The sequence below is a fragment of the Cyprinodon tularosa genome, unplaced genomic scaffold, assembly GCF_016077235.1.
Source record: "Cyprinodon tularosa strain WSP-4 unplaced genomic scaffold, ASM1607723v1 ctg7, whole genome shotgun sequence".
NCBI lineage: Eukaryota > Metazoa > Chordata > Actinopteri > Cyprinodontiformes > Cyprinodontidae > Cyprinodon > Cyprinodon tularosa.
In genome coordinates, this window is record NW_024039451.1 from 5,151,853 (window position 1) to 5,296,031 (window position 144,179).

Below are 144,179 nucleotides of genomic sequence, written 5' to 3' on the forward strand. Positions count from 1 at the left end.
ATTTGGTTCAATCTGCTATGTAAAACACACAAAACTGTTTATGTTTTTTTATTTTCCTTCTTATTATTAGAACCAAATTTTTTATTATCATTTTCATATAGTAGAAGTAATAGCAGTAGTAGGTGCCATAGTAGTATTAGTAGCAACAGTAATAGTAATAGTTGTAGTAGTAGTAGTAGCAGATCACTTTTCTGGGCATCCTATAACTCTTTTGTACTGAGTCTAAATTTAGTTTGTAATCACTAGAAGTGAATGTCACGTGCATCTGAATTAGATTCACACTATGATTCTATTTTAGTGCATTGCTTATCTCCATCTGGATATGAATAATCATGTTAAGAGCCTTGATTACATTGTTGCTTTGTCAATAAACTACATTACAAATTCCTATTATCATCTGTCACAATTGTAATGAAATGTTTCATGGGAAGTTAATTTTATTGTTATTTTTCAATCACCATATAATGTTGGTTATAGATTAAATCAAAAACAAATAAATAAAATCAAAGTAGTTCTGATGTTGAAAGAGCTCTGCTTTGCTCCCTCTGTTCTCTGACTCTTCATTAGAGTCCATTTCAACGTGTGTCAGATGGGGAGGGGTGGCGGGCTTTAACCCAAATGACCGATTACATAACATCCTAAATAAATGTATTATGGGCTTCAGATAACAGAGATGATTCCCCAAGCTGTGACTAGGAGAATGGCACCCCACATTCACCTAGTCCCGCCGTGGCACACACTTCTCTTTGAGGAGTGATGCTGGTATCGCCAAAAAACCTACAATCCTCTGACTGGATTCTGGATCAATGAAAGAGAGAGAGTGAAGGAGCAGAGAGGGGTGTCTGTGTGTGGATTTTCAGCCACAGCTGTTGAGCTACCCCACGTACGTGCTCAGATCCAGAGAGACGCGCAGAAGCAGCAGACCGTCCTTCTCCTCTCCGCTCTCCAGAGGCGCGTCTAAAACCCACCAGCTCCTGGATTTTACTCCAACTTTTCTTTCTCTTTTTTATTTTTAGTTTTTTTTCTTCTCACGATTATCTCTTCCTTGTCGCATTCCTCCAAGCGTTGGGAATGACCGCTTTCCCCATCTGCGTCGTTTCCATGTCAGCATGGGAACTGCCGCGTCCAAAAGGAAGAATCTAAGAAACGATGCGATATCTTCTGTGGCAGCAAAAGTTAGGTGAGTGACCCTAAATGGTGTCCACCTGTTATTGATTTTGATTTCACCTCTCTTTAAGCATTTTTCCTCCCGCATGCTTGATCAATCAAGCAGGTATGACAGTTGGATGATTTGATGAATGACCACTGCGCTATCCGGGGGTTCAGCCAGCCTGCCTTCCAATGCGCAGAGAGGATCCGTGCGCTTTGCCCCGTCTGTTGCCCCGGGGCTTAAGACTCAAGTGCCTTTTATTTCCCAGCAATATATCCTGCATGCATCTATAATATAAAAACGTAGATGCCCGCTAAACCTTTGCACTACCTAGTCGGAATAAGAGAGAGGGGGGGATGCCTGCCTTGTTGTTCTGAATGAGGCATCATTGTATAACCAAAGTCATGCAGTGGCAAAGCGGGGACTTGCAGTAACCTCTTTGCATTATCACCAAGAAAATACCTTTACCTTTATCCTCCAGTCCAATTAACTGTCAATTAATATCACCCCAATCGACGCTGATCAGCTGAGCACAGAAAGGGACTGCAGAGGTTGTAAATTTGCAGAAGCAGCGACGATGATGGATGAGTCAAATCCATCTAAAGGCTTTAATGTTCAATTTAATGCAAATTTGTTTGTGCAGGCAGAGAGTACGCCTCGCAAAATAAACGCATGGAAAGAAGCAACATCTCTCCATTTTTTATCCATCCCGCGCTGTTCTCCATTCAGTGAGTTGGAGCTGCAAAGCACGTGCGGATCTGTGTTCATGTATGACAGACGGGATAGCCTCGATCCTGCAAGGAGCATGCTGCCACCACAGGAGTTCATTACAGAATCGATTTGATTTTTTGATTCAATCGATGAATGACCTTCAGTTGTACAGAGTCCAACATCCACAGATGTGGGCTGATGTGATATTACGTCATTCCCTCTGAGTCTTTGTGTGTCACGTAGCAAAAGCCAGTTATGGTTATTATGTCTGCGCCCTCAGTGCAGCGGGTTGTTTCTGTGCGCCACTTTGATGCATGCAGCTTACAAGTTGCTTTTTTTGAGCAGGTGTTCAGCCAAACGCAGATATGTGTTTTAATCAGACTTTGTGAGATAGGGATGCACAAAATAACGCATAGGCCAACTATGGATGGAAGAACATATGTTTAGAAATGGTAATGGTGGTAGTGTGATCTAGGCTCTTTTTTCTGCTACCCCTAAATCGAATGCAACAAAATGCATTGAGAAAAAACAACAACAAAACAGTCTGCATATTTTAAATGCTTCTAATTTTTAAGACCATGTTGATCTACCAAGCCGAACCATAAAGACTAAAGTACACAAAAAACAGATCAAGACGGAAGTTCTAGAGGAGTTTGCATCAGGCTTTGGGTAGAAAAAATTGCAATCCAGATCTTGCAAGTGATACACTCCCCCACATCCCCTATACAGATATGCTACATTTTTGGCTGATCTAGCCCATAAAATCACAATAAAAATATGCAAGAAATTATGAAAAAGCTTAAGGGTCATGAATATTTCATGAAACGCATTCAAAGATGGTTATCTGATTATGATTATCTCTGAGGGAACATGAACCTAATCTGCAGAGATACCCATACATAATTCTGTCCGCCTGGATTTATGTCTGAAGCAAACTCACTTATGCCAGAATCAGGTTCATTTGGAGTGAAACGACGAAGGAATTGCAGATATTCTCCAACATATCACCTCAAAAATGGAGGAGTCTCTTCTGATTCATGACCAGAGGAACAATTCCTCCATCCTCATAAATTAGTGGGGCTTTAAATTTCCCGTCTCTAAGTAATTATTTGCTCTTGAATCAAGTATTGCATATAAATAAATTGGATTAATTACCACAGTACTTCAAGCTTCAGGAGCTATTTGTTGATCATACTTTATGCCACCCCTTTATGACCCAGGATGTTGTGAATTACATGATTAATGTGCTCCCTGAAGATAAAGACAGTTATGACTCCAGAGCTTCTCGTCACATTGCACTGACTACACCTTAGAGCAGCAAAGATAAGTAGATAAAGATTCACTACTTCAATATGGTTTTTGAAAGTCTTATCAGCAACAGCTGATACTAACAGTACAAAAGATTTAATTGTAATTATTAAAAGGCATTTGTTAATACTGTGTTTCAAAAGAGCAGGAGGTAATTGTTGTTTATGGAAGCTTAAACTGGTCTTTCCAGGTGTTTATATATTTGGTTGTGGACTGTTCTGGCTGGTTCATTTATTGCTTTGTAACTAATCACAAAACCCTGCTAAGCAAATGAGCAGCATGGAAATGTGGTGAACCAAAGAAGTTCCAGCCTTAGACGACTGTTTATGTTTTAATGTTGTCTATAAATAATGTAGGTGCTTCCTTCAAATAGCGGCATAGCTCAGCCTTAAAGATGGGGTCAAGAGCTTATTTTCATACATTTGTATCGCAATATTTTTCCTATTTCCTGATATAAAAAAAAGACAAATCAGACACCTGCATTCTTGAACAAAAGCAACATTTCAGCCCTTACTAGTATTAAACTAACCGACAAGTTGCTTGCCTTTTTTTTTACTGAAAAAAAAGCAGCCTTGTCCTCAAAATAAAATTGGAATATTATTTAAAACTTTGTAGGCCACACTTCTTTACCCATATGACTTCATGGAGGGGTCAGTGAGGTGACATCTGTTCGGGATCCCTCCTTGGCACTTTTTCAGCTGTTCTTAGCTTGTACCACTTGGAGAAGATATAATAATAAAGCCAATCCAGTCGGAAAGTGAAATAAACTGGATGGATGGATGGATGGATGGATGGATGGATGGATGGATGGATGGATGGATGGATGGATGGATGGATGGATGGATGGATGGAAACAGAATAATTTAAAAGTGAAGCCACTAGGATTAGGAATTTGAAACAATTTAAGTTGCAATAAATCATTACAACTTGCTGAAAGATGACTATGATTTTTCTACAGATACTGTCTCTGTAACTCAGATTTGAACCCAGGTTTTTAGCATTACAATCAAAGATTACAACACTTCACTTTAGAGACTGCTGCACAATTTGTAAAATATACTGTAAAAACACACTAGACTGTATGATCACAACAAATTGCTGGCTTACCACTCATTAACTCTGGGATTTTGTCGCACCTAATTAGGTAGGTAAGCCTAAAGTATTTTAAGCTTTAGATTCAGCCTGACATTTCATGTCTTAATTGCAGTTTGTAAATCAATTAGTTAAAGATTTTGACACGTATGTCGACTTTACTTCTCAGTCCTGGAAGTTGTGGTTTGGTCGGCAGCATTTTATCACCACAACCACAAAACGGTTCTTAATACGGAAGGTTTAATGCTACAGCCAAGTGGTGGAAATACTGATACTGACATCCCCACTGTTATGTCAGCATGGTGTGGCAGATTAAAAAGAACTCCTCAGGATTATTATAGCAAGTGATTACCAAGTGCTTGTATTTATTTGGAGGCTCATTTGAGGTAATCAACTAATGTGAATTACAACATTTTCTGCAACACATTGAAATCTTTCAAGAGGTCTTGGCCTAGTGAGTGTACTTTTATGGACATTTATGTATTATGGAATAGATCAGCCAAGACAACGGAGAGGTTACGTCTTATTTACACAACGAAATTCAGCCCTGTAAAGCGAGAGAGAAAGCAGCGTTTGATCTACCTCAGAGGAGAACTGTGTCGTGGTTCGGATGAATGGTGGAGGACAACTGGGTTCATGGAGCTGCAAGGGCGTGAAAATGGCATGAGAGATGAAAGGGCTGGCTTTAACAGATGCAAATGGAGTATTGTATCCTATGCTGGCCAGCCCCCCAGCTGAATTTGTTAATAGTTTACAGTCACAGTGTTGTTGTACTCTCCACTGCTCAGCTTTGCTAATAAAAAGTATTTTCTTTTAAATTCAAGATAAATTTATGTAAGGGATTTTTATACATGTGTAAGCTTTGGATATATGTTTGTGGAAAGCAATTTAAAGACATTTATCCTACTATCTGCTTTTACCACTGCTTGCGTCGTAATTATTGCTTTAAAACTACTGAATGAGGTCGAATTTGGTTGATTGCAGTCAGAGGAAATGAGAGCTCCAGCTGTGCTTTGGTTTTTGTTTTTCTAACTCTCTGATATTGAGCCTATTCATTTACAAATTACTTTCATTCAAAGACTAAATAGTAAATCTAAGCTGCTGATTATAAAGACCTCTTAATACAGCATAAAACACATCTCTATACTATTTATGGGAAGCAATAGTAATACATATAATTATATTTATTTTTTGCATTAGACATTTGACAAGGTACATAAGGTCAGGTCTTATGTCATAAGCACTTAATTTCAGTTAGTTTGGCTGATAAGTGATCTTATTAACAAACACTAAAAAGAACACGATTACATTTTTAATGCCATTTTTTAAAGCCAAAGTTCTATTGATACCATAAAACTCTTTTTAAATGGAGACCAGAAGTGAATAAAAGAAACACCTTACGCAACACATAAGAAATCGGAACAAAATGGCACAGTTACCTATTTAGTGCACTTTTAATGATACCCTAATCATAACTGGATATGATAGTTTTTAATTTAAGATCTTTTGTTAATCATTCCTTGATCATGGTGCAGGTATGAAAACCACTGTTATTCCCAAATCGTTCCGAGTAGGGGTGTGGGAAATAATCGATTTGGCGATATATATCGTGATATTCGGCTGCCCAATATAATATCGATCTTTCACTTCTTAGTATTGATTAAAAAAAAAAATGGTTACATAAAACATTGATGGGAAAATGGGCTACCTCTGCACCATCACTCTGGCAGAAAGCGCTGTGGAGCCCTTTAACTGTGCGTGCAGCACCAAATCTGTATTTGAGGCAGTCACAGTGGAAGAAAACCCCAAACAACATGGATAATAATACCTAATCAATATTTTCTGATGAAAATATACAGCACTTGCTCTTTTATCTCATCATTTGATTTTGATAGCTGGGGAAAATATGGCAATATATAGTGATACTGCAATATCGCGATAATATCTTATCGTGACCCAAGTATCGCGACATGTATCGAATCGCAACACTCATGCAATACTCACCTCTAGTTCCGAGTCAGTAGAACATTCAATAGAAACTAGTAATTAAATCGTTTTTTTATAAAGTTTGTTTATTTTATTTTGCTTATATCAGTATAAAAATGATATTGTATGAACAAAATTTAAAAAATATCGGGATTGAAGTTATGGCTATATTGTCCGACTTAAGCAACTAGTTGCTTTGAATATTTGGTTTTCTTGCAATCCTTCATCCTAAGCAGGTTTTTGGTGACAGTGGAGAAAAACCAGCCCCTCACGCTGTCAACCAGCAGTTTTTTTAATGAGGGAGACCAACAAAAAACAATTAGCATTTTTTTTCGTTAATGATTTCAGGCAGGAAAGATACACTTTAACACTGAAAACTAAGCCTGATGTACGGTACTTTCTACGATTATTAAAAATGGTGGAAGAATACAGAGAACAAAAGGTGACAAACTTTCATGCAGGGATGACTTTTAATCTAGAAAAACACAGTTCAGTATTGTACAGTTATGCACAGAAATTTATTTGCCTGGTTTATTCTCTATGATAAAGAAAATTCAAAAGACAAAATAATTCACAGCATTAACTCAGTCACAAAATACTGAGCCCTGTTGTATTTTCTATGATGAGTGGAGAAAACTACAACACAGGTAGTTAATCTGATGTTTAGTTTGCTGTTTTTTTTTTTTTTTATTGTAATTCTTTATAAAGGCCATAATTACCTAATTAAGCTCATATTATGTGATATATGAGTAATATATGTTATATGCAGCGACTCCTTCATATTAATGTATACATCAAACAGATTTGCAAGATTTGATCTTCTTGTTGCAATTTATATAAATATAAAAATACTTTCTATTTAATACCATCATGTTGGATCATCCGTCATAGGGCTGTTACTTTAACCCAGAGGCATGCTGACATTTCCACCAGCTCCCTGATCAAATATCCCACAATGCACTGCACTTTCAGGAGACCCATTAAGTTCCATCGACCCCTTCAGTTATGCGACAAGCCTCAACACTCTTGCTGCGCACATTAGTGCACAGATGCTCCTTGGCATGTGTGTGTTTATATGAGATACGATTCAATTAGAGCCTCGGAGAGGAAGGTTCGATTAAGAAGCATTAGGAAGGAGGAAATTCTTTTTTTAGCAGCCTGTTGTTTATGGTGGAGAAACACCCAAGGGAGGTATCACTTCTGATGATATTCAGACCAAGAGAAGTCTTTCCTTTTTCTTGCATGGAGTTGCTTGAAGCTCGTTGAACTGGTTAAGGATGCAATTAGACGGCTTGCACATGACGCTTGAAAGACTACTGAAAAAGCAAGAATGAAGGCCAGAGGAGAAAGTTTAAGAACTATGCTAAAAACGATCGGAGTCAAAAGACAAACATGAATAAAGTGACATGGGAGTACAAATACACTTGCTTTTATTATTAATAATAAAAAAGAAAATGCTAATATTTTGATATAACTCTGTTATCTTTTACTTTGGTGTTGCATAGTTTATTTGTAAATCAAACCTTTTAACCTCAGAGGATTTTAAAAGTAATATCCTCCTGATGATATACAACAAAATTTCAATTAACAGTTTTAGATATTTGTTTTGTAGGAAACCGCTTCTAAAGGTATCCTAAGGTTGCAGGCATTGGTTACTGGTTAGCACCTGTGCAATCCAACTGCAGCAGATCAGTTTAATTGAAACCCAGACTTTAACTAGGCCATTACAACATAACTAATACTAACACTGAGTGGCTGTTTGAGATCAATTGACCCTTTTTCACCAAAAGGCTGGGCACTTAAAGCCCCAGGATTTGTATTGATATCACTTCATGTAATGCCTTAAGCTTTTGAAGCAATGAAAAATGGGCTGTTGTCTTGTAAGATGACATGCTTACGTTTCGCTCCAGAGGGCTAAGGTTTAGAGAACACAAAGGTGACTGAATCACTGCAGGTCTTTGTTGTGCAAAACAGAAATTCAAGTGGTTGAATATTTTTGTGAGATATTTATGCTAAAATGCTGGATTTATTTTATCACTAAATACGACAGCTGCTAAACAGGTTAGTGTATGAAGATTACTGATGGCTACAATGTGCGGCATGTCTCTCTGTAGTGAAATAACCTTTTGAGTCGACAGTCCTGTGTTGTCAACTTAGCGACTTTGTCTTTATATTTGGTGAGTTTACAGGCTTATCTAGTAACCTATATTCAGAAAATGCAACCAGAGACAAATCTAGTAACTTTTCTGTGTTAAATGACTTGACATGAAAGCAGTAAACGTTCTACCATTCATGTCTTATGACAGCAGCAAGAGCTGCTGTGACTCTTTCCCTATTTCCCTTATGCTGTCTCACAGGCACAGGCAGCTTCCTCATCATCAAAGCTCTACATCAGAGGTCACAGTTTAGCAGACTAGGGTCCGGTTCTGGATCCACCTGCTGGCTAATCCGGACCCAACTTGATTTAAAATATTTATAAATTAATTAGACGATGTTGTCCGATAACATTGTCTATATTCACTTGCGCCACTACTCCTGTTATAATGGTAAAGCCCTCCGGAGCGTCCGGCACCAGGCTACACATGATACAAATTAGCCAATGAGCTGCATTCAGTCTGGGTTGCTGCTGCTGCTACTTTTAGACACAGCAGGCAAACCTGTGGCAAGCCGGGCGATGGGAAAGAAGGAGAAGACGATGAGAAAAAGAGAGCAGAGAAAGTGTGGACTGCTGGAAGAACCGCAGTGAACTGGTGAAAGAAAAGTGAAATGGCGTGCTCAAAGATGACCCTGCACATTTTGAGTGTGTTTGGTTCAACCTATTGCTGTGAAGCAGGATTCTCCACCATGAAAATATTCAAAAATCAATGTCGATCCAGGATCACGAATGAGATTCTTGATATGCGCTTTAGAATGGCTTCGTCGCCAATCAAACCCAGTTTTATAAAACTTGCAGATCAGCCTAAAGCCCATTTCTCTCATTAAGTCTTGAAAAAAAGAAAGAAAAAAAACAACAAAAAAACAGAACGGTCTGTTCAGGTGTTTTTTAAAATATGTGAATCAGGAAATTGTCCATAGGCTGCCTGACGATTGTTATCTACTTAAAAAGGTTATTTAGATTTTAAAATGGAAAAATTTTATATATTTTTTCTTTATATATTTTTATTTATTTAAAAAGTCATTGTATAACATGGATGCATAAACACCTAATTTTATTTCAATCTTAAATGCTATTTCAAGTAACGGATCATAATTAAAAATCTCTCCGGACCTTTACTGGTTGTTGATTTTCTTTATTCGGACCCTGCTGATTTTTAAATGGTTAACCCTGATCTACATCCTGAAACTTCTGCATGCAATCAAAGAAAGCAGCGAAGAGACCTGCCGCTTTTCCCCACTGCTAACATGTAACGCTTACACAAAGCTGCCATTTATTCTGCCCTGGATTACAAAACAGGATGTAAAATATATAGTGAAACTAGTTTTTGATCACATTTTTATTTTTATTTTTTTCTAAAGCTGTTGAAAAAACTGCACACAGCTCAAATCCCATTTTAACTTTGTAATTTGTGTTTCTCATTAGTTTTTCTTTATTAAATTGTATTTTTTACAATTTCGATGTAGCCTATGCAGTGTGGATTAAGGCAATGTAAATAAATGTGTATATTGTTTCACGAAGTAAGGAATAACGTTAACATATGTTGTATTTCAACAACATTTTAACAGCATTTTAACGACAGTTATGAGTTAATTAATATACCACAAACATCACTCCTCAAGCCTTATAAAAATCATGAAAAAAGCAATCAGCCTGTATATACAGTATTACACAACAAGGAAACAGATTATGTTTTATGCAACAGCCAAATATGGAAAAATTTAAGACATGAAAAAAGAAATCTAAAATAGCTCTTCAATATATATATATATATATGTATATATATACTGTATATATATATATTCTCTGTATAGGTCAGCAGTTTTTTTTTTTTTTTTTTTTACTGTGTTTGGAATATTTCCAAACATCTTTGACATTCTCCAATTTTGCTGTCATAACCTTTTTTATTTAACATGTGGAGTGAAGCTTGTAAGCTTTGAAGAAGCCTTTTGGGATTTTCCCACTCTTTTCTGAACATCAGGTGATCTTATTTTGGAATTTGATGTGATTTGCACTGCATGCACATACTGACAAAACTTTTTTCCACTTGTTAATTTTCGTTCCACTTTTAATTGACCTCCTGTACTCCTCTTTCTTCCTAGTTAGTAGGTGAACACACATCCACATGCTAAAGACCCACAAAATACCAGAAAGCTGCTTCTGTCCAGGTGGTTACACTCACTAATGATTAACTGAATAAGTGCATTAGGTGAGCAGGACTTTAAATTTGTGCTTGAAAGTGTACATACCCTTGACGAAATTGACGAAAGAAATAATACATAAAATGAGAAAAAGGTTGAATGACAATGATTTTGAATACTTATATGTACATATTTACAGGATTTCTATATCAACAAATAAAACAAGTAAAGAAGCCTGTAAAAAAGCCTGTTTGGGTTCTTTGTTACCCTGCAATACCCAATACTGGTCTATGCCTCTGGAATGGGGGTCGCTAGAGGGAATAGTTGTCCTCTGTATGGGGGTCGGGGTTGCGATGAGAGCCGGGGGGAAATCAACTATCGCTGCATTATAGATTTCTGAAAGCTGAAACTGGAGTCCCCCCCCCTCTGTTTAAGGTTGGTTTTTCTATCTTAAAGGAATAGTACACCCAAAACATGATTAGCCTTCATTTTCTACTCACCCCCATGCTGAACAACACTCTGGAGTACTTTTTTGATATCTCAAATGCATCTGGAGATCTGGGAGGCTTCTTGCTGTCTGCTGACATTCAAATAATGGAAGTCTGTGGCGCCCGAGGCAGAAAGGTCCATAAAAGTCCACAAAAAACGTGTCAATATTCTTCCATACTGCTCGTCCAATGTATTCCAAGTGTCCTGAGTGGGTAGCATCCAGAATTTACTCGAAACAAAGTCCTTTAGAATGTTTTTAGAGCATAAACAGTAGTGTATAGGACTTCCTAAACGCGCGCGCATGCGAGTTCACGAGCCTACGGAAACCGCGGCAGACCAAACCAGATGAAAGTGCGCATTCAGCTCGGCAAAGAACTCATGCTCTTCCTCAACACTGAAGTCCTCAGACATTTTTCTTTCGTTGTTTCTTTCTTTGCACAGGTAAACAGCACATTTCTTCTACGCTTGCATTATCGGCAGAGCAGACGCTGAATGTGCACTTTCATCTGGTTTGGTCTGCCGTGGTTTCCGTAGACTCGTAAACGCGCTTTTAGGAAATCCTATACACTACTGTTTATGCTCTAAAAACATTCTAAATGACTTTGTTTCGAGTAAATTATGGACGCTACCCACTCAGGACACTTGGAATACATTGGACGAGCAGTATGGAGGAATATTGTCACGTTTTTTGTGGACTTTTATGGACCTTTCTGCCTCAGGCGCTATGGACCTCCATTATTTGAATGTCAGCAGACAGCAAGAAGCCTCCCAGATCTCCAGATGCATTTGAGATATCAAAAAAGTACTCCAGAGTGTTGTTCAGCATGGGGGTGAGTAGAAAATGAAGGCTAATCATGTTTTGGGTGTACTATTCCTTTAACACAAACGGCTTCCTTCACACCCCTTTCAAACCTCTTGTCTTCTTTGTCCAAAAAGTTAACATTCTGATCCTAAAAAGAATGTCCTTTGTCTATAGGGTGTAGAGTCTTAAATGAAAACACTGCAATTTTGAAAAATAACATGTTTTTGAAAAAGGTTTTTAAGCTTTGAGGAGGTGGTTGATTGGTCATATCGAAATCCTTATATTTCGCAAAACTGCAATGAAACCACTTTTTTTTACATCATACATGTCACATGATAAGCAGTCAGACGACTGGAAGTAGTTAGAGGATAATGGCACCACTAGAGCCATGGATGGAATATGGATGTTTTGTGTTTACATCCTTAGTGGCCCTGTTGTTCTCAGAGTTATGCAATTTTATTTGGATTTATTATCTTATAAATTTACCGCAATAGTAAAACTTTACATTTTTGAATTTAGCTTGATATGGACATAGTTTTGTAGCCTGACGTAGTCCGACTCAATTCTAGTCAGAATATGAGTCTGATACTGCTCCATAGAGCTGTGATTATGGGGCGTGTTTCGAACGAACCAGGAAAAAAAATGCCTTTGCACTTAATTGGATAGACCTACAACCAATAAGAGCAACGGAGTGCGTGACGTATGTTAAGCGAGGCATAGTTGTTGTCAACAAAAATCAAAGCGTGCAGTTGCACGCCTATAATAAGAAGATGAGACTTGATCGCGTTTCTCTGTTCCTCTTTTAAAATTAATTTGCTGTCGATAACTTCTAGAACAGACCTAATAGCAGAATCTACTCAACTTAACTCTCCAGCGGCAGCCATTATTGTTGTCACCCAAGCGCACATTGGTCACGTGGTTGATTACGTGACTGTTGGTCATCTGTCCATCATCGTATAAAGCCCGCCCTGACAATTTGATTGGATCGCCTGACAGTGGGCGATAATACTAGCGCTACTATGGAGCAGAGCCAGACCGAACTTCCCCGACCTCAAACTTTGTGGGCGGGACTAAGTTCGGAATGGCACCCAGGCTAATAGTTTTGTGCACATTTGATCGGAATGCAGCTAGTGATTTTGTTTAAGCTCCTCCAATGAACACCTTGACACACATGCACAATTTGTGTTACATTATCCCTACAGGGTTTTTCCACCGACTTTCATTCATATGGCTTTTTATTTCTATGGTTTAAGCCTGACCCCTACCCTAACAATTACCAATACATACCAAACCCTAAACCTAACCTAAAGTAAATTCCCTCCTTCGTCCTAAAACTAACCCCAACCCCAAGAAGAGAACCTCTCATTAAATGGACCAGTCGTTGATTCCTACGAGTACCTACGACTCCCCACAATTAAAAAAGCATATTTATGGGATATTGTCCTCATAGTGTAACAAAAACATGATGTATTCAGACAGCAAGACAGAAGAAGGATCCTCTCGTTTATTATTCTGACATATAGCAAGTAGAAATAGTTGTAATGTCATTGAACAGCTAAGGGGCGCTTTGATTTAATGACAGAGGGAAAATAAATATTTAATATATCTTTTTAAAACGATAAAACATTTTCAGTCTGCTTCATTACTTGCAAAGAGATGTAAAAAGAACAGCACAACCAATGGACATGTTACAAGAGACACAATAAAGTAACACCTAGATACTATCACTGAAGTGTAAGTAGTATTATTTAATCTGGCATGAATTCTTTGTTACCTGAAGATAAGAAGGTGGGCTTTCTGTATGGAAGTGAATCTCTAAGTACCTGGAGCCAAGCACCTGTAGTTGTTTGAGAGAGTGCTCTTGTGAATGTAAAGGTTATCAAAAGGAAAAATGTTCAATAGTGGTTGTGAAGAGCCGAAGAGGCGCCCCCAATTTTTATCAACCTATTCTGTCTGTTCTCTCTATTAGGTTTATAGGATGCTATTCTTTTAAAAGCATCCGGAACCATGAAATGAAAGTGTCACATTGTATGGATACAAAAATGTGAAAGTTTAAATTATTAGCTTCAGAACTCAACTGACAGTTCTGAGTTTTTTTTTCCACATTGAGGTAAGAATCTGTTTTTTGCATCTTCAATCTGATGACTGGGCTCTCTATCAGGTTCAGAATCCCCACGTTTACTCAATCTGTCGTTATTATATCCACAATTTGTCTACATGCACTGCTTTTCCTGCTCAGAAATTCCCCTCCCTCGCATGTTTCTCTTCCTAAAACCTCGATCACATGCCTGAGAGCATATGAGGTGAATTTTATATATGCCAAGCTTTCCTCTCTTTCATTTCTCTCCTCTGTGTGTGTATGTTTTGCCTTGCTGCTTCTTCACAGACCTGCATCCCTGGCATGTTGCACTAAACCATACATGAAACACAATGGAATACCCAGACAACACAACACAGACTGAGGTTTCCTTTAATAGTTAGACAGAGACATTTCCAATTCCTCTCATGTATAATGGAAGATGTGAGTCTCTCGCACTGTTGTTTGAGAATTCAAATCCGAATCCAGCATGCTAAAATATGTTCCAAGGGAGACCTAATGATTGGAGATAACACCTCATTGATTCCAACCCTCTATAGTAATCAAAGATGTATCAAACTCTATTTTAGATAAAATCCGAAATTATATGTATGCAGATGCTCAACCTGTAAAAAATCCCTTTTCAGTCACACAGAACACAATTATAGAATACAGGGGGTTGTATATTTCAGAGAAGATGCAGCAGAGCAGTCTTGCAGCTGCATGGTGGTCTATTTTTAGAATGGCAGTGAAGGAATCTGGAGGGTGTCGCAGTACGTGCAAACCCTCTCAGTCGCATTATAGCCCCCTAAACTCTATTGGAGTCTTATTCACTTTTGTCATCCCTTGCAGCAAGGCAAAAAACAGAAATGAAATTGATGGAAAAGATCAGAAGGAATGATTTGTTCCTTTAGAAGTTTCAGTGGGATAATGTTTTATTAGTGATTGACATCCCCAAAGATCTGGTGCTTTGCAAAAGTATGGACACCTCTTAATCTCTTCCTAATTTTGTTACATTACAAACAAAACCTTTAACGCACTACATTGGGATGCTGTATTATAGACCAAAACATATGTCTGAAAAAGTTTGAAGCCATTGTAGCCCCAGTTGTATGTTTGCACCATGAATCTGCCCAGCATATGCTGTAGCTCTATCTATCTTCACATCAGCTCTAACCAACTTACTTTTTCTTGCTAAAGCTTCCCACATCATAATGTTACCACCACCCTGGTTTACCTCTGGGAACATTTGTAAGGGCTGCTGTACAGTATAAGTTATCTGCCTCACAGTATTTTATATGGCGGCCAGCTTTGTAGCACTATTTGCTCTGTCTTCTACATCACTTGTGGCAAATTGAAATCCTGGCTTCTTACGGTTCTTTCAACAAGGGAATTCATGTCATCCGTCTTGCCACTCTGCATGTCTAATATTTGTTATATAAACAGATTCTACCACTTGAACTTTTCCTCTCTCAGGTTGCCCCAGTGTAAACCTGAGCCTCTCGGCTGTTTCTCTGATTAAATCTCAGCTTCCACAGCTTGTTGGTTTAGGTTGATTGCTCTTGGTAGGTTTGCAGTAAACAGTAGTTTATTTATTATTTCATTTTCTGGATAACGAATTTAATTGTGGGATCGATGGTGGCACAGTTTGTAGTTCTGTTGCTTTGTAGAAAGATGTTTCATACTTCAAATCCTGGCATTAGGCCTTTTTGGCATGTAGTGTGCATTTTTGAACAGTTTGGATTTTACCCTGGTCCAGGGTGTACTATGCCAAAGGCTGCTGGAGATGTGCACTTTCCACCTGCAGATTTAATGACGAAGGGGTAGAAGTTGGATTGATTTAATAGGACTTTGTCTCTATCTTCTGTATTCCCATGGTTTTAAGGATGCTGTTTGTTTACTTTCATTAACAAACCTCCAAGGCCTTCATAGATTAACTGGATTCATACTGTTATTAGACACCATACAGGGGAACTAGCTAGATGTCACTCCAGGAAGTTCTGTTTTGGGGTGTTTAAGAAAAGCTGGTTCAATATTTACTTCAAAGATTATACATTTAACCTGGAAAGCCAGCTTGATGATGTGTACAACTTGGATTTCATTCCACATTTTTTATTTGGGACCGCTCCTGCTGAACTTGTTCAGGGAAAGGAGGAATGTTTAGCAGAACCTTGGAAGTTGATATGGCGAAACAACACCTATTTCCCTCCAATCAAAGTCCGATTTTAGCCAATCATAGTAATAATTTAAATAATAAAATAAATATGGATTTGTGAATTTAGACAAAACAGATAAAACAAGACAGTGATAGGATCTGCTACGTGTACATCCTTCTGCGGTCCTCGTTTACTCTGCTTTATGCTTGACAGCTCTTGTTTCCAGCATAGCTATATGCCCCGCCTTAAACCATAATACTGCAATATGATTGGCTTACCTAATTTTGGTCAGATGAAAACTTTTTAATCTTTAGTGGTACACGATGGATTCCTGTGTGACCTCACAAATACAGAGAGAAGTCAGATCTCAGGCAAGGTTATATTATTTACAAACTATTTGAAAACTAAGTATTTTAATTTCCATTCCTTTCATTTTACAATAACATGTTGCTCCTTATTGGTCTATGACAGGGGTGCCCAAGTCCAGTCCTCAAGAGCTACCATTCCGGACACTTTTAGATGCATCTCTTCTCTAGCACACCTGAATCTAAAGCCTCAATCCCCTCATTTAGCCCAGGAGAGGCACGGTAATGAGCCACTCATTTGATTCAGGTGAGTTAAAAATGGTGGCATCAAAAAGATGCAGGATAGTAGCTCTTGAGAACCGGACTTGCGCACCCCTGGTCTATGATCTACTAGTGTCTCACTAAACAGGGTTGGGCAGATTATGTCTATATTAATTTTGTTTGTCAATGACCAGTTGTGAAAGTCAACACAACATGCAAAGAAGGTTAATGTTTGCATGTCAGACCATCAAAAACATTTTGTCTAATGCAGGAGCATAAATATTTTTTATTTATCTAATATGAATGAAAATTAATATAATTGGACATGAAAAGACCAGATTTGTACATTTAGCAATCCTACAGAGGTGGAAATAAGATGCCTGGTAGACATCATCTGCCTTTTAATTCTGCCCTTTCAGGCCATCAAAATTGGACATGCAAAGGCAACCTATAAAGGTGTCATACAGACATGTCTTTGCCTAATTCAATTGGGTAAATTACAAAATGTAAATGTGTTAGTTGGTGTTAGTTGTCTCTTCCTCCTTGGGACAAGTGTGACATTGGAGCAAAGTTTAACAGAGTTTACATGACAAGTCCTGAACAACTACTCCATCAAATCTGAATTCGTCTGTTTTTACTGTAGTCTTTCTCCTTCTGTAAGTCAGTGTTTATATGTGACCTATATACTCTACTGTACTGGACAAGCTTTAATAATTTAAGCAGCTGGCAGGCAGGGGGTGACACGTATAGATTATCCCTCAGTGGATACCTTCAGTATAAGACTGAATCTCGGTGTTGTTCCATTCTTTATTTTCCTTGTGGGGAATAATTATATGATTGCGAATCAAACCATAAAGCATAATAGTAGTTTCGGTTGAACACAGTAAATTCGACTGAACAGCTATGAGTTAACTGCTTGGTGATGTAATGTTCCTAACATTACTTCTTATAAGGTCAATTATTCATAGTCATCCTATTAAATTGGTTGTTTTATAGGTAAAGAGTGGTAAAAAACAGTTTTTCAAGCAGAAAATAGCTTTGAAATTGTAAAACTGTTCGATGGTTTCAAAAGTACTTTCTAGTAACTTGCCCTCTTACTAAATGAAAATCAGGATAATAAAGCAGATTTGTTCCAAAGCTCGAAATTACCTATTTACAAAATGTTCAGTGTAGAGAATCTCATAGACAGGGCTTGTTTTAATTCTCTATGATGAATGTCATATCGCCTATAATTTTATATACCGATGTAATTGTGGTTTTATTGATTTCCCACCCTGTTTTTCTTCCATTCCTCTTCATGATCAGCCTGAATGGTTTTAACCTTTTTATTCTTTGAAGTAAAATGTTGTTATATTTCAAAGTTAAAAAATACAAATGCAACACTCCAAAATAAGCTGTTAGATTTAAACAGAGTTGTCATGTACATATTGTAAGTTGAAACTGCAATTGCTGACTGTTTGTTTGCACTTCATTAAACCAGTGGAACTCAATATATGGCATAAGCTCCTCTTGTTCATATGTTGCTTTTAGTGTTTTAATTTAAAAAAAGACACAAATAGACCTCATGGAATAAGTTTCCATGGCCATGGGGATTTTAGTGTTTGTCTGTTTTTTCAGGAGTAGGATTCTACCACTTGGTTCCAGTGAAAGGATCTCTTATTGCCTCATGATGCTGAGACATTTTGGAACATTTCATGCTTCCAATTGTGTGGGAACAGTTTGTCCCCTCATCCCGCATGACCTTGTACTTGTTGACATGAAGAGATCCAGAAGGCATAAATGAGTTTTATGTAAAAAAAAAAAACTTGACTGGTCTGAAATTTTAGCCAAGTCACAACTTAAGCACAACAGAAGAACTTTGGGGTAAATTGCAGCAGACAAGGCCTTCCGATATTCAAATACCAGAGTCTAAAGTCACAAATGTATTCCTAGGGAAACAAATTCCTATAGGCATACCTCTAGCCTTGTAAAAAAAAAAAATAAAATAAAAAAACTCCCCAGAAGGATTGAAACATTTTTAACTGTAATCTATGTGGCAAGATCATATTAGGCTCCATGGATTAAGACTGGGATGCAACAACATTTTATACTTGCGTGACTGTGCAGGAGCAGACTGTATAATGTATGTTTTCATGTTTGTATCACTAATAGTAGGCCACACTCGCGGCAACAGTGGCTTAGCGTGCAGGAATTCATCCTGCAAATGAAAGGTCAGTTGTTTTAACCCCAGCTCTGTCAGTCTCAGTACTTGTGTCCTTGGTCAAGACAAGGGTAAAGTTCCCTTCAGCAAGACATGTCTCTTTTTGCGAGGATTAAGCTGCCTGTATACAGCAGCCTTGCCTCTGCCAGTGTGTCCCAGGGCAGCTGTGGCTAGAATGTAGCTTGTAACATTACAGTTTGAATGTAGTGTAAAGCACTTTGGAGCCCCCTGACTTGAAAAGGCACTATATAAACCCTTAGTTTTTAGCCTGTAGTCACCCAAAAAGTGACTAAAGCCACCTTAAATTTAGTGGGAAAATTGCAATGCGGCGTACGAGTACCTAACTCTTGGCGATTCTCCCTCAATTACATCTGATTGAACTGCAAAAATCAAGCTCAGCTGAACATGATTGGAATAGCAGTCATTGTATCGATAACTAAATGTGTGATTGCACAAACCACATCATGGGAGTATTGGTTTTATTACATGAGATTGGATGAACATCACAGGAAGTGTTTGATAAATAATTAGAATTTGCCATCTGACTTTTTTTTTTACAACCCTAATGTCAGAATTGACTTAAATATTAAAATTTTGGGTCATAAAACAGAATGGTTTTGAACTCATGAAACACATAAGTTGTTGCACAACCTTTTAAGGCAATCAATGCAATCAAATGATCCCTGTAACTGTCAATAAGACCTCTGCTCCTCTAAGCAGTTGCTTTGGCCCCCATGAGCAAATTGCTTCAGTTGACTCAGGTTTGAATGGTGCCTCCAAACTGCATGTTTCAGCTCGTTATAAAGACCCTCAATAGGATTAAGGTCAAGGCTCACAGAAAGCCACTTCAGAATAGTCCAAGGGTTTCCTCCTAGCCAAACTCTAGTGTTTTTTTTTTAGCTGTGTTCTTTGGGTCATTATCCTGTTGCAAGACCCATGACCTGCGCCTGAGACCAAGCTTTCTGACACTGAGCATGACTTTTCTCTCTTGGATTCCATGATAGTCTTAAGATTTCATTGTACCTTGCAGAGGTACAAGACTTCTTTTACCAAATTAAGCAAATCAGCTCTGGAACATAACAGAGCCTCCTCAGTGTTTCGCAGTAGGGACACTGTTCTTTTCTTGCTAAGATCTTTATTCCATCTGTAAAGATAGAGACAATGTGCCTTTTGTCTCATTTGTCCATAGGAAGCCCTCCTGTAAGCTTTGGGGCTTGTCAACATGTATTTTAGAAAATTCCTGTCTGGCTTTTATATGATTTATATCCCACAATGGGAAATAATTTAAATCAATTAAATCAATTTTGGCTGAACCGACTGATGCAGTGATATGACACTGATGTTCCTTTAGACTGAAGTACATCTTTAATCTCTTTAGAGTATTTTTCTGAGCTCTTTTGTTATCATTTATTTTTATCCCTCTCTTTTATTTTTCATAAATGTTCCTCCTGCAGCCAAATTCAGGTACATTGGCTACAGTCTCATGTTTCTGAATAATATGTGCAACTGTAGTCACATCAACATCAAGCTGCTTGGAAATGGTCTCAGAGCCTTTCTCTTTAACATGCTGGTCTATAACCTTTTTTAATATGACAAAACTCTTTCCTTTGCTTCCTCTGACCCATGTTGCGTGTGGTAAATAACATGTCACCAAACAGAACAGTGACTACCTGTAGCCCTATATAAAGGCCCACTGACTGATTAGGAGATTGTTGACACCTTGGATGCTAATCAGTAGATGTACCTTGATTTAACATGTCCCTTTGGTCACATTATAGTCTTTTCTATGTTCACAGTCATTTTTACTGATCCTGTAACATGAGCTTAGTTCTTAAATTAATTTTGTTGAAGCAATGTCTGACTTAATTTGTTGATTTTCATAGAATTACATTTAATTATTACAGATTCAAGTTATTTCTGTTAAATGAGTGCTATCACATTTAAATGTCCAGATTTATATTATATTCTTGTACGGTAAATGCATTAATGTCATTTTGAATTTATATTAATCCATTTTGAGACTTTGAAAGAAGACAGTATAAGCCTATAAGACTGATAAAAACAAATGGCAGTCTCTTTCATGAAAAAAAACAAACAATAGTGTTTACATATGCTGAATTTTTCTATTGTCCATTTTGTATGAATCTATCGATGACAGGCATTTTGCCTCATACTTTTTATTTGGCACATCATCTAATAAGTCCCTTTAACAGACTCCCACACAGGCAAAACCATAGGTCTAGAAAAAATAAATGAAAGATAAATAAAAGCCTCCGTAATAACTCTTATAAAGGTGTTCCCAGGTGACTTATGTGAGAACAAATTATTGGTATTTTGTGTAATTTTGTTATTTACTCCTTTATGTTGTGTATATGTTTGAAAAAAAGACTTGTTTTTCACAATGTAAACACTCTTTAAATGTATATGATTTCATGGCTGTTCACACATAAAAAAAATACTATCTTTTGAATATTAGCGAAATATTTTTTTTTTGTATTTTATTGTTTTTCCTTATTTTTACTCTCCTGGGAGATTCTAACTGGCTCAGCCTATTGCTGGCTTGCTTACCCTCTGCACACATGTACAGCATTGTGCCTATATTGTACGTATAGATGTAGGGTTCCAAAAAAGTTAAAGAAAAATCCACTGGACTTTGTTTCCACGTTTGAAGAAGTTTCGCTTTCAAACTTGGAAACAAAGTCCACTGGATTGTTTTTTAACTTTTTTGGAATGAATATGACCTGGATGACTGAGAATCTTCACCAGCATATAGATGAGGGTCTTTATCTGCTAACAAACTGAGCAAAAAGAAAGTGTGAAATGCAAATGTTAAAAATAATAAACCAATAGGACAAAGCAATTTTCATGCAAAGTGAGTGAACTACTTGCATTCGGATTTAAAAGATGTCATTTAATATGATTATACCCCTTCCCGAAAACAGATAAATCTTTATGCTGCTAGATGAAGTCTAGGAAGGTAAAGTAGACTTAGACATTAGTGAAGTGCTTAGTTGTGCTGTTTTCAGTTTTATTCACTGCGATATGAAATGGATATATAAAAGTTATTAAGTGAAAATATTAGATGATCTCAGCTTAACACCACAATATTAATTAGATACCCTTTTTGAGATCAATTATTTTAAAATTCAGGTAACATGCAGGCAAACAGTAAAGGTTTGTTCTCAATGTGTCAGAGACACGGAAACTAGGCTACATTTCCAGCCATGAGATTGGCCTTTAGGGTACCTAAAAGGAAATCAGCAAAGATGATCCGAATCCTAGACGGTATAGAGGAAAACGGCTTTTGTTGAGGGTGATTTCCTAAACAAAAATGTTCACTTTTATTCTTATCTGAAATAAAACAGCCTGCTTCACACGCAACACACAATACAATTGTTGCAATCCTAAGGCTATTGATTGCTCTAGGGCCTCCATGAGCCGCCATGTGAAACTATAATATAAGGCAACACCATCACATGCACAAGAGTTTCAAAAGAAAGCAGTGGAAACCTGAGTGATTGAATACGGAGAGCTGCTGCAGAGACATTTAAACATATGACTCAGAGACTGTGAAAGCCTTACAGTAAGCGCTGCAGGAAAGATTTAAACCATAGCAGGTTGTAATGATGCTTTAAAAAAAAAAGGTTCTCTGAAGGAGATGCATTGTGGTTGAACTTGGACAAGTATTATGCCCTCTGCTATTTTACAATTTAAAATATATTTAGTTTTTGGAGACAGGCAATACAGAGTTTTTAGACCTGGTTTTCAAAGTGAGACAAGGGGTGTAAAACAAATCAGACCTCCTGATCTACACTTAACTTAATGAACCAGGCTGACCCCATTCATACTTACAGTAATTGTTTAACCTTTGTTGTAGAAGCTGCAACATTAATGATTTAAATCGATGGCAATGTAAATTCAAAATGATTACTGAACAAAAAACCAGGTAACAAGTCTAACAGGTTTGTCATGCATATTTCTTCAGTTAGGCTCAAAGATGAAAAGGGTCAGAAAGAGCAGACTTCCATTAATAGAAATATTCTCTCTGTATGTCTATACATAAGAGTATATACTTAAGTCCAATATTTTAAGACTAATGTTGATTTTTATTTAAAATTTGTATTTAGTCAAGAATTTTGATTTTAACAGAACAAGAAATTGAAATGTTTAAAAGGATAATACAGCCATGTGAAAGGAGTATCTGTTTTTTTTTAAATCTGATTCTACACTTTGTATGCAAAATAATGCAAGTCAAATTTTATTTAGGGTAAAAGATCAAAGTGCAACAGAGTGTTCATGGAGTTTATCCCATTTATTTTCAACATATCTCTGAGGAAGTGTTTTTCACTTTGCTGTCAAGTTTGGGTATTTTTCCTAACACGCGGACGGAGCTGAAATTGAGAGATTTAAACACATTTGCCCGTTTTGCAGTAGCTCCATCAATGCAAATGTAGTTCATGTGGCTAAATTACATGTGGTAAAAACTCTCCTTCATGCTGCGTCCTCTTGCTGTCTCATTGTCTTCGTCTCAGACTAAGACTGGCTGAAGCAGAAAGATAAAACTGCCATATCTTAATCTGTGGGTGGCACACGCCTACAAAGACGGCAATTAGGATTATAATATACAGTTCCTTTGCCCTTTTCTCCATTCTCCTCTTCCCTTTTGTCTTGTCTTCCAATCATCCTTCCTTTCCAAACCATGAATTAATTCCTCTGTGTGTGTATGTCATTGTTTGTGTATCCCCACAGAGCAGCACGAGCATTTGGAGAGTACCTGTCCCACACACACCCTGAAAACCGAAACGGATCAGGTCAGCGTCTCTGTCGTCCTTCCATTTGTCCATCCCTCTATCCTTTGCTGTGTTTTCCTTTGAGGTTTTAATCCTTCCTCCACCTGCTTCACCTCATCCTCTTTTGAAATGCCAGGCTGTGCTCACTGGTAGGTCAGTACAACTGCTGACAGCCGCAGGGAGATGATGATGTTGCTGTAGCTGCTCTGCTATTCTAATCTTTTTATTTCTTTACTTCTTCCTCTTCAGCTTCAGTGGCTTTACAATTAATTTATTCTCACATGTTTTTTATTTTCATCTCCCTCTTTCATATTATAGCTCACCTTCAGTGTGAAACCTTGTTGGTGGGTCCTGATCCAGAGTTGCCGAGTGACCCGAGTGGACTCAGCAATAAGACTCACGTTCCTCCCTGCTCCTCTGCCAAAGGACATTCGAATAAACTAGATCATATCCTTGCGAAGGAAAAGCTGGCATTAATCCAGCCTCCTTTTCCATCAAACACTATTCCTCCCAAGCCAACTTGTCTCTCGCTTGAACATAGCTTCACAGCAGAGGAGGACCAGAAGACGTCTACTGAGTGCACCCGTGTGTACACCATCACCTCCCAGCACGGTATGCTGATGAGCAGCGGCCGGGGCAGCAAAGAGAGCCTAGAACTGGACATCCTGAAGGAAAAGTCGAGGAGTGGTGGGGTAGGGTCTAAAAGTGGCCCGATCCAGCCCTCCACCTCTCCATCCTCCGCCTCCTCATCTCCAACCCAGTATATCCGCTCGAGCAGCAGCCGTGGCATCAGCAGCTGTAGCCACACTCACCACGGCAATCACCACCACCACCACACGGCCGTCTCTGGAACAAATACCTCGTCCAGCAGCGGTGGAATCAGTGGGGCAAGCGGATGCAGCAGTAGCAACCAACAGCAGCAGATGGTTGGAGCATCTCACTCTCATCACGCAGCCCACCACCACTCCCATTATCACCATCACCTATCCCAACCACCACTGCAGACCTCAGTCAGTGCCCACAATATCCGAAGCCTTGCTGATGGGAGAGGGGAAGCCGAGTGCAGTGGGCTGGCTTGCGACTCATGCAGCGGTGCTCCTTCACGTAGCCAGGGGTCACTGGACCTGGAGAGTACGTCCCGAGAGGCAGGCAAGCAGCACCGACGCCTAGAGCGGATGTGGAGTGTGGACCGGATGACTGGGCTGGAGAGAGGTGAGAGGGTGGAGGACACAGAGGAAGCGAGAGGCGCTGAAATCTAAAAGGGAAATGGGTTGATGTGCGGCCCTGTTTCTGGGGTCACTGGTGTTGGACTGGAGAATAAATCGCATTTGATCTCATGCTCACTATCAAGAAAAACTCATAAGGGAGATCCTTAGATTATTGGTGTTTCTATCTTGATGATATTTTTCGTAAAACATTTTTAGGATTGTCTCATGTATATATATTAGACACTGCCAGCATATGAGTATGGAAAATGCAATTTTTTGTCACCCTGACTCTATGACTGTAGTTATTATTTTGAGATAAAAAAAAGAGGTAGCATTGGTCAACCACTTTGAAATTTTAAGTGCTTTTTGGAAAAAAAAAAAAAAGAAAAGAAAACATCGGAAAAGACACAGGCAATTTGAAGACACAACCAATAAACTGCCCAGTTTGGGTTGAGTAACACGCTCATACAGAAATCTGAGGTCCAAAAGCTCTCTTCATTTCAAATCAAAGGTTAAGAACGATAAGTTATTTTCAGACCGAATACACTAATAATGTCATTAAGGATTAAGAAATAAAAGGCAACAGATGGATATTTTTTGACGCAGCTTACCAGGACAATGAGTGTTGCATTTAAGACTGATTACATCAGAGTGAGACAATGCTATAAAACATTTGTCGAATGTTTTTTGAGAATACAAAAGCAAAATTTTAGTCATATCATTGCTGAGCTCCGATCTCTTCAGATCAAGCAAATGTAATATAGTGCATTTTATTGCGTCATAAGCAGGATTTATCATTGCACCCCAAGTTGTTATACTCTCTGATCTGGATTGGTCTTACCAAAGGAGACAGTTTACCACACAAGACTAACTTACACTTCAAATGCATTTTTTCTCCAGTCTGTTGGGGATTGAAGGGTTGGTGTTAGTTGTCAAGTGGTGGTCTGTATTTCCCGACTCTTCGTCTAACCGTCTCTCCTTTGCTGTCTCTTCCCCTCTTTCCCTCTCTCCATTTGTGGAGTGGTGCACTGTGAGGTGCTGGTGCTGGTGCTGGTTTTGTGCTTTTTATCTACATTTATTCCAATATTTTGCCAATATGATGCACAAACTATTTTCTTCTGTACACTTAACCTGGATAGTCACTTTTTTTTTCTTCTCAAATTGCAGAGGACACTAACTGGTTTCCAAAGGAAAACATGTTCAGCTTCCAAACAGCGACGACAACAATACAGGCGTAAGTTTCTCACACTTTAGACAAAGACAAAAGTAAAATGACAAACATTTGTTAGGATTTTTAGAATGCAAATAAATTAGACTGGTTTATCTATTTGTCAGTAATTCACAAACCACTTCTCACAGACCTATTGAATGCTTCATGTTATGCCAATGTGTCACCATGGCCAACAGGTTTTTTTCACACTAAACTATCCACCTAGTTTTTTCTAGGCACTTGGTGTGGAAAAAAATCAGGGGTGCTGATGGTAAAATTATGTAATCTGGCCACACGATGCATTGCCGACCCTGTGACTGTGTTAAGCATAAACCAACCTTGACATTAGCATGTTTACTCTACAGCAGTGGTTCCCAAAGTGTGGGGCGCGCCCCCTAGGGGGGGCGCAATGCCATTGCAGGGGGGGCGCGGGAAGCAGTATGAGTGAAGGAAAAAAAAAAAAAAAAAAAAAAAAAACAGCGCTTGCTTGACTGAGCATAATGGACAATTGTGACACTGCAACCCAGATTTGAGAAGATCTACAGCAAAAAGCAGGCTCACTACAGCCACTGAAAAGATGGGAGGATTAAAGTACAAAGAAAAAACTCTCAGGGAGCTGTTAAATGTTTTCACTCCATTTTGCACAGAGGCTTTTTTAATGTATAGATTATAGCAAAGTTAAATATTGTTACAAATAAAAAAAAAGAAATATGTTTAAAATAACACAGACAACAAAGAATCCTCTTCTAATCTACAGTATAGAACTATGAAAAAAATACAGTTACACAAAAGTGTTCCACTGTAAAGATGGTGTAGTTTGAAGTGTGAAATAAACTTCAGTGGAGTTTGAAAACAAAATATGTGTATAGATGTATTATATCTGGTTGAACGATGTGTGTGCCCATTTGATTCTTTTTTTTTTTGTTTTTTTTGGGGTCGGGGGTTATTGTGGGGGGGGGGGGGGGGGGGGGGGGGGGGGGGCGTGGACATTTTATTGTAATCCAAAGGTGGGCCCAGAAGAAAATCTTTGGGAACCACAGCTCTACAGTATGTGTTGCCACTGTGAAGGAAAAACACTTTGTTTAGCAAAAATCTGGGGGCAGTTTCATGAAGCAAGTTTACTGACAACTTTTGAGTTTTCCAAACTTGAAATCAGGGAAACTGAGTTTTCTGTTTAAAAAGCGATTTTCCTTAACCTCTGTTTCAATCACTGTAGTAACATTCTCCTAAGAGCTAACCTGGGTCGGAGCAGGTTTTGTTCAGGAAACTCAGTGTCCTATGTCTCTTCTCTCCTTACAGCCAATGTTCACTACAGTGGCAGGAAGTTGCAGCTTCTATGTTATTTATTTCTTCAGAAAATTAAAAATACGTTTTATTTGAAAATCATTTTTATGTCCAGAACATATTTTAGCTGTGATGAGCATTTCACTAAAACAAAATTTAGGATGGTTTCCTGTTAATTTTATTTCCTTGTTTAATTTATTTATTTATATCTCCTATACTAGGTAGTAGAGATATTTAAGAGCTCGCAGTAGAGCAGTGATAATGTGGAGCTATTAGCAAATGATTTATTGGCTAAACACTTACACATCTCTCTTTTGCTTCTCTCCAATTTTGCTTTCGGATGTATTTTGGCGATCGTCAAACAGGATATCGTAAGTATTCCCCTCTTGAGTTTTTTTTAATTTGTGAACTGATATTTTGACTTTAACTCCAGCTCCTTAACACTGATATGTGCATTAACTTTCATCCACATGTTTAATATAGAAAATACATATTAGTGTCCAAGAAACAAAGAATACTTTGGCAGTCTGTTTCTTCTGAAACTTTCTAAAGCTCTAGCTTTTGATTTTCAGTGAAAGATACTCAGTTATGAGCACTACTACAACTATTAACAACTGTTAAAAGAAAAGTGGAAAGTAGTTAAATGATTTTAATACAAACGAAGGGATAGAGTCCAGCTTATTCACTGCAACCAAGTAGCTGTGCTGGATTAAAGAAAATGACTATTGGGTGACCTAAGCTCTGCAGATTGGGCATAAACCCACTAGATGGATAGTTCTACTTCAACCATTTATTATTTTTGTCAGACATAATAGAGTGCAGTAATCACACTCAGAAACCCTCCTCATTATCACTGAATATTAGCTGAATAAATCTGAGTCTTAAAAATGGGTTTGGAAGATTTGGTATGCAGAGGTAGTTCAAGTTAGTAGTTGAGATACTTGTTCCTCTAAATCTTTTAGCTGTAGTTTAGATTTAGTTTCAATAAATTAAGAGCCTAACAGTTTGATAAAACTAAAAAATAACCACATAAATGAGATCCAGGCAAAAAAAAAAAAAAAGCCAAGTCAATTCAATATCATCTTCATGCAAGTGGAAGCAATGAGCATCATTACTGCAGATAAACAGCTAGATATACAGAAAATAAGGAAAGCAGTTTATCCATATAGCACAGGGTTAGCTCAGTAAAAAGACAATTCAAATTTCTTTACATGAATCAAACAAGGAAACTAAAAGCAGAAAAAAGGTAAAGATAAAAACATGATGAAACCAGGAAGTGAAGCAAATAAATCAGACTAAAACTAGGAGGACATTTAGCTGTAAAAAGTTTTTAGTAGTGTTTTTTTCAGTATGAACAAAACACAATTTATCAAAAAAACATGAATAAATAAATATAATTGTCATTGCTGCATGCATTCATGCTTTAGTGTATTACCAAATACAGTGTTCAATTTATTTAATTTTGTTATATGGAAGATAAAACCCAGATCAAATTTTAATGCCGTCCCCCTCCCCACCCCCATTCTCCAGGCTCTCTGCTACAGCACAGCCTCACTAACTAACCCGACTAACATCAGCTTCTGTTAAACATAATAAATGTGTAACTGCTACTTTGGTCCGCAGCGTAAAACCTATTAGTTTTACACCACAGGTTGGCAGTAGCAAGATGAATACAGTTTATTTGATTAAGCATGCTGTCAGGCTGGGGTTATAGAAATGTGCCTTAAAGGAAAGTCTCTGTGTTTAGCCTGTGCTGCCATTCAGCTCCGTTCTTTGTGAAGCTGAGCGAGTTAGAAAATTTTACGCTACAGAAGTGATTATTTGTTCGTTGTTCAAATCTTCATCCAGCTTTGTAAGATATGTAATCTATTGTAGCCTTAACAGCTTTGGTTTTCTTTTTATTTCCATTTTCAAACCAGAACATTTGGTTGAAATATGGATTATTTGAAAAACACCAAGCATTTATTTTTCACAAAACCGTTGTTTCTTTTTCTTTTGGTAGATTAAAAAAAAGGTTTATTTGAAAAAAAAAATATATATGCAATGTAAATGCAGGATAAAGGCTTTTGATACAGACATTTCTACCTGCAATAGCGAAACAGTTTTTCTGATTGATTTTTAACTATGTTTTGTAGCCACACAAAAAAAAAAAAAAAAGGAGTTGGCTGCTTCAGTGGGCACTACTGCAATTACTGTGCTTGATTTCAACTATTTTAAAACTACTAAAAAAATAAAATACAACTAAGGATTCATGTTGTGGGGACTAATGGTGCAGATGTTTAGAAATAGGCTCTAAGGTGGACAATATGCGGGTATTTGGGAGCTGCTGTGTTACAATAAATATGCTTTAAATTGTGTCTGCACATTTTGATGTAAGACATGGGTATTTATGTTTTTATTCAATAGGGTTTCTTCTAACAATGATTATAAACAATGTTAATATCTTTGGTTGTCAGAGCAGAAATACAAATGTAAATCCCTCTTTTCCTAAATTTGTTTGTACACATTTTTGGTTTTTCACATAAAATCCATATAAAGTACATTTACATTGGAGGTTGTTATGTAACAAAGTGGTATACTTTAATGGGTATTAGCAGCTTTGCAACTACTACTGTAACACAGATCAGACAGAGTTTGAAAGCGATGATATTCACACCAACTTTGTACCCAACGTTGAGCCTTAGCACAGACAAAACGCAGTCTGAGTTTCACAACGTTGGACTCGCAAGAAAAAGAAAAAACTTTTCTTTGGTTTGAATAGCTTGCAGAAGTCTAAATTTTTGAGCAGGACTTGCTCTTTAAAAAAGTAGATGCATGTCAGAAATATTAAACATGCAGCAGAAAGTGAGCTTTTTTTGAAGAGATTTAGAAAGAAAGAGTACTCTCTTCATGAAAAGGTGTGTGATTCTGGTAGAGTAAATAAAAAAAAAAAATTTTAAATTACCCCAAAGCTAGCTTTTATTTTTTTAAGCATGCCAACCTAAGATGTCGCTATAAGCCATGAGACCTGCTGTTCTAATTCGTATAAGCTTATAACCCCCACTGCTTAAATACCTGTTAAAAAGATAGACTGATATCTCTTTAGAGCTAATTTAAGTGATCCAATCTGTGTTTTGTTGTCAAAGCTATCTGCTGCGATTCTTACAACAGAGTCTCATTCATAGCCAAATAAACCCTGCAGCTAAAAGCCATGGCATCAGCCTCCCTGCACGGCCCTACCCCTCCCTATGCCAGCAGTCTCCCTCTCTTATCCCTTTAATACTGATCCACGTCCTGCCAGGGCTTTCCGGGGATTTGTGCAAAGAAAAAGAAGAGAGAGGGAGAAGGATACGGCAGAAATCATCTTGAGGTACGAAGTGTCTCTTGACAGGCTATGCTACAGTATTTTTAAGTGAAAGGGTTATGTCTTCTGGTCAAAATCTACAACATGAAGGTGTGAGGATGTCAGCAGGCTCCTGCAACCTGCATCGATCCACAATCTTTAGACTTTTACCTTGCAAATATTTTCTGTAATGTTCTATCCAAAATTCATGACACAAGGAATTAAAAATTGAAAGCTTTTGGAAAAAAAGCTGAGTGAGATTCTGTAGCACTTGGAAGGGTAGTTACTTCCCTAGCAAGTTCAGAAACCATCCCACTCAGACCCAGATGCTCTATCTCAAAGGGCCAGATGGTAAATTTGACACCAGGCAGTACATCTCGGTTCCTTTGACATCTCAGTATCATCCATCTGCAGTGTCAGAGTCATTAACCCTGCAAGTTACTTCCAGCCTGAAAATTGTCTAAGCAAATCGCAAATGTTAGGGGGCAATCTTTAAAGGGACCCGTCAGCAGGTATTCTATATATTTTCTTTTCTGTAAAATGATTAACTTAATTGTGTAATTTTTTCTCAATCTTAGAACTTGGCTCTTTTTTCACCATCTGATTGATGCATAGTCTTAATGCTGCATAATACTAAAAGTTATGCGATTCAAATTTTACTTGAACACCAAGCCATGCACAAGTACAGTACACAGTATTGTCTACAAAGCCACTGTTGTTTCAGCCACGAGACAAGTTTCATAAAAGCTGAATTTAAACATTCCAGGATAAAACACAATGCCTGGCTTGATCTAGATGGAGGAATGAATCATGGCTTCAGTGGTTCCACAAACGTCAAGCCAGGCACCACAGGATCAGCAATGTAAAGCCAGGAGGAAGTAATCAGGTTAAATGAAGTCGCTCACAGATTCATTGATTCAGTTAACAATAGAGGATCAACTAAATGCCTAAATAACCTAAGATGCAAATTTCCCAACCACTTTGTTCAACTAAAAATATTATAGTTTAAGGAGTCACTTGTCATTTTTTGCAAATAAACAACTATTAAAAAAAAAAAATATATATATATATATATATATATATATATATATATATATATATATATATATATATATATATATATATATATATATATATATATATATATATCAACAATGGAAGCCACACTGGAAAAAGTATAACCTTGCTCAAATTTTAAAAATGGTGTCCAGATATCACATGTAAAATATTTGACTTCACAGAATCTGAATTTAATCATTTGTTATGATCTGAGTATTTTATGTTAATGTAAAGACAGATTACTTTAAATGTATTTATTAATTGTTAACATAGCCTTGGTGTAAATCCAGGTGGTGTAAATTGATGTTAACTAACCTCGGCAAGCGGTAGCAGTTATCATTTGTTGCAAACAAAAAAAAAAATTAGCTGCAGGTCATAAATAAATAAATAAAAAACTTTGTTTTGGGTCATTTGTACATGTTTTTACAGTAGTTCAGGTTAAAGCCGATGTCTCAAAATCCAAAAAGAATGAGTTATACAATCACATAAATAATTTTGTCCAGTTTACAGTGACAGTCATTAGTTTGAATGAACAGCTACATGTTACACTTTTTTCAGTGTAGGAGATACTGAAATCCTACAGTATTGTAAGTAACATGAATTACTCTACAAATGACAAAACAAACTTTAGAACAGGTGAACTTTTTTTATTATTCATTTTTCATACATGATTCGTTAATACTAATGGTGAGATATAATTCTGGGAATAACAAAATGTTGTAGTAAAAAGTGAAAAATCAAATCTGCTATTTTTCATTTCAACTTTGTTTTATGAAACAGTCAGGAGTTGATCCTGAATATCCCATATTAAAGGCAAACACTTGAAGCAGGGTCCAATTGTGGGAATAAAAAATAAGTAAGAAATGTAGTATAAAGCTCTAAACTTTAATATCTGCTCATCTGCTTTCCACTGTTGTTTTTTTGGGCTTTGTATCCATTTAGAAAAATTGGTTGAAAAGACGACATGATTTATTTCCAAACGGCGTCTACATTTGGTTGAAAAGTGAATGATGAAAATTATGACCAATTTTCAACAACTATTTCTGGACCAAATCAAGACTATGACGGACCGACCAGATTTAGCCTATAAACCAACGTCTAAATGGCGTCTGATGTTTGGAGGTCCTGGACTTTAATATTAGAGTACCCACACAATAATAAATCACTGAAAAACCCTCAAATGGAAAACAGTTGTAAAACTAATAAAGAGCCAAATCAAACCCCAGAAGGCATTGACATGATGCAGCAGAGATGATCCATAATCTAACTTTTTATTAAATGTTGTTTAAATGTTAATGTATGTTGCATCTCTATTTTCTGCTAGCAGAGATGTCCGCACTTTGGGCCGGATTTATCAAGATCCAATTTTAATATATTTACATGTTCTCCTCCCACAAGACGCACTTTTGCGTGTAAACGCCCCATATTGCATATTCATTGCAGAAAAAGTACTAAATGGATAAGAGGCGCTATTTAGCACGTTTTAAAGACCAAATCCTTTTAGCACGCTGTTGATAGATCAGTTTGTACATTTTTTAGCGTGCGCAGTGAAATAGCTCACGTTTTTATACACGCAAACCTTTGATAGATCCGGCCCTTTGTCTATAAACTGTGGCCTATAAATACTTGTTTAAGCCTAAACCAAGGACGGGAAAACAAAGTCTACACTTTTACGTTTTATTTGATGTACAGCTGTAGGTGTGTTGGTTCTACTGGGTGCTGAGCAGCATGGACCACACTTAAGCCAAAGGAATTATGGAAAAAAGCAAACCCCGTATAAGCCAATCAGTGAGGTTCTGAAGCCAGAAGATTTCATAGGTTGCCCTGTGGCCTTTTTAAATGTAATTTTATTAACCTTAGCAGCCATTGCTTGTTTTTTGTTGGGTTTTTTTTACTCCTTATGTGGAAACTCTGCCAGCCTGGTCTGGCCCTAATTAGTCTGCCTAATGTCATGCACATGTGCGCAGGAATTAATTCAAAGGTGCCACCTTGGTCCCTGATATGCTGTTAACTAAAATATAAACCTCCACTACCTCCCCATTGAAAACAGTTGCCGGCTTGCATCCACAGTGGGAGGTCAAGTGCACCCAAGAAAGCCTCAGAACGGCCTTGCAAACATCATCCACATTCTGACTGAATTATAGGATAATTTACCTCCATGGACAAAGCCCCTGGAATAATCAAACGGCTTCTTTTTTTCTCTCTCAGTGTCAAAAACCAGATCAAAATGTGATAAGAGATGCAAGTAAATAAATTACAGAACAGCTGGTTCCAGTAGGAGATCCTCTGTCTTTATCTGAAATATTGCCACACTTCTCTGCCAGTGTTAAAGGAATAATGCATTAAATGTACTTAACTGTATTTAACTGTTGAACATAAATGAAAGAGGTGGATGCATTTCAGCTGGGAACAAAGCTACGCTACAGTTTTATTCTATAACAAAATGATGGCATTTATCATAAACATGTATGATTCCAGCAGTTTGTCTCGCAATAAAATGTAATATTGAAGGAATCCATAAGAATGGAGGATATTTCAAATCAATATCCATGCAAATCCTCCTAAAAAATATATAACCTATAAACATTTCAATCTATATTCTTTTTAGTGTGACCTTATCTTTTACAATGCTCCCAAAACATACACAGTTGCAGCTACATATTTATAAAAAAAAAACATTTTGCTTATCACTCTCTGAAGCTTAGACTAATTCTTCTCCTGTTTTAAGTCAGTTATGATTACCTAATTTTATTCAATTTTTGGAATGACAGAAAATATGATGGAGCTTTTTTCTATTTCATGTACTACAAGAACAATAGGTTTTCTTTTGGGAAGCCCGTCATTATGGCTTTTAAAGCTTTTTATTAGCTTTATTCTGAACCTTTTTTAGTTAAACAAAAGAATAACATCTTGTTGTTTTTAACAGCATGGTATAAGTTTGGGTCTCTAAGGTGAACATTTTCCCAGAAACAATAAAATAGTGAAGATGTCAATTTAATATGGGCTTAAATGCCACTCAGCCATGAAGAAGCAATAACTACAGAAGCAGAATTTAAAGATAGATTTAAAATTAAACGCCCATAAAAATAAAAAAAAAACAGATTCACTTGATACCAAAATTATAATGTTTGCCAATCACTATTAAGGAAAACCATCCCACATATAAAGTATGGTGGGGGATCACATGTGGATGGCTTGCTGCTGCCAGGACTATCGCACTTTACAAAAATTGATTTCTTGAAAGAAACACTGTTATGTTAAATTCTTGAAAGGAAAACTGAAATGACTGAAAACAAATGTTAACGTGTTTTGCTAGACAGCAAGGGTGTGCCACAAAATATTCCTAAGTTAATAAAACACACCTTAAATGCTCTTAAATTAAGCAGACATGTTTATTCACACATTTCTTAATTTAACTAAATCTAACTTCATTCTCAGACTAGAAAAAGTAGAGTTCTTTGTGAAGCGGTGAAAAGTGACAAGAGGCTAAAAGCGAACTGCCTGTTCGGGACTGATAGTCACACTTATTATTCTACACAGCAGCTAGACATGCTGTGGGTAACCCAGCCCTGCAGGCATGATCTCATCTCGTCCTTTTAAGCTTAGAATGAAAATATTATACCTTCTATTGCTATTTTAACTGTAGTAAATAAATCCTGTGTTTTTGTGTGACAAAGTAACAAAAAAGATCTCAGAAGAGTCCCATTAGTTTTAATTCAATTACATAATTTATTTTAATTATATGTGACTTTTTTTAATCATTCCTAACGCTGTTAAGTCATTAAAATAATTAGTAATATTTCAACAACTGCACTAGCAGGTAATTTAAAAGTATGTCTTTTTTAGTCCGTTTGCACCAGCTTAAATTTTCAATCCCTTGGAGGTAAACTGACAACAGAGAAAGTAAATAAAAATGTCTTCTCTCCTTTAACGCTCCCTTCCACCATCAGATAAACACACTTCCCACTCTCACACAGCCCCATGCAGAGGCCATTAATAATGAGTGCTGGCTAGTTGCTTGGTGCTTGGATACCTGTGTAGAGGCGACATGGGAGGGGCTCTGAAAGACGAAAGGATGTTTATCTGGAGCTTTTGCATAAAACATTATGTCAAATTCTGGCAGCAAGTGATATGGCGAAAAACTAATAAAATCCTTTGTTGATTTTAAAGATGCTAATAGACACATTAAGTTGCAAACAATAATGCAAAACCCTGCAAACAGAAAATGTATCAGGAAAAGAATCATGCAGTTTTCTGGCTAATACAATGCAAACTGTGAATGCTAACATATGCTGCACATAAGCGTATGAAATGAGTAGATTTGTATAATAGTTACGAAAGTAATGTTAGAATTGATAACATTTGCCTGTCAGATGATACTGCTCTTAAGATACAGTTTCCGCCTTCAGTTCTAAAAAGTCATGCTAGCAGGTTATTGAGATATAAGCAGCTGAACAGCTTGGGGAAAATTCTGCGTAAAATGTGATCTAATGGCGGGGGTCCGTCTTTTGTCAGGATGTTTCTCTTCTTGCAAATACTTTTTTGATCCTAGGGTTTTACACTTAAACTCATAGGTTCCCCTTCTCTACAAGATTAATGCACTCATATTTTTTGTGTGCAAATATGAAGCACACTCTTTGTTCAGTTGCATTACTATTTCCCGTTAAGATTAAATATGTATTTGAATTAATCCACATTTTTTTGGACTCTTTTTTAAAAATAATTTATCAAAATTTCTGTAAGCTCATCAAGAGTAGCCATCTTATCGGATATGTGTTACTTTGGGACATAGTTTAAAATACAATGTCCTGAAGCTCCAGAGCCTTACTGTAGTTCTAAAAACAATGTAATACTTGAAATATGCTCCCAATGTGGAATGTGTAGGAAATTGGGGCTCCTTATACGCAAATTCTTATGTTAGTAGTAGATTCATTCTATCAAACCTCATAAAATTTTAGTTCTTGAAAACATGAATCCTTTATCTTAAGGTGTTTCTCAATACAAAGCGAATGAGGGAGAAGATCCTCACTTAAACTAGATCTGTTTTTGATGAGCACAACAACACAAAAAATATAGATATCTCTTTACATTCAGATATAAATGTTATAATTTTAAACCTTTAATAGGAGGAAATCATATAATCATCAGTGTTTTTAAATCTTAATTACAAGTTTTGACTATTAATTTTAGATCTACCTGTTTTTTTTTTTAATAACCTAGTTCTAAACATGTTATTTTCCTTTTATAATAACTATTTTATGTTCTAATTGTGTATTTCCATAAACTATGATTTGATGATCTCGCTAACATACTACCTGGTTAAATGAAGGTCAAATGAAATACAGTAAACAGTGTTTGATATTTTAATAGCAGCAATAGCTGAGAATTATAAGTGGAAGTTTATGATGAGTTTATGAGTTACTTTACCGAATGAACCTCATCTTATCAAAACATCATCATAAAGCAGTAATAATCCATTCATAGCCTTCTTACAGTCTCAATAAGAACATTATTATAGGTTATTGCACTGGATATACGGTACATGTTCAATGAAAATTAAAGATAGGAGGAAAATTTAATATTTTAAATATTAAATGTTTGGTTCTATTGAGAGATTTAACAGATCAATTTCAATATTTAGATAATAAAAGCTTCTGATTGTGACAGAAATTATTCAGATCTATGCAAAGAAGCAGAATTACAAAACAACAAAACTTTCAGTGCATGAAATAAAATACATATCAGAGCCAGATTATTTTCAGCCTACTGGTTTTCTTATGTGTCAGAGAGGAAAACTATCTGGAGTTGGAGTATGTTTTGTGTAAGAGGAAGATCCTCCACCAACACAGCGACATCTGAATAAAAAGGGTTTTCCTTTCAGCTGCTGCATGAATAACCTCCTGACTTTCAGATGTTTACACAAGAATAGATGTTGCTGTCAAAATTATTTATACAGCACATTTTAACCGACACAGTAATAACAGAGGATGTTACACCCACTCTGCCTGTCAACCCTATTTTCTGCTCATGCTGACAACAAAATATACACACTTTATTTACCTAATAGTCGCTTTTCAACCTTTAAGAAGGTCTCAACAGTTAACTCCTGTCTTCTTCTTTTTTTGCCCGGCTCTCCCACCCGCCTACCCCTTCCTGTTTCTCCTCCTCACGTTGTGGTCCTCCATCCTCTGTCTTCCGATGTCCCTCCTCCACTATGATCCGACTACCCACAGGAACTTCCGGAAGCATCTTCGGATGGTGGGCAGCAGGAGGATTAAAGCGCAGAGTGAGTCAGATCTGTGTGTATGTAAGCAGTTGATATGTTTGTTCAATTTGACTGTGATATTATTCACCCCACCATCATCCTTTTTTTTCTGTTCTTAACCTTTATGTTGCATGTATGTGAAAACAAAAGTTACTCGTTCTCCCTACTTTTTCAAATTTATATGTTGAAAATATCAATAAGGCAAGTGTTCGCATGGTTGGACCTGTGTGCATGTAATATGCGCTCTTTGAATGTATTTTCCTTGGTTGTTGTAAATTGCAAAATAAAGCAAACTTACATATTTTTAGAAATAGAGAAGGTTGAAAGTTATATTTTCTTTGAAATCTTCAGCTTATCAGACAGCAGGAAATGTAAATATAAAATCTTTTTTTTATTGTTTTTTTGGGGGGAGGGGGGGTTGTCTTGTGCCAGTTGTATTTAAAATAACCAAAATATGCTGAAAACATGATTAAATAATACAGTCCTTACAATTTTTTATTTCCACACAACCATAAAGCTGATGCACTGTGAACATTTGATTCTAAATAAAATGATTTGGACGAAATCTGAATTATGCAAAATCTGAAACCTATTAGACAGAACATCGTGTATATATTTATATTTTATATTTATATATGTATATTAGATGCTTTCTAATGAATTATTGCGATGAACTTAATTTTCTTAAAATTATAACGCTTCTTTGTAATTCAAATAAAGTTTGGTTGATCACTTAAGCAATAAATTCCACTAAATCCACTCGAGATAATCAGGACCTACCATAGTTCACCTAACCAAGATGTCCCACCACAATTAATCAAGCTGATTATGAAGTTAACTTGGTAAATTCAATTCAATTCAATTCATTTCAATTCTTCTATATGTTACCAAAAGGGATTTTTGTACTTTAGCTTATTTTTTTTTTTCTGGCCTCTGTTGTAACAGTCATCTGTGAAGTTTAGCCCTAAAGGCTGTTCACCATATTTCCATTCCTTTTATTCAGCGCTGCTTAATGACATAACTTGGTCATTAAATGTTGTAGCAATGGTGCTCTGAATGCAGCACGATCACCCCTAGGATCTTGAATCCTTTTCTTTTATTGTCTGATCTAAGCAACATCTGCATGGAGCAGAGGTAGCAGTACGTAGCTGGCAGAGTATTATTATATACATTTACTCACAGTGGGACATTTGAAATGACTAGATGTACAAACTACTAAAGTACCATATGGGTTTATAGTTCATAGTGCAATATTTTTCCATTCAAACGGTTCTTTTGTATTTTACAAATCAAAATTAATAAATGTGTCAATGTTTTTCTCCGTTCATAACCAGTGTATAGAGGTGAGCGATAAGGAAAATCAGATGATTATAAAAAGCTTTCATCATTTCATGACATTTGAATCTTTTCATTATGTGCAGTTTTTTTTTTTTTCTTAACCTAAGAGACTCCTGTTTATTGTGCCTTATATTACATTTAATTTCCTTATATTGTGCCTTATATATATTGGCTCAAAAGCAACAGTAGGCAGTAGGCCGTCGCTAATCGTCCGGTCATTGACCAAGCCTTTTTTTTTTTTTTTTGTTCTTTCATCATTTAAGTGATAGTTTCCTAACATTTTATGGTTTTAATTTCGATGTGTAAATATTTAAATATAAATTTATCATAGCAGATTCTTTTATCAATATTTAGAGGAAAATATGCTGTAATTCTGAACTGGCTGAACAACTTATTTAAACAGTTTTAGGGAGAATTATGCCCTATAATCATGTTAAACCTCTTTCACCCTTAGAAAAGCAGCTGAATTACCTCAGTTATCAAGCTAAATACTATTACTATATAAATTTATTTACAGAATTATAGACACATGTATAGACTCATGTGCATACATATAACTTAGCAGCATGCTAAGTTTGTTATTTAGAGATATTATTTCTACCAAAACAAGGTATGGGCCTGTTCAAATTGTGAGACTGATGTCAAATTGAACACAGCCAATTAAATAATCATTGCTGTATTTGTTATTTACATTCTAAAATTAAAGATTTCTCCTTTCCAGACTAAAGCTAAAAGAATTATTGGATGTTTACTTCCTATAAATCCATGCAGAGCTTTAGTTGAAATGCCATTTACTTGAAACACATTATCTGATGGTGTATCACTTTAGGGAAAACATTTTTAATGAGAAATAAAGACCCGTTTCAAAACTGCAGATGGAAGTTATATATTTACTCAATTCAAAACATCTAAATGCTTGAATATAAAAATTTGCATTTTTAAGAAAAACCTTTATTTAAAAAGCATTTCATCTTGATCCAGTAACTAATTTCTAAGTAGTCTAAATCCTAGAAGCTTTGTGATTAAACACAAATTGTTGTTGATTGTTTTACATTTTTGCATAACTATTAAACCCTACTTTCCTTCATTTCTGCACTAAATGCGCAAAGCAAGCAACAGAAGGAAGCACACCCTTTAACCCCAGCAGATGCAAAGAGTACAGCCTTAGCCACAAAAACACATGGCATGAAAATGATTAAAGAAAAAGATTATTTTCACATGTCCTGATCTGTTTAGCTGCTCCTCAAGAATTACATCAAACTGCATCAGTCAGGAAATGACCTTATGCTGTCACGATATAAGTAAATGATATGCATGATTTGATTCATCAGTGCAGATTGTAAGAAATAGAAATGAGGCACCACTTACTTGGAAGCTTTAAATATATAAGACCTGAATTGCACACCAATAGGATCCCCCCCCCCACCCCTTTAAATACACATTATGAATAATAATGAGCAGCAGGATGACTGTGTGCTGTTTGTGTGCTCATTTGTTTGTTGGTTTTGTATGTAAGCAGTTTTTGCATTTGTGGAGAAGAGTTTTGCACTTTGTGCTTTTTATATCTGTGCTCTGGTTTTTGCTGCAGTCTTTGCACTTTTGCTTGTTTTTCCTGGTGTTTGCATTGATGGAAAAGCCATGCAGGCCTTCCTGCGCGTGTACTACACAGTGTGAGTGTGAGCATGCGTGTGTGACTCTCTCTCCTCACCTGTACCAGCATTCGCTGAGCGTAGATCCAAGAGTTTCAGCCGTTCCTGGAGTGACCCCACCCCAGTCAAGACTGATTCTCCTCATGAGGCAAAAGACAGTGAGTTCACAAGGACTAACACACACATACATGCTCATGTGTGCACATGGATCCAAAAAGCAACATGAGGAATCACAAACTGTTGTAAAAATTTTAAATAAGAGAGTAATTGATTAAATCCTAGCTATAAATATAGATTTCAAGGCAAAGGTTTTTAAACCTTGTAAATCCAACTCAGACCGGATGGTTTGTTTATACTGCCCCCAGGGTTAAAACCATTTAAACTTTTTTTTTCCTTTTTTATTTATATCTCACTGGATCCACCTATATTTTGTTTTTATTAATTATATAATATATAATTATTTTATTATAATAATGTAAATAAAAAAAAAACAATAACACTTGTAGCTTTAAGGCTATTTATGCAGTGTCTTACTGAACGGTTCATTCTTCTGGCATCGGTTCACATGTTGTCTGTTAAAAGCCCCTAAAAATTCTTCACCTGGATTTTTTGGGAATAATAATTAGTTAAGTGAAAGGAAAAAAAAAAAACACACACACCATCACAAAAGCACTTTACAGAGACAATATAAAAAACAAACAAAAGGAACCATAATGTGCATACATATTTATATATAAACTTGCTTTTGCATAAGGAAAGAAATTGTTTAAAATAAACATAAATAACCATTTTTGATACAGTAAATAAAAACATTTTCGAATGCTAATTAAAATGGAAAAGCAAGATTTAATATAATGTTAAATGCACCAACCCACTGGGGATGGGGTACAGGTATACTAGTCAGAATGATGGGGAAAGGGGCAGAGCTAACGATGGGCCAATACTAGAATTAAACTTCTTGGATGTTATTGGAGACTTAAGTTGCTGGTGGATTTAGTAAACATCTAAATATTTTTCAAACATTAGAATGGCCAAATTAAAATCCATATCTTAAACAGCTGAGAAGGGTTGAAAATAATTATTTCTTGATATTTTTTTTATCAGGTCCGACGAAGCTTTAGCTTTTTCTCAAGAAAGAATTCTTTAAAAATGTAATATGTAGATCTTTAAAACTGGTTAAAAAAAGACATTCAGCTTTTTCCATAATTGTGTGGAGCTGCAATAACTAAATAATTGAACAGGAAAATAGGGAAGGGTTGAGTCGTATAAGGGTAAATAAATGGATCACAATTTTCCAATTCACATGGACACACATGAACATATTTTTGAACATATTCCCCCAAATGTCCTTTTCTTTTGACTCCCCAGTTGGTCGTCACACCTGAAGAATTTCTCACAAAAACAGTCCTTCCTTATGATCTTAAAATATATATATATATTTTCTTTTATACTTTTTTATCATCTTGTTTTGATCTGTCGTTTTAATTGTGTTTTTTAAAGCACTTAATGATATTGTCCATAAATGGGGCTTTTACTTCTATTTTGTGAGGGTCAGTCAAATAAAATAAATAATAGGTACAGGCTCAAAATGTAAGGATTAACAATGTTTTTTATTGTTAATTTAAAATATATTTAATTTCTGATTGACTGATTGATATTTAAAATCAAAAGATAAAGATAAACAAAGCTTTGATCAACTTGTAAAATGTTAGACTACGCTGGAAAAGAAAAATCGAAATTTAGTTTTTTTTTCTTAAAATGTGCATTTTTTTCTTGAATTGAGGAGGTAAGTGAAATACTTTGCCAATGGAAGAAAACAATTTGCATTTAAAATAAGTAAAAACAATTGCATTGTCTTATTTCAAGTAAATATTATCTAATTATCACATTTCAAGGGTAATAATAGTAATTCCATTAGCAAATCATCCTATTTACCTAATTAAATTAACCGTAGATAGATTTAGAACATTTTTGACTTATTTCTATCGTAGATTGTTTGCAGCGTACCTTTTGATTTTAACATGCATTTTGTCTGTCTGATACAAAAGTGTTATAACAGTTTTAATTCAGCATCTTCTAAATAATTATTAAATCAAAAAGCTAGAGGGAGCTCAGTATTGTGCCTTTCTTCTCAACAAGAGACAGTGCTGAGCAATCTGCTCTGCAGGTCTTCCTTATAATGATCTAGCATTTGGCATCACAACTTACATCTTGATGGAGATCAACTAACACTACAGAAAAGAAACAAGTCGCACATTAATGACACAGTCACACGTACAAACTGACTGTCTCTGCTGTTGGTTCTGACCCTGTCCATCTGTCTCCCTCTGGTCGTGGGTCTTTCTTCAATTTTGTGATGCTCTCTCGTTCTGTGAGTATGTCCTCCACATTGGAGTGTGTGTTCAAGTCCGATTGTTTTAACCGTTAGAAATGTTACTGTTAGAGTTGTGTGTCTTTTGTGCCTCTGTAGGGTTCTGCATACAGTATGTGCCAGCTCAAAATGTTTGCATGCTGTTTGTGTGCACTGATGTTCCAGTTTGTGCTGGTTTATTTTATTTTATTTTTTTCCACCAACCTCCATCACTGTTTCTGTGTAAAATGTAATAAAATAAACCAAATGAAGACGTTCAAATTTGATGGTTGATGCTTTTTTTGAACTTCTGATGTATTTTATGCTATTAAACAGGATTCTACATTGTTGTTGTTTTTTTCCCCTTACATCTTCCTGTTCTTCAACTGTTGCCATTCTCATTATTTAATGCTTCATCGATTGCATTTTATGATATATGTAATGAATATTACTTAAAATGACAAAACAAAACAGAAGAAATTAGATGGCTTGTAATTCTTTGCATCTAAAAAGGTTTTACAGTATAGGAATAAACAGAGATAAATATAATTTAAATTACTTTATAGAAGTTATTTATGACTTGTATAAAATCTTTTGGGTACTACTGACCTCAGTTTGTCAGATAAATAAACAGCATATCAGGAAACACAGACTTGATAGAGTCAGAATACAAGGACATATATGTCAGGCATAACCAACAGTGCTTACAGGAAGCCACAGGAAAAAAATAATCTGATAATTATTATGATTTACTTGCAGTAAAGTGCTGCAAATGAAATGCATCTGATGCAGAGACGATTAAAACATTTAAACATTAAAATACAACTAACAAAACTATCAATTTGATTTAAGAAATAAGCTTACCGTATTTTCACGACCATAAGGCGCACCGGACTAAAAGGCGCAGTCTCAGTTATGTGTCCCATTTCTGTATTTAACACACACATAAGGCGCACCGGACTATAGGGCGCGTTTTTTATATACAGGTACAAGTCCTCTACTACCTTTAAATACCTCTACTGCGTATTTAAAAATACAGCGGGGGCAAAACTGAGTATGACTGTGCTTTATTCATGTATTTATTACAAAGTATTAATCAAACCTGGCAGCTGGCCGTGAGACAGAGACATCGCAGATGACAGAGCTGTGATCACTCCTAAATTAACTTAAAATCCTGAAACCTGCTGACGGAATATGTTCGCTTTTATTGCCGGTATCCTGGTGCCTGCAGCTAAAATTATTTAGATGAAAAACACCTGCCAGCAGCCACGGTGAACCCCAGCCTACAGGCTGCTGATGAAGAGATTTCTGCTGTCAGCGCACCGCTGGTATGTGGGGGTCTGAGCGCCTCCGACAGAAATAGATAATCTGGATGAACTGACTGCAATTATTAAGTTTTCAGGTGGACTTTCTCACTTAAAAACATATTAAAACTACTTTATTCCCACTGATCACAGCAAATATAGCTGCAAGATTTAGATTATTTAGATGAAAAAACACCTGCCAGCCACCGCGATGAAGAGGAGGAGACGCGCTCAGAGGCTGCCATTGAATTAAGCTTTCAGGGAGAAAAATACAGCGGGAGCAAAACTGAGTATGATTGTGCTTTATTCATGTATTTATTACAAAGTATTAATCAAACCCATCAAAGTCATCATCCTCTGTTTCTGAATTAAACAGCTGCGCTAAATCAGACATGCCAGTTTCCCCTTCTTCGCTGTCAGTCACTTTCCGTGCAGCGCGGCTCCTCAGAAATAATGCCGGCTTTTGCGAAAGCTTGAACAACAGAGCCAGCAGACACGTTAGTCCAAGCATCTACAATCCATCCGCAAACGGTGGCGTAATCTGCCCGGCGCTGCCTTCTTATCCTGAAACTGTGGTCTCCGTCGGTCATCCATCGCTCCCACGCCGCTCGCAGCCTTACTTCGAACGGCTGCTTCACACCGATGTCGAGCGGTTGAAGCTCCTTTGTCAGACCCCCGGGATAACGGCGAGCACAGCGTTCATTTGATTCACCTTTTTTTCACATCGGCTGTGAGATGGGCACGCAGCGATGGTGATGCGTGGAAAAAACCACCTAGTCTTCTCACATACACCTGCCTCAGCCACGCATCCATCCAGCCTTTTCCATTTGCGTTAATATCATATGTCATCAGAGCGCTGTGTCTGTCTCGCTGGCAGCTCCCAGATCAGCTTCTCTGATTGGTTGATGCGGCGCGTCCAGCAGCAAAACTTCAATTTTTCCATCTCGAGCAGCAGAAGCGCGGCGCTTCAGATGCTTAAACGCTCCCGACGTGCTGCACCAAAATGCGCTGCGGGACCTTTTGCTGCACCTATATGCGCGTCAACCATTGACTTTGCATGTAAACTCGCTGCTTCTGCTGCACCTGCTGGGTCCGGTTCACACCGATGTCGAGCAGCGTTAATTTGTTTCCCCATGTTTTTCACATCAGCTGTGAGATGGGCACGCATGGAGTTACATATTAACAGCGATGGTGAGGGGTGGAAAAAAAACACCTGGTCTCCTTACATTCAGCCACTCTTTCATCATCTCCTCAATGAGGTGGTCTCAAAAGTCGCAGTTACAACACACATAGGGCGCACCGCACCATAGGGCGCACCGCACATTTTGAGGAAAAAAAAAGACGTTTAAGTGCGCCTTATAGTCGTGAAAATACGGTACATTTTTTTTATGGAAAAATAAATTAAAAGACTTTCTAAACTATTCTAAAATTGTGATTACATTTTTAACCCTCAGACCTTTTAAATGTCTTATTATAGACAAACATAACTATGAATCAGAATCAGACATTTTGATATCAATATTCTGTCTAGATTTAAATGCTGTTGGGGGGATCCCTGTTGATCTGGAGCCCCAAAGCTTCTGCTTGGTTGGTTTCTACTCTGAACATGTTCTGGTAACCGATAAGTAGCTATATCTGTGCTCTGTGCGTGTCTCAAGATTTCAAACTAAAAATATGTGCTTCACTCTGAAATCTGCTCCTAATTTATGTTTCATCCTAAGCTGCAACAGACATGTTTTGGTATTTAGCTGTCAAATAAGAGAAAAGTAACCTTTCAATGTAGAAACAGACCTCTTTTCTCTGATCAAAATATGTCATTTTCTCTTCTTATTACCAGATTTAGTGAAAGTGTTGCTTTAGTCTTACAGCAGATGCTTGACTGTGGCTGACAAAACTGAAGCTTTCCATAGGTGAAATAAAAGCCTATTATGTGTCTTAATGTTTCAAACTCTACAGTTTGAAAGAGCTCTAACAGAGCAACCTGTTTAAGGCTGCTTTCATCTCTCCTCTACTGCACTTACTTTCAAAGAAAACGTCTTTTAAGATAATTTTTCAGATACATTACTCCTTTGCATCATAAACATTGATAGAAGTCTGCAGCTCTGATCTCATCATAAGTCATGTAGGGAAACAGCCTTTATTAAAAATACAAAAGAAACACACTAATATGTCTAATAAAGGACTGCATCTGATGCAGGATAATCTTTCATAAATTACATGATAATTGCAGGTGTTTAACTGGTGTGGTTGTCTGCTCCTGTAGCCTACCTAAAATTAGCTGCTTAATTCTGCTTGTAGATTTACCCTATGATTAACACATGTTGCTCCTTTATGAATGTTTTTAGCACATGGAGGAAAAAAAAAAAAAAAAAAAAAGGCAAACCTTCTCCCCTATGTAAATGTGAGATGTGTTAAAGTCTTCTCTCAGCTTGTTGAAAGTTGCTGATGACATCACGGAGATCCTGCAGCCAACTTTTTTGTTAATGCTAATAACTGCCCGCTGGCTTGATTATTTCTCAGCCATGGAAGATCTCAGGCAATCCTTTATTCATTTGAATTTGGAAAAGCTCTGCTCTGCAGATGCAAGAGTGAGTGTGCAGGCTATCATCAGAGCTTCGCAAAAATTGGCACGAAAGATCTCACCTTCAGAGTTTAGTGAGTAAATGAGATCATCTGTGCTTTAGGATGTGTGGAAGGTTTCCTATCTCTGAAGCCTTTGCTTTCTCATTACTATCAGACTTCTCCTTCATCTGCAGGTCACTCTTACGCAAAGATATATTTATAAGTAATGACTTCTGCATAATTTAAGGTATATTTATGTAAAAAATACACAATTATAACTTGGACTTTGAGGTTTTGTCTCTATAATATATATAATATAGAATTAATATGCATGCAAAAAAGAAAAAAAATGCACTAAATTGTTCTTGGGAGCCCCTTGGTTGCATTAACTTGAAGTTATTTCCCCCAAGTATTGTTTATTTCCTCATGTTTTTGTCATCCTTATTAACATCCCCATCCTTTCCCCTTCATCCACCCCCTCTGATTTGGTCCCTTGTCCCTAATTATCTCTCTGCCACCTCGCTGACTGCCCACCACTCAGCCAACATCTCTGTAGGCATCCGGTTACCCCAGATCTCAATGCTCAGCGTTGTGCCGTATTGTTTTCCAGGTGGAGACCTGCAGACTCCCATTAATGCCCTGGAAGATGGAGCGCTTGAAGATGCCCTAGACTGGGAGGAGGAGAAGGAGATGGAGAGGATGGCGTGTGAAGGAGATGACTTTGTTCCTCCCAAAATAATGGTAAGGTTATATTTTGTCTGGAAGAAGAGTTAGTGACACCACTTTAAGGCAGTTAATGATGATAAATGTCTTCTTTATACATTCTAAGCTCTGAACTATTCAAATATGTGCAGACGTTAATCAAACTGTTGTTTTGGTTACTAAGTACTTTTGAATTTTGAAGCATTTTATAGAAAAACTTCAAAATTCAAAGATATTGAGAAACTAAGATCTAGCACAAATACTCATTTGCTTAGGCTGAACTAAATGGAAGGACATTAAGATAAGTTAGCAGCAGCAAATCCTGATAGATTTGTTTACTGAAACTGCTGTTTTAGAGGAACAACACCTTGTTTTTTAATCTGTTTTATTTAACCTGTTATCTTTAAAGATTAAGGAAGGTTTATCTTTAAGCTGTGCTCCAAACAACCATAAGCGATCTGCTGAGATGATGTTACTGAGTCCAAGTACCACATTAACTCTTATGCCATGCAGAGAAAAAATAAGCATTTTTCATAAAATGTAAAAAAAAAAAAAAAAAAAAAAATAATTGAATTTTCTTTAAAAAAAATCTAATAAATTTACATTTATCGGTAGATTTAAACATCTCAGAAATAAACTGAAAAACGTTACATGTAATGAAAAGGTCAAATTCTGTAACCCACTTTATATTAGCTAACATATAACAACTTCTAGTCTGTTACTTTTTGCACTTTTATCTTAATTAAGACATTATCGCCAAACATCACACTAGATGTTGTCAAGATCTTGCTTATTTAATTTGAACTGCATTGTAATTTTGCACTAAACTTAGTGCCATTTCCTTCTTATAAATGTTTTAATATTAAACTTCTACTTAATGAAAGACTTAATCAATTACCACATTGAAAAGATCCACTTTTGTTTATCTGGTTTGTCTTTTTAAAATATGTTGAAATATCAGGTCTGTAAATGCTTTAAAACATCAAAAGGATTCAGTTGATTATTACATGACGTAAAAATAAATAAATGTTGATATATCTCCACTAACCCTAACCCTAACCACAGGGAATACACCCACCTAACTCAAAATCTGAAATCTCAATTCTGAAATTAATAATATTTTCATAAGTAATTATCAGCAGTTTATTAGTAGCTTTCCTATTCAACATGCTTGTTTTTTTATTATTTAATTTGTTTTGCAAAATGTAGTTTAATGTTTACAGAAAATTAATATTAAGGTCGATCTATTTATTCAGATTAGCCACTTTTTGGCTCAGAATTACTGGATTAAGGCAAAACCTATTCATAAAAATGATATAAAAATAATTAATGAATAATATTTATCATAATGCTAATAATAGAATATCATTTAATTCAGAGGTGGATAATCCAGGTCCAGAAAGTAAAAACTCAATAGAGCAATTACTTCCACACATTTGCATTTCAAGCTTTACAACACAAACTGGGGGCAAATCATGTGGTTAAGTGAAGAGGATGAAGAAAAATTAGATATGATTTTTACTTTCTTGACCTGGATTAACCGCCTCTAGCAAATTCTAAACTATATTTCTCTGAAATAGAAAGGCTTGAGGATTTTTCAGCTTCCTTTAAATGTTGTTATAACCTTAGTGGAACGGCAGGAAGATTTCATCTGAAATAGTTTTTAAAAATTCATGCTTTGAAATGAAGCCATAGATGTCTTTTTTATGAGTACAAAAAAAAAAAGATTTGGCCAGACTTCTCATATCATTTTCAACTAAAAAATTAAAATCAAACTAGCAATAAAAACAACAGTAATCTGCTGTCAATAACTTTAGACAGAGAGAAGCCTGGAGTATTAAACAGGTATATATCATGTAGGCTGACAAAGAAGGACAAATTAATTTGCCTCTGAAATACTTAAGGTGTTTATGAGCTAAGTTTAAGCGTTTGCGTTTGTTTTTGCTACTTTATGAGCTCATATACATTCCTCTTGTCTTGTCTGCTACATTGCCAACTAGAATAAATCTGTAGATTTCATTTAAATACCTTCACAAATCTATCCTTTCCATCCCTTTTTCCGACTTTAGCTGATATCCTCCAAGGTTCCCAAAGCGGAGTACATTCCCACCATAATCCGCAGGGATGATCCGTCCATCATCCCTATTCTCTATGTAAGTCCAACACTAAAGCATTTATATGTTGTGTGCACTGAAGAAAACAGTCACCACGTTCAGTCATGATGATTAGTGATGATGAGTTTTTTTCCATCAGTTCAAGTTTTTTGCTTGGTATTCAGTGCTGAAATTTGCTTCTTCTCAGGACCATGAACATGCAACCTTTGATGACATTTTGGGTGAGTTATTTTGTTGAATCCTTTATACTTGCTTGTTTGGAAATACACCAAACACATTGGTGAATTTATTCTAAAATTCAGATAATTTTTGTATAACCAACACAAGGCTGACGTGTGGAGACTGACGATTTTAAATAACTGTAAAATAATCTGGTTGATCTTAAACTACCTGCAGCTCAGAGAGCCTTTTTCACAGTAAAAATACATTAAAACTGTAAAAGTATAGTATGATTTCTTTTATGAAGAAAATAATTAATTGAAAATCAAATGAAATCTGAAATTTTTTAAATTAAAATTATTCACTTTATAGAAGTGAAAAAAAGTATACCGGTTTCTTACTAAGAATACCAAGAATTCAAAACATTTTCTTAAACAGTAAATGTAAGAAGTTTAAACAACCCTGTTAAATGTCAGTTTTTTTATGTAAAATTTGCATTTTGATAAATAATCGTAAATGAGACAAATTTGCAAATGTAACCAAAAAATTTAGAAAAAACTCATTCTAGAAATGGTGAACCTTTTAGCAAATACTTTTCAACTACCTTTAGATATATTTTGGTAAGTGTTCTTGGGTACAGGCTGGAGGTAGAATGAAACTTTGACCGATGGATAGTTTTGGGAATCCGTGCTTTGGCCAATTTATTCATGCATTCAGCAGTCATGCCTTGAGATCTCATAAATGCATGCTTTGCAGCTTCCTCTTTGATAGAAATTATCAATGATTTGCTTGACTTGTCATTAAAATAATTGAATAAGACAAAATTGAGATTTGTGTAAAATTTGTTGTCATTGTGTAATTTCTATTATTTAAACAGAAATATAAATAGCAATATCTGCTTCAAGAAATTATGCTAAAGAACAGCAACAGAAATTGGGGAACTATCAGACAAAAGTCAAATTAATCTGCATTAGCCTTAAATAAAAGCCTGAATGGATCAATCTCTAGTACAGACCTACAATTGGTTATATAGAGCCCAATTTAGCTGGAATAAGGTTCTGCTGGCCCTACAGCATGTTCTAGATTTTTGGAATGCTTTAGTTAGTGCCAATGGTATCAGTCACGAAAAAAAAATACAGCCATGCACTAATACAAACCTTATACTAACTTTGCACCAAAATAAAGGAATATACTGGTTAGTTCATTATTTCTATGCTGATGCAGTATTTCAGAGCAAGCCTGTTTAATTTTCCTTGATGTGAATTATTAACACCTTGGAAATGGCACTATAAAAGTGTGGAGCAACATCTCTCACTGGAAAATAAGAGAGACCCCCATACTTAGGGAGCAGATAGGATGGAGTGGCCTTCCTGTCAACCCATTTAAATGATTGTGCCATCAGTTTGGTAGTGCTGCTCCTGCCAGTGTAATCAGCATGACCATGATGGCTGCCTTGGGACAAATGCTGGTTGAGTTATTGGATGTCCTCATCAAACTGATGGTCGACATGAGCAGAAGGTGCCAGGCTAGGTCTCACTATCAAGTATGTAGAACAATTAAATTGGTCTGCCCATCAAATGGTTCTAGACGTGCCCAGGTCCCAGTATAAACAGTGGGGCGATTGTTTCTTTCTGGTTACCACACCTAAACTGTGGAACAGCCTGCCCCTCGGTCACTGTGTTCTCAGATCTGCCCTTTTTTAAGACCAGATTAAAGACTGAGCTTTTCAAACTGGATTTTAATACATAGAATTTTTGTTTTTACAATGTTTTTATCTTTTTGTGAAACACCTTGGTCTTCTTGGCGTTGTTGTAAAGTGCTATACAAATAAAATTTGATTGATTGATAAATATGTACACATTTTTGTACTCCAGTTACCCAAATTGAGCATTTAAAAAGAAAGGAAAAATTAACAGGCTATACAGTTTTAAAAGATTTATCACCTAGAGAGGGATTTTAGTCCACATACTCCTAAAAAAAAAAAAAAAATTAAATGGCCTAGATCAGTCCTGTTCAATGTATCCTACTGTCCAGTATATTCTGTGTGTTTCCCTGCTGCTGCTTAGATAGATCTGTGATTAACAGGCTTCTGTATCACTTGATTTCAAAGGGGGTAAGACAAACCCTTGAGTCATTTGTTCTGGAACAGAGAGTTACGTATAGCATCCAGGACAGTATCCTGAGAACCACTGTTGGGGACCACTGGCTGAGACATATTCAGAGCATAATCTGACAATGATAGTTGACAGAAATATAGAGCAAAATAAGTCTGATACTGTTTCCATCCTCTAACTGATTTGCATCATTGCATTGCAAGCGAGTAAAATAAATCTATCAGTCCCCATCTGAAAATAGGCCAAACCACCTTTAGTCTTTAGTCTCAGCTGTGCAGAAGTTTGCCGCAGGAGTAAAGTCTGAACTCTTGACTGTTGTAGAGTGAGAGTTAAAAGTCAAGGAAACAGCTCGGGGATAAACCTGACTGCAATTAAATCTACAAATAATAGCTTCGATTTGGCTCATAATGTGTGTTTAAATAACATTTAAGCCTTCCAATTCAGGTGCCTGCTGTTATTTAAAACGAGCTTTCGTAAATGATTCTTGATGATAGGAGTATCTAAACTGAGAGCTCCCTGGAGTGTTTCATCTACTCTACTGAAATAAAGCTCACACAGAGCAGTTTAAAGATCACTTTAAATCCTTTCTAAACTATATATATATATATATATATATATATATATATATATATATATATATATATATATATATATATATATATATATATATATATATATATATATATATATGTGTGTGTGTGTTTCTGCCTGTGACCATGGTCTGTTCATGTGTTCATGGTCACTAAAATTCATTCTGCTTTATTTATGGCTCACAGAGGAAATAGACAAGAAGCTCACAGCGTACAGGAGAGGAAGCAAATTCTGGAGGATGCTTATCTTCTGTCAAGTAAGGAAATTCAAGATTTTGTGTTGTATTCCTGCCATAAACCCTTTCATCTGATTTAACTTTTTGTATTTGTTGTGGATAAACAGGGAGGCCCTGGTCATCTTTATCTGTTGAAGAACAAAGTGGCAACCTTTGCTAAGGTGGAAAAAGAAGAAGACATGAGCCAGTAAGCTGCCTTTTTCCACACTAGAGCACTTTTCTTAGTTATGATGGCACATAGAACACTAAGCTTTTAAAATTAATGTATAGTATTAAAAATCTTATTATTACTTAATTTCTCAGCTTATAACCTATAATATTCAAGTTTCATCAAAGATTCTCCCTTTGCTCATGTGACCCTCTCTTTACATTCATCAGTTATGTGAATTATCAGCATTTTAAAACAGTTAATAACTCTTCGATTTGGGGAGGAAACACTGATGTCCTTTTTATTCTTGTGTTTTTTTTAAGGTTTTGGAGGAGATTGAGTCGCTTCATGAGCAAAATCAACCCCGAGCCAAATGTGATCCACATAATGGGAAGCTATGTTCTGGGAAACCCTAACGGAGAAAAGGTATTCAAGCACAGGACATAGTCCACACTTGAAAAAGATAGTCACTTAATTTTAAAAAAAAGTTTTAAACAGGTTTTTTATTGACTGAAATTATGTTCTAATAGTTTATACCAGAATAATACTGTTAATAATGCATTTCTATACATAGATTACAATGAAAAATATTTAAGATAAATTTGCAGCATTCACATGTAGGCTACTAATATTTTTGGACTTAGCCCACAACCCAATCAGGCAACTGTTGGATGCGAACAGTTTCAGGAGGGAAACTCATCCCTCCATTCTAGAGCAGTGATGGACAACTCTAGTCTTCAAGAGACTTGATATGTTCCTGCTCAAACACACCCAAATCATATAATTCCAATAGTTCTCAAACCTGGTGCTCAAGTTTTAGATGTCTTATGCTGCAGCACACCCACTTAAAGGGATAGTTCGGTATTTTTGACATGAATCTGTATGGCATCCCCATCACCAGTGTCATGCAATCACACTGACTTACCCCTGGCAGCGTCCTGTGAGCAGAGTTCTCGTCCAGTTTTGGTCAAGCCGAAAGTAGTCCGGCAGGTTTGCTAGAGCCAGTGAAATAAAACTTTTCTCTTCCCAAAACATTATGTGTTCAAAAGAGTGATATTTTTGCATCCCAAAAACGTTGTAGTGGAAAAAGTCACACGTCGTTATCACTTGGTCCTATTTTCTCTCTGTTCGTATCAGTGCGCGCCGTCATTCAGACAGCTAGGGCCTACTAACCTGACAACAGCCAGATGCATGTCTCCCTCCGCCCAGCTAGGAGCTAGGCGGAGGGAGACATGCATCTGGCTGTTGTTGAGCTCGCTGTTTGTGTCACTCTTTTGAACACATAATGTTTTGGGAAGAGAAACGTTTTATTTCGCTGGCTCTAGCAAACCTGCCGGACTACTTTCGGCTTGACCAAAACTGGACGAGAACTCTGCTCACAGGATGCTGCCAGGGGTAAGTCAGTGTGATTGCATGACACTGGTGATGGGGATGCCATACAGATTCATGTCAAAAATACCGAACTATCCCTTTAAAGTGATTGCATGACCTCCCCAGAAGCCAGTGATGAAGAAGCCTCTAAACGATGGTTTAATTTATAAGTCAGGTGTGTGTCAGCAAGGAGACACCTAAAACCTGCAGGATAGAGGTAATTGAGGACCAGGGCTCAGAACTACTGAATTAGCTGATTACCAGGACTCTGGAGCACCTGTATACTGAGAATTTAATTCAACCTTGTGATTCAGATGTGTTTGACCAAGGACAAATCTTAAAGTTGAAGAACACTGGCCCTCCAGGACGTGAGTTGCCCATCTTTGTATAGGGGAATCCTACAGCATAAACTATATTTAGTTCCTCCAGAAAGTAGCAGTGATTCCTCCAAAAAACCTCCAAAAGGAGCATCCCAACTGTCAAAACAGAATATCTATATCTTCTATGTATGGAAGCCTGTTTCCACCACATGAAAGCATATTGTGATATAGATATCACTTTGAATTTTATAATTGTTCGTTTCTATTAATTTATTTCTATTTTTTAATTTTCATGTGGCAGAAACAGGCTCCCATATATGTGAGCCCAGCTACCCTATTGGGAGGGTGATCATAAATCATTCTTCTGGTCATAATCTATATCTTATGACCATACTATTCTAAGGTTGTGAGGCCTCAGGATTTGTACGTCTTCCACCAGATTCTGATGACAGGAAATTGCAAAGCAGCTGATTTGGGAGTCAGTTAGCATGGTTCTCTACCGGAAAAGGTGAACTGCTTCCTTAAGTTGGCTTCACATCATTCACATTGATGCAGAAATAAGAAAGCAAAAACATAAACATTTCAGCTACATTGAACAGCTGGTAGTAACAAATAAATTAAATTGAAAATATCATCCAATCTTACTTATTAATAGTTTTTGATGAGCACAGACAATTTTCATACGGAATAATACTTTAGTAGTAGTAATAGTAAGGCCCACACCAATAAACAAACTTGCCACAAATAGAGAATTATAAAACACATGCACACACAAGCTGGCAAGCCAATAAGCAGTCACAGACCATCGCCAGCGGTGTTTGTCTGACCCATCTGTCCGTTCCCGTCATGTCTGCCAAACAATGCTTTGTTATATAAAGTGCTTCTCTCTGGGGTTGATGGACGGTCTGCAGAACAGACTGAACATCAGAGATTTCTGCATCTAAACAGGAAAACACAGCTGCAGGCTTTTGTTATAGGTCTGTGTGAAGCCAGAATAAAAACAAACAAAAAGAAATATAAGGAAACATTATTATTTCAGGGACTTGTTTGGTTTTTTTGTTAAAGGTTTTGCCTTAAATGTCATATGCGTGGTTTTATTAAAAGCCAAACATCGTGCCTCAAAGGGATTTTTGATTTTATGTTTACATTTCCTCCAGAGAATTGGAATTTACTTTTTAGGACGTCCAGAAAATGAGTAGGTATCAAACATATTGCTGGTTCTGAAATGATTCAGTATTTAGCCTCATGATTCGTAGTTCACTTACTGTTGCACCTGTTGGACACATATTTCATCATTTGTACCAGTTTACAAGCGATCCCCTGAGTTGCTTTGATATCAGCCACATTCAGAGCCAGGATTTTGTTAAGAGGCTGTGCCAACAGCAGATTCATAAAGATATAAAATCCTCTTTAAAATGTGCTGCTTAAGACATAAGTAAAGACAGCTTGTAGAAGATGAATAAATATTGTCTGTGGAGAATCGTTTCTCATCCACATTTGGGAAGTAAATCATTCAGAAACCAAAAGGACACAAAATCCAAACCAATGTTATTAATAAAGCACTTTAAAATTCCTCAAAGGACCTAAGTGCTGTACAGTGAAACATCATAACACCGTTACGTAGGCTTAAATAAACCATACAAGCATAAAAGACAAAATTAAAATCTACAATAAAATTGAAATGAAATTTAAAATAATGTATCACAGACTAAAATCAACATCTCACAAAGTTTAGAAAGCCAAGGCAAAGAGAGGAGTTTTTAAGAGCCATTTAAGATCAGACCAAGAAGTAGACAATTAAATTTGCAATGGAAGGTCGTTCCATATTTTTGGAGCTGCCACAGAGAAGCACGATCGCCCCTAAGCTTCCGTTTATTTTTTGGATCTTAAGAAGCAGCTGATCGCCTGACCTTAGTGAAAGGGAGGGTGCATAAAGGTGCAGCAACTCATAAAGATAAGATGGAGCAAGACCATGGAGAGACTTAAAAACAAATAGAAGAACTTCAAAATGAATCCTAAAATGTACAGGGAGCCAGTGTAATGAGGCTAAAATTGGGGTAAAGTTCTTATATTTACGTGTGCCAGATAAGAGACGTGCTGCCGTGCTCTGCACTCTATTGAGTTGAGCAATGTTAGAAGCACTAACCCTCAAATAAAGAGCGTTACCGTAATCCAGCCGGGTAGTCATAAAGGCATGGATTACTGTCTCTAAAAGATCTCTGGAGCGAATGGGCTTTATTTTGGCCAACTGCCTTAACTGAAAGAAACTGCTGCCTTTATCTGGCTATCGAATTTAAGATCAGTATCCATTTTGACACCAAGGTTTGTGATAACCGACTTCCTAAAGTGGGCTAGGAACCAAGCTCAGTGAAGGGAACCTCAAGATGTGCCGCTAAAAACCTTGACCTCGGTCTTACTCTCGTTGAATTTCAAGAAGTTAAGGGCCATCCAGGTCTTTAAGACAATTTAACAGCAAGGTAATAGAGTTCCCTTCTTTTTTGCTTAGGGGAATATAAATTTGGCTGTCATCAGCATAACAATGGAAATGGACACCATGCTTAATCATTATGGAGCTAAGGGGGAGTAGTTAAAGGTCAAAGAGAAGTGGGCCAAAAACTGAGCCCTGTGGCACCCCACACAATAGGGTAGCCGTGGAAGACTTACAGTATAACTGCTAAGAGAGACACAGAGAGGTTGGTTTTCTAAATATGATTTAAACCAATCCTTTGGCGTATCCCTGATGCCAACCCACTGTGCTAGACGAGAAAGTAACATTTTGTGGTCGACTGTATCAAAAGCAGCAGTGAAGTCCAAAAGTACAACAATCACACAGTCACCAGAATCTGTAGCAAAAAAAATATCATTTAAAAACCCTTAAAAGAACCAATTCTATATAACATTTAAAAAACAGACTGAAAACCTCTAAAATCTAATGCTCTTCCAAAAAGGCCATCAGTTTATCATAAACCACTTTCTCAACCATTTCTGAGATAAAGGGAAGCTTAGAAATTGGCCTATAGTTTAAAAGAATTGTGGGTTCATGTAGACATTTTGATGAGAAATCCTCCAAATGTTTCGGTGAGGTTCGAAAAATGTCAAAGTTGTTTGCATCTGTTTATATGCAGACTGTATCTGTCCAATAATAATAATAATGATAATAATAAACAATATTCATGCGATGAGCATCTTGAATCATGTTGTTTTGATGCGTTGCTCTAATTTTCTGTCTGATCTGTCACCGTGTTATGTTGTGTGGGACATTTGGGAAAGAGATGCCAATGTGGATCATTTCATACCCATTTTAATTACATATGAAACAGTAATAAGTATTAGACAGTGCCCTGAATAGTATTCACATTTTACCACTTTACAAACACAAATTTCTATGGATTTTTGAGTCAACCAAGAAAAAAAAAAAAAAAACTTTCAGTAGAGCAAAAATGTTTAATTACTATTTTCTTTAATATTAAATACTATAGGAGTGAGGCATAACCATTTATTCATCCCCCTTTACTCCGACACCTCTAAAAAAAATCTTGTTTAGCCTGTAGCTTTCAGAAGTCACCTAATAAATAGATTTCAACTGTGTGTAAAAATACAGCCGTTCTACTCAGAGAACAAAGTAAACAAGTGTCATGAACACCAATTAAGCAGCAGCCAGACCACAGGTAGGGTTTTGAATTTCTGACGCTGTTGTCTAATCCATCAATAATCATAAATAAGTGAGTGGCACAACTTTAAAACTGCCCATGTAAACTAAAACGGCGAGGAGAACATCATTAGAAAACCTGCCTTGTGACCCACAGTAACTCTAGAGGAGTTACAGAGATCCTCAGCTCATGTTGCTAAATCTGTTGACAGAACAAATATTTTTCTGCACGTCTCAAAACCTGAAAGACTGTTGAACGGAAGTTTTAATGCCATCCAGTTTACCACAAGTCATGTGAGGACAAATTAAGCATGTGGAAGAAGGATTTGCTCAGATGAAACCACAATTTAGATGCAAAGGGGTATGGAAGCTAACTCGTATAACCCTAAACACACCATCACATCAGTAAACCATGGTGATTGCAGCACTAGACTATGAGGATGCTTCCTTTGACAGTGGACAGGGAAGTTGGTCAGAGGGGACAACATGATAGATGCAGAAACATCTAATCACAGTAAAAGCTGTTGAAGTAGAAGAGGTGGCTCTAATGTAACAAAAACTGCAAATACTTTTGCAACACGCCGTATTCATATCAGTCATTACGTTACTGAAACGATAAATCGGATTAATAGTGATTATTTGATTATTGAAATAATCACTATAAATCTGATTTGATCACATAATTGAAATAATTGTCAACGATTTCAGCAATCGTAAAATGTAATCGTTACCAAGAGTAACCGTACACATACCACGCACTTACATCAGTAAATAAGACAAAACTGCATAGATATAAAGTATAAACATTTATAAAAATTTAATATGTACAAATATACATATGTTATTTTTTTACATATTTTGCCAGTTGCAATTCATTGAAATATAGATTTTTGCTATATTCCAAATGTTTGTACATTTCTAATTGTTTATTCACTGAAACATTAATTGATTAATCAATGGTCAATAAGTTAATCGATTACTAAAATAATTGATAGTTACAGCCCTACAAAGATAAAACAAGTTAAAAAATGTAAGGTAAATTTTTTTCTGATAGTTATGAATACTAGCTATATAAATATAAAAAATAATTTATGTACAATTGCATTATTGAAGCACAATTTTTATGTTAATTATGTTCCTAATTTTACCTGATTGTAATTTGCTAATGCTGTGCTCTATTTAGAGTTTTTGGGAAGCTGAGCTGCTTTAGTGAATAGTACCAACTGTGGATGTAGATGGCTGATGTTTCCCTGTTTTTAAACTGTCAAATAATTCCTTATTTGTTTTGCTCTTTTAAGCACTAAACTGTATCTTCTGATGACAAAAGACAATAAAAGATTAAAACAAACAAGACGCTACCCAAGACAACAGACTTCAGTTGGGTTTACTTTTAGCCTCCAGCTGCCTCGTGCTGCAGACAAGCTGTGCTGACTCAATTATGCCTTTCCACAATCTCTGCTGTTCATCTAACATGGAGCATTTTCTTTTACTGTTTCTTTGAGACTCCAAACAAAGAACATCTATCCAAAACAAAAGTTTTTCTCCAACACTGCAAATGTATCCTCATTAAAAGAAAAAGATCTAAACAAATATTAACAGTTTGATTTTACCCAACATAGAAACCAAATCACTCCAAGTATAAAATGCCCAAAACAGGTTTCTTAAAGATGGTCACCAAAAACCAAATCTAGCCTGTAGATGATCTCAGTGAATAAAATTAAGTGTGAACCATAGAGGAGCACTTAAGTGATTTATTCTGTAATCTGCAGACACCATCCTATCTAAAAGTAGAAAGTGTCAAATAAAGATAGTTGCAAACCTGAGCAATTTTAGAAAGTATTAGAAAGTGGTTTGGCTAGAGAGGAATTCACCAAAACAGAGGGAGCTTCTATGCAAGTCAGAAAAAGATCTTTAAATTTTTTGTTCAGTAGAATTAATTTAAACACAAAAAATAGCAAGGTGATTGCACAAGTATGAACAAAGCTGGCAACCAGAAACATCCAAAAATGGAAGCTGGCCATCCATCTCAGGTGCACATCGTTTAAGGATTTCTTCTCCTTATTAGCTTTTGTTTTTAAGACTAGGTTCAGAGAGAGTTTATCTTCTTACCCCATATATTACTCCTATCTTTCTATTTTAAACAGAGTAAATATAAACATACATGCATATATATATATATATACACACACTATATATATATATATATATATATATACCACCTTCTAAGAGGCTAAAGGGAAATCTGAACATCTGAGGGAAAAAATATATTCAACAGAGCTAAAGAATAATATTAATAGAGGTGCTTGTGTGTATATATATACAGTATATAAATGTGTGATCCTATAGAGTTCAAAAGCAGGTTATACTTAACAATCTAACCTTGAAATGAATTACCTTAAAACTAAAATCTAATTTAGTAAGACAAGTAAATCCGCCATAGGGCCTCTACATCAGGGGTGCTCAGGTCCAGTCCTCAAGAGCTACCATCCTGTAACTTTTAAATGCATCTCTTCTCAAACACACCTGAATCTAATGGCTCAATCCCTGCATTTAGCTCAGCAGAGGCATGGTAACGAGCCATTCATTTGATGAAAGTTGCAGGAGAGTAGCTCTTGAGGACTGGACTTAGGAACCCCTGCTTTACATTATCTGTTACAAGACCCCATAAAGTAGAAGAGGTTGGAATTATGACGCATATAAGGCAAATCTGTTCTAACCATATTTAGTGTTTTGTTCATTTATTGTACAGGTGCTGGTCATAAAATTAGAATATCATGAAAAAGTAGATTGATTTCAGTAATTCCATTTAAAAAGTGAAACTTGTATATTATATTCATACATTACATACAAACTCATATATTTCAGATGTTTATTTTGTTTAATTTTGATGATTACAAATGACAACAAATGAAAATCTCAAATTCATCATATCAGAAAATTAGAATATTACTGAAGACCAATAAAAACAAAGGATTTATAGAAATGTTGGCCAACTGAAAAGTATGAACATGAAAAGTATGAGCATGTACAGCACTCAGTATTTAGTTGGGCCTCCTTTGGCCTGTATTACTGCAGCAATGCGGCGTGGCATGGAGTCGATCAGTCTGTGGCACTGCTCAGGTGTTATGATAGCCCAGGTTGCTATAATAGTGGCTTTTAGCTCTTCTGAATTGTTGGGTCTGGTGTATTGCATCTTCTTCTTCACAATACCCCATAGATTTTCTATGGGGTTAAGGTCAGGAGAGTTTGCTGGCCAATTAAGAACAGGGATACCATGGTCCTTCAACCAGGTACTGGTAGCTTTGGCACTGTGTGCAGGTGCCAAGTCCTGTTGGAAAATGAAATCTGCATCTCCAAAAAGTTGGTCAGCTGCAGGAAGCATGAAGTGCTCTAAAACTTCCTGGTATGTGGCTGCGTTTACCCTGGACCTCAGAAAACACAATGGACCAACACCAGCAGATGACATGGCACCCCAAACCATCACTGACTGTGGAAACTTTACACTGGACTTCAAGCAACGTGGATGAAGTGCCTCTCTTCTTTTCCTCCAGACTCTGGGACCTTGATTTCCAAAGGAAATGCTAAATTTACTTTCATCAGAGAACATGACTTTGGACCACTCACCAGCAGTCCAGTCCTGTTTCTCTTTAGCCCAGGCAAGACGCTTCTGACGCTGTCTGTGGTTCAAGAGTGGCTTGACACAAGGAATGCGACAGCAGAAACCCATGTCTTTCATACGTCTGTGTGTGGTGGTTCTTGAAGCACTCGCTCCAGCTGCAGTCCACTCTTTGTGAATCTCCCCCACATTTTTGAATGGGTTTTGTTTCACAATCCTCTCCAGGGTGCGGTTATCTCTCTTGCTTGTACACTTTTTTCGACCACATCTTTTCCTTCCCTTCGCCTCTCTATTAATGTGCTTGGACACTGAGCTCTGTGAACAGCCAGCCTCTTTAGCGATGACCTTTTGTGTCTTGCCCTCCTTGTGCAAGGTGTCGATGGTCGTCTTTTGGACAACTGTCAAGTCAGCAGTCTTCCCCATGATTGTGTAGCCTATAGAACTAGACTGAAAGACAATTTAAAGGCTTTTGCAGGTGGTTTGAGTTAATTAGCTGATTAGAGTGTGGCACCAGGGGCCATCAATTTTGAACCTTTTCACAATATTCTAATTTTCTGATATGATGAATTTGAGATTTTCATTTGTTGTCATTTGTAATCATCAAAATTAAACAAAATAAACATCTGAAATATATGAGTTTGTATGTAATGTATGAATATAATATACAAGTTTCACTTTTTAAATGGAATTACTGAAATCAATCTACTTTTTCATGATATTCTAATTTTATGACCAGCACCTGTACATTTTGCAACATAATTATTTTATGCCCCAACATAAATTTATACAAATTAGGTGATGACATCATTAAGATGGACTTCTGAAAAGCCTCAGTTCAAGTTTTATGAGCTATAGCCAAATATCCCTCATTTTTTTTTTTTGTTTTTTGTGCATTCCGTCTTCTGTTTCTTATTTCTCTAAGTATGGGTTTTTAAGAAATATTACATTATGCTGCCACACTTGAGGATGGTAAGATCAAGAAAAGCAACTCAATCAGCAACCAGTTTTTATTGCTAAGCGAAGCATAGTGAATATTTAGTTGTAGCATTTATTACAACCCAGTCTCATGGGAAAATGTACCCCCACTACGTTGGTCCACACTGCAAAACGTAGTGGAGGTACATTAATGGCCATTTTTTTGTGGTACTGTTACGTTTCTTCTGCCTATACGCTTTCTATTGTTTTACGTCCTAGTCACGTGACTTTCAAGATTCCAGCTGGGAGAAGAAAAAAATATATATAGATGGCCGACATTCGCTCATTTTTTTGTGGAAAGATTAATAACTTGAGTTTGTTTTTGCATTAAAATGAGTTTTGATTAAATTTCTAGTGAGAAATGTATAGTTTGTTGCCAGAATATTTACTCAGGGAATGTACATATTCACTTGCTTGTTCGTTTCTTGCAAAGATTTTTCAAGATAATGTGAAACTGTAACGTTTTGGTATAAACATGGCTGAGATTTCTCTAACTTTTAGTGGGAAAATCAATAATTTCAATCAGTTTCTGCATTTAAATGGGTTTTGATTACATTTATAGCGAGAAGTGTAGGGTTTATTTACATAATATTTACTTAGTGAACATACATAATCACCCGCTTGCTAGTTTTTGCTACGTTTTTTCGGATCTCGTCAGGATTATGTGAAATTGCAACGTTTTGGCTGCTACTCATCGCCTAGCATTTAGCTGCCGCCCCGATTCAACATTGAATTCTTTGTGATTTAACTCCATCTGACGGATCAAACCCTCGCCACTGCGTGCGTTGCGTCTGAGGTTGATTTTCAGATCAATGCATTACGTCGTGGCATACGGGAGAAACTAATTAAACTAGTTAAAAAAAGGATCATGGGTTAAGATCGGATGTGTTTTATTTGGAAATCTACCGGATCCTTTGTGCAATTAACTTCCTGTTTGGTGCGATCTCATTGATGGATTTTGACCAGATTTTGACCAAAGAGGAACTAAAAAAAACAAAAAACAATTTGAATACACAACCAGCATATCTGGAATCGGTGACAGAGAGCGACTGGGACCAGAAGTTTATTAATTTCTCCCCACTGATTTCCATTCAAAATGTTTTCGATCCCACCGAGCTCTAGGGAAGGGGCGGGCATACCGCCACCTACTGTTCATGAGTGTGTAGCAACATTGTTTTACATCTATTAAATTCTATTTTTTAATTTTGTATTCTGAAGATAAATAAATAATGCTTTCCTTAATCTATAAATATCTTTTATATTTCCTTTATTTCCCAATAATCCTTTAAGACTCCATTCTTGGCCTGTCCTTTCAACTCTTTTCAATTTCTTCCTTTCAGGTCCAGATGTTTTAAAGTTCATCAATACGTGTTCTATATTTTCTATCTCTCCACATCCTTCACATTTATCATTATTTTTCCTCCCTATTAAGTATAAATTGTCATTTAAATACGTATGACCTACTCTTAATCTGATCACTATTATTTCTTCCCTTCGGTTTCTCTCATTAATATTTCTATTTAATACTGACTTTTGTACTTTTATAACCTTCTTCCTTTTTTATCTTCATTCCACCTTTTTTGCCATTTTTCAATTTCTTTCCTCTTAATAAATGATTTTCCTTCCCCTTTCCCTAAAGGAATTGTAATTGTTATTGCCTCCTCTAATTGCTAATTTGTCTACTACTACTACATTTTCCCACTTTGACCTTTTAAGGTTAGCATATTGACCAAAAGCTGACACCAAAAATAAAGCAATCGATTATTTACAACAATATGCTACATTTAATGAAGACTAATACAGATTTTACTCTCTTATAAGAATTAGTTTTAGGTTTTATAGGGGAGAGTTTGTATCGGCAGTCATTTGGGAATCTTTTATGTATTTACTGGTAAAGAACAACCTCTCAACCCATTTAATGTAAATGTTGCGTCGAACCAGAAAGTTACTTGAAGAGCATAGATGCATAAATATATGCATAGCTTTAACAAGGGCCTCATGAAGGTCTGTTCTGTTATTCTCTTTTGGAGAATATAGACATTGTGGGCATTCATTTCCCTGATAAGCTGGTGAAGATTCTTAGACATCCAGGTCATAATCATTCCAAAAAAAAAACAAACAAACAAAAAAAAAAAACTTTGGACTTTGTTTTTCAAGTTTGAAGACTTCCCATTCAGGACGTTTTTCAATTCAAAATTACAGTAGCCCAACAAATCCTTGTTTTGGCTAGGAAAATATGCAAATTGAACCTGATGCCTGATCCCAATAGCTTGACTCTGAACAGAATTTGATCCCTATTACTTTTTGGCCACATGCACATTATTGTGCTGCCTGGTCAACCCTATGAAAATGTTCTGGAACTGCCACTGAACTGACACCCAATGCATGGAGGGTAACCCAAAAAGGGCCATTGTTAGAGAAACTGGGTGCCTACAAAGTGCTGTTTTCAAGCCAATTAATGGAAAGTTAGGTGGAATGAAAAGTAGACAAATAACAATTACAATTCCTTTAGGGAAAGGGGAAGGAAAATCATTTATTAAGAGGAAAGAAATTGAAAAATGGCAAAAAAAAAAAAAGTGGAATGAAGATAAAAAGGAAGAAGGTTATATAAAGTACAAAAGTCAGTATTAAATAGAAATATTAATGAGAGAAACCGAAGGGAAGAAATAATAATGATCAGATTAAGAGTAGGTCATACTTATTTAAATGACAATTTATACTTAATAGGGAGGAAAAATAATGATAAATGTGAAGGATGTGGAGAGATAGAAAATACAGAACACGTATTGATGAACTTTAAAACATCTTGACCTGAAAGGAAGAAATTGAAAAGAGGACAGGCCAAGAATGGAGTCTTAAAGGATTATTGGGAAATAAAGGAAATATAAAAGATTTATAGATTAAGGAAAGCATTATTTATTTATCTTCAGAATACAAAATAAAAAAATAGAATTTAATAGATGTAAAACAATGTTGCTACACACTCATGAACAGTAGGTGGCGGTATGCCCGCCCCTTCCCTAGAGCTCGGTGGGATCGAAAACATTTTGAATGGAAATCAGTGGGGAGAAATTAATAAACTTCTGGTCCCAGTCGCTCTCTGTCACTGATTCCAGATATGCTGGTTGTGTATTCAAATTGTTTTTTGTTTTTTTTAGTTCCTCTTTGGTCAAAATCTGGTCAAAACCCATCAATGAGATCGCACCAAACAGGAAGTTAATTGCACAAAGGATCCGGTAGATTTCCAAATAAAACACATCCGATCTTAACCCATGATCCTTTTTTTAAACTAGTTTAATTAGTTTCTCCCGTATGCCACGACGTAATGCATTGATCTGAAAATCAACCTCAGACGCAACGCACGCAGTGGCGAGGGTTTGATCCGTCAGATGGAGTTAAATCACAAAGAATTCAATGTTGAATCGGGGCGGCAGCTAAATGCTAGGCGATGGGTAGCAGCCAAAACGTTGCAATTTCACATAATCCTGACGAGATCCGAAAAACGTAGCAAAAACTAGCAAGCGGGTGATTATGTATGTTCACTAACTAAATATTATGTAAATAAACCCTACACTTCTCGCTATAAATGTAATCAAAACCCATTTAAATGCAGAAACTATTGACTATTGATTTTCCCACTAAAAGTTAGAGAAATCTCAGCCATTTTTATACCAAAATGTTACAGTTTCACATTATCTTGAAAAATCTTTGCAAGAAACGAACAAGCAAGTGAATATGTACATTCCCTGAGTAAATATTCTGCCAACAAACTATACATTTCTCACTAGAAATGTAATCAAAACTCATTTTAATGCAAAAACAAACTCAAGTCATTAATCTTTCCACACAAAAATGAGCGAATGTCGGCCATATATATATTTTTTTTCTTCTCCCAGCTGGAATCTTGAAAGTCACTTGACTAGGACGTAAAACAATAGAAAGCGTATAGGCAGAAGAAACGTAACAGTACCACAAAAAAATGGCCATTAATGTACCTCCACTACGTTTTGCAGTGTGGACCAACGTAGTGGGGGTACATTTTCCCATGAGACTGGGTTGTTTATTATGCTGGCTTTGATGTTTTCCACAATTTCTATTTAAGATTTTCCTTATATTCACATACTGTAAAACCTTTGCAAATATATGATGACTGTAAAAGAGGCGTCAAAATAAAAACCAGGAATGCAAGCTAACACCCTTCCGTTTTATGTCTTTCTTGTGACCTGCACAGACAGTTGGGTCTATTAGACTTTAACAAGCTGAATTTATGAGTTTATGTTTGGTGTGTGCTGCTGAACAGGCTAGCTCCCTCGTTACAAGAGAAGGATTAATTGCCGCTTTACTTTCTTATCTCTGCCAAACAGCTGTTCCAGAAACTGAAGAATCTGATGAGGCCATATTCTGTTGAGTTCGAGTCACCGCTGGAGCTATCTGCCCAGGGTAGGACCAGGAACACACCCTAACACTCTCAGTGTCAGAGACGGACACAGGAACTGACGTCCACATGCTACAGCCAATACTTACAGGATGATGTTCACACATGCCATCTGTCCAGCACTGACAGCTCAGAAGGAGGAATTTACAAAACAGATGTTTCCCTTTATATTTACAGCATTATATCCACTTTTCAATGTCCTTATTTTCTTCATGAATATCCAATTAACTCCTTTATCACCTTTCTTTTCCTTTAGATGTAAAAAACCTGCCTGTTATCTTATATATATACTAATCAGTTACTATCAATGCAGGGTAATAAAAAGCAAATTATAGAAAAGAAATGCCAACCCATGGTAAATCCACTTGAGCTTCTATAGATATAATTATTAAAAATTAGATAATAAACTGGTTAATGTGATCAATTCAATCAGGCCCAACATAAATACAGTTAATGCAAGTCTTTCACATATTTACTGCAGAAAAGAAGTCATTTCCGTAAATAATATTATTTTACTGTAAGAGAAACTCTTATATACAAGATGTGCAAGATTAAAAAATTAAAGCTCATTTTCTAAAGGTGTGTTCTTTACATACCCCTTAAACGACGACAATTTTCTCTTTAAAATGAACAGTTTTGAGATCCAGGAACCAGCCAAAGTTGCTTTGTCCAGGAGTTTAGTAGTACAAAAACCAACTTCATGGAGGAGATAGAAAACAAAATAAACTTCTGGAAATGGCTACAGGTCATAGTTTTCATGCACACAAGGATCAATTCCACGGATCCAAGATATTTTGTCAAGATACTAGGGCTGGGCAATTTTATCTACTTTGCAATAATGTTTTCCAAGTAGTATCGATTTTTAAGCTGCAAGTATCGATACATAGGTGACCTTCACATCCTCTGTGTTCATCCCCATTCGAAGAGTAATTTGGTCAGCCGGCTGCTAGTGTCACTGTAGAGCTACTTTTTTTTTTTTTTTCCTGGATACTTTAACACATATGCAATATCTACCATTACAGCCTAAGCAAGAAAATCGCAGAAAATATAAATCCACCAACTTCTATTTAAAAGTCGATATGTGGGAACATTTTGGTTTTAAAAGACATAGAGAAGTGAGAACTTAAACAAAAAGCCATCCAGTATGGCTGTGTCACAAACTTAAAATATTCGGGAAACACCACCAACCTACAAGCCCACCTAAAACGCCATCACCCAGACACCGTCACGTTAACGGAAGACCCAAAGAAGCTGCGATGTGACCCAAAAAAATCCATACTGGACATTGATGGTGGTTGTTCCCACATGTTTCCATTTACTAAATTAAATGTTTAAATGTTCTTTTATTGATTTGAATTATTGGATGTTTTCAATTCAGTTTATTTATATAGCGCCAATTTACAACACATGTCCTCTCAAGGCACTTTACAGTTCAGACGTTTTGGAGAAGCCATGGTACTGTCTACTTAACTGGTAGGTAGACTGGCTACCTCATATGTTCAGTACCTGTTGCTGCACTTTTTAATTCACTTGCTACAGTAGTTTTAATACTACTACTTCAAAGGCTTGTAAGCTACAGTTTCAACTGTTACAATAAATGAAACAAGTTTTCTCTACACGTCTGTGATTCATTTTGTCCAGCATTTGCAAGCGGCAGGCTCTCTGTCCAGTTAGACATATACTATCTAACTGATGTTTTTAGTTCAGTTAATTCAATCTAAGTAAATATATCCAGAAGATGTCATTTAAACCACTGTGTCCCCTTTAAATCTGTCAGGAATTATGTAAGTGTAGTGGATTATGTCAAATCATATCGTTGTCTGAATACCGTGATATATACCATATTGTGCGCTAAATATCACGTATCATATCGTATGGTGAGATTAGTGTATCGCTACAGCCCTGCTAGCGACTGTTTAGAAAAAGGTTTATTATATGTCAGTACATATGTCTAAGTACAGTCCTTCGCCACTCTATTACAGTCCATTTTTCTCAGAACTACTTTCTATAGAGAACCATTTTTGGTCACTTTAGTGACCAGTCGTCAACAGGAGAGGCTTTTAAATTCAATTCAGTTTATTTATATAGCGCCAATTCACAAAGTGTCCTGTTAAGGCACTTAACAGTTCACCAGATCATACAGTCAATTGGTTCAAAGTTTTCAGTCTAAGGGAAACCAGTTGATTGCATCATTGAATCGAATGCAATCCCTCACACTAAGCATGCTTGTAGAGACAGTGCAGAGGAAAAACTCCCTGCATCTGCACAAACACCATTTTGCCGATTCAATCTACTCTGGAATATAAATAATGATTAACGCTTTGTTTTTGTAATTTTTTTTGTTTGTTTGATGAATATAACTTACTTTATATCAACTTTTTCTCATTCTCCATTTAAGGCAAAGAGATGATTGAGATGTACTTTGATTTTCGTCTCTACCGCCTTTGGAAGACTCGCCAACACTCTAAACTCTTGGACTACGAGGACCTTTTGTGACAAAGACACCCAAGCAAAGAGTTCATAGGTGGCCCAGCAGTGCCAAGCGGACACTGTTGAAACTGATGACCCAGTGACTAAACATGCCCTAACTGTCAAGGTTGGGTCATCAGCTGAAAAAAAAAAAAAAATTCATAAATAAAAATCATCTTCTTTCATGCTGAAAAAGCCTGGAACAGCGGGTTGTAGAACACCAGAGGAAATGTGAAAAGGTTTCTATATATGACAAAAAATGAGGGGTAACCCCCCTAAAAACTGAACTATCCATATCAAACTTGTCTAATCTTGTTTTTTTTTTAACTGTAGAGTTTCAAAAATATTAACAAATGATTAAAAATATGTAAATATACGTTTTTTGTCGCCCTGTTGTTGCAATGACCTGCTTTATGGGGCCGATGTGCTTCAGATTAATTGCTGTAACTCATCCTGTCCTAATGTGGTTCTGTGTTTTGACCATCAGACTCGCCCATACATATGACATCATATACACAGGTGATGTTAAAGTGTGTATAGTTCACATGGATATAGTAGTATAGCCTTAGCCATGCAAATAATACTCTGTATTGGATCATGATTTTATTTCATTGTGCATTGTTGTGCATTTTCATATGGAAATCCGTTGAAATAACTCAGGTTTTTGCCATCCATTTAATGAATCTCTTTATTCTATAACATTAAGATATTCAGCACCATCGCTTTGAATGAATGTATTATCTTTTTTGGATATATGTGGGATTATGAATGTTTTGTGTGGGGAAAAAAATGTTTTGAGTGTGTTTTAAATTTAAAAAAGAAAAAAAGTGTGCATATTATCTTTAGTCTCCTTTAAGCAAAAAGAATTAATCGCCAGCATTGCCATAAATATCCCTTGGTCATGTCTATCCACAAAGGATGACAGTCTGGTGTGATTCATGATGTCAAAGGATGTAACAGCCATCCAAGGGCTCCTACAAATGAAGAGGAGTTTCCCTAATGATCAATGATTTGTTTTTTTTTTTTGTTTTTTTGTGCAGAGGGATCAGTCGTGACAAAATCTGCTACCCTTTTCTGCTAAATATACTCTTGGTTTCTCTTAGCTCATAGTGACGACCAGAGTAGGGAGCTGTAAGCAGATGTATGCCTGATGGGTGTAAACTTTTTATTTTTTTTAAAGACCAGAAAAATGCTTTCTTAGAGGAGTGGATCAATTCAAGCTGTTTCAGACAGACTCACCCCCAGATTCCACATACTCCGTCAGCGCTCCGCTCCGCTCCGCCCCGCTGACGTACGTCGTGCGAAGCGCTTGTCTTTCATGGAAATCAATGAGAGCTGTTCCACATCCACCGCTACTCCTCCGCACGTCTCCGTCCACGTACGTCTTCTCCGTCCGTCACCGACAAATTACGGAGCCGAGCTATTTTTTGCTCCGCTCCGGTCCGGCCAGGTCAAGATCCGCAATTGCAATCGCACCAAACAGGAAAAAGAACATCGACAAATTCCGGTTCGTCAAATTAAAATATAGCAGCAACAGATCGGTGACTAGAAATTATAGAAATTATATATTATAAATTATATATATGTTAAAAAAAATCTAACACCGTTTATTTAAATGATTGGATCCAAACTATTGGTTATTCACCAACCAGGAAGCAGATTTCTCATCTCCATCAAAATATTTATTTTATACCGAGGGACTTAAACTTTAATCAAATCCATTCAAAAGAAACTTACAAGAATGAAAAGAGAGGAGTTTGGGAGTAGAGAACAGGTTAATTTAAAAAAAGCAGTTTTGAATTATCCTTATCCCCGTTACAAAAATCTACAAATATATATTTATATATTTGGGCAGAAAACTGAACATATGCTGGATGATGGTGGGATTTTTTTAATATGTCATATTAAATTAAGCGCTCACGGGGTTCATACAGGAGTGAGTGACTCTAATTTAATGCTATTTTAATGCTATTAGAAATGATTTTAATGCCATCAACAAGAACCATGTACACAAGTTATTGGTGTACATGAAATATGAAGGAGCTGTAAGCAGAGTTCCATGACTCCTGTATGTATGTAAACACACACACACATAAATATACGTATATATATATTCTCTAGCTTTTTCTCCGCCTCGAGCTTCGTTTCCGAACATACGGCTTTATGATCAGTTTCACGCAAATTAATAGCGATATAATATATCGGAAACCCTGGTTCATCTCGCGCATGCCCTCTACGATCTCCCAGGAACTCAGAGCGGAGCGGACGGGACCACAGCGGCGGCTGTAGGCTTTGCTTTACGCAGGCGGTCTGGAGCGCAGCGGGGCGGAGCGGAGCGGAGCGCTGACGGAGTATGTGGGATTTCAGGGTAAGTATGCTCTGCCCTCAGGTGCAAACAAACATGTTAGGGCTGGGAACAAAATACATTTAGAGACAAAGTTAGAATGGCACAGATATAGCTGCCTATATATTATTCAGTTGGTGTGCTTTTCATGAGCCCAGCTGCTTGAGGAAACGTGGTTCAGATACCAGCTGAGGCTCAGGGAAAGATCTCTGACGGAAAGAACACAGATGTCATTTCAGCAATAGCTTTAGATATCAAATTCATTCATATTCATTTGTGACAACATCAGTTGTGTGTGGCTGCCCAAGAATATCTCTGTAATAGAGAGACAATGATAACGGTATATTCACTGATTGGTTAATTAGACCAATTTAAAAGCAGTCACATCTGACAGAAAGGTAGCTGCACTTTTGAGACCCAAATATTTTGTAAAAATCTAGAAATTTGAAATTTTTATTGTGTTTTTACAATATACCCCCTCCGCTGTGGGAGCTTTTTTTTTTTTCTTTCCAGAGAACATTGTTGGAATTTAATTCTTATTGTTACCGAGTCACATATGGCGCTTTTTGATTTATTGGCACTTCTGGTCCAGATCCTTAAAATAAAAATCATCTTTCATTACAGTCCCATAACCTTTAGAAACAATTTTTTTGAGGTTTTTTGCAGAGGAAAACAGATTCCTATTCAAAATCTTTTAAGCCTTCTAAGAATAACTTGAACCTTTTGGAAGACAAAAAAATGTACCTTATTTTATGCCATTCTTGAAAAATTAAATCTTAGTCTTATTTTACCAAACCAGAGAGCTCCAATTACAATTCCTAATAGAATCTAAACTTCCATGTTTATGTTTTAAAGTGGGCAATTATTACTTTGTCATGTTTTTTTCACCAGTACTAATGTACTGCTGGTTCTTCGTTTCAATCATCTGAAATCTAAGATCATACTAGAAAATTAAAGATTAATTTATAATAAGCCTTTCAATACATCATTGTTAGAGCGAACAGTTGTAGCCGCACTGCAGTTGGAAAGTTTCAACAATGGGAAAATTAGCATTTTCAATAAATAATATAGAGGACTTTCTATGGCAGGTTTGAATAAAATGTTTAGGAAGCTTATCTGTCAGAATTTGGGCCTAAATTCCTACATATGTGTTACTTATTTTTCTGTCTCTAAGCTCCAGTAGATTTCAACTTATAAACTGGAAACTGTTATATTTGGTGGACGGAAACAAATGAAATCAAATCCCTAAAATGACTGTCAGCTGCCTTTAGTTTTTGGGCATTATCAAAGCAAAATATGAATTCTAATATATTTTATGTAATATGTCATTTTGCTGTCAAAATGTTTAAAACAAGGTTTAAGTAAATATTTTTTAAAGGTCATGGAACAGAGCTTATCCATTCAGAGCAGAGGCAAAATAACCAGCAGGTCTAGAAAATGTAATGAGTGGAAATGTGAAAAGATTCAAATCAGACTAGACAAGTGGTTGAAGAAAGTCAACTGGTCATGAAGAGTCTCACTGACTGGAGTCTTGGCTTTAAATAAGACAATGCTGTCTGCATTTCAGATTTACATACTTTTCTGTCAATATGTGTGGATTTGTCAGAATTTATAAATGTATTGATTTTTTTTTTTGGTTCATAATTCTGTAAATCTTCTTTTATTATTATTTCATATGTGTTTGCTGTGTGTGTGACATTACCCTGCTGGCCCGTTTCTCTGGAACAGCCAAGTGCTCTCCTTTCCTCTCTCTCAGCCCGAGTCACGCAATATGTTTTCACTACAGATTTAAAATTCAGCAGTTACACAACCTGTCATCTCACAGAGCCATTTTAATTCCAGCAAAAGCACTGAGCTGCCAAATTCTCCAAGAAGTTGCCCTTAACAGCTGCTGGCTTTTAATGGGATTATTTTTCAGAGCTTTCACTGGCGTATAGTTTTTCGCATCAGAAACACGGCAGCCATGGGTTATTTTGGTAAAAAAAAAGTGCTTTAGAGAAAAGAAAATCTATTATCAGTTCTGTGGGAAATCTCTTACTCATTCAGGATTCTGTTAAGTTAATTTGGAAGGATAAGGTGAGGGGCATCGTGACTCAGGAGTTCCAGAGAGATTTGTTTATGTTTCTATCAGTAGCAAGAAAAAAACGAAGGTGATTATCTGGAAATCTAATTAAAGATTATAATGAGTTCAATTTCCTGTTGTTTGCTTTTTTTGGTCAACAATGGTCATATAGAGCCTTCCTTAGGGCCACAATAGGCTCTATGCACAGCTCCACTACTTCCTGAATTTAATGCAGCTCCTTTGTTTCCTGTCTTTCATGATTGGATGCACTGATTAATCCAGGTGTGTATGACCTAAGTAACTGGCCAGACACACCTGGATTAATCAGTTCGTCCAGTAATGAAAGACAGGAAACAAAGGAGCTGCCTTAAATTCAGGAAGTAGTGGAGCTGTGCATAGAGCCCATTACTGACACCCAAACAATTCTTTGAAGATAAATATAACTACATAATTCTTTTTTATACTTATTGTCTCTCTTCCATAATTATTATTCAACTACAGCATGAACGTGTCGTTACACAAAGCCCCATTTCCTTCTTCCACTCTTCAAAATAGGAAAAACATAATTCAATTCACAACACACGTCATCTCAAGGCACTTTACGATTGAATCAGATCATACAGTCAAACTGATTTAAAGTTTTCTATCTAAGGAAAACCAGTTGATTGCATCAACTCATTGAAAATTATGTGCTTAAAAAACTGAGCTGCTGTGAGAACTAAAGTGTTTTTGCTTTTTTAATGCAGGAAATGTTACAGCTGTTGTGGTACTTGCAAGATTGTAGGCATAAACATCACTATAAATGTAATATATGTGGGTAAAATATAGCCACTAACACATTATGTCCAAATTAGGGGACAGAAAATTATTGGCAATTCCCAACTAAAGTTAATGAAATCTCATAATATGTATACTGGTTCTTGATTGACTGGAACTATTGTTTATCTGCAAAGATGTAATATAAAAAATGAACAGTTAAGCATCCAGGCATCGTTTGTCAACTTACAGCTATGCAGGTTTAGATGCATGTTTTTTGGGGCCCTTCCACATTTTGGCGAGTAGATTATATTGTGTAAAAGGAACAGAGTTGGTGCAATCAAAAAAGTAAAGTATTCACAAAGTAAGAAAGGGCTTTGATTTCGACCCTTCATTTTGAACAGTCAAATTTGTATTAATTTATTTAAAAGGGAAATTATTGTTTCTCCCATTTTCTGTCAGTACTATGCTACAGCAATAAGAAATTATATATTTGACAGGGTTTTTTGCTCATCTTTACCAGGGATGTGTTCTTATCATAAGCAGCTAACTTGATGTCTTGAATCGAGCTTTAAAGAAGCTGTTGGAAACTATGACATCCACATCATGTCACTATTGTCTTGTAGAACACTAAAAGTGAGAAATGATTCCCCTTCATGCTCCCATTTGCTTCAAACATAAAGCAAGGTGACAGTTACAGTCATGGGTGTAATTTTGGGGAAGAACAGGTGGGACATGTCCCTTGCACTTTTTCAAACATCTGTTTTGGTCCCCTGCACTTTTTACTGTCCTAAAACAATGTTACGCTACAGTACACAGACATTTTTCGCGCACTAGGACCAAGCAGAAAAACTCCAGCTCAAGATGAAGCCTGCTTCCCTGAGTTCAGCCTGTGGGCTCCTGATTAGCCCATAGTCTTTTCTTGTGTGATTTGTCACCGCTGTCACTCCTAAGAAGCTCACTTTCCAAACATTTGATGCGCCATGAACGCATCAAACAACCTCAAGTTAGTTATATTAGAAAATACTTGCGCCCCCCCCCCATTTCTGAAATATAATTTCATCTATGGTTACAGTAGAGGTTACATTACCTGCAGGGTTTTTGCATTGTAGTGTTTATTTCCTCCAAATACAGCATTTTCAAAGTAAACATCTAAAAGTCGAACTGACATTAAATTTTACTAAATGTTCTTGATAACCAAAGTAATCCATACATTTAAAAATCTAAAATAAGCTTAGAAATTCAGTTATCCGAACAAATGTAAAATGTATAAGGAAAAAGTTTCAAACACATAAAGTGGAGAAAGATGGTGAAAAGCAAGACACCCGTTTAAATCTATCAGCTATCAGACAGCCATCCTGCGTCTCATCAGTACTAATTGGTATCAGAAGGTTCAGTCCAAACCCAGGTCTATAAAAAGATGAGTCATTGCTAATGTGACACACAATGAACCCCCAATAATAGGTAAAAGCAAATAACTTTCTTAATATCCCTACAGCCTTACTACATAGAACATTCTGATGGCTGATTGGTTACAGAGGGATTTCCAAACTTCCAAATCTTCTAGTGAGATTTGGTGGGGATGTAAATGTAAAGAAAATCATTGGACCATAAACCGTCTTTAACCAGCAGAACACCTGGCAAGATTTTTAATAGAGTGAAATTAATTATCAGAACAGTTTTCCAAGAACCAATGAAAGCTTCAGACGGAGATGGTGTTACCAGGTTTAAGGGAAAACAGCCATATTCTGTATTTACCATGCAAGGCCAATTTCTGAAGACAAATCATACTGAAGCATGTTTAAAGTTCACTGCACAGCATTTGGACAGGCTACCGAGAGGACAGAATCTGAGAGAAAAATTAAACAGTTTGGATGCTGTAATGTTGGAGGATGAGATGGATTACACATCACCCCAAAAACAGTGCACCGACAGTTGCTGACCTTTCTAATAAAGGCTTTTATACAGTGAATCTTAAACATTAAGTGTGTTCAATTACCCCACCCAATTTTCTCACGTTATAACGCATAACCTTCTTTTTAGCTTTTGTGTGTGAATGGATTACTTGGGTTGTAACTAAGACTGGGTGATAACTTTATTTCAAAAGCATAGGTAACTTTTGAAGATTTAATGAAATTACTCACAGGCAAAAGGGGCAGGAATCCAAAAATCCAACATAAAAAGTACAGAAAAACCAGAACCATGGAGACATCGGGGGAAAACATACATGAAGAGCCAGGGAAAGGCGAGGAACCAGCACTGAGGAAGTGCACAGGAAGAGTATATGTGGGAGACTAAACAAAGAGAGGACTAACGAGCTGATTGGGAGCAGGTGTGAACAGAGGTTTCTAGAAGGAGCTAGTGAAAAGGACCAACACAAGAGGGCAAGCAAGAAAAACCTAAGAACTCAAATATATCCAGAAAACACCACAAAATAGGAATTAAACCAATAATGCTAGAAAACAAAAACATGGATCAACGTGAAACTTAAAACTCAAAGAAAACCTAACAGAACCAAGACCATTATATGCTGCACTTATTTTACCTGCTGTTTCTGGTGGTAGTTTTACTGGGCGTGAAATTCAAAGATATTGTTATCTGAAATAATAGTGGGAAAGCTTTAGGAAACAAAATATACTAACTTAAGCAATATGTACCTTATTTCAATGTAACTCTGGTAAAGCAGTAAAGTTGGAGAAAAACTGCTTACCTCAGTGTTTGACACAAATTGACAGAGTGTAAAACAGCAGTTTTAACACAACTTAAACTACAAGGACACTTATACTAAAAGGACACATAAACAAGATTGAAAGTTTTACCTGCATTTTACAGGATAATGATCAAGGCTAGCGTTGGCTGCTTCATTTTCCCCCGCTTTTCTTTTTTCTTCCTTCCCAACTGGAAAACAATTTACCAGGTATGGAGAGTTAAGGGTTTGATTCTGATAGGATCAGCGTTTCTCACTTGCTGATGTGCAGTTTTCGAGATTCCTCGTGTGCCCCAGTGGGGGAGAACTTCACACAGTGCTGTGCAGGACCTAAAGCTGCCTCTGTGCTGATTTCAAACAGCTCCTTCTATGGTGAACATCTGCAGTCAGCAATATACAGCAGGTGTCAGCCACACATTGTGTTTAAGATATGTTCACCTCTTTATTTTAATGTTCATATTTTTCTGTGTCAAATTGCTAAATTAATACATTCAATATACTCCAGTCAGGCATAACATTAAGGAAAAAGTGTAGGAAACAACAATAAGCATTATGTGTTACAATACCCTACACATGTAGGGCAGAGGCCAAAGTCTTTAAGCAAAAGATGTCCCAAACCATCACACTTCCTCTACAGTTTGGCCTTCCACCTATGGTGTAATTTCACAAAGCAGACAAAAACGTGTGCTCACATCTCCATTGTTGGGGTTCATGGGGTGAGAATTCCCTGATTAGGTCACCATTTATTTTAGTCTTTGTTCAACTTTCACAAATTTCTACGCAGTCTCTCATTTTTCCTGCTTTCACCCCATCAGCTTTTAAGATGCTCTGATATTCGCAGGCAGTTTCCCGTCGTTTGAAGTCCAGCATGATGAAAATCTAATTCAATTCACCTCCTATTGATATTGCCAAATCAGTGCACGTAGTTTTAAAGGAATTAAATGTCACACCAAATGCATAACTTTTATTTCCATTTTATTGGCCCTTCAATCTGTTCAGTGTAGCAGAAAAGCAAACAGAGCCTAAAATAATACAGGAACTCTGGCATCCCTGAGATTTCACACTTCAGCATTTGTAGCTTTTTTTTTTTCTTTTATAATTTAATTATATATGATATAACTCCCAATGCAAGATGGCATTGGGAGATAAGCATTATGTAAATGACTATGATCCTAACAAAGAAGGCTTTCTGGATTAAGGAAAGCTTATAGGGGTTCTCCATTTCTGTTCCTTTAAATGATTTTACTTCCTGTTTGAACTAGATTTAAAATCCTACCTCATAAAAATGTTTGCATATGAAATTTACTTACATAAACCATGGGATAGAATAGCAATTTGTTATTTTTCAAACTCAAAAATTGATTTACTGTTATTTTGATAAATAACTAAGTATTTTGATAAATAATAAGTGTGAAATGACACACTGAGGTTCAGAAGGTTCATAAACATCCAGGTAAACAGCGACCACTTGTGGCCAACTATAAGAACTGCAAACCTGCTGTGGGAATATTGTAAAACGTGAAATGCCACAGTGATGATATACAGGTGCTGGTCATAAAATTAGAATATCATGAAAAAGTAGATTGATTTCAGTAATTCCATTTAAAAAGTGAAACTTGTATATTATATTCATACATTACATACAAACTCATATATTTCAGATGTTTATTTTGTTTAATTTTGATGATTACAAATGACAACAAATGAAAATCTCAAATTCATCATATCAGAAAATTAGAATATTACTGAAGACCAATAAAAACAAAGGATTTATAGAAATGTTGGCCAACTGAAAAGTATGAACATGAAAAGTATGAGCATGTACAGCACTCAGTATTTAGTTGGGCCTCCTTTGGCCTGTATTACTGCAGCAATGCGGCGTGGCATGGAGTCGATCAGTCTGTGGCACTGCTCAGGTGTTATGATAGCCCAGGTTGCTCTAATAGTGGCTTTTAGCTCTTCTGAATTGTTGGGTCTGGTGTATTGCATCTTCTTCTTCACAATACCCCATAGATTTTCTATGGGGTTAAGGTCAGGAGAGTTTGCTGGCCAATTAAGAACAGGGATACCATGGTCCTTCAACCAGGTACTGGTAGCTTTGGCACTGTGTGCAGGTGCCAAGTCCTGTTGGAAAATGAAATCTGCATCTCCAAAAAGTTGGTCAGCTGCAGGAAGCATGAAGTGCTCTAAAACTTCCTGGTATGTGGCTGCGTTGACCCTGGACCTCAGAAAACACAATGGACCAACACCAGCAGATGACATGGCACCCCAAACCATCACTGACTGTGGAAACTTTACACTGGACTTCAAGCAACGTGGATGAAGTGCCTCTCTTCTTTTCCTCCAGACTCTGGGACCTTGATTTCCAAAGGAAATGCAAAATTTACTTTCATCAGAGAACATGACTTTGGACCACTCACCAGCAGTCCAGTCCTGTTTCTCTTTAGACGCTTCTGACGCTGTCTGTGGTTCAAGAGTGGCTTGACACAAGGAATGCGACAGCAGAAACCCATGTCTTTCATACGTCTGTGTGTGGTGGTTCTTGAAGCACTCACTCCAGCTGCAGTCCACTCTTTGTGAATCTCCCCCACATTTTTGAATGGGTTTTGTTTCACAATCCTCTCCAGGGTGCGGTTATCTCTCTTGCTTGTACACTTTTTTCGACCACATCTTTTCCTTCCCTTCGCCTCTCTATTAATGTGCTTGGACACTGAGCTCTGTGAACAGCCAGCCTCTTTAGCGATGACCTTTTGTGTCTTGCCCTCCTTGTGCAAGGTGTTGATGGTCGTCTTTTGGACAACTGTCAAGTCAGCAGTCTTCCCCATGATTGTGTAGCCTATAGAACTAGACTGAAAGACAATTTAAAGGCTTTTGCAGGTGGTTTGAGTTAATTAGCTGATTAGAGTGTGGCACCAGGGGCCATCAATTTTGAACCTTTTCACAATATTCTAATTTTCTGATATGATGAATTTGAGATTTTCATTTGTTGTCATTTGTAATCATCAAAATTAAACAAAATAAACATCTGAAATATATGAGTTTGTATGTAATGTATGAATATAATATACAAGTTTCACTTTTTAAATGGAATTACTGAAATCAATCTACTTTTTCATGATATTCTAATTTTATGACCAGCACCTGTATAGTTACATGATACATACATGTTGTGTTCGAGCTATTCAAAACAAATTAAAATAAAATGGAAATCAGGCCATATAATGGTAATCTCCAACCAGCCTTAAACATAAATTCAATATTTTGTTTTGCACTTTCATAAGTTATTTTGATCCTGATATATATTAATCCATAATGGCTCCCAAAGACATAAAATAGGAAAGCTAAAGCAGTATTTGAATAGTGTAGAAAATAATGAATCATTGTGAAATATGTTATTATTCTGCTTTTATTGCAAACAGAAGAATAAGCAAATCCTGCTCAGATGAGATTATTTCAATTTAACTTGGTTTGGATTTTGAAGCCTCGTAGAAAAAGCATGAAATCTGAAAAATCTGTTGAGGAAGTGACTTTTTTTTTTTCTTTTTTTTTTTAGAAATTAAATATTAGCATGGAGCAGGATAAAAGACAGAAAAATAATCCGACCTCTACCTCATCACTACCTATGGGAAATGCTTTTTGAACATGTTTCTATTTACCTTGTAGGGAATATCTCCACATTTCTAAATACATATTAATACAAAATCATGTATTATACATTAGGAGCATTGCATGCTCCCAATTTATACATTAGAAGCATGTAGAACTATAATGCCGCTATAATTCATTTTCTTTTCAAATCACTGAATACATAGCAAATCCCTAATGGAGTTGCAGAACTATCTTGTTCTGCACAGCATCAATGACCAGTTCAAGGTTCCTCCTGAATTTGACCATTGAGAGCTCTGCCAGGTATGATATGAACATTTCCTGGAATGAGAAGTCTGATTCTGGCAGTTTTTTCTCAAGTTCTGTTTTTGTTTTTTGTTTGTTGCAATAATCTATCTGTTGCCAGTCTCTATTTATAAGAGAAAATATTTATACCTTTTCATTATTGAAGCCTAAATACTTGCTAAACTAACCATGAAAGATTTACTATGACAAAGCAAAGCAATCACCACTTAATATCAGTTTTAAACAAACACAAAAAAATTGAATTACATCGTCTTATTTCAACAGTAGGAAACTATTTTCATCATTGAATTAAAAAGGAGGAAGAAATATACAATTTTCTTCTTTAGCGTAAAACAAACTGACACTTAATATTCAATAATATTCAAAGTTCATAAACATCAGGGTAAATAGTGACCACTTGTGGCCAACTATAAGAATTGCAAGTCTCGTGAAATGACACACTGATGATATATAGTTACATGACACATACATTTTGTGTTTAAGCTATTCAAAAAAAATGTAAATAAAATAGAAATCAAACCATATAATGAAAATCTCCACCAGCCTTAAACGTAAATCCTATATTTTGTTTAGCATTTTCATGTTTTTACCCAGTAAATTATATGATACGATCATTTCAATAACTCCTTTTCACCAATCATTTAGTTAACATTACAGAATAATAACCATTTTCAACTGTTTTTTGAAAATTTTGAAGTGTTGGTGTTAGGGAAGTATAAGATTCCAGACCATGTCTTCCTGTTGTGCTCTTCAATTTATTATTAAAAGTAGTTTATAATCAGTTTATTATTGAAAGTAAACAAGTATTTTAATGAATCACAAAAACAAGAATCAGGTGCACAAGTATGAATTTATTGTGAATGTATTTCATTTAATTTAAATAGTAAATAAATATAAAAGCTCAATGTTTACAGACAAATCAATGTATTAAAGTTACCTTAGCCCATTGCAAGAAGACCCCATGCTTTTTGTAGCCATCAAAAAAGTTCAGGGGATATGGACCTTTAATTTTACAGAAGGGTCATTCTCTGCACTTTATAATTGAATGATTTATCCACTTTTTAAACAGGTTAAGTCCAGTTGTATCACCCCGCTGTTAAAGTTTCAATCATATGACCAAAACAATCCCTCTCAGATGACAGGAAAATCAGAAGCATGTTTAGGATTATTAAGGCCTGAGCTACTGGCCACACTGGTGCCACTTTCCATGCTTTTAACATTTTTCCGGAGAATTTAGATAATTGGCTCCTATAACAAAATCAAAAATCCTTATAAAAAAGCGAAGATTATGTGTTTAAAGAAAACTATCCCAGTTGACCACAAATGTGGTGGCTGTGGCATGATTCTGTATGTTTGTTTTGTAGATGCATCTAAATTAGAAGTGACTACACATAAATCTCAAACCAACATCTCAATAGCTGAAACTTCAATTTAGAAAAGGTGTTAAGCTTCAAACATCTAATTTTCATCCCAATGGAAAATTTGTTGACTGGCTAAACAGAAGGTCTGAATGAGGGGTCAGTAAACCAACCAACTGGAATAAACATTTCCTTTCATATAATAAGTGAGATTAATCAGGAGGCCTGCTGATGGCTGAACATGTTTGGGCTGCAGACCCCAGAGGGACATCTGTACAAAAAAACTGATATAATTCTGTTTATTCTGTTATATCACCCTGAAATCATCTCAAATGCATTCTAAAAAACACCAAATTCATGACATTCATTTTCATGATGATTCTAATATTCTCTATTGAATAAGAACTATTGAGTGTGCTCAATAAGGTGTACCCTTGCACCATAAAGACATCAAATGTGCATAGTACAAGTATTAAAAACCAACATACAGTTTGGCGAAACATGCAGGTATGAGTACAAAATATCCTTTCCCTTTTCTTATACAGTCAACACTCAAGTGCTGAACTAAAACATGTGGAAGCATTAAATGTTAGCGTCGACACTGTTCCATTCAGTCATTTCTATCTACAAAAAAAAAGAATAAAGACAAAAAAAAATAAAACACAAAGGTAAAAAAATTCAGATTTCTTCTGTATCAGAAATAAAACAGACAAATAAATAAAAACCATTTATCAGAGTGCCTGGTGCTTCTGACTAAACACGTCAATATATCTGACATGCATAGATCTATAGAAAGTCTCCCTTGGCACTATGCTTCCATCCCAGTTTCACATCATTAGCCTTCTTTCACAGCTGAACAACTGTTTATTTACCTTGCAAACATATGCATGCTTATAAATGGCCTCTCCTTAAATAACATGAATCTAGCGAGATGAAGGAAACAAAACAAGGTTTGAGTTTGACTTCAGCTTCTGTAGTCATGAAGTAAATAAAAAAAAAACATAATGCTGCAGGATAAACCTTTATCAGTAACTCAATAAAACTGTGTTTAAAAACTTTAAGGAAAAAACGTGTCACTGACGCATTCTGCTGTTCTCACATACATTACAGGCAGAATTTAATATCCAGCTTTGAAGCAGCTCACTGAGCTCTAAAAGTGAAAACACCTTAATACGAGTTTTACCAGATAAAAGGTCCCTTTTTTCTCCTATTCTGTATGCAGTAAAGACAAATGTGATTGTTCACAGAGCACTACATTAACTGTTTTAAATAGTTTAAAGCTTTCTATTTGTGTGGGAATTTGGATAAATGTTTTTTTATATATATAAATGCATGCATTCAATGAAGTAAACATGTTTCCACTTCCCTTTTTCCTTTTTTTTTTGTAAACTGTACAATCTTTTAAATATGTAACAAACAATGCCACTCTAACACAGTTGGAACTTGGACAATCTTTGTCAGGAGGCGTTCTCTGCCAAAGAGATGGTCAGCTGTGATGGTGAGAAAAAAACCCTTTCCCTTTATCTTCATCAGCCAAGAGGACCTGAAAGTCTTGTCAAGTATAAACGTGGAGGGAAACCGGAGGTTAAACCATGTTGAAAACCTGAAGCTGAACCGTTGAAGCCTGAGACGAGGCATGCTGAGAATATATATGCATGCAGGACAGGAAGTGTAATTTGAGTGAAAAAGGAATGATAAATCAAGGTTTATGGGGGTTAACCCCCTGGAAGGTTCACATATGAAGTCACAAAGCCCACAACCCCAAAACTATGCTGTACAAGAAGAGAACGGGTAATCAGTCACAAAATCATCACCAAAGTGCTTGAATTCATCAATTTAGTCCCTTTTTTCCCCATGAAACATAAACGTTCATGTCCATAAGTGTTGACGGCGGTTTAAAAGAATAAAGGGGTGTCGTGTTGTGCAGTTACAGGCAGGAAGATATTAGTGTGCATAAAAAGCTGTCTGTATCAGGAAAGAGCCTCGTCTTCTCCTACGTAGGGCAGGTCCATGCTTTTCACACCGTCAGCGCTCTCTTGTTTCCTGGATGACAACAACAGACTCAGGATCAGTCACAGCCATGCCACCAGGAAATGCTAATCCCAAAGCCACTATTGAGTAACTCAAAACAGGTTTGATTTCCAAAGGACACAGAGCAACTAAGGGGAAAAATGGGGTTTCTAGAAAAAGAAACATACAACAAATATATATAATCTATTACATTTGATTCAGCTGACTTTTCCACTGAGAGGACAGCCTGCTTACAGAGGAGGAGTTCAAACGTCTGGCTTTAATGCTTCAATGTTGCCATTATTTATGTCTATAATTGACATATCTCAAAATGCTGCCTTTTTTTTATTATTATTAACAAAAAATATTTATGCCCAAGTTATGTTAAAGTATGTTAAACAGTACTGCCAGATATTAGGAGTTAGACACAATGGTTAGAGCAAGACTTTTTATCACTACCTAATGACATTAATGGCCAGGATAGTGAAAAATGTTGGCAACTCCAGGCGGCGCTTTGACCTACTTGGACTCTCTGATGATATGAAACAGTGGGAAGACACCAGACAGTGATTTCATATTTCTTTCTTTTCTATAGCAACTCTGATTTTCTATTAAACTTGAAGCCAAAACAGTTGCTTTTTTTTCATTGTACAAAAAAATGTGTTTAACTTGAAAGAAAGGAGCTTAAAATTTACATGATTGCAATTTCTGCATTTACATAAGTAATACAGCAAAACAGCTTTACTTGAAACTGGAATACATAAGTCTCTGAGCAACAAAATAAACACCAAGAACTAGCCGACTTTAGTATTTTCAGTCATGTAAATATTAGACGTTCTTTTTATTTCAGTAAGTGTAATTTATGAAATTCACAGTGAAACATAAAACAAGCTAATTGCTTTGCCTGCTGTGGAAAATTCCCCATAATGGTTCATCAAAATGAGCTTGAAATGGTTGAGTTACTTTGCTATGACAGCAGTGATAGGAAATAATAGATGTCATTGCAATCTAAGCCAAAGTCAGGTCCAGAAACTTCCTTCCCATTTTGCCTCCAGGGATAAACAACATATTTTGCCCAAGGAAATGACAGCCTACCAAGAATCCCTGACATAAACTATGTGACACCATCTGAAATGAAGCTGCAGCATTATGAAAGACAGTTGTGGTACAGCCACATGGCCCAAGGTCTCCAACTGTTGTCATGGTACCCTAAATGGTACTCACGTGAATGTTCTTCGCGGAGCACATAAACTGCTGCGGTCCTCCTTCCGGCTCAAGTCGAAGGGATTCCCGAATGAGCGCTTCCTCAGCATGGTTCTGACCAGTATCTGGAAAAAGTAGAAGAAGGCAAAACACACGTGCTAAAGCTAAATCCGTATTACATGACATCACATCCTTTAAAATCTATTCAACAAAAACCTGCAGTGTATTTGCAGCTGACTCTGATGTTTTCTCAATGCTCATTAATGAAGAAGCTCACCACTGTAGTGAGGCTTGGGATGTGCTTAACAGAGTTCTCCACTTCCTCCTCCGTGACCTCAATCAGTGAACAGTTGTCATCCTCAGGAGGAAGAGGCTCGGCACCGTGCTTTGTCACCCATGGATGTGCCTGGAAAAAACCGAAGGAGCTATTTTAGACCTAAATGAATATATGATCACACAATAATAAAGAAACAGGGTAACTATTTTAACATGTATGAACATTTCAACAGGAAACTGCTTTTAATACCAAAAATACTTTTTGGCAACATAAAAGAAATATTGCCGAGCACTTCTCCTACTATGGCTAAGGTAATCAGATGATTAAAGTGGAAGTAGGGGTGAACCTTTTAAGGAAAATAATTTTAATGGTCCTCTGCTGATGTTTATACAGTAAATAAATAATGGCTTGCTCCAAAGTTTCTAACTGTATGGTTTCACAAAACAATAACTAGCTACAGGAACTGCTAGTTTTTTTAGTGTCCTAAAAAATTAAACATCAGATTAGATGTGGAGCATTAGCTAAAAAGGCTTATCTTACAATAATCTGCATAAGAAGTGCTAAGTTACATGGACAAAAAAAAAAAAATCCTTGTGTTATAAGTTGGCATGTGTGATCTACAAAGACTGTGTGTATGCAAAGGATCAGATGTGCAGAGCAATTAGTTTTTTGGCCCATTTAAATAAGAAAATCATATTTTCTTCAAGCAGTTTGAGAGACGCCAGAAAAGAAAGATGAAGTTCTAAGCCATGGAGATGGAGTCAATGGAGATAATGGTAATAATAATAAAAAAACAATTATAACAAAGGAGAATATCATTCATAGTCTATAATTAACATATCTCAAAATGCTACAAAACAACAGTAAGAAAAGAAATGTGAAAGTAACAACAGTTAAATCTAAAAATATAAAACAGACATCATGAAGATTGAAAAAAGGTCCCTGTTCTGACTGAAAAGGAGCCACGGTCAGAATTACGGCAAAATTAAACCCTAAGCCTCCACCAACTCCTCATAAAACCTCCTTTACCCAAAATAATTAATCAGAACATTAAAGTTATTCAAACACCTTACATATTAAAATGAATAATTTTAGCAATACAGTAACTCTTTTTATTTCGGACACACGGTAATGCAGTAAGAGGTTAGAGGGAGGACCATCAATAAAGGCAAAGTATCAAATACATTAAAAGGTGTGGCATCCCTTACTACTGTGCTTCCTAAACAGAAGGAGCGTGTGTTACAAGAGGTGCAAGAACAACTCTGCTGTTTTTGGCATAGAAAATACAACACAAATGTTGCACCTACAATGAGGCAAAAGCACCACCTGCTGCTTGGTCTGTACTGGCAGTCAGTTTGGTCTTTCCTCTTTAAGCTTTAACTGCAAGAATGTGTCAGCCTGAAAACTATTCATACAGTCATTAATGACTCTAGACTTAGACTTAAGGGCTGGTTATACCCCCGCAGCAGTGTGTCGCAGGGAGCTTGTCGCAGGTATGATGCAGATATTTTTGCTTTATGAGCTATGTTAGTCCACGCAGCAACGCAAGAGGGACAATCGAAAAATAGCTACAGGTCTAGATACGGCCGAGGCAGTGAGGAAGTGGAAAAACGTAAGGGGCAAATTATGAGACAATGTAGGGACATGAGGGCGAAAAAGGTGTATCAGAGTGTCTGCGGAAGGGGCGGGGCTGTATCTGCGTTAACTGCGACACACTCAGACGACCTGGTTTCTCAACATAAACCTGCCTTTAGACAAACTTTGTCATTTTGTACACACTGGGTCTATACTAGAGATGTCCCGATCCAGGTTTTTGCACTTCCGATCTGATACCGATATTGTTTTTGGACTTCCGATCCGATACAGATACTGGCCGATACCAGCCTATCCGAGCATGTATTTAAGTTAAAGTATTTAGCCTTAGTTGTAAGACTCATGTTGAAAAGGGTTTTAGTACTCTTGATAATATCTAGCCAGCTAAATTAGGTGAGATTGAATAAAACACAATGCTTGGTAACAACAAAATTACCTGTTTATTAAGAGATAAACACAAACTGGACAAAATTATGAATAGCAATCTGAAATTGCACAGTGAACAGTAAAACCGTAAACAGTTAAAGGTGCAAGTATTACTGTAAGCTTTAATAAAAATGCAAAACAGGGGAACACTGGCGCAAAAAAGTGGAATGGATCGTTTCAATCGGCGAAACTGGAAAATACGGACCGGATTTTTTTTTTAAAACTGGATTGGCAGTCTGGATCGGCATTTTACATGCTTTGCCGATACGCATTTTTTTGCCAATATCGGCGTCCCGATCCGATACGTGGATCGGATCGGGACAAGCCTAGTCTATACAAAATGAGATTTTGTTCCGTACAGCTCTCAAGACATTTCCATTTCATAAAGCACAGCAGTGATAAAATTATAATTAATTATAACTCTCAAAATAATTATAACTGATCAAATAAAGGATTTAATTGCAGATTCAATCTGTTGGAAACTGTTATTTTTATGAATTAATTTAACTGTTAGAAAAAATAAAAGATTTGAGTTAAAAAACTGAAAATCTTTTCAGATTATTTAATTCTAAAAATGCCTGTTTTTACACACAGGAACATACAAACAAATTATAAAATATTCAGATTGTTGCAAACATTTTAGGCATCTTACAAAACAACAAAATGAAAAAAAAAGACATTAATTTAAAAGGAGGGCCCTCATTATTCATCTGACTTGAGGATGATAACTAAGCTCACCTTTATCTGTGCCACTGATATCCTGGTTTCTGGATTCTTGTCCAACATTTTCAACAACAAATCTTTGAGGTCATCTGATATGTCTGCACTGTTGGCACAAGAAAAAACAAACAATACAGAGCTTCAGAATAAACTAACTGAAAAACAAAGACAGCCTAAAAAAAACAAGTAAAAAGAAAATAGTTTAAGATAAACCAGCAGGAAACCTTACCGATCTGGAATCACCACCGGCTGGGTTTTGATTTTTTGATGTAAACTTAGAATGCGCTCATCCATAAAAGGACACTGTGGAGACAATATACATTTTTTTTATGTCACCATCAAGTGAACATTTGGGGCTGACTTTTAAAGCAACAAGGTGTTTCTATAATTTCCAGGCAAACACTCACCACGCCAAAGACGAAGCAGTAAAGCGTCACACCCATAGCCCAAACATCCAATGCCTTTAAAAAGAAAAAAACAAGAAATACTTTTAAGCCACATCAACTAGTAAACATCAACATCTCTGAAAAGCTAAGAGTAAAGTGTTGCGTTTTTAAAAGCAGTCTCTAGATGGCACTGGCTAGCCACAAACGCTGCCTCACCTTCCCAGAGAAATTTTTTCTGGTCTCAGAAAGTGTTTCAGGAGCAAGGAAAGCAGGTGTTCCCACGGTGCTGGTGAGAAGAGCATCAGCTCCTTCAAACTGGTTACTAACTCCAAAGTCTGCAATTTTGATGTGTCCATCTTCTCCCACCAACAGGTTAGAAGGTTTGATGTCTCTGTGGATGATCCTCTGGTAATGCACTGTGAAAAAATGTAATGCTGCTACTATTAACAGCAGAAAAATCTCTGGATAAACATCATATTGCCTGCTTATCATGTAAAGAAATAATATAATGCATTTTTTTCTCATCAGATGATGAATTATAGGTAGAAATGATTGTTATAACAAGTCAAAAATTTTATTAAGTCCTAGATATAAAGCTCTCCCTCTCCTTTCCTCCAGATAATAGTCTCCTAGACAACACTAGTTTAAAAGCTTTTCTGGTGAGATGAAATGCATTAGCAGCCAGAGAAATCATGTGAGCCTTGTGGGTGGCTAGAGTCAAGTAGAGCTCACAGAAAGAAGTTAGTAAAAACAGGATAGCATTGTGTAAACAAGCCTTAATTACACAGTGGGAGAATTTGAATGTCTAAACCATGATAGGGACGATCCTTTATGACACTTCTTGTGTACATTATATAAAAGCGATAAAAGTATAGTAGTTATAATCTATCACTGTTACAGATTAATTTAGAAACAAAATAGATTCATATTGATGAGATAAATGTTTACATTACAAGAGGTTTGGGGGACTTACAGTATTCGATTCCTCTGACCAGATCCCTGAAGTAAAAACGGGCCTGGTCTTCACTGAACGGTTTATCAGTGGGCACCTCCATCACAGCCCTGAATACACATAAACAGATACCCACATCATCACATTGGTAGCAATCAGAACTAATGAGATGGAATTCAATCCATTACTACAATCTTAGCCATGAAAATGTCTTGTCTTACCCTTGCTTCACCAGTTCAAACACTGCAACATAAAACAAAACATGAAACTAGTAAGGGAACAACCTTTAAAAATGCTGTTTGCAGTCTGAACGCTGACAGTTTGGCCAAGAACATACCCATGTACAGATGGTCCTCGCTGGGGTCATCCAAAACCTGGCACCACAGCATGGGGTGGAGAAAATGAGCATTAATGCAACCAGACACACCAAACACACAAAATGCAATCTTCTTCATTCATGTGAACTGGAATCTCTAACAGTAGAGCATAAATTACTGTTTGGGAGGTGAAACCTGAACAGCAGTGTTGGTGCTTCTGTTTTAAGGTGCAACAAAACAACCTCAAGAATAATTTGAAGAATAGGAAAAATGTGAAAAAAGGCTTAACATTTTTCATGGTTTGTTTTTTCTGTTCTGAATTATCATTATGTCAATAAATAAATAACATGCATTAAAGAAACTGCTTTTTATCTGGAATAACTCCCAAATAGCAAACGATTTGTTGACTCTAATAAGACCCTCTTTGCTGCATTTTTCTCTCAGAGGGCTTTGTCTTCTTTTGTACCTCTCTTACCATCCTTCTAGTTGTGCCTTAGACATGGATCAAAAATGAAATTCTTTATATTGTCAACATTTGTGTTATGTACCATTGATGTATGGCTGTATTATTGCTCTTTAAAAAAATAATATACGTTCTAAAAAAAAAAAAAAAATGAAATTCTAACAATTCACGGCCCAAATGTAAAAATATCTGGGTTTATGCAATCATTGTATTATATGTTTTTCACAGAAAAACATTTTTTACATGATCTTTTGCGTTTATTTAACACAGCTTCCCATCCAGTTGCAGCTTGTCGAATGGTTTTAGTCAAATTCAAAAATATTTTATTTAATCCCCAACAAATGACATTTTCATAATTACATGATAGAGATAGTGGCTAATAGATATATTTTCTGACTAACCAGGGGAACAGAAAGAGTTATTGATTCCTAATAAAAGTTCAAAGTTCCAAACAGTAAAGTGTTTCATTCACATGATTTACAAGGACTGACCAATATCATCCTTTAGTATCTCTGCCACTTTTTGTATCTCTGCTTCTGTCTCCTTGAACCCCAGTCGGCTTCGGCAGATGGTCGCTCACACTGATCCTGGTTCTGCTGGAGGTTTCTTCCTGTTAAAAGGGAGTTTTTCCTCTCCCCTATCGCTACAAGCATGCTTGGTGTAAGTCAATGTGTCGATGAAATCAGCTGGTTTTCGTTAGAAAGAAAGCTTCTAACTAAACTAACTGTATGTCTGATCTGGTTAAATGGTCTCTGTAAAGTGCCTTGGGATGAAGTGTTGAGAATTGATACTATATAAATAAACTGAATTGAATTGAACATTTTACCACCAGTTGTAATCAAAGAGTCATTTCTTAAGCCTGAGTTATTGTCAAAAATGAAATGTACCCAAATTCAGAGCTGTTTTTAATCCCATTTCTTTACTTCAATAAAACAATCATTTGATTAAATACTTAATGTTTCTATTTTAGCTTGCTTCAAATAGCTTAATGATAATCTTTCTGTTGTGTCTCTTTCCCTCACTTTCATGCTGAATTTCATTCCATTAGACCTTGGTATATATATATATATAACCCCTTTTTCTGCCTCATTTAGCTTAGAAATGTCCAGTTTATAATGTAACCACCGCTAACAATGAGGGAAATATTTAGCACAATGGCATAGAAGACAAAAGCATCATGATTGATTTGTTACTCAGTGGATAAAGGGTGAGCCCAAATATGGAACTATATTTTTGACACATGCACTTTTAGCCTTTCTCAGACCAATAAAGTCCATTCTTTAAAAGCTGTTTCCTGATTGAATTTCTTAAGATTTTTAGCCTTGTTAATTTTATCAGACAGTTTCTTTGAGTGATTTCTTGATTCTATATGTCTGGCATGATCAGGCTCTGTCATGCTTTGTCAAAATGTGGTTATAATAGTTAAATATCTATCTAATAAGGGATGCAACTATGTTACCCAACTACCATGTAGCTTTCAGCTATTTACTGTATTCTTACACCAGTCTAAAATGAAAAGAATCAAGTCAACGACATGTTGAATAATTACATACCTCTACTAGTTTCACCACATTAGGATGGTCTAGTTTTTTTAGAATGGCTATCTCTTGATAAACTCGTTCCAGGGGGCCTTTGTGCTGAGCAGGCCCCTCAGGTGCTGCTCTAGTTCCACGAGGAGGTGGTCTCCCTGATGTAGGAGAAAGAAATAATTAGTGAATATTAAAGAATTAGATTACTGAGACATATCACATCATTTGTCTGCCATTCCGGCATTAAGGGGTCCTGCTGACTTACGTGGAAAACCTGCCTGCCTCAACAGCCTCTTCTTGGACAACAGCTTCATCGCCTACACAAGGGAGAGAGGGATGGGTTTAGATTTAGAGGAAGATAAGAACGAGGCCAGGAGAGCCCAGTGGGCAGAATATCAAGAGAAATGATGAACAAAGAGGCAGGAGGAAAAAAAAAAAAAGATACCACACAGTCAGATGCTGCATACACCTACAGTACAGATGACAGTTACAGCATCTAAGATAGAAAAATAAATCCTTTATCTTGAAAATCATTTAGTAGAGGAATGCCTCTCAGTAGCTATTAGAGCAAACTATTTTACAAGCGGGACTGAAAAATGGTTCTACGCAAGTACAGCGTGCAAAACAAACTCAATATAAAGAGCCTTTGATAAATATTCAAACCAATTCTTTCACTATATAACCATGGAATATATAGTCTCTGAAGATAATATGCAACAGATATGAAATAATATGGAAGATGGTGGTTTTGTGTAATGAGACCCAAATCAGTCACTCTGGATAGACTTTAGAGGGGGGTGGGTCCTTTGGATTTTATGATCTATTGACCACATGTCAAGTCTGCACCCTGAATTTTAACCACTTGCTTCTGGAGACAAGCAACAGCCCCCAAAGCAGCCATTTAAGGATAATCAGGCATAAGCAATGGATGGATACATGGGTATAAGCCCTATATGTGGAGGCTGATCAGCTATAAACAAAACCTCTATGATAAAAACATGGCAGCAGATTTGTTCTGAATGTGAACAGTTTATTTTCTTTATCAGAGATGAGGAGCCTCTGTAGAAATTCTGATAGAACCTTCAAAAGACTTTAGACTAATGCAAAAGTCCATCTTCCAACAGTGACTCTAAATGAAGAGTTGAACAATAAAAAAAAAACATGAAATTGCAATATTTTTGTTGAATATTGCAATAATGGCTGCAATTCATACATATTTTCCTGTGTCTTCACTTTATTATTTTACATCAGGATGATTCCCATTAACTTTAGTTTTGAAGACACTTATATCTGAATCTTTAGGGGTAATTGAGTAAGGCAAGCATCCACTATGGCGTGATTTAGTTAATCCAAATGTGGCTCTATTAAACCTACGGCCTGAGCTAAAATGGGACTGTTAAGATCTGAGCCTCTGCATGCTTTTAAATAAGCCAGTCTACAAATCGAGAGCATCTGGGGCAAAGTTAGAAAAAGCAATATTCTGAGACGCTATTCATTCAGACAGACAAGAAAGAGCCAAGCTTATACAGATGTATACCAAAATACTTGCAGCTGTAACCTAATGAAAAGCCCACTTTTTTTGCACATCACACTTATATACTGCTTGTGTTGATCCCTCACATGGAATCCACATATGAAATACATAAGGTTCAATGTTCTTACAAGTTAAAGGCAGAGAAAAGCTGTAAAAAGGTAAGAATACCTTTGGAAAGCACTGTATTCATTCAGACACATAGTCTGCCAATCTGCTCAACTATTATAACAAATTTTTAACAAATATATATATAAAATATAATATAATAAAGATATTAGTAAATCACTGTGCAATTTTTAATCACTGACATGGTGCTTAATAGGTTAATAATAATGATGTGTAAACATTCTTCTGTTTTTTACAGAAATTCCCTCTAATCCAAATAACAAGGAAATCATTGTCCTGTTGTGGGGTTTAATACTCACATAGTACATGTTGTCATCCTCATTGTAAGCCAGCTTAACAACACCATAGGAGCCCTGTGTAATAGCAGGTAAAAAGATAAGTAAAAAAATAACATTTCATAAAAATTAAACATAATGAATGTGTAGATGAATGTGTAGCAATGTGTAGCAGATAGCTTATCCCACAGTCCAAAGTGGCGATTCCATAGCAGGAATCTCTGCAATTATCATAAAAGCCTCCAATCTAACAATTCAATAAGTGAATTTAATTGTTAAGTGCTTTGAAAGTTGAGACAATAAAGTGCTGTACAGAAGAAAAAAAAAACATAACAATAATGCAATGAAACAGAAAGCCTGCTTAAATATGAAAATGTTTTACAGCTTTTTAAGATTCCACAGAGGTAGACTACAGACCTTCCGTCTATCTATTGAAATTCAAGGATATCATCATCGTCCTCCACAATACCAACAATCTGAACCATAAATGTCTACATGCATCTACTCCCTCGCTCAGCCCCCATCCACTAAGCCTGGAACAATCCTTAGAGAGCACTATTTATACCAGCCTCTCATCCATCTTCCAACTCTCTCATGAACGGGTGGTTTACAGTTTGGAAAATGAGGACAGCCGGGAGAGAGCATATCAGAGGCTGCTACTGCACGTCCTTGGTGATGTGCCTGTACTTGACAGACATGCAGTAGGAGGAAAGGAGAAGGGAAATGGAAGTCAGTGAAAGGGAGCAATCAGTAAGTGGTCTAGGATGGTACCTTTCCAATCTCATCCTTCAGTTTGTACTGGTTGAGCTGAACGCAGTCCTACAGGAGGGAGAGAGAGAAGAAGAGGGAAGAAATAACATCAGAGGTTATATAGTCTGGACAGAAGTCTTCTTGAATGTTTCCTCAAATCTATCAGAATAAACTATTCTGAAAAATAGGCAGCTGGTCTTTTTTTTTTCAACAGATGTTTAGTTGGTACCCAGCAAATACATGTAAAGTTTACAGCTGAGCATGACAGACAGAAATCTGAGATCAAAATCAATAAGGATGCAACAAGATTTACATTTGATCCTCCTGATCCACTGAGGCCAGCTCCACCTCACTCCACCCTAGAGTTTCCACTTCTGCCTGTTATGTTGTAGCGCCTGCTTTTTGGCGATCTGTTCTGGAACAGGGCCACATTGTGATATAAACCGATTGATCCACTGATTGGCCACTGATGTAAAAAACAAAACACTGATGACACAAATACTAAGGGACAGCAACTCGGCTGTTATTGGGTGCTATCACACACTCATGGGGATCCTATGAGGTTGCCAAAAGTTAAAGAATATGGTATACTGATGGAAGAGAAGGAGGACATGTCTTTCTACTTTCTGAGTTACACGTGAAAATGGGGTGCTAAACCTACTAACAGCCTACATCAGGTGATCAAAAACAAAATTAGATTTTCAGTAGCTGATGATGATTTAGCCAAACCTCAATAATGTGATTGTGATTTTATTTTTGCTTTTACGTTCAACAAACAACAAATATTTAAATGTTTTACTCCAAGCCTTAAGAGTTAAAGTTGTTTGAAAAGTGCTTAATTCCCCTGGGATGCAGTGAGAAAGTCTGCGTTTTATTCTTGTCAAATGTAATCTGACCAAATCTGGGTGCTTCTACAATTAGAAATTTGAATTTTGTTATATTGCATTTACCATATTTTCCGGACTATAGAGCACACCTCACTATAAGCCATGCTCACAAATTTGTTTTGAAAAAAAAAAAAAAAAACACATATACAGTTAGGGCCAGAAATATTTGGACAGTAACAAAATTTTCGCGAGTTGGGCTCTGCATGCCACCGCATTGGATTTGAAATGAAACCTTTACAACAGAATTCAAGTGCAGATTGTAACGTTTAATTTAAAGGGTTGAACAAAATTATCTGATAGAAAATGTAGGAATTGTACACATTTCTTTACAAACACTCCACATTTTAGGAGCTCAAAAGTAATTGGACAAATGAACATAACCCAAACAAAATATTTTTTTTTCAATATTTTGTTGCGAATCCTTTGGAGGCAATCACTGCCTTAAGTCTGGAACCCATGGACATCACCAAACGCTGGGTTTCCTCCTTCTTAATGCTTTGCCAGGCCTTTACAGCCGCAGTCTTCAGGTCTTGCTTGTTTGTGGGTCTTTCCGTCTGAAGTCTGGATTTGAGCAAGTGAAATGCATGCTCAATTGGGTTAAGATCTGGTGATTGACTTGGCCATTGCAGAATGTTCCACTTTTTTGCACTCATGAACTCCTGGGTAGCTTTGGCTGTATGCTTGGGGTCATTGTCCATCTGTACTGTGAAGCGCCGTCCGATCAACTTTGCAGCATTTGGTTGAATCTGGGCTGAAAGTATATCCCGGTACACTTCAGAATTCATCCGGCTACTCTTGTCTGCTGTTATGTCATCAATAAACACAAGTGACCCAGTGCCATTGAAAGCCATGCATGCCCATGCCATCACGTTGCCTCCACCATGTTTTACAGAGGATGTGGTGTGCCTTGGATCATGTGCCGTTCCCTTTCTTCTCCAAACTTTTTTCTTCCCATCATTCTGGTACAGGTTGATCTTTGTCTCATCTGTCCATAGAATACTTTTCCAGAACTGGGCTGGCTTCTTGAGGTGTTTTTCGGCAAATTTAACTCTGGCCTGTCTATTTTTGGAATTGATGAATGGTTTGCATCTAGATGTGAACCCTTTGTATTTACTTTCATGGAGTCTTCTCTTTACTGTTGACTTAGAGACGGATACACCTACTTCCCTGAGGGTGTTCTGGACTTCGGTTGATGTTGTGAACGGGTTCTTCTTCACCAAAGAGAGTATGCGGCGATCATCCACCGCTGTTGTCTTCCGTGGACGCCCAGGCCTTTTTGAGTTCCCAAGCTCACCAGTGAATTCCTTTTTTCTCAGAATGTACCCGACTGTTGATTTTGCTACTCCAAGCATGTCTGCTATCTCTCTGATGGATTTGTTCTTTTTTTTCAGCCTCAGGATGTTCTGCTTCACCTCAATTGAGAGTTCCTTTGACCGCATGTTGTCTGGTCACAGCAACAGCTTCCAAATGCAAAACCACACACCTGGAATCAACCCCAGACCTTTTAACTACTTAATTGATTACAGGTTAACGAGGGAGACGCCTTCTGAGTTAATTGCAGCCCTTAGAGTCCATTGTCCAATTACTTTTGGTCCCTTGAAAAAGAGGAGGCTATGCATTACAGAGCTATGATTCCTAAACCCTGTCTCCGATTTGGATGTGGAAACTCTCATATTGCAGCTGGGAGTGTGCACTTTCAGCCCATATTATATTTATAATTGTATTTCTGAACATGTTTTTGTAAACAGCTAAAATAACAAGACTTGTGTCACTGTCCAAATATTTCTGGCCCTAACTGTATAAGCCACACCGGGCTAGAAGCCGCTGATATCTACCGAACTGTCTCCCACAAAACCTGTAAGGGGAGCTCTACATATATCCTCTGGAGTAGACTAGACAAGAAGAACAATGCTAGCTCCCGTAAGCTTTTTGGTTCGCAGCAGTAAGAGCTTCTGCTAAAAGATGAAGTTGAGCCCAGCCTCTTCATTGATTCGGCAGCTTTAATGCGGAAAATAAATGGCAAAATGTGTGAATTCAGGACATTTGTTCTCCGTTGTGCCTGCTGGTAGCATGTTCTTGTGCTAAAGGAACCGGACAGGCTTGATGTAGAGCTGTCCAGTGCTGAAATTGTCAGTGGAAAAGGGAAAAATGGATCATAGTAGGACTGCAAATATAACATAAACAAATTCAACCATAAGCTCCAGTTCTTCAAGGACTATTCTACCATAACAGACCAGTTTAGGTATTGAATATATAAACCACTTTTAACAGTTTAAAAAATAATTCTACAGAAAGTCAATCTCTATATTTATTTAGCAAAAAATGTAATTATATCATGTAAAATATAGAAAGCAAATTTTGCAACCAAAAAAAAAAACATGACAATCTAAAAAAAATCTGATCCCAACATGACATCTTTTGTAGGATGGAGCACTAAAGAAAATACTAACCACATCTATTTCTACTGCAGCTAACAGCTACATTCGCTGTCTATCAAACCTTACCTGTGCATCCAAAGCTTGATCTTAACCAGTGGCGCTGCTTTTAAGAAGAAATGTAAATGTAATTCTGAGTTACTTAAAGTCCAGTTTTAGTACACTAACTGATGATAAAAAAGGAACACCTCAGAGCGTTTCTCTGTCAGCACTAGTTGACCCATTTGTTTGCCATGTTTTATTCAAGCCTCAAAACATTACAGTACATTAGGGTCCAGAAAAAACAAAAGAATATTTATTTCAGTTGTGATGCTTATGAACTCAAAATGACTGATATGCTATAAATTCTTTACCAGAGGATACTGGATAAACTAAAAACATATAAAATCAAGATACTCCATCATATAAATGGATGACTATTGGTGCATATGGCATACCCAAAACCCATCCTTGTATTTATTTAGTTTTTATTTGTGTGTATATCTTTTTGTGTCTTTATAAGTATGGAAAATGTATGCATGTGTGTATATACATATAGCTTTTGTCAATCTTACTGTGATGTAATTTGTGTTTGTTTGTTTTGTTAATGTGTTGTATCTATGTTAAAGAAAGTTCTACATCAAGTCATATAAAATAATCGGGATACTCTCTCCAGAGTGGAAATTAATTATTAATCTGCAAAGTCAACTGTGATTATGACATTTAGTTTGGATTATTGGTATAGAGATTCATAAGAAGTCTGAATCCCTGTATTTATGCATCCAGAAGTTTTGTATCTATTTTAAGGACTGGGAAATCTGGTATGTCATTTTGGCAAAAGAAGCCCACAGAATTTAAATGCTTGATAATTCATAAATCTATAAAAACAGACTAAGACTAAAGATGGTATAAAAACAATTGATTTCATTCAAAAAGCATTATCATACCTGGAGATCTGTGATGGAAACGCTGTGGGACTCCACAGTGGGTCGGCGAGGCAGGCGTGGAGAGGAGTGGGGAGATGTGATGGGAGAGTAGGGTAAGGATGGGTAAATATATCGCCCGTTTAGTCCAGGCGAGCTGCAGGGTGAGGGAGCGGTATGAGATCGCTCCTGGAGAGAGAGTTTCCGGTCAGACATGCTTAATCTGCTCCTTTGCTCTTGGCTTTCAGGAAGAAGAACCTCCGGCAGACACACGGTATGGGACAACAGGTCACAGGAAGGAGTCCCAAAAGGTGCTCCTGTTGAGGAAGCTTGCTCAGGCATCTCAGAGCTGTCCATTTCTTCCACCTGACATGACATATAGGTTTCTTATCTTTAACATTCATACGATTTACTAATCATGAAACAAATATATAAATCACTGTGTTTCATGTCACCTCTTCCTCTCCAGGTGGTTGACTTGTTTCATACTCTGTGACAACAATGAGGGACTCCATGGGGTCTGGGGATGGTGTCTCAGAGTGGGTGTTTAAAGGTGGAGTGGGACAGCTGCACAGTAGATCAGGGAGAGGTTGTTGCAGCGATGGCGCATGACTGCCGCAGGATGCCGAAGACTCAGCAGAGTGCCAAGGAGTTACATGACACGGCAACATGGTGGCTCTTCACAAAACGAGACAAGCACTCCTCCATCAGACCACAACCTCAAGGCCAATTGTGCCTAAAAAAGAATTTGTAGAATATAAGTGTGCTGAAAACATGCTAGCCTTTCAGTCACTCTTATTAGGTGATATATACCTAATAAGAGTGATTTGCTTCCTTAAATATGTTGTTTTGGGATTATTTTGGGTCAGCGCGGATGTCTGTTAAATGCTTTAGAGCAAAAAGCAGATTAATCTCAGCTTCCATTTTGAACAATAAGAGAGACTGGAACAAATGTCTATTCTTGGGAAATACAAAAGTCCATTTCATATTTGTAAAAAAAAAAGAAAAAAAAAATCATGTCATTAAATAAAAATTAAGGACAGAAGTGTAACTTTTAGGGCAAATGTGTACCCCAATTTGTTTACCCTGTTCACACAAAGAGAAAACTGTTACAACAGTCACTTAGATGGACTGAGGTCACCATGCTGTTGATTGTTCACGCTTAAAAACTATGGAATTAAACCAGAGATAGATTGCATTGACACTGAAAAGCAGATTTGCTCTTGGAAATGAAAACATTGAAAACTAAACACTTAAAACTCAATCCATCTATTTTCCGTCACGATTTCTCCCCGCTGGGGTCGCTAGGGCTGCTGGTGCCAATCTCCAGCTCTCTACCTGGACAGTTTGCCAGGTTGTCATGTTAACAGTCATGTTTTTAGACTGTAGGTGGAAGCTGGAGAGAACCCACACATGCTCAGGGAGAACATGCAAACTCCATGAAGAAAGGAATCGAACCCGGAACCTTCTTGCTGCAAGGCAGTAGCACTGCTGCTTGCACGACTGAGGAGCCCCTACTAAGAAACTCACTAAAATGTCAAACATTTAAAATTTAGACAATGAACAGATATTGAGAAGGCAGCCATTAAAGAAACAACCTTGCTACTGAAAGAATAAAACATTGTGAGGATTCCCTGATTTTATGCTGGACTTGTTTTGTCAAGAGATGGTATCAGTGTCACTGCATACCTGCTTCAGTTACAATGTCCTTGGTCCTTCAGGGGACTTCTTTTTTTATTATTTCCAATACTATTCTCTTCATTGGCTGCATAAAGTAGCTGATCTTAGATTAAGTGTCAACTTACATTTTGAGACATGAACCACAGGGCCGACTGTTCTTCAAATTTTTGTTGTCAGCATTATTAACATTATAATTATTTGAATTATACAGTCAGAGCTAGAGAACCAGAACTGAGAACAAGTGGCCTAGATGGCGATAAATGTTTGTTAAGTACTATGCATTCAGGTCATCTAAAACTATACACGTGATATATATTTGACGACACTTCAGCTTTAATGCAGTGTAAAAGTTTTATGAAGTCGAAAAGATTACCATCATTTAATATTCTTGTGTGAATTTCTGGATTTTTTTTTTTTTTTTTGCTGTAGCTATGCAGACAAAAACAAACTTAAAACTGAAGGATAAACTTACTAGCATGAGGTATTAAGTGCATTGGATGGCAGTTTGGTTTCCACATACTTATGCATACTAGTTAGAAACACTGCATGTCTAAAAATATAAATAGCAGAAGTCTAACTCTCTATGCAGCTGGACTTTAAATGTCATAAATATTTTTCACCGACGTCACAACATAAGCAGACATTGTGGTTTTCACTTGAGCCCTCAATCGTCTTGACTTCTTCCCACACGCTCTGTAATGCGCTAATGAATTCATCTGCACACATCTAGTTGCACCATTTTCAGCTCCTGTAAGCAGATGCAGAGTGATGCTTCTGAAGGAGCAACGTTTGAGTAAGCTTTTGATGTCACTTACACAACAGGATTAATTATTATCTTTACAGCATTTAATGAGAACCTTGTTTTTTATTTTGCATAATTTAAGATCATATTTTCCATCTCAAAGGCCTCTCAGCTTCTTATATGCTCATCACCTGAGGAACAAGAAGAGCAAAGCAGAGGAGGAAGAAAGATCTACATCACTTTTTAAGCGGATTTAGATCATATTAATACATGGAAACCTGATAAGTTGATACAGGGGAAGAAAATTAAGCCAAGAGGTAAACATAACCATGTGTAGGCTAGCCAAGTGTTAAATGAGGACTATGTGTGGGAGAGACGCCCACTTCAGGTTAGAATCATTTCCTGTCAAACACTAACAGATGCTTTGAAGCACCAGATGCTAAACTATGCGCCTTGCACCTAAAGTCACACAAGTCAACCTGGACAATCTGGGCATGAGGAGAAAGGACAGGAGAACTAATCAGAGCCTGTGGGGGGTCCAAACTTTGCACAGCATTAGTTAAGACAGATATGTGGTCCTGCAGACATACCAGTAAAACACGGGGCCATCTGGAACAGAGGAGCATTCCGGGCCTCATTAAGTGATACAGATGACAACAGCGCCAGCGATGTGTGTGGAGGCATGCAGCAGATAAGCTGCTGTAAATGCAAGAAAGGATCTCCTAGATTAACCTAAGTGCAGCATTATCACACAGCTGAGAAGCTAGTCAGTCATTTATCTTTAAATCCGGCACAGGAGAACAAATCTAGCTATGGAATAAGAGCTTCTCTTTTAAATAAGGTTAATGCATAACAATGTTTCACCTTCTTTTCATAAGAAAATAATCTATGCGGAATTAATACACACAAGTTGATTAAAAAGCTTTTAAAAGATGACATTAAAATGTTTAACTGACTGATTGTTATTCTGTTGTTGGGAACATATTTTGATATTTCAATTTACTTTACAGGTGGTGGTTACTTAATTTGTCAACAAATTATATTCTGGGTTTATGTAGTTTAATGTGTTTTGCTTGTTAAAGAAAATATTTCTACAATGTTACTTTGGAGGGGTTTCAAACCTGGGAAAATAATTGTCATAAGTCTGTGAAGGCTTCTGTTGAGGTCATTCTTGGCTGTCTTTGAGGCTTTTAGAATCCCTGACAAAAATTATGGAATCAACATCCTAGGAGGATTTTCATTCAGTTGTTTAATTTTGTAAAAAAAAAAAAAAAAAAAAAGGAGATCACAGACATGACACAGAATTAAAGTCATTTGAAATGCTAAATGTCTGGCTTGAAGAAACACTAAAAGAACTCAGGAAAAAAAATGTGGTAGTCAGTAATGGTTACTTTTTTTAGACCAAGCAGAGGGAAAATAATATAGAATTACTCGATTCTGAGGAAAAATTATGGAATCACCCTGTAAATTCCCATCCCTATAACTAATACCTGCATCTAATTGTACCTGCTTGTTAGTTTGCATCTAAAAAGGAGTGATCACACCTTGGAGAGCTGCTGCACCAAGTGAACGGACAAGAATCATGGCTCCAACATGAGAGATGTCAATTAAAACAAAGGAGAAGATTATCAAACTCTTAGAAGAAGGTAAATCATCACCCAATGTTGCAAAAGATGTTGGTTGTTCAGTCAGCTGTGTCTAAAATCTGGACCAAAAACAAATGACATAGGAAGGTTGTTAAAGGCAAACATACTGGTAGACCAATGAAGCGTGAAAACAAAAAACTTAAAGCAACATGTTTAAAAAAACGAAAATGCACAACAAAACAAATGAGGAATGGGAGTAAACTGGAGTCAGTGTCTGTGACCAAACTGCAAGAAACCATCTAAAGGAAGGTTTCTTGCAGTAAAAATAAGGAAAATAAGGTTACAATGGGCTAAGGAAAAGCAATGATGGACTGCTGATGACTGGATAAAAGTCATATCCGGTGATGAACTTCAAATCTGCATTGGGAAAGGTGATGATGCTGGAACTTTTGTCTGGTGCTGTTCCAGTGAGACACGCACATTTTCACAGTCATTGATGATATGGGGCTGCATGTCAGGTAAAGGCACTGGGGAGATGGTGGTAATTACATATTTAATAAATGCACAAGTTTACGTTGGGGTTTTGGACACTTTTCTTATCCCATCAATTGAAAGGATGTTTGGGGATGATGAAATCATTTTTTCAAGATGATGATGCATCTTGTCATAGAGCAAAAACTGTGAAAACATTGCTGGAAAAAAGACACATAAGGTCAAAGCTATGACCTGCAAATAGTCCAGGATCTTAAAAGGTAAAGTGAAGGATTTTTGCAAATTTTTGAAAAGACACGCCCGTGCACGAGCCTATTTCTCCACGTGCACGCTCTGTTTAAAAGTTGATGTTTGCATCGCTCATACAAGCTTACTTACCAAAAGAAGATTCGCAATTTTTTCACTACTTCAGACTCACCACCAATAAATGAAAATGGGGATATTTCTTTCCTTCTGTTTGGTCTAACAAACCCTTACTGATAACCACCTTTTTTATTTCTTTTAGTGTTTTATTTAAAACCAGACAGTTGCAATTTGAGATGACTTAAGTTTTTTTGTCATGTCTGTGACCTGTTTTATAAAAAAACTGAAAAAACATCTTCTGAGGCCGGTAATTATATAATTTTTGTCAGGGGTTGTAAATGGTTAAGGGGTGGTTACTGTATGCATCTCTATCCATTTGAGGCCACGCATACTGCCGAGGTCAATATGAAACATTTAGATGAGCTTCTCAGTGACTGGAAACATTCAGACAATATGGTGTAAAAAGTAAAGTGATGCGTCTCCCCAACAGGCTGCTTCACAAGAAAAACAAATTTTGAATTACTGCATGTAAGAATAGACTGCAACATGAGCAGACTGTGACTCACATCAGGTTGTCAAACTTAACTGAAAAAGAAAGGAATAACGAATAATATTGTCTGCATGGTGCAACAGTTTGTAGCACTGTTACCTTGTTCCAGGTTTGATTCCCTGTTCAGGGTCTTTCTGCATGTTCTACCCATGCATGCATGGGCTCTCTCCCACATTCCAAAAACATGACTGTGACCTCAATGTGTGTGTATGGTTATATGTCTCTTTGTTGCCCTGAAACAGACTGGTGACCTGTACAGGGTTTACTACTCCACCTTTCCCAATACACTGGCAGAGAAAGGCAATGGCCCCAGCATGACCCCTTTCTCTATTATATTTAATATCTAATAGAAAGTATTTATTGCAGAATATTTCAGCTGCAATCGAAATATTTTTGTTATTGCTTTTAGTCAAGGCAATACCACCTACTGTTTTATGATGAGTCCCAACCTATAATTTAAAAGCAAATTCACATTATATTCCTAAATAGACTCCAGACTGTAGAGTTTTAGTTGTAGTTACACAAACCTGCTAGGAATGGTGGATTAAAATGAATAAAAATGCAAAAATAAACAGAAACCCCACTTCATAAATAAATTAAAAAGTTAAAAGGGGAAAATAGGAAAGCAGTAATTAGATTGACTACATTGAATATTATTGTTATGAGAGATCACACACATATTTATTTTATTATTTTGGACAAAGACTATTTAATAAATTGCCAGCTTTTTAATAGACCTGCTACTTATACAGTGTTACACTAGTAATAATGATTTGTGGAAAAAACAAAAAAATACAATGCTGACACCACCAGCATTTAGTTTACAAGTTAATGTTGATATTTATTTGCATAAAACACAAGCGGAAACAAAGGTGCCGTTCTAAAAAGCAAAGGCAAAGTGTGGTAGCCTTTCAGCAGGTGACTGGCAGCACTAGCAAAAGTCGGAGGGAACAGATTAAATGTAGAGCTGAAACAATCAGATAAACCGTGATTAATCAATAATTGAAATAATCAGTTAATGATTAATCGATTACTAAATTATCTGACGGAGTATAGAGACTGTAAAACGTTCCTTTAGTTGACAGGGAGACCCACTTAGAGCAGTAATTATATCAAAATTGTAAAAAAATAAATAAATAAACATTTTTGAATTTCAGAAATGTTTATCAGTATTCTTTATCCAGAATGCCTCAGGTGGAAAGGTTTTAGTTTCACTTGGTTTACATTCGTAAAAGATCTTCAATTCAATTCCCTTTATATAGCACCAATTCACAACACGTCATCCAAAGGCACTTTACAGTTCAACCAGATCATACAGTCAAATTGATCCAAAGTTTTTCATGTAAGCAAAACCAGTTGATTGCATCGACTTATAGAATTGAAGGCAATCCCTCACACTAAGCATGCTTTTAGCGACAGTGGAGAGGAAAAACTCCCTTTAAACAGGAAGAAACCTCCAGCAGAACCAGGCTCAGTGTGAGCAGCCATCTGCTGAGGCCGACTGGGGTTCAGGGAAACAGAAGCAGATACAAAAAGCAACAAACTTCTTTGAGGAAACTTTTTCTATACTATTAATCAAATAATCAATCAAATAATTGTTAGTTGAAGCCCTAGTTAAGTACCTGGAAACTCACATTCTTATTAACTTAACATAAGCAACAGGTTTCTTTTAAGACGGAGGTCTTCAACTGGGGCTCCGCAACCCCTAGGGGGTCCACGGAGGTACTGTATGGGGGTCGCGAAAGCTTTGGTTGACTAGACTTTTTTTTTTGTATTCCCCCTGCAATTTTTTTCCACCAATTGAAACATCTTTAAATAAACATCAACATGCATTCCACACTGTAGTTAACTGATAAATGGAGGCAGAAGATGTCTTTCAGTCATCAATGCACACATTCAACAACACACAGGAGCTCTTTCAAGCTGGGTAACATTTCATTCACAACACCTGTCCCATCAACCAGGAATCAGAATCACTTTAATAATCCCAGGGCATCCCAATCCCAGGGGACTTTGGTTACATGACTCCATTGGTAATAGAGTAACAATAGGACCAGTTTGATATTACACAATGTCATAAAATATATATAATTAAGGGGTCCCCATTCCATCTCGTCATCAGTTTGGGGGTCCTTGGCCTGGAAAACATTGAAGACCCCTGTTTTAAGACATTCACAGTTTAAACCTCAGATTAAAGTGGCACTTTTTTAGGTTCTTTCCTATCAAGTTGTGTTATTCATTTTGATTGTATTTTTAGATGCTAAATACATTAAAGTGCTGATGGAAAACTGTTTTTGCTATTTATTTATAATGTATTTGATATAACAAGTTTAAAAAAAATATTTTGTATCAAATCCTAATCGACTCTGGCCCCACACTGCCCATCTGCTTCATGGGACTTTGAGATGAGAAGACTAACCATAGATGGCAATGGCTATGGAGATACATTTTGTCACATTATAGTATGGATAGGTTAGTGTTCCTGGTATAAATATACAAATGTATTTAAAGGTCAGGGTTAAATATTTTAAAAACCCATCATGTTTATCGACAAAAACAAATAAATGATGATGCAACTTTAGATTCTCAATGTTCTAATGTTACATAAAAAGGTAGTGGAGATATGTCAGCTTAGACAGGAGCACCTTACAGTTGTTACATAGAAAACTTTTAGTTAAATCCGGGATTAAACAAACGACATAGCAGTTATGGGCGGCTGTCAGTGTTTATTATATTTCCTCTCAAGTTTTAGCCAAATTGCGTTATTTACCAAATTATAACATTTATTTCAACCAACAAAACACCAAACAAGGGTATTTGCTGTCCAAATGAAAGCGAATATAACCATTACCTCCGTCCCAGAGCGCTAAATCCTTTCTGAGCTTCAAAGTGAAGCAGCTCGGCTAACATTAGCAGCTGTTAACAGACAGATGTTTCGGTAACGGGCGTCGATTATGATAGAAACCAATCTACTGTTAAAAGAAATCCCCACATTAAGCCACTGCAGCCATATAAAGGTATTCGGATATCAAGTCTTACCTTGGAGACGTTAAAGAAATACGAATTTGGAGGTTTTTTTCTTCCAGTAGAGATGTTACAGTAGGCGGCTGCTGGCAGCTAGCTAGCTGTGAGAACATAGACTGACAGCCGATGCTGTGATGGAGCAGCGGTTTATAAGACCACCGAAAGCCTGTCTTCACTTATATAATGGAGAAAAACACAACCCCACAGCCCTGCCTCATAAACGGAGGCGCTGTGCGTTACCTCTCGTTCCTTTCATTTTTCCTCACTTCAGTAAAACACTTCAGGGTTCTTAATTTTGGATCTGCGCTACGCAACAGCTCCTCCTGTTGATGAGTTGGGGAATTGCACGCGAGTAATTCATTTGCATTTTTAAATCCAGCCAAGATTATTTTCCTAGTCAAGTTTGTGTCCGTCTGTGTAAAGGAAAGTTAAGAACGGATTTTAATGATTTTTTTTACCAAAGGTGCACCTGGGTACAAATAATCCATTACATTTTAGTGATGATCCACATCATTAGCAGGATGCAGGAATTTTCTTGTTACATCAGCTTAAATAGTTGAAGGTGCCAAAGGAAGAAAAAAGGTACATGGGATATCTGTAATATAGTATAGTTCATGACAGTTTTTTTTTGTTTTTTGTCACCCGATTATTGCACAGGGTATTTATATAGATGGATAGTTATATTTATACAACTGGGTTTCAAATATAGAGAAAGAGGTTATTGAACTGGGTACCATATACAGGTGCTGGTCATAAAATTAGAATATCATGAAAAAGTTGATTGATTTCAGTAATTCCATTTAAAAAGTGAAACTTGTATATTATATTCATACATTACATACAAACTCATATTTCAGATGTTTATTTTGTTTAATTTTGATGATTACAAATAACAAATGAAAATCTCAAATTCATCATATCAGAAAATTAGAATATTACTGAAGACCAATAAAAACAAAGGATTTATAGAAATGTTGGCCAACTGAAAAGTATGAACATGAAAAGTATGAGCATGTACAGCACTCAGTATTTAGTTGGGCCTCCTTTGGCCTGTATTACTGCAGCAATGCGGCGTGGCATGGAGTCGATCAGTCTGTGGCACTGCTCAGGTGTTATGATAGCCCAGGTTGCTCTAATAGTGGCTTTTAGCTCTTCTGAATTGTTGGGTCTGGTGTATTGCATCTTCTTCTTCACAATACCCCATAGATTTTCTATGGGGTTAAGGTCAGGAGAGTTTGCTGGCCAATTAAGAACAGGGATACCATGGTCCTTCAACCAGGTACTGGTAGCTTTGGCACTGTGTGCAGGTGCCAAGTCCTGTTGGAAAATGAAATCTGCATCTCCAAAAAGTTGGTCAGCTGCAGGAAGCATGAAGTGCTCTAAAACTTCCTGGTATGTGGCTGCGTTGACCCTGGACCTCAGAAAACACAATGGACCAACACCAGCAGATGACATGGCACCCCAAACCATCACTGACTGTGGAAACTTTACACTGGACTTCAAGCAACGTGGATGAAGTGCCTCTCTTCTTTTCCTCCAGACTCTGGGACCTTGATTTCCAAAGGAAATGCAAAATTTACTTTCATCAGAGAACATGACTTTGGACCACTCACCAGCAGTCCAGTCCTGTTTCTCTTTAGACGCTTCTGACGCTGTCTGTGGTTCAAGAGTGGCTTGACACAAGGAATGCGACAGCAGAAACCCATGTCTTTCATACATCTGTGTGTGGTGGTTCTTGAAGCACTCACTCCAGCTGCAGTCCACTCTTTGTGAATCTCCCCCACATTTTTGAATGGGTTTTGTTTCACAATCCTCTCCAGGGTGCGGTTATCTCTCTTGCTTGTACACTTTTTTCGACCACATCTTTTCCTTCCCTTCGCCTCTCTATTAATGTGCTTGGACACTGAGCTCTGTGAACAGCCAGCCTCTTTAGCGATGACCTTTTGTGTCTTGCCCTCCTTGTGCAAGGTGTCGATGGTCGTCTTTTGGACAACTGTCAAGTCAGCAGTCTTCCCCATGATTGTGTAGCCTATAGAACTAGACTGAAAGACCATTTAAAGGCTTTTGCAGGTGGTTTGAGTTAATTAGCTGATTAGAGTGTGGCACCAGGGGCCATCAATTTTGAACCTTTTCACAATATTCTAATTTTCTGATATGATGAATTTGAGATTTTCATTTGTTGTCATTTGTAATCATCAAAATTAAACAAAATAAACATCTGAAATATATGAGTTTGTATGTAATGTATGAATATAATATACAAGTTTCACTTTTTAAATGGAATTACTGAAATCAATCTACTTTTTCATGATATTCTAATTTTATGACCAGCACCTGTAGTAATTTTTAAGGATTATTTGGCAGAACAAGCACCTCCCTCCTAAACCACTGTGGCTGCAGTGACCATTGACAGCTTCAGCATCTGACTCAAAAAAGTTCAGAAGTATTATACTTGGCAAGAAAACAACGGAAAGGTGAGACATGCCTCACTTGAAGTTTGAACTGCTGAATAATTAAGCGGAGTGAATGAAGGTGAGAGCTGAACATTTAGTAATAACCCAGATCATGTGTGAGCTTTCGCTAGGGGTAATGGTACGTGGCAAAATTTGCTACTTGGCAGAGGTCTGCTCTCTAAAAATGCTTTTCTAGTTTGTGTAATGCATTTATGTTCTTAAATATGACATTTGTTAATACTATTGTTCTTAAAAAGTAAATATTAAGGTTTTGCGTGTTTTTATCTGTTAAGTCTTATTATAATAAATGTTTTCATTTTGATATTGTAATAAATACTTAGATTGACCAAGATGATATTTTAGTTTTTTTTTCTCCCTCAAATTACAGTTTGAACTATCTTGAGCTTACCGAGTTTCTTTCCAAACAATTTGGAATTTCTCCATGATTTTACATCAAAACCACAAACTGCCATTTTTATTGAGATTTCACATAATAAATCAATCAGAATAAAAATTTCAATTAACTGCTGTTGTGGTTAAATCCTAATGTTGGCCTTGCAATCCTGAAAAGAAATGAAAGCAAAGTAAAGACAGACTAGGGATTGTAATCTGAAAGGTGTTTATTTCAATACAAAATAAAATCAACGGGATGAATGGCAAAAAGCACAGCATACCAAATATCAAATTATTTCAAATCCAAAGAAGACAAAAATGGAACAAAAAAATTAAAAAGTTATCGCCTCTTTTGGAAGATGTTTCCTCTTCCAATTCCACCACGACCTCGCCCTCTTGCAGCCACTGTAACAGACAAAAAGGATTTAAAATCAAAACCATACATTTTACTAATTAAGTGGGGAAAAATTTAAATATATGTCCCAAAGAAATCACAATAGATTTTCCAAAAACAACTACAGAAAAAATATATATTGCTTAAAAAAAAATACAGACTAGGGATTATTTACACTTATTTGTAACCTTGACAATCTCCCACACGCATCGACTATTATGTCCACTCTAGTAAACCTTTAAGGAGCATCAAAATCACGTTCCACTCACCTTGTGCTTTTAGAATGGCCGCCTTGCCTCTTCCTGCACCAGATCCCTGGTTCTTGTTCTTCATACTCTTCAACATGGGAGCATTCTTTAACATATCAGGCAAGATCAGAAAACGGATCTTGCTTCCTCGGATGTAGACCTGCTCCAATTGCGCAACCCGTCCATCACGATAGGTCACCGTAATATTTGACATCTATAAAGAGAAGTTAAAAAATTAAAGTTCAAATTCAGCATCAGATTTTCCATAAATATAAACATTATGTGAGGAACAAACAGCTAAAATCTCCCATCTACTATCACTTCAGAGGCACTGCCAATGAGTTACTTTCTAGTCTTTCTCCACATCAAAACTTTATCTTTCTTCCAGTCTTCAGCATTAAAAGTTGAAACAAGTGTTGTAGATTATATTGTTATACTATGTTAAAACTTTGATATTGTGAAAACTTACTTCATGGTGACGATCCAAGAAGAATTTCATAAACAGGATCACTCTTAAATATGAACTAATATATCCTGTCATTTACAGAGCAGTTCTTTATAAAAAAAATTCTCAGCAAATTTTTTATGAAGTTTCATCTATAATTTTTCAAACTTATTCATCTCATTTAAGCTTTCTATGATCAGTTGTGCTTTGCAATTTGGGAATTGTAATTTGTGTCAAATATGTGAACCTACCGCACTAAGATTCCATCTAGCAGTTAATGATTACTCTGGAATGCAAAGAGTGAGTTTGTTTTTTAACCAGCTCTGCATTATAACAGTGCTTTGTGAAAGTAACATTATAAAACATTATTATTGCACAGGGAATATGCAGGAATTACTTTGACTTTTAATTCTCTCACAATTTTTTGTTTTATGCCAACACAGAGTTGCAGCTGTGGAGGGAACTTTCTGACAATGGTGAAGAGTAACTAAAGTTATTGAAAACATCCCAATTTTTTTTTAAGCTCTGCAGTGGTTAAGTTTAGAAAAATTCAAAATCAAGAACTATTACAAAAATTACAGGTTACTTATTTTACCCCGGTAAAAACAAGTGATCTGTAAAACATTTGTAAATTAAACCTAACCCAAGACAAAAGCAATGTCATCACCATCTGTATGAAGAGAACACAGTCTCATTAGTACCATCTCAGTGAGTCAGAATGACACAAAAACCCAGAAAGTTAAGGGACTCCAACATTTAACATAACTGCCATTCTAATGGAAAAAATAAAAATTTATAGACTGACATTAAACTATATTTGAGCAATTAAGCTATGTTGGATAGAGCAAAAAAATAAAATAAAAATCAGATCATATAAATAACTTTTTAATGGCATTTAACAAGCCTACAGGCACCCTGTGGCAACACAGTTAAGATGTATTTTGCAGCCTGAATCTACTACATGATTCATAAATTCATTAATGATCCAGAGTTCGCATTTGGAAAAGCCTATAAATAAATATCAAGAGAGCAGATCAGGAAAAAAAGGAGTGTGAGGAGCTGTCATCAACTAGATATTCTGGGGCTATCAAATACAAAATGTTCACAAACATCACACAATATTGGATGATGTGTCAAGTTGGTGCTATTTAAATCATCCGAAGTAACTTAACAGTGCATTTGAATGATTTGTTTGGCATAGTAAAATCTGATTGGATGACCAATGAATAATCAGAACAGCCAAGTAAAGTTTTTAATTTGCTGACCCCTTCATGGTTTGCAAATATTCGGCCCAGAAAAGTTCTAATGAGCCAGTTTTTCCATTGCAAACTAAAATTGGACATGTGTCTCTTCAATGTTACAATTGGTGATTATATACAGTTACAAAACATCATCTGAACCAACCTGGCAGTTCATGTTGTCTTCAGCTTCAATCAGCTTGCCTCTGTAAACCTCGCCTGTGGTGGTCTCACAGGTCACAATGTGTCCCTCTGCCTCATGCAGGACCTTGATTGGTACCCCAATGGACATTTTTTAACAGTATTCCTGGAAAACAACCACAACCAAACAATGTTATGACAGTTGCTGCTATACAATGTATCAGAACCCTTTGTTGGGTTCTCTCTGAGTAAATCCTCAGCATCAGCAGCAAAGTTATACACAAATGCAAAGCACAAAACACCAAGAGAAAAAATAGCTGGAGATTGAATTAAATTACAAGGACCATAAGATAATGGAAACACGGTACAAAGTTTCCTGTTGCATACAATAACAAGTACAGTTAACTCCTGGCATTTTAAATTATTTACGTAATAAACATTGCTTGTTTGCCTAATTCTTTCCAAAATATGTGATGGGATAGGTGAAGCACCACCATCACCAATGAACATCCACCTTGTTGAAAGAAATGAAGTCATTGCAATGACTATGTTAATTAGAATGCTTGATTTCAAAGAAAGAATATGGACTGATTTAGGAAATATGGTAAAAATAAAGGAATTAACTATGATGCGTTTAATCAAAATGTTTAGCTTTTGTGTGTTTTTTTTTTTTTAAATCAAACAAAACATTAGTAGCCTTAAATAAATCCACTAAACTCCATGTAACATTCATAAACTGCAAGCTTCATATGGGGGGATGTGGTCATAATCAGACCAAACTGTATACACCATCAGATACAAAATTTAAAAGTACAAAAAAAAAAACAGTTTCATCAAGTGAGCAGAGTAGGACAAATTGGTCATATTTACAAAAAAAATGCTTATAGAGCATACAAGCTTTGTTAACTGAATCAGAAACTTGTTTTTAGTTTCTTTATTGGTGAGGTACATAACCTTAAAGGTTATGTTACTAAGGGTTACTAAGTTGTAAGTAAAGTTGGAAATGGGGGAGATTAATGTGAATCAGTGCAGGAAAATAAAAGTCTGGCATTCAGTCAAAACCCAAATTACAATCAAACAAAAAAAAAAAAAAAACAGACCAGATTTTCAAAAATCTGAACGATGAACAAGGTAAAAATAACTTCTTATATATATAGACAGAGAGGTAACCTATATTATATTTGCTTGTAATGTGGATTTGCAGGGACCAATCAACGAAATTATTTCTATGAATTTGTTTCCATTTCTTAAGATGTTTCTCATTAAAATCTTCCAAGTGGTTCCAGACAACTTACAAGCGTGGTTCTGTTATGATTAAACTTTTTCTCACATAAGTTACAGAAGCCTTTTTCTGTATAAATAACCATTTGATGTATAAAGTTGCATTTGCATATGCATTACTTTGTGTCCTAAAACATGAACAAACAAAAGATTATGAAAACTAGGGCCCCAACTAACGATTATTTTGCAAATCGATTAATCAGTCGATTAATCAATTAATAATCGGATAGCTAAAGGTCCCCTAAAGAAAACCAGATGAAACTTAGACTTTTCCACTTGAGGAGTTCTGGATAGAACCTATTGACATTACATATACATATATATATATATATATTTCCTTTTTTTTTTACTTAGTGTTATTTTTTATTTTATTTATTTATTTATTTTTTTTTATTATTATTTTTTTTTTATAATTACTGCTCTAAGTGGGTTGCTCTATCAGCTACAGGCATGTTTCAGTCCCTACACTCCAGTTAACAACTAATTACTTACTTAGTTGACGATTATTTCAATAATCGATTAACTGTTTCAGCCTTAATAAAAATGTACGACTGTCGACAAGAAAGTAGTTTTTTCTTTGTAGATGAAATTGAAAATAAGAGCATCTCATGAATTAAGTTGAATTAGCTAAGCAGGACAAATTTCTTGAATTTAAGGAGTTTATTAAAAGAAATGCGTTAAAAAATGCAGTTAAAAATTACCTACGGACGAAATGTAAAACCTTTTTCACAGATCCCGAAAAACACAATGCCAACAGATATTCAAAGCAATTATTACAACAACGAACCCATCGTCTGGTAGCACAGACAATTAGCAAAGAATGTCAGTTAGCTAGCAGAGAGGTTAGCTACATAAGCTACGGTAGCTAACGATGCTACGCTACAAGATTTCTACTCACTAAAGGGAAACCTTACAGTTTAGGCAAATCTATAGATGTACTTGAACGCAATTACTGTATTTATCCAACAGCTTTACACGTTCTCTTTAAGATTCGCATTTAATTCATGGAAAATCCGACGCAACAACGAAAGCAATTGAATCAATTAGCTTCACAATAACAGCTAATCACCAAACGGTTTTTACATTAAAGATATATGTAACGAGTTTTCTCCCAATAGTTAAGGTTCGGTTAGGTATTTACCTCGATCTTGATTTGAATAAGGTTACTTTATTCTATATTCTGCTGTAGCAAAACTGCAACGTGCGTTTGTCGCTTTCACAGGGTTTTTGAGCCTTTTTTCCTACTACCCACAAAGCAACGAGGGGTCAAAACAAGTGTTTCCGGTAGCTTTCACCGCAATGCATTATTGGATTTAGGGTTTTTGTCTACTAACGGAACGACATCCTAAATAAGTAGCAAATTGTGGGTTTTTGCATCAAGAAGTTAAGAATAAAACTTGCACTTCAATAATAAAAACAACATTAACTGAGACATTTTTTATGGCAACTAGAACAAGAGCATTACCAATAAATCCATGGATTGAAGTGCAGCATAGCAGCGTCCAAAGATTTAGATGGAACTACAGCTTTTTCTGCTTGTCCCCTTCTACAATAAAAACTTATTAAACCTCCAAACTCTTGTAATGCATAGCAGAAATAATTTGACACAAATGGTATATATAATTATATATATACCATTTGTATTATATATATATATGTATATATATATATATGTATATACACTACCGTTCAAAAGTTTGGGGTCTCCCAAACAATTTTGTGTTTTCCTGAAAAGTCCCACTTATTCACCACCATATGTTGTGAAATGAATTTTCTAACCGAGTCAAGACATTGACAAGGTTAGAAATAATGATTTGTATTTGAAATAAGATTTTTTTTTTACATCAAACTTTGCTTTCGTCAAAGAATCCTCCATTTGCAGCAATTACAGCATTACAGACCTTTGGCATTATAGCTGTTAATTTGTTGAGGTAATCTGGAGAAATTGCACCCCACGCCTCCAGAAGCAGCTCCCACAAGTTGGATTGGTTGGATGGGCACTTCTTGAGTACCATACAGTCAAGCTACTCCCACAACAGCTCAATGGGGTTCAGATCTTGTGACTGCGCTGGCCACTCCATTACCGATAGAATACCAGCTGCCTGCTTCTGCTCTAAATAGTTCTTGCACAATTTGGAGGTGTGTTTAGGGTCATTGCCCTGTTGTAGGAAGAAATTGGCTCCAATCAAGCGCTGTCCACTGGGTATGGCATGGCATTGCAAAATGGAATGATAGCCTACCTTATTCAGAATCCCTTTTACCCTGTACAAATCTCCCACCTTACCAGCACCAAAGCAACCCCAGACCATCACATTACCTCCACCATGCTTAACTGATGGCGTCAGGCATTCTTCCAGCATCTTTTCATTTGTTCTGCTTCTCACAAACGTTCTTCTTTGTGATCCAAACACCTCAAACTTTGATTCATCCGTCCACAACACTTTTTCCAGTCTTCCTCTGTCGAATATCTGTGTTCTTTTGCCCATCTTAATCTTTTTCTTTTAATGGCCAGTCTCAGATATGGCCTTTTCTTTGCCTTTCTGCCCTGAAGCCCAGAATCCCGCAGCCACCTCTTAACTTTAGATGTTGACACTGGTGTTTTGCGGGTACTATTTAATGAAGATGCCAGTTGGGGACCTGTGAGGTGTCTGTTTCTCAAACTAGAGACTCTAATGTACTTATCTTCTTGCTCAGTTGTGCAACGCTGCCTCCCACTTCTTTTTCTACTCTGGTTAGAGCCTGTTTGTGCTGTCCTCTGAAGGGAGTAGTTTAAGAAATCTTCAATTTCTTAGCAATTTCTCGCATGGAATAGCCTTCATTTCTAAGAACAAGAATAGACTGTCGAGTTTCAGATGAAAGTTCTCTTTCATCAACTACACTCTTGTGTAGTTGGATGTGTGTATATATATATATATATATATATATAACTGTAACTGGAGCATGTAACAAAAGTAATTTCCCTCTGGGATTATTAAAGTATTTCTGATTCTGATTTTCTGGCCATTTTGAGCGTTTAATTGACCCCACAAATGTGATGCTCCAGAAACTCAATCTGCTCAAAGGAAGGTCAGTTTTGTGACTTCTGTAATTAGTTAAACTGTTTTCAGATGTGTGAACATGATTGCACAAGGGTCTTCTAAGCATCAATTAGTCTTCTGAGCCAATGGGCAAGCACATTGTACCATTAGAACACTGGAGTGATAGTTGCTGGAAATGGGCCTCTATACACCAATGTAGATATTGCACCAAAAACCAGACATTCGCAGCTAGAATAGTCATTTACCACATTAGCAATGTATAGAGTGTATTTCTTTAAAGTTAAGACTAGTTTAAAGTTATCTTCATTGAAAAGTACAGTGCTTTTCCTTCAAAAATAAGGACATCTTAATGTGACCCCAAACTTTTGAACGGTGTGTGTGTGGGTGTGTGTGTGTATGTAAATATATACATGTTATGGTATGATTGCCAGGAGAAACTCGTCTTGCAAAAAAAGGGCATAATGACCTAGAACTGCATTGCTCCATGCTTCATTATGCAGTATGTAATGCATTTCTTTGTCATATGCATACATGCTTCTAAAACTTTATATTATGACAGATCATTGATATTTACCTGAAAACCGAAAGGTCTTAGGTAGCCATTGCTTAGCTGACATTATGTGTAGGTTGGATAACACCCACGCTGCCAATAGGTAGAATAGATATAAGGCACTCTCGACGTTCTTTCATTGTATTTTCAGTAAAATGTATTACATTGTTCTGGTATCATATCGATAGCCAATAAAGACAACTTGGAAATAAGAAAAGGTTTGTGGTCTGCTAACCTATAGCAGACATAAAGAACAAGATGCACAGACATCAGCTGATATAGTTGTCTTTATTATAGGAAGTGTGTTGGTGATTGACTAAAGTTACCTAATACTGGTTTAAAATAAGACAGAAGTTCAGTGGGAACGTTAATAAAAAGCTTACAGAACAAACATCTGATACAGTAGCACTGATTTGCATCTTCTTTCTGAAAGAACATATAACAATTTTTCATCCTGATGCCATCATGGCTCCAGGTTGACGTTTACAACTTTATGGGATTCCATAAAAAGGTGGAATGGGACCCCATCAGGGTGCCACGTGAATCATTTTTCACAGGGAAGAATGACTCACATTTAAATCGGACATAAGAGCTCTTTTTCCTGTACCTTTTAACCTATACCTATAAAAACAAATAATCAAAATGGGATTGTTTGTCCATTTTAATAACTCATATATGATCGCAAAGTTTGCCAAACAACTGATATGCATAGAATTTGACTGCACACATACAGCACGTGTTATATACACACTAGGGATACTAGGGATATTTATTTTGGGAGGCGTGTGTCTGGGATTTCTGTGAGGCACATAAAAGCTGCCTAATGTGGGTTTGCCACAGAGGAAGGGGTTTTTAATGGGAAAAGAGAAAGCATAATGGGATAATAAAAGACACCATCAAATAAACCTTCATTTGATTTTCATTGCATTTGGCTCATTGACTGGCGTCAGCAACCAGGATACTCTGTAAACACCTCTTGGATTGTAGACTGAGGTCATGTGCATGCACTTTACTCATGTGTTTACGTGTGTGCTTTTATTGCTTGTAATGTGTGCAAGCCTGATTCAGAAATTAGCGGCCTTGCACTTCTATGGAGACTTTGCCCAGTTCTGACAAATGTGTTGGTTCTTTTTGGATGGAAAAGTAGCTGGCTTATCTCAGATCCTGTGCTGAAACCAGCAAAAGCTGCATGTCGCTGCCAGCTATCTAATCAATGATCAAACCACAGACAATTGTATATCTCGTAGAAGTTATACTGAAGGGAAACTTGAGAGATGAACATATTTAGGTATTAATGTTTTACTCTAGCTACAGGGACTGACCGTTGATTGCAACTCTAAATATAATGATTTATTTCAATCTTATACAGCCTATAAACACTTTATCCATTGTGGCATTTGTGTGTTTAACAACAAAACAAAACAGAAAAAAAATTCAGTTATAGTTAACCCAAATGACCCATAACCCTATAAAGAGAAAGAAAATAAATGGTACAAATTTATTAATCGTTGAATTCAGTAATCACATAAAAACATCCAACTTTGAATTCAATTTTATTTGCGAGAGGGGAAAAACATTTTCTTTTAAGTTGTCAAGATCAAATTTTCCTGGTACCCTTGCTGTTTTTACAGTGCACTCGCTCTTTTTGTCCATTTAGGGTATGTAGTCTTCTTCTATTACATTTTCATATGGAATTTATCAAAGTAGGAAATCGGTTGAATAATAGATCCCTTTTTTAATTGTTCATGGGTTTCACGGTAATTAGCTTAATGGGTTTAACGCAGTGCAACTCTGGGTAAAAAGCAGGATATGTATGGGTTCTAAATGTACTACCTTAACCTTAAAAGCCATTTAAGTTCCACCAGATTGTTCCCAACTGCTTTTTGCTATTTTTTATTTAGTAAACTCACGTGGATCCTCATGAAGCCCTTTCTGAATTCAGGCCCACTTAGTATTCACATAGCCAGAGGAAAACCATATACATATTTCCATATTTAACCTCAATTGAGCTCGTCTTTCTTCATCAAGCTTTTGCCAATTTCCATACAAAAACCAAATACATTTAGTGTTTTATATAAAACCTTATAGAAAATGAACATATATGCAGGGTCTAAGAAAATCTATCTGTTGTAATGTGTTGTTATTTTTGTTCACATTTAGATTTCATATTGTTTTCTTACTGTAAACCACCTACATATAAAAGCACATTACATTTAGAAAAAATGCTAGCATATCAATAGGTCAATGCGCAACAAGCAGAGAAAATACAAGCTTATCTTGAACTTTGCATCAATATGTTTATGTTGCAAGACCTTCAACCTAAATTTAGCTCTTAAAGGGAATAAAAGTATTGAGCAAAAAAAAAACTGTTTTTACTCTTAAGAGAACTCAGTGTTCTGTTCAGTGTTTTTGTCCACAAATTGTCTTCATACATGTTGTGTGCAACTGGGATGAAAAACATATGTATGAGCATATATGTCATAAGTTCTCTGTTATATCTGTAGAGCAGCAGCCCCCTGTCTTTTGTATGGAGACAGCTTGAACATTGACAAAAGCAGTGCAGTCTCCCCTGTCTTTGAGCTCTAAAACATTTGCTGTTTCCTCTTCATGAATGGTTGATTCTACAGCATCCTGTGCACAAAATGTCATGCAAGGCTTGTCCTGCATCGCTGCAAAGGTGTTACTTTGCATCTTGTGTCCATTGGGTATGCCGCTGCTTTGAAGTGCATCTAAATTTAATGTCCAGTGTCTAGAAGTCTCTTGTTTAACTTCAGCTTTTGACTGATCAGAATCCAGGATGTAGTTATTCACCACTGTGCCACACGTTGAACCCTCTTTACTTGTTTGGGATCCCCGTCGGATGCTGTTGCAGCCAATATCTCTACTGTATACACTTCCAGCTCCAATTCCATCCCTGTCTGTCTGCCTCAGGATGTGTTTGTGAAAAATCTTTCGAAAAGTCTGTCTGAACTCCCTGATCCGGTAGGCGTAGATAAAAGGATTCACCACAGAGTTTGCATGGGAGAGGATTATGGCAACGTTCATCACCCAAATTGTTGGACGCTTGCAGTCCTTACACAGGTGGTTGACGCAGTTAATGATATGTACAGGAAGCCAGCAAAGAGCAAACAAGCCCACGATAATGGCCAGTGATTTGGCAGCATGCACTTCCTTCTGCAGGAAAGACCGGGAAGAGTTTGAAGAAGGTGCTCTTTGTCCAGGAAGAGGCATGTGTGCAACCTTGATGCTCATCTGACGGAGCTGCCGTCTCGCTACCATGAATATATTGATGTAGATGACCAGCATGACTAACAGAGGGGTCAGCACGAAGCCAAAAAAATTAAAATAGATCATATAGTCCAAGGGAACTACTTTTTCAAAAAAGCATTGGGTCATACCTTCAGGGCATCGATTTGTACCTGTGCTGTTATCTGTGGAGTTCCTTCCTGTGCAACATTGAAAAAAGAGATTAAATGTTAGTCTTTAATTCACATCAACCAGATTTTTTTTACTGTAACAGAAATAAAATGCATACAGTCATTTTCCAGGGTCAGCTGCAAAGTGATACTGTAATTTTTCCACAAGCAAAAATAGAATTATTCAATGAAAAACCTCAAAATAGCTTACAAAGTTAGGATGAAGGCAAAATAAATCAGAAATGGAGACAGGAGGTGACAAACAGGAGATTTTAGTAAGGATACATGAAAAATAGGAGAGAAGTGGACACAGCTAAAAAGGAGGAAGACATCGAGCTGAGGGAGAAGAATAATACTATAGAGGAAAAACAGGAACACAATCTAATATGATAAACATAAAAGTAATATACATGTCAAGAAATAATCATCAAAAATACACAATAACAAAAAAGGAAATAAGTTAATATAGCAAACCCTTCATGTTAAAAAAGCAGATATATGAAATTATGACAAAATATTGGGGAGAAAAAAACACAAAAAGAAAACCAAATTTAAATCCTATGGTTTCTGACAGTTACAAAGAAATATGGTTAATTTAACTGTCGATAAAAGGTTTATTATCATATATGGTATTAATAGTTATATTTAAATGACACCATAAAGATATAATAGGGTTATTTACCAGTTTTTATCAGATGACAATTATGTATATGCCTAGATAAATCTTTGACCTTAAAGGTCAAAGATTCAAACTGATATAAAACACAGTAGACTTTTAGTGACATAAGAAGATTGGAAAAAATCTGTGAGCTAATTAACTTTTATTTTGTCAAATGTCAGTATATATTTCATATGCAAAAGTTACCCTAGAGAAAACTGTACTTCAACAACTCTAGAACATTCAACCATATAATATATTTAAAGGAGTAATAAGTAAGAATGCCCAAACTGAGCGATGCATTTGATATTATCCATCACAGCATGCAGATTCAGACCTCATATCCCTTTACTTGTCAACAGATCCAAATAACAGACAGAGATGGTGTACAGATCTGCACCAGAACTGAACTGCGATCACAGACCCTCCTCAACACATGCAAAAAAAAAGGGGGTGGTCCTGATCAGATTCTAGGCTGCAGGCTGATTGGGCCTGCCTCATTTTTTAAAATTTACCAACCAATTGAAGCAATACTTGAGCAGGAATGACATCACTGCCTTAGCATGGTAAGTATAAAAACATGTAATTTAAAAGGACCTTTAGTCCAAGTGTTTTAATAAATGTGGTGGAATGATGTATGGCATTTACACCTCTTTATTCAATCTTGAGGCTCATGTTAGCTTCTGCAAATGTGTTTGTATGTAACATATATTAGAAGTTATAGTAGAACCTATTACTCAGGCTTCTGCAATTCTGTCCCTTGGGGTCTGGTTTCCTGCATCTTTAAGATGCTTTAAGATTGTCTCTACATTTTAGTTAAACTTAGTGCCAGTCCCTTTGTAGCTCTTAACTGCAGGGTAGGTAGAGGATCTTAACACTTTGACGCCTACTGCCCAAACTTGTATTTTACAAGCATCTTATTTAGACAGTAAAGTATTTTTGATTCTAAACTTAGTTGTTAGAACCAACCCAGGGTGTGAACGACGTGTCAGATGCCAAAGGAAATATCTTTTACACTTGCATTTCTGGATGAAGAACAGTTTGAGGAGTGGCTTCAAGATGTAAGAAAGATCACCCAAGAAAAGCTATTGTTATTAACTGGTTTAATGGAAAAATACAGTGGGCACTTGCAGACATTTCTCTAAATGTGCCAGTGTTGGTTATGAAACTAGAAAATGTTCTGACTTTACTGCAAAGAAGTGACCCAAAACTTGGTGGCAATAAACTACAGACTCTGCTGTTCTAGTATAAGCCTTATGAAGTGGTTACATTTTTTTTTTCTGTAAAACTGCCTGATAAACTGGATGGTTGAGCACATTTTGAGTCACTGAATTTACAAAAAATGAGTGTCTAAACTGACTCATATTTATTGGCTTTTAAATTGAAGGCCACTTTGGTGTTCTTTTTTGGTTTTGGTTGCGTCTTTCTATTGTTGCCAAGGACAATCATCAAGCCAGGGCCGCTGGAAGTTCTTTTGGACAGGGGGTGCTGTGAACGTTTGCTTGTTTTATTTGGACAAAAGACCTATGAGCCTACAGGCCTATTTAAAATACAATAAAAAAAAAAATAAGTAAAAAGATTTTGATTTATTGTCATTGTACACTTCAGTGCAGGCAACCAGGGTCTGTAACACACAGACCTCATCAGTTCTCAGGTGAATATATACGCTATTAATTAAACTTCAAAATAACACTATAACAACAGATTTGGTCAGCTGACATGAAACTGAGTCCCTATGTTTATGTCACACGTGACTCTATTAGCTCCAAAAGGTGCAAACCACAAGGAAATAATTATATTATTGTACAAATTAAATGTTATTGAACAGTTCTCTACATCCATTACGCAAAGAACCCAAGATAAAATAACACAAAAATACTATGGGTACATTAAACTGAAAGAATAGATATAAAAGTGAGCGATGGCACCATGCTCTTACTTTGAACTACAGGCAGGGTGCCCTGCCTGATTACAGGTGTCCAAATGTTGAGGTGGGTTCTAAGTTTGTGGAGATAAAGTCTCTCATGGGCGGACGAATCCAAAATAAGTTCCATATTTCCTCCTCGTTTTAGTCATTAGAATGTGTACATTTACCAGTCAGCTGCAGCGAGCAGGATACCTCTTTACTCGTCGACCACTAGCTTGCTTGACGTTGCAGTGATAACGTAACTATCACGAACTTTTGCTGACTGTGCCTCAAAAATATCAAATAAAAATCCAAATACACATAATAGCAAAATAGTAAACTAGTAAAATAAAAGTCAAAATTTCCCAAAATATTCATAATATAATTGATAAATTGTGCAAAGTATTTTTAAAACTTGTTTTAAAAGCTCCCTCTCGCCACTAGGGAGTGCTGCAGCACCCCCAGCACCCCCACTTCCGGCAGCCATGTACCAAGCTCACTGCTTCAGTTACATAGTGGTCCATGGTGGTTTTTAATACTGGCAATAGGGACAGCCGCCAAAGGTAGCTTCATGTCTAGGACAGGATGAGATCCCCCTCTGGACTGACACGTTACTCTGTAACGGTCTGACAGACAGGTTGTAAAAGAAAGGGGGAGGCCTAGGACAGGTCCTACTCTGGTTCAGTGCAACTTGGACTTATTATTCTGGGCACACTCACACCTCTCTAAATTGACACCATTAATTTGTGTCAATTTAGAGACACCAATTAACGGCAAAGTGTTGGGCACAAGCCTTCTCTCAGGGGTGAGTAAACTGGAACAATCCACTACCAGTGACAGATTAGGGGCGGTGGCAACAGTTTCAGGAAGGCCTGTTGCCTGCTGCTTTGTTCCACCGACTTCAGCATGCTGTTGAGCTGCTTCAAGCAGATTAAGGTGGATTGTTTACTATTGAAGTCAAAATAAGTAAAACAGGTAATAAACAACAAAAAAAAAACTGACTATTTATAGCCAACATAGAGCGGTTTGATAGTGAGCTTAGACTTTTACAAGCAATCGATTAAGATGTTGTGTAGATGTAACGTAGTAAAATGAATTTTAATGGATGTTTTTCTCCTAGATGAACAGAAGGAAAAAAATCAAAGAAAGAATATGGAGAAAAAAAAATAAAAGTGACTGAGCCCAAGGAACCACAATAAGGATGAAGCAATTAGGAAGGAAGACAGATCAGCCTGACAACAAAAAATTAGGGAAAGAAGACCATTTGTTTAGTTAATTAGAAAGACACCCAAACAGAATAAGTTTAAGCTAAAGTTCTGTTGGTTAAGTAGCAGTTGCAGGAGGTTTTATGTTTCCTCGTGGAGACAAACTCATGTTCATTGTATAGTCTGCAGATCCATGTGAACAGTTGATGTAACTGTGCTGCTCTAAATGGAACATTTTCATCTGCAGTGCAAGAACACAAACCAGAACAACAATTAGCCTTTCTTTGTTTGGGCCTTTATTACAGGGCACTAAAAAGTTGAATGGCGTCTGCTTATATTTTTAAAAACAAAATATGTCTGTAGGTTTAATGCTTTAATTTGCATAAGATATATATATATGCTGTAATGCAGGTCTGAATATCTCATTAAGGCTTTGTAATAAAAAAAAAAAAAAATGTAATTTTTAAATATTGAATATAAGTAAGGCAGTGCATTTCATATTGTAGCTTTTATATATATATATATATATATATATATATATATATATATATATATATATATATATATCCGTTTTTCCATTTCGTATTCTTGATCTGAGCTTAGAATTGATATATGAAAAACAATCCGTGTATCATTCGTTCTTTCTATTTTCAATTGCCAATCAAAAAACAAAAAATAAAAAATTGACTGGTTATTTTGTTATTTGTTTTTTATGGTTAAACCAAAAACGAAAAAAGGATTTGTTTTTCATATATCAATTATAAGCTCAGATCAAGAATACGAAATGGAAAAACGGACAGCAACGCAGAATTTGTTTTTAATATTTAATCAGTACAGTTTACGTGACCCGGAAATAGCTCTTTGCGCAGCAGTTGGGGTAATGAAGTAGCTACCATGGCGACGCTAGAACCACACACTATGTTGATCGAGAAGCTGTTTGTTGTTGCTAGTTAAAAGTACAGTGCACAGAAAAGTTTCAAGAAAAAAGTTATACCTGGAAAATCCTGCAAATTTTCTCCGTTGTCATGTCCTCCTCAAGAGTCACACGCTTGGATCCTCGAAATAAAACGTAACTGTCCATGGCTGATAGGTCCGACTGCCTTATCTGGTGCAGTTTGATCGAACGTGGTGGGAGTAAGCCAATTGTTTTTTTAGCTAACGCTCCACCAAACTTCCGGGTCATGTAAACTGTACCGATTAAATATTAAAATCAAATTCTGCGTTGCTGTCCGTTTTTCCATTTCGTATTCTTGATCTGAGCTTAGAATTGAAATATGAAAAACCAATCCTTTTTTCGTTTTTGGTTTAACGATAAAAAACAAAAAACAAAATAACCAGTCAATTTTTTATTTTTTGTTTTTTGATTGGCAATTGAAAATAGAAAGAACGAATGATACACGGATTAAAAACAAATCCTTTTTTCGTTTTTGGTTTAACCATAAAAAACAAATAACAAAATAACCAGTCAATTTTTTATTTTTTGTTTTTTGATTGGCAATTGAAAATAGAAAGAACGAATGATACACGGATTTACACGGATTCACTTGTGTCTGAAGTATTTTCGCTTCAAGACCCAGAAATACAGACAAATCATTGGTTACAAGTCAAGCGGTTTTTCGGTTGGCTCTCTTTACACACGTGATTTTTGCTACTCTTCTGCCGCGTGAGATGCACAAATGCGTAGAAGGATTTGTATGTGTATTTTCGCGATTTGTAACCCCTTGCGCAGGCTCGCAGGCTCACATGCTGCCCTGACCGCAGGCTCACAGGCTCACAGACAGCCTCTCTCTGCTGCGGCAGTTCAGCACAACTTGCTTCACATACAGCCACATACCACCAGTTGGCGGTATTGTACAGTACGTGAGGGGTACAACCCCTAGGACTGGGGTCCTAGGGGTTGTACCTGCTAAGTTGAGAGCAATGGAATCCCGTCAGCTTTCTGTAAGTATATTTCTTTAATTTTTCCTATAGTTTGCATTAGTAAAACTGTTTCTTCTTCTTCTGCTTCTGTTTTATGGCGGTTGGCAAGCAACTTTATGATGTGCATTACCACCATCTACTTCAGTGGAGTGTGGATCGGGATGCTATGTATTTTCCCACTGAAAAATAAAAATAAATATTAACAATATTTACATAAATAAACTTATATCCTTTCTACCAATTTCGTTTTTTCAGGATTGTTTATCAAATTACAAAAATAATCATAAGTAGATTCCCCCCCCCCCCCAAAATATCTTGTATATTTAACTGTAATTTATTTTCTTGTAACCCTTCTCTCCATAGAATATTTATAACAAAACAACAAAACATGCTCCACCGTCTCCCCTTGATAACAAAAACCACAACCTCCTGTTCCCATTCTAAATAAGTTTCCATTTAACCCCGTGTTTCCGAAACTTAATCTAGATATAACCTCTTTTTTATTCCTTTCCGTTCTCCTCATTTCACCAATTTTCCTTTTAATACTATAACGCCAACTTCCAGTTCTATGCTCTTCCCACAGCTTCTGCCATCTTTCCGTAACCTTTTGTTTAATAATAGATTAAATTTTTTCCTTACTGAATGGTATCAATATGTCCTTGTCACGTCAACTCCCGCAGCGGAGGGAAAAAAAAGGTAGAGGCTGTCTGTGAGCCTGTGAGCCTGCGGTCAGGGCAGCATGTGAGCCTGCGAGCCTGCGAAAATACACATACAAATCCTTCTACACATTTGTGCATCTCACGCGGCAGAAGATTAGCAAAAATCATGTGTGTAAAGAGAGCCAACCGAAAAACCGCTTGACTTGTAACCAATGATTTGTCTGTATTTCTGGGTCTTGAAGCGAAAATACTTCAGACGCAAGTGTCTCTGTGTGTGCTTACAGATTGATCTACACATTTGCAAGTCTCAGTACACATTTGCAGATCTGAATACAGATTTGTGGATTTTTTTACACATTTGCAAGTCTCAGTACACATTTGCAGATCTGAATACAGATTTGTGGATTTTTTACACATTTGCAAATCTCAGTACACATTTGCAGATCTGAATACAGATTTGTGGATTTTTTACACATTTGCAAAATGGATTACACACAAGTAGTTTTACACATTTGCAGATTGTTGCACAGACACACAAATCTCCTCACACATTTACAGATTAATTTACACATTTTCAAATCCCACTGCACACACACAAATCGAGATACAGACACACAACTCTCCACACACATTTGCAAATATTAAAGCTACCATTTTGGCCCCATATTAAAGCTTTGGGAAAATTCTAGCACATACTCTGTTTGAGACTGTGGTTAATTTGTACTTTTTCTAATTTAAACCCCCACACTTTCAGTGGCCATCATGACAGTAAAATGACATGCACTTTTCTAATTTACAATAATGGATTAAATATGCTGGAGTTAGAAATGTTTTTCTGACGATTAAGAATCTGCATTCACATTTTAAATTAATGCTACTCAGCCTTGAACATTTAGTTTTTTATCTATTCATTTCCTATACAAACAAAATGGAAAGGCTAAACTAAAGAAGGTACGATTTAGCTGTTATTTATGAACTATATTGGTCTAGATCGGAGAAGAATCAAATCTTTTAAAATGCATGCTGGATGTAAGAAAACATTATGAGCCAATTATTTTTCATATAGTACTGGCAAAAATTAGCTCTTTGTGCCATCTAACCAAGAGTAACAATAATTCCTTTCCAAAGTTTTTTTTTTTTTTTTTTTTTTTTTTTTACTTGCTGTTTATGTTATTGATATAGGCTAAATCATAATATATTTCTAGATGTTTATAGTGTGAACCCTTGCAGTCCACCATGTTTTTCCGGTGGAGCTTTCTGTGTAGTTACTGTCACTACCCCATCTGTAGCGGAAGCATGATCCGTACCATCAGCTAATTTGCACTTATGCGACCACAAATTCATCCAGGTTGCAACTAATGAGGGTTGTAATGAGGGTACAGAAGTACTTATTTCTGTCTTTGCAACTTTGCGGAGATAATTGATGTGTTTACATTCTTTCCTTCATATTGCTTGTCTAAAGTCATCAACACACACACATAGTTGTCGGAAATATGATTACATCATTATCTGTAGTTATCTGTATTTTAGTTTTTCCCCCAGGACACCCAGCAAGCCAGGGGATACCACTGATAGTGGTAGTATTTGCTTCACTAAAGTCTGACCTTTAATGTAGCCAGCAGTGATGGGTGATGCTACCGCAGACGCGCTGTCATTGTATCTGTGTTGCTCTCTCTGACTGCCGCTGTCCTAAAGAACATAGAGCAATGTTCTTCCTTTAAGCCATTGCCGCCTCTTTCAGTGGCTAAAGCATCTCTTCTTAGCTCCCTTTAATAAGTTTCTCTCTCTGATAATTTCTCAAACATTTATTTGAAAAAAATAAAATAAAAAACATAGGAAAAACAGGAATGGTATTCTGAAAAATGTAAGAGGTTTTTAAAACTGTGACTTTTTCACACCAGGGTATACTTTTAAACCCTATCCTAGCCACGATTGTAAAAATGAACATTGATAAATGCTAACATACATATATTTCACTCTGTATAATGAATTTATATAATATTCAAGATTTACTGAAAATCACTGAAATTTCTGATTGTGTTGTGATTACATCACTATTATATACCAATTTTGACCAATATATATATATACACTATATTGCCAAAAGTATTTGCTCACCCATCCAAATTATTGGAATCAGGTGTTCCAATCACTTCCATGGCCACAGGTGTATAAATTCAAGCACCTAGGCATGCAGACTGTTTTTACAAACATTTGTGAAAGAATGGGTCGCTCTCAGGAGCTCAGTGAATTCCAGCGTGGAACTGTGATAGGATGCCACCTGTACAACAAATCCAGTCGTGAAATTTCCTCGCTCCTAAATATTCCACAGTCAACTGTCAGCTGTATTATAAGAAAATGGAAGTGTTTGGGAACGACAGCAACTCAGCCACGAAGTGGTAGGCCACGTAAACTGACGGAGCGGGGTCAGCGGATGCTGACGCGCATAGTGCGAAGAGGTCGCCAACTTTCTGCAGAGTCAATCACTACAGACCTCCAAACTTCATGTGGCCTTCAGATTAGCTCAAGAACAGTGCGCAGAGAGCTTCATGGAATGGGTTTCCATGGTCGAGCAGCTGCATCCAAGCCATACATCACCAAGTGCAATGCAAAGCGTCGGATGCGGTGGTGTAAAGCACGCCGCCACTGGACTCTAGAGCAGTGGAGACGCGTTCTCTGGAGTGACGAATCGCGCTTCTCCATCTGGCAATCTGATGGACGGGTCTGGGTTTGGCGGTTGCCAGGAGAACGGTACTTGTCTGACTGCATTGTGCCAAGTGTAAAGTTTGGTGGAGGGGGGATTATGGTGTGGGGTTGTTTTTCAGGAGCTGGGCTTGGCCCCTTAGTTCCAGTGAAAGGAACTCTGAATGCTTCAGCATACCAAGACATTTTGGACAATTCCATGCTCCCAACTTTGTGGGAACAGTTTTGAGCTGGCCCCTTCCTCTTCCAACATGACTGTGCACCAGTGCACAAAGCAAGGTCCATAAAGACATGGATGACAGAGTCTGGTGTGGATGAACTTGACTGGCCTGCACAGAGTCCTGACCTCAACCCGATAGAACACCTTTGGGATGAATTAGAGCGGAGACTGAGAGCCAGGCCTTCTCGTCCAACATCAGTGTGCGACCTCACAAATGCGCTTCTGGAAGAATGGTCAAAAATTCCCATAAACACACTCCTAAACCTTGTGGACAGCCTTCCCAGAAGAGTTGAAGCTGTTCTAGCTGCAAAGGGTGGACCGACGTCATATTGAACCCTATGGATTAGGAACGGGATGTCACTTAAGCTCATATGTGAGTCAAGGCAGGTGAGCAAATACTTTTGGCAATATAGTGTATATATATATATATATTAGTGCTGTCAAAATTATCGCGTTATTATCGCGTTAACGCGAGGCCATTTTAACGGCGATAATTTTTTTAACGTGAGATTAACGCTATGTGGTTTTATGGTACAATTTTCCAAGTACATCCCACTGCAGCCTGCGGGAAGGCGGGGCTATTTTCCCCCCAGTGTATGCATTTCTCATAGGCTTCGAGAGCGGAGAGCTCCTCATGGAAAAAAGACGCTCATACACTGGGTAGCGCTAGTGCCTTTTCTTTAAGCCCCACCACCAACAAACAAGTTGAGTGTCTGGTAACTAGTAGCAACCTGAAATACGCTGAGAAAACAGATTACTGAGGTGAAATGGAATCTGCTACGGCACTATTGCTGTCTGTGTACGCAACAGGTCGGTATCGTGTGTGTGTGTGTGTGTGTGTGTGTGTGTGGGTGGGTGTGTGTGTGTGTGTGTTCTAATTTTTGTTAAGAGGCTGAAAAGTAACTTTCTAGAGCATAGACTACCTCCATCTAGTAATGTCGGTCTATTGATTTTGATGTATTGATTGAAAATTGTTCATTATTATCTTGGTTAATTAACATCTAATGTTAACTCTACTGCATTTTATAGCAGTAGGGTAAAATGCTTGTCTTTGTTCAAAAGACTGTATTAACTGTAAAGACTGTCTTTTACATCAGCCTGTTTTCAGGGCCTTTTTTTTGGCTACATATTTGTTATTTTTTGCTACATGCCTCCCCATCTTCTTGCCATATGTTTCTATGGCATAAATCAGTGTCTGTGACCTGTTTTCATTTAAAAAAAAGAACATTGGCACAAACCTAGCCTGTATGTATTTTTTGTATGTCATCGGGAGTATTTAAATGATTTTCAATCAGAAAAAAAAATTGCGATTAAAATGCGATTAATCGCGAGTTAACTCAGGCATTGATGCGATTAATCGCGATTAAAAAAAATTAATCGATTGACAGCACTAATATATATATATATATATATATATATATATATATATATATATATATATATATATATATATATATATATATATATATATATATATATATATATATATATATATATAATATAGGCCTATATATTATAAGGATTCACTGCATATATATATGCAGCATTCACTGCAGGTCCAGTAGATCCGAAACAGCTTCTTCCCCACCGCCATCAGCCAGTTGGATGTTGAATCTGCATCAAACTGATATATCAATGCGTTTCTTTGCACCCTGTTTTTTCCTCCCACAATGTTTACATTTGATCACTGCTGCACTTTAAGAAATGGATGTGAGAGCTGTACAAAACAAAATTTCACTTTGTATACACTCTGTGTATACAAACTGACAATAAATGTTGTCTAAGTCTTTTAGTGAAATCTAACTTATTGAAACCTGTATAGCTGTAAGATGACTTCTAACATATACTTTTGTGCCAACTTTTTCCTCCTCATGGCCCCTGAATTTCTATTTTTTTAGGATTTCTTTTTTTATTCAAAGAGCCATTGTCTCCTTTCTCGTTGGTAAGATGTTAGGATCCACGTCGAGACCTCTGACTGAAGAGAATTCAAGATGAATATATTTGTTTTAACGTTAAACTCAGTTAGTGTTGGTGACAGCCATGATAAATGTTTTGCCAGTCCAGTGAAAAAGGTTCAGTTTCAGCATCACATGCAATTCAGTTTTATTTCAATGACAGAAGAGAATAAAGTTTGCCTTTCAAATATACAAATGACAATAAGAAAATCGGCTAACTCTCACCAGTGTTCCAACCAATCATTGGGGTCAGGCCGATCCCAGCTGACAGAGTCCAGCACAGAGCTATAATGCACTTCGCCCTCTGCCCTGTTACCAGACTGTTGTACCTGAAGGGTTGAACAAAGCACAAAGATACAATGTAAGGAAAAAATCTTTGTCTAATCTCTTTGTGATTACGTCATTGAGAGGAAAGGTAAATGTTTGCAGATTTTAGCCGCATGTGCACTTAAATCTAACTTCGTTATTTATATATTAAGACAAATTGATGGTTTCTTAAAAGAGCCTCAGAGTAATCAGCACACATTACTTTTATGGTCTGGCTTTGCTACTTATGGGTTTGATGATTAAACACGCCACAATCACAAACAATTACATTTTTGAAAATAATTTTCTTTAGAATAGGTTATTTCTAATTTTTTTTTAAATAATTTATTTAATTTCCTTATTTGCTTTTCCTTTTAATAGAATTATAAATACACCAAACATAAAAATGTGTAGGACTAGTTTGTTTTTTACAAGTATGTTAATCAAATAAAACCAGATCCCAAAGTAAATTTTAACTCTGACAATGGAGAGTCACTACTTCTACTAAGTCATCCAAATAATTCAGAGCAGGTTTTTCAAAATATTGTTGTTAAAATGCCAAAATCTATCAAAAACACATGTTTTTTTTTCCCCCCTATGTCCACAAATCTAAAAAAGGTGTCATTTATTTAAGGCTTCATATTGACTAATTAGCAGGATCGGATATTGATGATTCGATAGGGAAATCAGAGATCCAATCCAGTGCACTTTACAAGGAAATGTTATTTCTTTCTTTTTGCTGATTATGTTTTACTAAATAATGTAAATTACATTTATATCTGTGTTTATTTGTTTCCCTTGTTTTTTTAGCTATGTTTATGTGAAGGCTAAAGCCTTCACTCACATGATAAGATATATGGTTCCTTTGTGCATACTATTTTATGCACAACATTGAGATTGTGCATAATTTATTATTTTTTTATTTGATAATTTAGTGCAGCTCACCAACCAGAAGGTACAGACAAACATGGATATATATGAAATACAAATAACAGACTTATTTTAGGAGCACCTCATATATACTTAACCTACTATCCATAATTGGATAAACACAAACACTTGAATTCATGAAATGAGGTTGTTAAAAAAAAAAAAAAAAAAAAATATATATATATATATATATATATATATATATATATATATATATATATATATATATATATATATTCTATATATTCTAAACATTTTTGTTTTCTCTTTAATCTTTTTCTCATTGCCCTCCAGAGGGGGGAAATGCAACATCACTCATTCCAGAAACTGCAGAAGTCTGATTTTGGGAAGTTGTGCTGTGAAAAAGTTGTTATTTGTTTTTTCTAAATGATACCTTTTAGGGGTTAATTTGCTCCTCTGTAAGCAATTTCCAATTACCATTAAAAGACATACACATTTTCAGAAAATTCAGGTAGAAAACACTGATGATGGAAAAAAGCATTTCTATTAAAGGTGTTGATTTGTAGAAAAGGCGTATTAGTGATTTAAAGCAAGCTGAAACTTACTCTGTGTTTAACAGAAACTTGAATTTTGATGAGTCATTATGACAGTCGATAAGCTGATTTAGTTGTTTTTCTTTTTTCTCTTTTTATGTTTATTGGTGAACATGGTGTGTTTTTGTTTTTTTTATTTTTCTAGGGTTGTAAATATCTAGGTTGAATAAGTAAAACTTAAATGGAAATGGGGGCAGATAATTTTTTTTTTTTTACTGCTTTCTGCTCCTTATCTTTCATTCATGATTTCAGTCGTCGCCTGCACATGTTTTATTAGGGTTGTTTTTTTTCTTTTTAAATGAACGAGTGAATAAAATTCAATTTCTGCAGAAGGTTTGTAATATTTCTTGAAACTGTGTTTGCATGAAAAAATAAACAATAAAAAAGCTGGGTTGATAGATACAATAAATATGACTAACATGAAATATAGCTTAAATAATCTTTGAATCATTAGTTGAAATAGTCAAAACTGTTTTAGTGCTTTTGACCAATATCCTGGACAAGTTGGCACCAGCCTTAGCAGTCAGTACACAATGAGGTTATTATGCAACTCCTTATGCAAATGCGTCACCCGCTGTGGATTACGAGATAAAACTTTCCTAACAGGAGTTAGTAACCAACTACTAATTCAATGTTCTAAAAAACACCAATTTTAGAACAAGGGAATCCAGAAAGCATTAAGAACTGCTGAAGGTTAGATGTTTCTGCACCTTTACCTCCCATCAATGCAGAATAGCTTTGCTATGCATGGATGAATCAATGCAAATATGTCCAGGTGAAACGCTCATTCTTTGTTGTTTTTTTTTCTTTTCAGAGCTTGTTTGCATATTTCCTGTCTTAGTGGATTGCAATAAGGTTTGTTTAGTCATGGCGTGGAGTGGTGGGGCACCTGAGAGGGTTCTTGATTGCGATGTAGCGGTCCACAGCAATGGCCAGCAGACTGAAGATTGAGCTCTGCGTGAGTATGAGGAGAAAGCAGGCGATGAAGAGGCAGCCGTAAAAGTCGGCACAGAAGCCCACACTGGAGATGGATAAAAAAGGAGCCATTACCGTAACAAAAAGGCAGCTATCACAACAATTAAGAGAAAACATCAGTGGGTTGTATCTCATCATGTAATGTAATATTTCAGTGGCACAACATTAACCCTTGCCCAAAATTAGATAACGACCAGGAAATGATACCTAATTGTGATGGCAAAGGGAATTGCCAGCAGCCCCACAGCGATATCAGCAACTGCCAATGAGACCACAAAGAAGTTGGTGATGCTCTGCAGGTTGGAGTTCAGGCAGACGGACCAGCAGACCAGGATGTTCCCAGTCACAGCCAGAAGAGCGATCAGCAGCTCCAAGCCAATATAAACCACCTGGTGAGCTTTCAGCATGGTTGTTTTTTCCCTTTTTTTGCTTTCTTTGTACATTCATCCCAACCAATCAGCTCCTTGTCTTGTTTTGAGACACAATATTTGCTCACCAGACCACATGGTATGACTTGAGACAAAAGGAATTGTGTCACATAGAGAGTGAAGCAAAGTGGGAAGTTCCCAGCACCAGCCTTGCACATGCAATGCCGGAATTAAATCCCACCTTCCCTGTCACCACTACTGTACTAGGCTGTGAGTCTTCCTCTTTTTCAAGTTCTCTTCAATAAACTCCATTATGTAGGGAGGCAGAACGCTGAGGATGGAGCTGAGGGCGATGCAAAAGAAGAGCAGCAGTCTAGAGAGGGGGGAAAAGGCAGAACATAGTGTCACTGTTTTAGCTTATATAAACAGATTTCACTGTGCTAAATGGACACGCACTGTACATGCGCACACACACACACATAAAAGAACGTATCTATCACTTGATGACAAGGGGACAGGGTCAAATCAGACAAGACAACAAGGGGCTTTTTATTTAGGAACAGGTTCCCAAAATCTCTTTCTCTTATCATTTGAGATACTGACATAGTTTCCACCAAAATCACAGATAATTAGACAAGTAACTCAAACACTAATTGTTCGAATGTAACTGTATAATGAAAGGAAAACTTTACAGAACAGTTTTTTTGTAGAAATTCTTGTATACTGTAAGCACATTAGGATTTCTTAAACAAAATGTCTACAAACGTTACAAATAATTACCTTAGACATAGGTTAAATTCTCTAAGTTAAAAAGCAGGAATAATAATAAAAAAATAATAAGATCAAATTACAGAACTATAATTATATAAGTGACACATATATGCCATGAATAGAATGATTATACATGCTCTTAACTTTCTTATTTGTTACTGTAAATTAACATCTAAGAAGTATGGCTTGTATTTCCATTTAGCTCGCTTTTTATTTTATGCTCTTAGTTGTAGGAAGTCTAGTTGTGTATAATTAAATGTTTTCTAAAGAAGAGATGTTTTTTTAAAAGGCTCTGATGTTTTCTACCAAACATTAGTGAACAAATAGCATCATGACAAAAAAAACACAGAGAAAAGATCAGAGCTCAACTGTGAGGTTATAATGGTTTGAACATCTCAAAGATCAAATTTAAAATTATATTCTGAACAATTGCAACCCTGTTAAGATATAAGCAAACATCTAAGCTGAAAGAGCATTAATCAGAGAAGCAGCCAAGAGACCAATGGTTCTCTGGAGGAGGTGAGAATATCCAAAGCTCCAGTGAGAAAATCTGCTGGCAGTTCAGTTGGTGTGCACTGTACATCTGGAAGTGTCCAGAAGAAACGCATCTTTAAAGGGAAGCCATAAATAATCTGCTTAAAACCTGCAAAATTTAATCTAAGATATTCAGCAAATATGAGGGATCCCCAAGAGCTTTTTGGCTAATATGCAAAACATTTGCCATTAGTACAGGAAAACTAACAGCTGGACTCAATACCATCCCCATACTATAACAGGGCGGTGGTGGAATCATACTTTGGAAATGCATTTTTGAAGCAGGAGCAGAGAACTAAATGTATAATAGACTTGATCTGCTAACTTTTCTGTTAATGCCAAAGTGTAACAATGTCCCTTCTTCATCTCAATGAAGCTGTTAATACTGTTGACAACATAATTTAGGCTCCCAGTTTACACCACAAAATGTGTTTTAACGTAGTTAAACAACACCTACAAAGTTCTTAGAAGATCAGATGTTAGAGCTTATACTATTAAAATGCTAAGTTTGACATTTTAAGCACCTTTATGTCACATTTTGTGAGCAATTATAAGTTTATTTCCTTTTCCGATTAGGAAAGAGGTGACCATAGAGACGATTTCTATGAAGAAATCAATAGAATTTCTACTCCTATACAGAAGAAACTTAGCATCAAACACCATGGGGGAAAAAATTAGAAAAACATACATCAAAGATTAAAGAACTTAACCAGCCTCCCCGACAACATATTTTTAAAAATCATAGCAGAAAGAAAATACTGCATGTTGATGTAAAAATTTTAAATAAATAATAATAAAAACAGCAGCTCTAGAAAACGAAGCAAACAAGCAGACCACGAAACTGTTAGGGATTAAACATGAACATTAACTAATCCTTAAGTGGCATCTCAGTTTGTGTGAGTTTACATTTTTCTAATTTATCCCTTTATAATTTAGTTAAAATGTAATAATGAAAAGTATATACATTTATATATTATATGATTATTTCTATTTTTTTCTTCAAAGAACAACATGGAGTTCCTAGGTATTCACATTATTTCTGGTCTATCTCTTCTTTCTCAGGATATTGAAATGGACTGGTGTTTCTGATCAGGCATTCACAAACCTCTTCAGCATTAATAGTGAAATCATCCTGTGCGTCATGGGAACAGTAATTCAACTTGGGAGAGACTCGCTCAGAGAAAATCTTCAATTACAAAATATTCAATTTATTTATATAGGCAACACAATCATATTCTTCAAAAATATTTCTATTTAAACCAGCACTGAGCATGTATGTAGCGAGAGTGGAGAGGAAAACTCCCTTTTAACAGGAAGAAACGTCCAGCAGAACCAGGCTCAGTGTGATCGGCCATCTGCCGAGGCCGACTGGGGTTTAAGGAGAGAAGCAGATGAAGACTTAAATGACATAAGTTATTTGCCACTCTGACCCCGGCAGAAGACTTTTTATGCTGGGAATCAACATTACATGGGTAACATAGAGAAAGGTTAGAGTAGTCTTCCCCCGACTTATTAATGTCATGGTTTTGGTTTTGTTCTAGGTTTATCTCTCAGTTTTCATTGGCCTTACTTTTCATTCTTGTTTTCTAGGTATTTTTGATTGTATTTGATTTCTAAAATATTTCCTGTTTGTCCTTTTGTCTCAGTCTCCTTTTCCTTGGCTGCCTTCTTGCCTCTCTTCATACCTGCACCCAATCTGCTAATTAGCCTGGTCTTTGTTTCGCTCTCCCATTTATTCTCCTCCTGTTCAGTCACTCTTTGCTGGTTTATTGTCATTACATTGTCCCCTTCTTGTTATGAGTATTCTTGGTTTCAGCATTTTTTTTATTTTTGTGGATTTATATTTTTGGATTTTTGCTTCTGTTAAACTTTTGTCATTAAAACATTCAAATAACCACCTCAAGCTTTTGTCTGCATTTGGGTCCCTTCAAACCTCCACCCCCACTGTGACAGTTACACTGGTGGTGGAATAAGCCAGAGATGATGAGAACAGTCTGAGAGGGAGGGAGGGAGGGGATGGGGTGAAGGTGGGTGAAAGTTCGCTTGGGTGCAGGAAGGAGAAGCTGAATCAGGAGCTAAATGAAGGGGATCTTGCAAGATGATTGAATTTGGAGATGGTGCAGCCCACGAGTTGATTGGGTGAAGCTGAACGATGGACATCGCAGGTGGTTCAGGTGAAGCTGATAACAGTCTTCCAGATGAATTTACAATTACGCTTCATGAGCTGCAACGAACAAAATAGGAAGAATTCAGCACAGGTGGTGAGGACACCACACGGGAATTGTGGGATACCTTCTACTAGATCTGGACTCGGTTTATGCTGCACATTCTTATGCTACTTCCATCATTAAACATATTTTTCCATATTTTTCTCTCTAAGTGCTTTTAATATATTATTATATAGTGTTTTCTTCTGATTCCTGAGGGTAGCCTGTAGGGTTGTATTTTCTTTCTAGGAAGTGTTTTTAATTTGAGTCTCCTTTCTACTGTATATGTGGACTGTGAGCTTGATTGATTCTTAAAAGTTAACTTAACGGTTAAGATAAAAGATAAAATATTCTTCTATTCTTTAGAGCTAGAAAAGCAAACAGTTAAATGAAAATGTGTACTATACAGGTAGAGGCTTACTGATAACCTCCTCCGCATTGAAGTATATACAATGTGCTCTAAAATCTGCTATTATCTTATTTGATTAAGAACCAATGTGACTCTGAGTGTGAAAGGAACTGATAAAAACTTTCCTACTTAAAAGACCTCTTTAGTAAAGCAGTAGAATTTTAGTTTTAGATTTGTACATTTTTCACTGCATTCATTGATGGGGAAGGACAAGCTTCGTAATGTCAAAAGAAAGAAAATGTGTCATAAAAACAACAGTGGTTACAATTAACACAAGCTCAAAATTTCAACGCAAACCACAATAAATGCTTAGAGTGTGCACTGTGCAAAAGTGCGAAACTGAACTTCGCAAAAACTCAGAAACATATGCATTCCATGCAGGCAGGCCAAAACACATTTACATCTACTTTTTTATGCTTCCTTTTAAGATCAGGTGAGCAGTCCTAATGTTGAGGCTCACTGGTGTGTAATTTGACACTAGGAACTAAAACGCCTGAATCCACTGAGGACATACTAAAAGAAAGAAAAAAGGAAAATATATCTGCAGCTGCCAGTGCAAATACAAAGAGAACACAAGTTTGCAGAATTTGCTTCTCTTTTTTTGCTCGCTCATATCTCTTAGGTAGTATTTTTAGACTCCTATACACTTCATTAAATATGAACCTCTGAAAACATACAAAATGCAACCAGCTGTACCCCTGAGGTGAACTCTTTACTGTTCAAGCAAAGTCCAACTTTCCTCTATTGCTCTGCTGTTTGGGAACTCAAACGGGATTTATGCAGTTGCTGCAAACGACCTAATGAGGTTACAACTGAAGTGATTAGTGTGCAAATCCTCCAAAGCATGGCGACAAGCAAAAACATTTTTTTTCCAACTCAAAAATGTTGCAAAAAACAAAAATACGATTTTTCATCTACTTTCACTGACAGAAAAAAAGAGAAGAAAAGGAAAATAACAGTTGATCAAAAGTTTGGTCATGCTTATGAGCAGCGGAGGAAGAGGTGATAAGAAAATGCACATTCTGTTGGAAAGCATCTGTCACTGCCCTGTCAATCAATGTATCAGCTCTGCTCCAACAAAGTTAAATGAAACAAAAACACGAGTTAGAGATGCCGATCCTATACTTTAAAATCTATTTTTATTTAAAAAGCATGGCAGAGCAGATTCAAGGTACTCCCTCCATTTATAGTAAACATGGATGATCACAACCTTACTTGCAATTTAGTAGTCTATTTTGTCATTTCCTGAAAACACTTTTCTTCAAGTTAAAGAAAATTCCCTTTTAGTTTGTTCTTTTGTAATATTTTTTTAAATATCTGATTTAAATTGAAAATCTTCATTATATGCGGTATACAACTAAAGATCTTTAAATGACGCATTTTTAACAAAGAAGTCTTTACCTGCTCCTTACCTGATGGGTTGGTCTTTATGCTGGCTGGCTTTATACTAACCTGAGACAGCAAAAAATGAGCTGAAAGTCTAAGTTTGACTGGAGGAACAGAAACTGTTAAGAAGAAAAAGATCACAGATGACAGGAAAACAGCGCGCGCGGCCCCGCTCCGTCTGCAGCGCGCTCCTTCCCCCAAATCGCTCCAACTGTGCGCAGCAGCAGCTGCAGGGTGGAGGCCCGCCCCCTCATGTAGTCTGCACAAGGCAACATGGTTCTAGTTGTGTTCTGTCAGAAAGGTGATGTGCTTCTATTTTACATTAACTGGGTGCCCTGAAGTATTGGACACAGCTGAGGGACAAATGGGGGTTTAAGGCAGACCACATCAGGGGGATAAAAGTGAAATACCTCACAAGAAAAGTGATTTTATCACAATTAAAGAAAAAGCAAATAAGCAACTTTGTGAAAGTATAATGACATTAATCAGTTGTTTTTTATTAAAGTGTCTCAGCCCATTATTTTATCTGATTAATTTTAATTCAATACCTCAACCTTTACTGGAAAAAAGATATCAAGATAAATGTGTTTATCGTTAGGACGCCCTGCATCCATTAGCAGAGGTGTCAAGTAGTGAAGTACAAATACTTTGTTACTGTACTTGAGTACACTTTTTAGGTATCTATACTTTACTCCATTACTTATTTTTCTTCCTACTTCTGACTTCTACACATTACATTTTCACACAAGTATCTGTACTTTCTATTCCTTACATTTTTAAACGTTACTCTTGGCTTCGGTTTAATGTTGTAAATATTTATTTCACGTCATGCGCGCCATCCAATCCAGATCATTGGCACCATCCACATCTAGTGAAAACTAGTGGAATTGGATGAGTCATATAACGCAAACACTCATTGTTTAGCTAAAGGAAATCATCAGCAGCAAGCAGGTGTTCTTCAAACTTTAAACGTGAATTGTCTATGCCATGCTACAATGTCGGATTCAGAAAACGATGTTGAAATGTCTGAAAGGTCGGACACAGGCGAGAGGGTATCGGGAGATGGAGACCAATGAGACCTACCCCATCCTTGGACCTACTGTATCTCAAAGAATTTTTCAAAATAGTCGAAAAATTTAGCTTTCAATTCATACAGTGGCATCTGAATGTTTTTCTTTAAAGGTTACTTTATACTTTTATACTTTAAGTAGTTTTTGGAGCACATACCTTTTCACTTTTACTTGAGTAAAGAGGTGAAGTTTATGCATCAACCTTTAACAGAGTGTTTTTAAACTGCAGTATCTATGCTTCTACTTAAGTAACAAATGTGTGTACTTTTGACACCACTGTCCATTAGACTTAGACAACATTTATTGTCATTTTGTATACACATACGTATATGAAGCGAATTTTAGTTTTGTACAGCTCTAATGACATTTCCATTCCATAAAGTGCAGCAGTGATCAAATGTAAACAGTGTGGGAGAAAACAATATGGTGCAAAAATGCTTTGTCATGAAAGTTCAGAGCATTAATATATATGATGCAAATATGCCATATTTTGGTTTGGTGTTAGTCTGTGTGATGTAGAGTCTGTGACATGATTTAGAGTTTATTTCAACATTCAGCTGTCTGATGGTGGTGGGGAAGAAGCTGTTTTGGAATCTGCTGGACCTGCATTGAATGCTGCAAAGCCTCTTCACGGAGAGCAGCAGGAGGAACCTTCCATGGTGGGGGTGTGAGGGGTCATTGATAATGTTATGATCTCGGTACACGCAACTCTGGTTGTCTCTGCTGTTCTTACCACTTTTCTCACCTTCTTCCAGTTTGAGACACTGCAGCCTCCACACCACACAGTGAGACAGCTGGTCAGAACGCTCAATATGGTGCTTCTGGAGAAGTTGGTGAGGGTGGGTGGTGGCAGGTGGGCTCTCCTCATCCTCCTCAGGAAGTACATGCACTTTTTTGCCCTTTTAACCAGTGAGGTGGAGTTTACAGTCCAGGTGAGGTTGTCTGTGATGTGATCTTCATTTTCTTCCCTCCAGGATCAGGTTGTCTCTGCACCAGAGTTTCTCGCTTTAGGTAAAACAACTGATAGCCATCCTCAACAGAAGTATTGCCAAATTCCAGCCCAATTAATAAACACAGGGCATTTTTTCATTTAGCCCACGCTTCCTCTCACAACCTGAAAGTATTTACAAGGAAATAACATGTTATACCATCCCGAAAATAGTGCTTCCTAAGTAAGCCAAGGCCATCTCTCTCAATGGTATTTCAAAATGAATATTTAATACATTTTCAGTTTTTTTATCAACAGGATGGGTACCATAAATAAGTAGGACAAACAAAAAATAAAAAAATAAATATATCTGTTGGGATCTGGAGATTCTCCATCTTCTCCAGCAGAGTGCGCTGTGGATCCTCCTGGGCTGGAGCCCTCCAGCACAGGTGACGTTCATCAGCTCATCAGGAGACCGGCCTTTATAAGCAGCTGCCAGACCTTCCTTCTACGCCGCAGTGTTAGCCAAGTTTGGTTAGCGAACC

At 36.7% G+C, this 144,179-nt stretch overlaps 4 protein-coding genes across 11 annotated transcripts; 1 reads left to right on the forward strand and 3 right to left on the reverse strand.

Annotated features, from left to right (window-relative positions):
* Positions 1-677: 677 nt before the first annotated feature.
* Positions 678-70,278, forward strand: LOC119772065 (NMDA receptor synaptonuclear signaling and neuronal migration factor). Of its 6 annotated transcripts, none has more exons than XM_038268343.1 (15): positions 678-1,180; positions 23,583-23,644; positions 23,942-24,754; positions 25,999-26,065; positions 27,691-27,696; positions 37,940-37,992; positions 41,027-41,116; positions 47,785-47,915; positions 49,946-50,029; positions 50,178-50,211; positions 53,040-53,110; positions 53,197-53,276; positions 53,561-53,663; positions 67,533-67,608; positions 70,002-70,099. In XM_038268343.1, the coding sequence occupies exons 1-15, from the start codon at positions 1,110-1,112 to the stop codon at positions 70,097-70,099; spliced, it is 1,839 nt and encodes a 612-aa protein (XP_038124271.1). In that variant the 5' UTR covers positions 678-1,109. The 6 variants fall into 6 exon arrangements, with proteins under 6 accessions (XP_038124271.1, XP_038124273.1, XP_038124270.1 ...); XM_038268342.1 differs by having other exon boundaries at positions 679-1,180; positions 23,942-24,772; XM_038268341.1 differs by having other exon boundaries at positions 1,110-1,180; positions 23,942-24,835; positions 70,002-70,278.
* Positions 70,279-84,532: 14,254 nt separating this feature from the next.
* LOC119772045 (calcium/calmodulin-dependent protein kinase kinase 2-like) lies at positions 84,533-108,683 on the reverse strand. The gene is made up of 17 exons (XM_038268316.1): positions 108,389-108,683; positions 100,452-100,732; positions 100,021-100,362; positions 95,794-95,841; positions 95,047-95,100; positions 93,353-93,404; positions 93,112-93,245; positions 91,116-91,152; positions 91,000-91,021; positions 90,800-90,888; positions 90,043-90,242; positions 89,848-89,901; positions 89,670-89,743; positions 89,459-89,546; positions 86,702-86,830; positions 86,446-86,549; positions 84,533-85,254 (listed from the first exon to the last, which is right to left on the reverse strand). Exons 2-17 carry the CDS (start codon positions 100,665-100,667, stop codon positions 85,182-85,184), a joined length of 1,716 nt encoding a protein of 571 aa, XP_038124244.1. The 5' UTR covers positions 100,668-100,732; positions 108,389-108,683; the 3' UTR covers positions 84,533-85,181.
* Positions 108,684-111,424: 2,741 nt separating this feature from the next.
* Positions 111,425-116,253, reverse strand: snrpd3l (small nuclear ribonucleoprotein D3 polypeptide, like). Its single transcript, XM_038268258.1, has 4 exons — positions 116,108-116,253; positions 113,711-113,851; positions 111,883-112,075; positions 111,425-111,624 (listed from the first exon to the last, which is right to left on the reverse strand). The coding sequence occupies exons 2-4, from the start codon at positions 113,834-113,836 to the stop codon at positions 111,560-111,562; spliced, it is 384 nt and encodes a 127-aa protein (XP_038124186.1). The 5' UTR covers positions 113,837-113,851; positions 116,108-116,253; the 3' UTR covers positions 111,425-111,559.
* A 3,837-nt stretch (positions 116,254-120,090) lies between these two features.
* LOC119772081 (adenosine receptor A2a-like) lies at positions 120,091-141,809 on the reverse strand. Of its 3 annotated transcripts, XM_038268367.1 has the most exons (6): positions 141,663-141,809; positions 136,169-136,702; positions 135,876-136,007; positions 133,422-133,525; positions 121,974-122,000; positions 120,091-121,862 (listed from the first exon to the last, which is right to left on the reverse strand). In XM_038268367.1, exons 2-6 carry the CDS (start codon positions 136,402-136,404, stop codon positions 121,033-121,035), a joined length of 1,329 nt encoding a protein of 442 aa, XP_038124295.1. In that variant the 5' UTR covers positions 136,405-136,702; positions 141,663-141,809; the 3' UTR covers positions 120,091-121,032. The 3 variants fall into 3 exon arrangements, with proteins under 3 accessions (XP_038124295.1, XP_038124293.1, XP_038124294.1); XM_038268365.1 differs by having other exon boundaries at positions 120,091-122,000; XM_038268366.1 differs by having other exon boundaries at positions 120,091-122,000; positions 141,652-141,799.
* Positions 141,810-144,179: the final 2,370 nt, after the last annotated feature.

Coding starts and splice junctions, on each gene's coding strand:
- LOC119772065 (XM_038268341.1), top strand. CDS start 1,110: ATGGGAACTGCCGCGTCCAAAAGGAAGAATCTAAGAAACGATGCGATA. Junction 47,916..49,945: donor TTGTTCCTCCCAAAATAATG/GTAAGGTTATAT, acceptor TTCCGACTTTAG/CTGATATCCTCCAAGGTTCC. Junction 50,212..53,039: donor AACCTTTGATGACATTTTGG/GTGAGTTATTTT, acceptor TATGGCTCACAG/AGGAAATAGACAAGAAGCTC.
- LOC119772045 (XM_038268316.1), bottom strand. CDS start 100,667: ATGTTGCCGTGTCATGTAACTCCTTGGCACTCTGCTGAGTCTTCGGCA. Junction 100,363..100,451: donor AACCACCTGGAGAGGAAGAG/GTGACATGAAAC, acceptor ATGTCATGTCAG/GTGGAAGAAATGGACAGCTC. Junction 89,547..89,669: donor CCGGTGGTGATTCCAGATCG/GTAAGGTTTCCT, acceptor TTGTGCCAACAG/TGCAGACATATCAGATGACC.
- snrpd3l (XM_038268258.1), bottom strand. CDS start 113,836: ATGTCCATTGGGGTACCAATCAAGGTCCTGCATGAGGCAGAGGGACAC. Junction 112,076..113,710: donor AAGACAACATGAACTGCCAG/GTTGGTTCAGAT, acceptor TTCTCTTTATAG/ATGTCAAATATTACGGTGAC. Junction 111,625..111,882: donor GGCCATTCTAAAAGCACAAG/GTGAGTGGAACG, acceptor TGTCTGTTACAG/TGGCTGCAAGAGGGCGAGGT.
- LOC119772081 (XM_038268365.1), bottom strand. CDS start 136,404: ATGTACAAAGAAAGCAAAAAAAGGGAAAAAACAACCATGCTGAAAGCT. Junction 136,008..136,168: donor CCCTTTGCCATCACAATTAG/GTATCATTTCCT, acceptor ATCCATCTCCAG/TGTGGGCTTCTGTGCCGACT. Junction 133,526..135,875: donor GCAATCAAGAACCCTCTCAG/GTGCCCCACCAC, acceptor TCAACCCTTCAG/GTACAACAGTCTGGTAACAG.